Below are 120,832 nucleotides of genomic sequence, written 5' to 3'. Positions count from 1 at the left end.
TGTCTCTTGAATCGGTGATGCCATCCAACCATCTCATCCTCTGTCATCGCCTTTTCCTCCCGCCTTCATTCCCAGCATCAGGTCTTTTCCAACGAGTCAGTTCTTCGCATCAGGTAGCCAAAGTATTGGAGTTTCAGCTTCAGCATCAGTCCTTCCAATGGATATTCAGAACTGATTTCCTTTAGGATGCACTGGTTGGATCTCCTTGCTGTCCAAGGGACTCTCAAGAGGCTTCTCCAACACCACAGTTCAAAATTATCAATTCTTCGGTGCTCAACTTTATAGTCCAACTCTCACATCCATAAATGACTACTGGAAAAACCATAGCTTTGACTAGACAGACCTTTGTTGGCAAAGTAATGTCTCTGTTTTTTAATATGCTGTCTACGTGGGTCATAACTTTTCTTCTCAGATGGTAAAGAATCTTCCTGCAATGCAATGCGGGAGACCTGGGTTCAATCCCTGGGTTGGGAAGATCCCTGGAGAAGGGAATATGAACCCACCCCAGTATTCTTGCCTGGAGAATTCCCTGGACAGAGGAACCTGGTGGCTATAGCCTGTGGGGTCGCAGAGTCAGACAAAATGACTGAGCAACTTAACACTTTCACTTTGCCTTCCCTGGTGGCAATTGTGTGGGACCGCATATTAATTGCTTGCTTTTCCTGCCCTGTTCTCAAAACAGGCCCAAGCACCTCAGATTTTACCCTTCACCCTCCCTCTTATTATCTCCCTTTTTGAATATACCTTCCACTTTCATTGCTAATACATGTGTTTTTATACATATAAAGCAAATTATCATGAGGTTTACATCTTTGGGAGAACTTTCACCTTAGTATCCTCCTCTGCCTTTGATGTCATTAGAAAGGATTTCTCTGACCAATCTAGTTAAAGCAATACCCTACCATCACCATACACACCTGTTATCTTCTATACAGAAACTATGTTTATTTGCGTCCTCATTATCCATCTCTCTATTCCACCACTTTTTAAAATATGGCTTCAGTCCCTATGTAAACTATCTACTATTCATGTTTTAAGTTTCTTCAAGGGAGACGATTGACTAGGTCTGAATTAACTTGTAGTCATTTGCTCACAGTCTCCTCCAAGAAAAGGTCCTCAGGGTAGGGACTTTGTCCTCTTCATGTTGGTCAAAAATTTATTATGCAGAGTTCTGGGCTTTGAAAAGGAGGTAGCTTGGGAATGAGCTGTGGTTTGAGGTCTCTCCATTCATTTCTGCTTCCCAGGCACGTAGGAAGGAGAGCCAAGGCAAGATGGCAAGAGCCACATCCAGACAGATGGTGTTCTGAAAGCATCCTTAGGTGGCAGTGTAACCTTTGGGATCTCTGAGGATCCCTGCCACCTTAGTTCATCCTGCAGAATTAAGCATTAAGAATTTTAAGTGAGAAGTAGAATTTATTAGGTCAAAAGAAGAGGGAGCCATTGAGATAAAAGATCAGAAGTAAAAATGAGTTTAACAAGTGGCTGACAGGGTAGTTCTGTCTGGCCAGAGTGAAGAAGTCAATAAACACAGGAAAAGAGGAAAGGTATTTTAGGCCAAATTTAGAACATTTTCAGTGACAGAATTTTTTCTCTGTAGGTAGTGGGAAAGAGGATTAAATTGATGTTTTAGGATGATGAAGCCTCATGATCTCCCGTCCCACATGTTCCTCCTACAATGTGGCATGAATGCTTCCCACTGAGAGGCTCTGTGTCCCCTTGCCCTGAATCTGGGTGGGTTTGTGACTTCAGTGGAAGTAATATCATATGACTTTCAAAGGCAGGTCATAAAAAATATATTCCTGTCTTGTTCTCTTGGGCAGGTGTTTCTTGGAACCCCAGCACCATGCTGTAAGGGAGCAGAGACGAAACGGAGAGATGTTCCACCAACAGCCCAGATGAGGTTCCAGCGTGTCCCGCACGCTGGATTTGTGAGTGAGGATTCCTCCAGATGATTTTAGTCCTGTCACTGAATCTCCCTCAGCCATGAAACCTCCCCCAGCATTCAGGTTTTCCCAGCGAAGGCCTCAGACATCGTGGAGCAGAGACAAGCTGTTCTAGCGCCTGTCTGAATTCATGACCTGAAGATACCATAAGATAAAAAAATTATTGAGCTTTTAAGCCATTAAGTTTTTGGTTAAATTGCCACACAGCAATATATGTAACTAGAGTTTTTATCTGCCCTAATATGAAGGATGTAGCCCTCCAGGCTCTTCTGTCCACGGAATTCTCCAGGCAAGAAGACTGGAGTGGGTAGACATTCCCTTCTCCAGGGGATCTTCCCGACCCAAGAATCGAACCCAGGTCTCTTGCATTGCAGGCAGATTCTTTACTGTCTGAGCCAACCAGGAATCCTTAATATGAAGGATGTAGGTTGGATAACAAGACCAGAAACTAAAGCTCTGTTGCAGTCGAAAGGGGCTAAAAGCCTGGACAGGAAAAGATACTTGCAAGAGTAGTCTTTGCTGGACAAATGGTATTAATTCCCAAACCTAGAACTGGATTTTCTCCTCATTGGTGGAAAGAACCAAAGACTGGCACCTGTAGATGTGCGTTCATTCTAACAGTTCATCAGACAGACCTTTATTAAGGGTGTGCTAGGGACTGGGCAGGGAACTTGGTTCTGAAGATAATGAAATAAATATTATTGCGTTTATGCCACCAAAGAGTTTATAAGCCACATTGAACTGACTGACTGGAGATAAGCTGCAGCAAACACCAAATAGTAAAATAGCAATGCAAGGCAGCACGTATTTAATTGAAAGGGTGGTCAGCATTATTTGTATTCATAATTCAGGGAAAGAGAACCCATGTTAACAGGAGGACCAAACAAGTAGGAAATCTTGAACTCTCAGAAACCTAAGAGTTTCACAGTGTAAGAAAATGAATAGTGCTCTGGGAGTGAAATACAAGTTTTAGTTCATTTTTCTAGTCCCCAGTTTCCTGAATGGTCAAGCCAGATAAAAATCACAACCCCTTAAATTTGAGAAGTGTATTTTTCTGTGAACCATCTCATTTGATTGTCCTAACACAGGGTGTGTGTTAGGTGAGCCCCAGGGAGGAGAGGCAGGGAGAGAGAGGAAGTGGTGTGGGTACCTGGTTCTCTTGGAGCAAACTCCTTCAACTTTTTAAGCATCTATTTCCTCATCTGAAAATGGGAATTAATCATAAGAGTACTTCTCTCATGGGTTTATAGTGGAGATTAAGTGAGATAATGTATGTAAAGTACTGTGATATAACATAAAATATATGTTTGGTCTTTGTCCCCTGTTTGAAAGCCTTTAAAACTCTTGTAATTTTCTGAATGGTAGGGGAGAGAGGAGTGTCTTTTTTATTCATAAAAATGTAGCTGCTTTCAGCTACATCTGAATTTATGCTAACGAGGTGAGTCATGAAGGATGGGGGCTGGTTATGAATGGAACGAACCAAGTGACTAGAGGACTGGAACTTTCAGCCTCACTCCTGCCTTCTGGAGAGGGGGAGGGGGGGAGATTGATTGAACCACCAGTGGTCAATGATTTGATCAACCATACCTACATAATGAAGTCACTATAAAAGCCCTAACCAAAGAGGTTCAGGGGCTTCTGGGTTGGTGAGCAGATCCACATGCCAGGAGCATGGTGCTCTGCAACTCGAGACAGACAGAGCTTCGGTGCTTAGGCCCCTTCTGGACCTCACCTTATATGCTTCTTCCTCTGTTCATCTTTTATTATCATACCCTTTATAATAAATTAATAAACATAAGTAAGCATTTCCCTGAGTTCTCTGAGCTGTCTTAGCAAATTATAGAACCGAAGGAGGGGCTCATGAGAACTCCCAACTTACAGCCAGTTGGTCAGAAGCACAACCTGGGACTTAAGGCTAGCATCTGCAGTGGAGGCAGTTTTGAGGGACTGGGCCCTTAACCTGGGGGGTCTGCTCTAGCTCCAAATAGTTAGTGTCAAATTGTTTAATGTGAGGGGAAAACCCTACATGTTTAGTGTCAGAATTATCGTGAGAATAGAAAGAGTTTTCTTTTAAATACTTAATACTCAATAAATATTGGTTTTTATTATATATCGCTAAACAGTACAGCAGGAAGGATATGGATTTGATCATCATTTGCTGATCTAAAATTCTGATTCCTAAGAATCAGATCACTGACTGAATTTGAGAGGCAAAAAGAAAAGTACTCCAGTTTGGGTAACCTGGTTCATTCATTTAGCAGACATTTATTAAGTCTTTTATATGTGCCAAGCCCTGTGCTCAGAACTTTGCATTAATCTCTAAGAAATCCTCACAACTAGCTCCTTGAGGTAAGTGTTACAGGAACTGTAAGATAGGTGCTACTTCACCTTCACAGACAAGGAAACTGAGGCACAGAGAAGTTAAAGGTGAACATAAGAATGATACAAATGGGTGATACACGAAAATTCGGAGACCTAGTTTGGAGAGGATAGCTCTGTAGGTAGGTCGTTAGATGGATATATATATATTCTCATATATATCAAAAGAGATAACTACTAAAAAGGTGTTTGAATGGCCAGGATTCTACAGTCATCCACAGAGAATGGAGAGCTACATGGACAAGACTAAGTAAATGACTATTTACTGTTTATCATACTAAGGGAGACAGGACCAGAAATCAGTGAGGGAAATACAGTGGTGTGAATAAAGTCAAGGATACATAAGCTACGTTCTCCAATATTATATATTCATATGAAAAGAAACATAAATGGTAGAGGATTTTAAAATATCTGCCTAGGGTCTTTCTCAGCATCAGTGTGAAAACTGTTTAGATACCTCACGAGTTAGTGGCTTGTCTGGGTGTCTTATTTGCTTACTTGCAGTTCCAGTGAGTTCTGGCATCTGCCTCTGGAGTTTCAGTTTCAACTGCCCGCTCAAACAAGTTAAAGCTTTCTCTTATGAGTACTGCATCTGTTTTCTCCTGAGGCATTTTAGTGTGTGCCTTATTTTCTCCAGCCTTTCTTCTAGGATACATTAATTTTGAAAATATCTTTAAAGACCATTGGAAAGGCACTATACCAGTGTAAGAATGGATGAAAGGAAAAAAACCAATTTACATGGTTTCTTCCCTCAAATAGCTCTTAGACTAGATGACTACATGGCTATCACCCATGATACCAAGTGATGTGCCATACAAAAGGCAGGGTACAAAGAGATTATGAACAATGAAGAGATGGGAGAAGGCTTCATAGAACTGGTGATACGTTAACTAGGTCTGCATGTTGCACCCACTTATCTAAAATATGTGAACATGTCTGTACATATAGACATGTCCTGTTAAAGTTAAAAAAAATCATTGATCTTGAGAGACTATTTGATTCAAGATATCACTCTGCATGTTTGATACACAAGGCAAATGAAACCCTTAGAAAGACATGCTTGCTCATGCAGTACTTTCTTAGGTTAAAAAATGGTCATGAAATTACTAGAAGACCTTAGTGGTTACATGTGCATTGAAATGTTTCATCAATTCATCTTTAATGGTGCAGGAAAACCCTTTATGGAATTAGGTTAGGTCCTATTGGTTCTTCATTACCCAAGTTAATGTGAATTTTTATCTAGTCACATGGAGATCCCAGATTCGTAGGACTTGGCAGTTTCAAACCAGATTTCTTCTACAGCTTTCCGGCCCATGTCAAACATTTGCTGTAAGTGCTTCCACCCAGTTTTTGCAGTAATCATGAGATACTCTTCGTTCTCTGGGTATAGCTGGCAAGAATATGCAGCTAGGACAAGTGACTGACAAAACCGACTGCATACAAGTAGAAACAAAGCACCCCTCTCCACAGGAGTCAGGGGGACCACACTTTCAAACCCAGCAAGGACATGGCCTCCTACTTGTATAGGAGCCTTGCTTTCAATCATCATGTACATGATGGTGATCGCCGCTTCAAACACATAGTAACCATAGCTCATGTCATCAAAATCCAAAACCCCAGACACCTGATATACAGCATCTCCAAAGGCCGACTCTCTGGACTCTATTAAGATGTTGTGGTCGTTAAGATCTCCGTGATTGATACCTGAAAGGAGAAAAATCAAGCCAAGTAAAAACAGTTGTTTAATACCCTAGTTCATTCTCTTTCCATTCCTCTTTCTCAGATGGTGATGGTGGTTTAGTTGTTAAGTCATGTCCAACTCTGTGACTGCATGGCCTGTAGCCTGCCAGGCTCCTCTGTCCATGGGATTTCCCTGGCAAGAATATTGGAGTGGTTTGCCATTTCCTTCTCCACTTTCTCAGGTATGAGCATTCAAATAATTTGATGAGCAATCAGAGATAAAGAGCTAAACCCTCTTTTTCTTGAGAAATAAAACAATTTCCTCTGAAAAGGATAAAAGCAGTTAATTCTGGTGGTTGCTTTTGCTTTTCATCAATACAAGGACAGAAGAGGGAGACTGGAGTCATTGCAAACACCTGATTTTTGGCTCTGAGCCAATGAAAATTGAAACGTTTCATCAATTCATCTTTAAGTTCTTTACCCTTTACTTGTCTAATATACATAGATATATACATATATACATTCATGTTATTATAAGAAGCAAAGAGTGCTAGAATGGACCAGATGTGCCTGTATTTTAACCTAGAAGAGAAATTTCTGATGACAAAGTAATTCTGAATTTCTCTAGTCTTCTGATTACTGGAATAGATGTTATTTTAAGTCAGTACCACTCAAAGTGGGGGGCCTGTGGCTAGTGCTGGCTCACAAACTGTTATTAGTGTGCATGAGAATAAAAACAGACATTGAGACTGTTTGATTTTTCATTAAGAGTATGACAGGGGCCTTATCTCATTAACAGTATAGCCCAGTTTTGGTGTTGTCAAATGCTCATGGTAAATCATGTGTGGTGTGAGCCATGAATTAATCTTGCACAGTAGGGCCAAATGTATCAGGCTTCAGGGAGTTGGAAGAAAAACGCAACTTGTCTTTTACCATGGAGAGTTTGAGAAGCACTGATTTAAACCACTGAGGATTAGGAGGAGATGGGGATGTCTGTGTATACTGAAGCGGTGAGTCATGTACTTTATAATAAGTGCATGATATAAAGTCCATACTATTAGCTTTTAAATATAATTCTGATTTCTTCTATATGACTTACGGTTGTGTAAATCATGCTTAAGTGATGTAGCACAGTGGGTGGCCTGTAGAAGCAATGAATATTACTGTAAACTACATGTTTCTGATATGGGGATTTATCCTATGATTGATACGATGTCATAGTTTCACTGACAATATTTTTTCTTCCTTAGAGGTTCATAAAGCAATTTGATATCTTATACAGTAGATTGGTATTTTAGAATAAATGAAATATATTACTTCATGAATGCAATCTATATATGTGGAAACCTCTCTCATTTCGTTGCTTCTTTTCACGTGTCCAGTGGCCTATTAAAAAAATGATACAGCTATTTAGTGCTTGGAATAAAATAACAGAAGTAGTTGAATTTGAGAATTAACAAAAGAAAAGAAAGAGTTCTGACCAAGATAGCAGAGTGAATTCATACTTTGATAACCCCAATATACATAGCAATGATAAAAATAAAAAGAGAAAACAAAAGATACACAACCAGCCTCAAAACCAAGATAGATTCATACAAACTGAATAGAAATGCCAAGCACAAGTGAGCAGTGAGAAGGAATAAAGCCACAGGCTTGCCTACTGTGTTCCAGATCAGCAATGTGCTTTCCCCCTTTGCGAGAAGGAACTTAAAGTGCTACCTGTACGTTGGGAAACACGCTTACCACGTGAAGCTGGAGGCAGTGAAGAGGGCCTCCTAACTCATAAAAGCAGGACCAAATCTGCTACTAACCCACTGCTTAGACGACTTCTGTTCCAAGGAGGGAGAAGGACAGAAATACAGCCTTGAAACCAAATGCTAAACCTGGATGCTGTGTGAATATATCCTATGCCCACTTACTGAAGTCTTTGGTTCAATGTCTATGGTCAGTTTCTTGTTCTTGCTCTTGGTAACCGATTTCCCTGTGTGCTGATATAGAGTATGGCCCAAGGCAGTTACTGTAGAGAAGTAATCAAGAAGAACTTCTAAAACTGAAAAATACAATGAATAAATTAAGAATGCAATGGGTGGGTTTAAGAGATTAGACATAGCTAAGAAGATTCAATAAAGTACAGAATAGGATAGAACATTTTCCAAAATGCAGCATGGGCAGAAAAAAAGAGAAGGTAATATACACAGAGGATTCAATGAGAAGGCATACTATGAGCTTAATTGGAGTCTCAAAAGGAGAAGAAGGGGATTAGGTGCAGAGGCAAGAATTTTCTATAAATGGTGAAAGACAATGTTCACACATAGGTTTGGAAAACCCGGGTTAAGTTAAAAAAAAAAATCTGAAAAGCAACCCAAAGGAGAAAAAGACAAATTATCTTCAGAGAAACAACAGACTGACAGCTGGCTTCTCAGCAGCAATGGAAGCTAAAAGACAGCAGAATTCTAAAACTCTAAACCCATGAGATCTAAAATTCTATAGGCTGTGAAAATATCCTTCAGGAATGAAGACAAAATAAACACATCTTCAGACAAAATCAGAGAAAGTTCACCATTTAAGAACTGCATTAAAGGAAATTTGGAAACATGTATTTTGGGCAGGAAGAAAATGACTCCAGAGAGAAGGTTTGGGGTGCTGGAAGTTAAAAAGTGAATAATATAAGTAAATCTAAATAAACTTGACTCTATAACAAAAATAATACTGTTTTTTTGTGGTAAAAAAAATATAGAATTAAAGTTTACTAAAACAGCAGGAAGGAGATAAATGGAATTAAATTATTTTAAGGTCCCTGTATCAGACTTTGATAAGTTGAAGTAGCATGTTAGACTTTATAAGGTTATCATTCAAAGTACATAATTTTCTGGAGACAGAGAAAAAAAGACAAAATAATTAGCACAAAAACAATTCACTCAAAAGAAGGGAGAAAGAAAAGTAAAAATGGAAAAGACAGAAAAAAATCAAGAGAACAAAAAATAAGACGGGATAGCTGTATAATGTCAGATGGAGTAGATATTAAGGCAAAAAGCAAGATAAATAAAGAAGGATACTTTATATTGTAAAAGATTCAGTTTTCTAGTAAGATAATAATTCTAATTTTACATGCACACTGCCTTGAAATATATAAAGCAAAATTTGACAGAAATACAAATAAAAATAGGCAATTCACAATTAGAGTGGGAGATTTTAAACACATTTTTCTTGATCATTGTTAGAGCAAGTGGACAAAAAGGTAAGCCAACAGTGGTGGTTTGGTTTTGTCGCTAAGTCGTGTCTGACACTTGTGACCCGGCGTAGCCTGCCAGACTCCTCTGTCCATGAAATTTTCCAGGCAAGAATACTGGAATGGGTTGCCATTTCCTTCTCCAACAGTATAGAAAATTTAAATAAGATTAATAGATTTGACCTACTGGACATATTTGTACACAACACCTACTGAATACTTTGTACACAACACCTACTGAATAAATTCTGTTTAGCATACAGGGAACATTTTTTTTAAATTACCAAATGCTTCATTATGAAGTAAATGTTAAGAAATTTCAAAGTGCTGAAATCATATAGAGCTGTTCTGCCCCATATGATAGCCACTGGTCATAAGTTGCCATTTAAATTCATTAAGATTAAATAAACCGAAAGTTCAGTTCCTTAGTTGCACTAGCCACATTTCAAGTGCTCAGTAGCCACACAGGAGCTATTATATTATGTACACAGATACAAAACATTTCCATCATTGAAGAAAATTCTACTAGACAGCACTGATACAAAGTATATTCTCTGACCATAATGCAACAGTAGAAATCAACAGTAAAAGGATAACTAAACATATCATCATATAGACCTTTTATTGGTCTATATAAATGGGGAGATGGACCAGTGTTCATGGATTAGATTACTCAATCTTATACACATTTTCTTGAAATATATATATATATGTATATATGTATTCAGTCCACATCTAGCCAAAATCTCAACAAAATTTTTCTTTAAACATGACAAGCTGATTCCAAAATTGATATGGAAACATAGAAAGAACAAAAAAAGTCAAGACCCTCTTAAAGAGAAACAAGAAAATGAGAGGACATGTTCTATCAGATATGAAGACTTTAAAAGTTAAAGAAATTAAGATAGTGTAGTAATCACATGCTAGTAAAGTAATGCTCAATATTCTCCAAGCCAGGCTTCAGCAATATGTGAACCGTGAACTTCCTGATGTTCAAGCTGGTTTTAGAAAAGGCAGAGGAACCAGAGATCAAATTGCCAACATCCGCTGGATCATGGAAAAAGCAAGAGTTCCAGAAACACATCTATTTCTGCTTTATTGACTATACCAAAGCCTTTGACTGTGTGGATCACAATAAACTGTGGAAAATTCTGAGAGAGATGGGAATACCAGACCACCTGACCAGCCTCTTGAGAAACTTATATGTAGGTCAGGAAGCAACAGTTAGAACTGGACATTGAACAGACTGGTTCCAAATAGGAAAAGGAGTACATCAAGGCTGTATATTGTCACCCTGCTTATTTAACTTCTATGCAGAGTACATCATGAGAAATGCTGGACTGGAAGAAACACAAGCTGGAATCAAGATTGCCGGGAGAAATATCAATAAGCTCAGATATGCAGATGACACCACCCTTATGGCAGAAAGGGAAGAGGAGCTAAAAAGCCTCTTGATGAAAGTGAAAGAGGAGAGTGAAAAAGTTGGCTTAAAGCTCAACACTCAGAAAACGAAGATCATGGCATCCAATCCCATCACTTCATGGGAAATAGATGGGGAAACAGTGGAAACAGTGTCAGACTTTATTTTGGGGGGGCTCCATAATCACTGCAGATGGTGACTGCAGCCATGAAATTAAATAACGCTTACTCCTTGGAAGAAAAGTTATGACCAACCTAGATAGCATATTCAAAAGCAGAGATATTACTTTGCCAACAAAGGTCCGTCTAGTCAAGGCTATGGTTTTTCCTGTGGTCATGTATGGATGTGAGAGTTGGACTGTGAAGAAAGCTGAGCGCCGAAGAATTGATACTTTTGAACTGTGGTGTTGGAGAAGACTCTTGAGAGTCCCTCGGACTGCAAGGAGATCCAACCAGTCCATTCTGAAGGAGATCAGCCCTGGGATTTCTTTGGAAGGAATGATGCTAAAGCTGAAACTCCAGTACTTTGGCCACCTCATGTGAAGAGTTGACTCATTGGAAAAGACTCCGATGCTGGAAGGGATTGGGGGCAGGAGGAGAAGGGGACAACAGAGGATGAGATGGCTGGATGGCATCACTGACTCGATAAACATGAGTCTGAGTGAACTCCGGGAGTTGGTGATGGACAGGGAGGCCTGGCGTGCGGCGATTCATGGGGTCGCAAAGAGTTGGACATGACTGAGCGACTGAACTGAACTGAACTGAACTGAACTGAAGTAATCTTTAGGGATGCTCAAATATTCCAGGTATCTTCCTTCCAGGAACACTCTGGGTTGTCAGCTCCCTGCTTTTCCAAAAGTTGTTAGCAGCAGTGTGGTTTTTTTGGCCACTACATGTAACAGAAGTGACATCACTTCAGGGCAGATGCTTTAAGATTCAGCATACAATTTACTACATCTCTTTCTCCATACCAATATCCCAGGTGGTGAAAGTGTTATCAGTCTAAATCCCCAAATAAGAATACACATCGCCCCAGTCAATCCATGACAGACCTGCAGCTTGTGTGGGAACTAAACCTTTGTTATTTATAAGTCCACAAGGATTTGGGGGTTATTTGTTACTACAGCATGACCTAGCCTAGCTGATACACAGTTGCTATGGGTGCAGAGATAGACAAATAGACCAATAGAGCAAAATACAGTCCAAAATAATATTTGATTTACAGTAGATGTGGTACTGGAAAACAAAGTGGAAACATAGCTTTTTAACACGTTTGTGAGAAAATTTATCAGCTGTAAGAAAAATCACACTGTATATAAAAATAAATTCCAGATGTATTATAGTCATATTATGAAGGAAAAAGCCATTTTTTAAATTTTTCTGGGCTCCAGAATCATTGTAGATGGTGATTGCAGCCATGAAATTAAAAGATGCTTGCTCCTTGGAAGAAAAGCTATGAACAACCTAGACAGCATGTTAAAAAGCAGAGATATCACTTTGCTGGCAAAAGGTTTGAATAGGCACTTCACAAAAGAATCTATCCAAATGGCGAGTAAATTGGGAAATACACATTAAAACCACAATAAGAAAACATCACACACACATCATATTGGCAAAAATTGAACTCTGACGGTACCAAGATTGTAGAGGAATAAAAATTTTATACTCTGCTAGTAGTAGTATAAAGTCATAAAACTGTTCGGCATATCTCTGAAGTTGAATATGGACATGAACTATGGACCTAGCAATTCTATCCCCGAGCTCATGAAGTCATATACCCAAAGAACTCATGAACACATATACCAAGAGACACAAGAAGATTCATAGAGCACTGTTCTTAACAGACTAGAACTGGAAACCACTTGAATATCTTTGAAGAGAGGAATAGCTAATGTGTGGTACATTTATGAATTGCATACTCTACAGTAATAAAAATTAAAGTAAATGGCCACATGCAACAACATGGATAATCTTAGAGAAGTAATTTTAAGCAAAAAAAAAAAAAAACAAACCCAGGAAGACAGTTCCCTACAGAATATAGTCTCCCTACAGACTATATACTGTAGGGAGACAGACAGGAGCAGGGAGACCAGTTACGAGGCTACAGCAATAATCCTTAGTCTTTGGGGTTTTTTAACGGCAGCCTGAGCCAAGTAATACAGAAAGCAGAGGACGAAAAGGATGTGCACTGCCTATCCTCAGCTTTGCAAGAAACGCCCCCTCAGTTCCTTGCCCTTTGACCAGTGCTTCATGTTGCGTCAGAAGGCTCATTACACCCCAAAGAAATTGTTGCCCATGTACTTTAGGAGATACGCCTTGGCACGCTCATTGCAGCATCGTGTGTGAGTGTGTGTGTGTGTGTGTTCACTACTGTATCTCTACATTAAGAATAGTGCCTTGGCACGCTCATTGCAGCATCGTGTGTGTGTGTGTGTGTGTGTGTTCACTACTGTATCTCTACATTAAGAATAGTGCCTTGGCACGCTCATTGCAGCATCGTGTGTGTGTGTGTGTGTGTGTGTGTGTGTGTGTTCACTACTGTATCTCTACATTAAGAATAGTGCCTGGCATATAGAATGCACTGCTCAAGCAATATCTGCTGAATAGATGAATCCTCTTAACACAGAAAATTTTAGAATTGGAAAGGCCTTTAGGCATTGACCACTCTATCTAAAGTTCTAAATGACTTTGACCATCAATGAACAAATGGGGAAGAGTTCAGAGAAAGATGACAAGTTGCTACTACGGGGCTGAGAGAGAACCCAGGTCTTCTGACTCCAGTCGAGACCTCTTTCACACAGTAAGTGTCTGAAAGTGCCTTGATGGCCACCCAGAGGAGTAGCTCTCAATTTTTTTTTCTTATATATATATATAAAAACTTAAAATTCCATTAACAAGAGAATAGACTCAAAAATTACATTGAAATAAATTATAGTATACACACACACAATGGAATATTATTCAGCAGTTAAAACTAATCAGCTAAAAAAAACTAATCGGCTAAATGAACTAGAACTATGTCTATTAAATGGATCAATCTGAAAAACATAGTGTTGAATAAAAAATCAGTTTGCAGGATGATAATATACAATGTTCCATTTATCTAACGTCTGAAAGTATGTAAAATACTATATAGGTAATTTATAAATACATATGTAGTAATATTAAAGGGCTTCCCTTGTGGCTCAGCTGGTAAAGAATCCACCTGTAATGTGGGAGACCTGATCTCTGGGTTCGGAAGATCCCCTGGAAAAGGGAAAGGCTACCCCACTCCAGTATTCTGGCCTGGAGAATTCCATGGACTGTATAGTCCATGGGGTCACAAAGAGTTGGACACAACTGAGTAATATTAAAAGATGTATGCAAACTTAGTAGGGAGGGGAGAGGCAGAATCATGTAAATTTAAAAGGGGCTTCAAATTCAATTTTAAGGGAGAGGAAAGTATTATTCTTTAAAAGCAACAGGACCAAATATGATAAAGTATTAAGATTGTTAAAGCTAAGTTGTACCTCTGTACTTTTCTGCTGGTTTGAAATTTGACAATTTAAAAATTAAGAAATACACTTACTTGATTGTGGGGGTACTCACATTCTCTAAAATGACTTAGACTGGTCATCACTTCATCCTTGAACAGCTGAATGACCTGTTCAACAATCTCTCGATTCCGATTCTGGCCCAAGGCAAAGAGGTATTTCTCCAGAAGAGGAACACTTTTGAGATTCCAGATGAAGTTCTCCCGATGAAGACTACTTAGCTTTGGGTGATGGAATTTCTAAATCAAAAGCAAAGAAACTCTTAGACTCTTGATAGCACAGGCACTGCTGAGAGGTCTGCTGTGGGCTAGAAGACTGCACCCTCCGAAGGGTGGGCCAGGTGGGCCTTGGGGAGAGGGCTGGCGTTCTCTGATGGTCACTGACTTGCTTCATTTACCTTAATTCACAAAGTGGTCAAATGTCATATTTGCCCAGGATCTCATAGTTTTGAGAGCACATTCCCCTCTCCTCACTGCCCATCCTCATAAGTGGGAGAAGGTAGGATTACCATCTGCAGACTACCAAAGGAATGGAAGCAGCTCTAAAGAGCTCTGCCCTGGGCCCCCGGTTCCCTGTCTGACTTCATTTTTGACAATGTTTTTCCACTCTCTTCCAATCACACTGACATTGGCCTCCCTGCTTTTCAAGGAACACTCCAGGCACTTTCCCACCCCTTTTGTATTTGCTGTTTCCTCCACCTGGGGATCCTAGGAATCCATATGGCTAGTGGTCACCAAGTCTTTACTCAAAAGTCACCTTCTAGGGGAGGACTCACTGACCACTCCATCTATCCCCTCCAATATTTCATATCTCTCTTCTCTGCTTATCTTTTCTTCCTTAAGCACTTAGCACAAATTGCTAACAGTCATCATGATTCACTCATTTACCTTACTGTCTGTTCTTGTTAGAATGTAAGCTCCACAAGGAGCAGGAGCTTATTTTCGGTCTGTTTTGTTCACTACTGTATCCCCACACTTAGAAAGTGCCTGGCATATAGAATGCACTGCTCAAGCAATATCTGCTGAATTAACATAGAAAATTCTAGAACTGGAAAGGCCTGTAGGCATTCTATCTAAAGTTCTAAATGACTTTGACTGTTAATGAACAAATGGGGAAGAGCTCAGAGAAAGATGACTAGTTGCCACTATGGGGCTGTGAGAGGACTCCAGTCAAGACCTCTTTCACACAGTAAGTGTCTGAAAGTACCTTGATGGCCACCCAGAGGAGTATCTCTCAAAATTTTTTGACCATGGCCTGCAGTATGAAATATGCTTTATGTTACGACCTTGCATACAGGCAACATATACCTAAGGAAAAAAAGTTTCTATAACAATACTTACAACCTTTAATGTGATGTATTCTGAGATTTTTTTTTTTTTACTTTATTCTATTTATTTTAAAATGTTCCTCTAAATTGACTTTAACACCCATTCTCATGACCTGGAGTCTGATAACCTCCCCCTTATGCTCCTGTTACCATTAAGATGTCTTTGCTAAGTGGTCATGTAGCCTTTGTTTGAATTCTTCCTGCAGGAGGTACATTTTTACCCTTATTGAAATGGCTCTGTGTTCTTCCTTTTGCTGAGCTAAAATCTGCCTCTTATAGTATCCATACTGTGGGTTCCGACTGTGACCTCTGGGGCTACGGGGAACAGGACTCTCCCACATGACTGTCCTCCAGACATCTGAAGACAACACCTCTGCCTCTCAGTCTCTTCTGCAGAGTAAACCTTTCTAGTTCCTTCAGTTCTTTCTCACATGACATAGTTTTGAATCTCCTGACCATCTGATGCGTTAAATGTCACTGTGGACCACAAAAACATTCTGCAGAGTAGCACTGAAAACACTGTTGGGAGTTGTGACTTCTGGAAAGTAGGTTTGGAAAGGAAACAATAATGGAGATGATGGAAGAGAGAAAAGAGTTTTGTCTTACACTTTTCATTACTGCTTGATATTTTTACCATGTGCATAAATTACTTTTATTTTTATTTTCTGTTTTGTTTTCTATTAAAATTTTTTAACTTATTTATTTGGCTGCACTGGGTCTCTGCTTCTGTGTATGGGCTTTCTCTAGTTGCAGTCAGCAGGGGCTGCTTTCCAGCTGAGATGCTTGGGCTTCTCATTGCACTGGCTTCTCTTGTTGTGGAGCGCAAGCTCTAGGTGCTCAGGCTCCATAGCTGCAGTTCACAGGCTCTGTAGTTGTGGTGCACGGGCTTCGTTGCCCCACAGCATGTGGAATCTTCCCAGAGCAGGAATCAAACCCACGTCCACTACATTGGGAGGCAGATTCTTAACCATTGGACCACCAGGGAAATACTACTTTTATTTTTAAAGAAACCAAATTTAAAGACTCTTGTTGGGTTTCCAGCAACAGTCCACTCAGGGAAGACTGAGTCAGCTTCTAAAATGCTAGCACTGTTACCTTGTACATCCTGCTTAGGTATGGAGTAGTAGGAAGAACACTTGGGAGTTGTACTTGGAATCAGACAGATCTGGGTTTCAACTGGCTTTATCACTTAATATCTCAGATCTTAGTTTCCTTAACAGTAAGATCAGAGTATCAATACCAACCTCACAGGGAATGTAAATTGCTACAACCATTATGGAAAACAATATGGAGGTTCCCCCCAAAACTAAAGAGTTGGCATATGATCCAGCAAGCCCCCTCCTGGACATATACCCAGACAAAACTATAATTAGAAAAGATACATGCACCCCTGTGTTCATAGCGGCACTATTTACAATAGCCAAGATATAGAAGCAACCTAAATGTCCATCAACAGAGGGATGGATAAAGATGTAGTATAAATATACAGTGGAATACTACTCAGCCATAGAAAGAATGAAATAATGCCATTTGCAGCAACATGAATGGACCTAGATATTATCATACTAAATGAAGTAAGTCAGAAAGAGAAAGACAAATAGCCTATCTATCACTTATATGTGGAATCTAAAATATGACACAAGGGAACTTCTCTATGAAACAGAAACAGACTCACAGACATAGATAACAGACTTGTGGTTGCTAAGGGGAAAGGGAGATAGGAGAGGGATGGATTGGGAATCTCGGGTTAGCAGATGTCAACTGTTATACAGGATGGATAAACAATAAAGTCCTACTATATAGTATAGGAAATTATATTCAATATCCTGTTAAGAAACCATAGTGAAAAAGAATATGGAAAAGAGTGTGTGTGTGTGTGTGTGTGCGTGTATAAATAACTCAATCACTTTGCTGTACAGCAGAAATTAACTATACTTACAGTTATAGTTAACTATAACATGATGAATCAACTATATTTCAGTTCAGTTCAGTCACTCAGTCATGTCCGACTCTTTGCAACCCCATGAACCGCAGTATGCCAGGCCTCCCTCTCCATCACCAACTCCTGGAGTTCACCCAAACCTATGTCCATCGAGTTGGTGATGCCATCCAACCATCTCATCCTCTGTTGTCCCCTTCTCCTCCTGCCCTCAATCTTTCCCAGCATCAGCGTCTTTTCAAATGAGTCAGCTCTTCGCATCAGGTGGCCAAAGTACTGGAGTTTCAGCTTCAACATCAGTCCTTCCAATGAACACCCAGGACTGATCTCCTTTAGGATGGACTGGTTGGATCTCCTCGCAGTCCAAGGAACTCAAGAGTCTTCTCCAACACCACAGTTCAAAAGCATCAATTCTTCGGTGCTCAGCTTTCTTTATAGTTCAACTCTCACATCCATACATGACTACTGGAAAAACCATAGCCTTGACTAGATGGATGGACCTTTGTTGGCAAAGTAACGTCTCTGCTTTTTAATATACTGTCTAGGTTGGTCATAACTTAATTTCATGGCTACAATCACCATCTGCAGTGATTTTGGAGCCCAGAAAAATAAAGTCAGCCACTGTTTCCACTGTTTCCCCATCTATTTGCCATGAAGTGATGGGACCGGATGCCATGATCTTCATTTTCTGAATGTGGAGCTTTAAGCCAACTTTTTCACTCTCCTCTTTCACTTTCATCAAGAGGCTCTTTAGTTCTTTACTTTGTGCCATAAGGGTGGTGTCATCTGCATCTCTGAGGTTATTGATATTTCTCCCGGCAATCTTGATTCCAGCTTGTGCTTCTTCTAGCCCAGTGTTTCTCATGATGTACTCTGCATATAAGTTAAATAAGCAAGGTAACAATATACATCCTTGACGTACTCCTTTTCCTATTTGGAACCAGTCTGTTGGTTTCTTGTCCAGTTCTAACTATTGCTTCTTGACCTGCATACAGATTTCTTAGGAGGCAGGTCAGGTGATCTGGTATTCCCATCTCTTGAAGAATTTTCCACAGTTTGTTGTGATCCACACAAGGGCTTTGGTATAGTCAATAAAGCAGAAATAGATGTTTTTCTGGAACTCTCTTGCTTTTTTGATAATCCAGCAGATATTGGCAATTTGATCTCTGGTTCCTCTGCCTTTTATAAATCCAGCTTGAACATCTGGAAGTTCACAGTCTACGTATTGTTGAAGCCTGGCTTGGAGAATTTTGAGCGTTACTTTGCCAGCCTGTGAGATGAGTGCAACTGTGCGGTAGTTTGAGCAATCTTTGGCATTGCCTTTCTTTGGGATTGGAATGAAACAGATATTTTCCAGTCCTGTGGCCACTGCTGAGTTTTCCAAATTTGCTGGCATATTGAGTGCAGCACTTTCACAGCATCATTTTTAGGACTTGAAATAGCTCAACTGAAATTCCACCACCTCCACTAGCTTTGTTCATAGTGATGTTTCCTAAGGCCCACGTGACTTCGCATTCCAGGATGTCTGCCTCTAGGTGAGTGATGACACCATTGTGATTATCTGGGTCATGAAGATCTTTTTTGTATAGTTCTTTTGTGTATTCTTGCCACCTCTTCTTAATATCTTCTGCTTCTGTTAGTCCATACCATTTCTGTCCTCTATTGTGGCCATCTTTGCATAAAATGTTCCCTTGGTATCGCATTTTCTTAAAGAGATCTCTAGTCTTTCCCATTCTATTAATTTCCTCTATTTCTTTGCACTGATTACTGAGGAAGGCTCTCTTATCTCTCCTTGCTATTTTTTTTGGAACTCTGCATTCAAATGGGTATTTCTTCCCTTTTCTTCTTTGCCTTTAGTGTCTCTTCTTTTCTCAGCTATTCGTAAGGCCTCCTCAGACAACCATTTTGTCTTTTTTCATTTCTTTTTCTTAGGGATGGTGTTAATCACAGCCTCTTGTACAATGTCACGAACCTCCATCCATAGTTGTTCAGGCACGCTATCTATCAGATCTAGTCCCTTGAATCTATTTGTCACTTCCACTGCATAATCATAAGGGATTTGACTTAGGTAATACCTGAATGGCCTAGTGGTTTTCCCTAATTTCTTCCATTTAAGTCTGAATTTGGCAATAGGAGTTCATGATCTGAGCCACAGTCAGTTCAGATGTATTAAGACACAAACTACAAGTATTAAGACAGAAAATCACCAAACTGCTTCCAAGTGACTTAACCAAACAACTCAAGGAAGCTCAAGCACCAAGCACAGGAAACATCACGATCAAATTGCTCAGAAATAGAGATAGAGACAATCTTAAGACAAACACACACACAGATGACATACATATTAAATTCAGAGGAACAATCTGACAGCGGATTTCTTGTCAGAAACAATGCAAAAGAAGAAAGTAGTGGCATGTGTTTAAAGCACATTGGAAAAGACAGTCAACCTGAAAGTTTATGTCCAATGAAAATATCTTTCAAAAATGAATGTGAAACAAAGACATACAAAAGCTGAAAAAATTCATTATCAGCAGCCCCACACTATAGGAAATGTTAAATGAAGTCTTTTAGGTAGATGGGAATAATAAGGATTGACAAAAAGTATGAAGAGCACTGAAAAAGGGAACCACACAGGCAAATATATAATTTTTTCCTAATTAAATCTCTTAGAAGATAATTGAAAGTTTAAACAAAAATAACAATGTATAAGTAAAAAGTCTGACAACAATAGGTATAGGTCTTCCTGGGTGGTGCTAGTGGTAAAGAGTCCACCTGCCAATGCAAGAGACACAGGGAGGTGGGTTTGATCGCTGGGTCAGGAAGATCCCCCTGGGATAGGAATGGCACCCCACTCCAGGATTCTTGCCTGGAAAATTCCATGGACAGAGGAGCCTGGTAGGCTACAGTCCATGAGGCCACAAAGGGTCAGACATGACCGAGTAACTGAGCATGACAACAATAGAATAAGGACAGGAGGGAAGAAGCAGAAGTATACTGTGTCGGGTACGTGTACCATACATGAAGTGACATAACGTGAAGGCAGAGCGTGATCAGGTAAAGATGCACTCTATACACCCTAGAGCTACCACTAAAATCAACAGTTACAGCTAATAAGCCAACAAAGGAGGTTAAATGAAATCATAAAAAATACACAAGCCAAAAGAAGGCAGGAAAAAAAAAGCAAATTAGAGAATAAAGAACTGATGTGACAGAAAGAAAGTAGATATCAAGATGACAGGCTTAAACCGAACCATACAAAAATCACATTAGATGTAAAAGCTCTAAACATCCCAACTAGAGAGCACAGATTTTCAGACTGGATTAAAAAAAAAAAACAAGATTCATATATATGCTGCCTATAAGAAATATACTTTTACTATAAAGCAGAATTTTTTTCCATCATTCCCAGAAAACAATAAATATCAAGTCTTTTAGGAGGGAATTAAAACTAACCCTCCTAAAGCTTCTTGTTAAAGTGTTCTCAGCCCTGTCTCACCTCTCACTTAACTCTTCTAAAGGCTCTGTCTTACTCTTTTCTCTAAAGCACCAACCAGACAGAAAAAAGAAAAACAGACAGAATCAAGGAACGGGAGCAGGCAAGCTGATCCCAGCAGACACTAATGGAGCACGCGTGGAATGCATAGAGGCTGATCTGCTTTTCTGTATGGCAGGAAGCCTTAAAAAACTTCCACAGATCTCAACACCTTCTAGACCCATATCTGATACTCCTCCCCTTCCCATCCCTCCAGTCCTTTGTTCCAGGCTGTGACGGTGACTCCAGCATTGCTTCAAGGGGAGAATCCTGCCTATTTCAGAATGGAGTTTTGTCCCAGCAGATCCAGGTTAGAATCCATGTCCTGCTCAGCACTTTCCTCTCCTCCATCCTTAACATTAAATCAATCACCAAATTCAGTTGGCTCTGTCTCCTAAATATATTTTGAACCTTTTCTTGGTTCCTGTCCTCAATCAGCTTTTGCTTGATTATTGCATTAGCTCCCTAGATGCATTCCCTGCCTCCATTCTGGCTTTCTGCCAATCTAGCCATTATATTGGACCTAAGCAGGCTATAAATTAGAACATTTTTCCTGTTTAAAAAGCCTCCAAGTCTCCCTACTGTCCAAGAAAATAAGACAAAGTCCAAGCTTCTTACGATAACACATTTTATAATCTGACTCCACCCTGTTTCCAACTTCAGCTCCTGTCTCTCTCAGGTGTAAACCCTATGCTCCAGCCACAGTAAATTATTCAGAGGTTCTGGAACATGGTCATTGTTCTGCCATGGTTTCTTGCATGCTCTTTCCTTTCACTGAATACCCTTCCTCCTTTTCTCTGACTGACTGATGAATTCAAGACTTTTAAAACCAGCTCATGAGCTTTTTGAAATTAAAAAACTTTTTATGAAGCCCTCCTTGAATATCTAATATGTATTTGACACTGCTAGACACCAAGGATAAAAAACGAATAATTAAGAGGTAGACCAATTTCTTAAGAAGATTATTGTTTCTTATGTAGCATCTGTAACAGGAAGTACGAGCAACTAAATCACAATACCATCATGGCGACTGTTACCCCAGTGGCCTCCTATGAACCATGCCTCCTGGCGTGCATGCCCTTGTGCAGCTTCTCCTACTTGGGATTAGACATGCCACTGGCTTTGGCTAATGAAATGCGAGCTAACATGATTCAAGTAGAGTCTGGATAAGCAGTCGTCCACGCGGGGCTTGTCTTTTTGAATCTGTCTCAAGCCAGCAGTCATGTTGCAAGGATGCTCAAGACCATCCTGGAGGATGAGACACCACATGAAGAAAAAAGGACACATGGAAAGGATCTGAAGCACTGCAGCTAAATAGAGCTGCATGAGTGACCCCAATTAATACCAAGAAGAGCAGAGGGACCCAGTCAGTCAACCCATAGAATCATGTGAGTTGATGGATGCACAAGATCCAATGGAGCAAAGAGCAGGAAGTGATCCTCTTTGTACAGCCTGGGAAGAGAAAGAAGGGACCAGGGAAGATTTCACAGGGGAAGTGATTCCTGAGCTGTGTGTTGAAGGATAATCAGGAATTTTGCAGAGCAGGGGAAAAGGTATTAACGGTTGAGAAGATAACAAAGGCAGAGATGCATGAAACAGAAAGGCACATTGCGGGGACGATGAGAAGTTCTACTCTGGTGGTGAGAGAAGCATGAAAGGGAAGACACGGACAGTGAGACTGAGGGGGCAGAGGCAGGGACGAGGCCAACGGGGCCTTGTTTGAAAGAGACGCCGAGGACCTTGGCCTTTACTTTGAAAGCAGTGAGAGGCCACTGAAAGATTTTAACTATGGAACTGACATGGTTGGATCTGTAATTTTAAAAAGTAACTCTGATTGGTATAAAAACTAAATTGAAGGTGAAAAAGATCTGAATGCAGGGAGGGATAGTCAAGGCAGGAATGGAAAGGAGATGGACTGTAGACATCTGAGAGGTAGACTGGCCAGGATTCAGTGAGTAATTGCAAGTGTTTTACTCATACAAACTGGGGTTACTTTTCCAAGTGTCTGTTTGTCCCTTGGAACACACTCCTCTAGGACAGGGGAATCCCTATTTTTCCCCCAGTTCCTTGCATTGAATGGGTTCTCAGTTAACATTTGTTCATTAAATGAAGATGTTCTGTGGGTACGTTTGGAAAAATATTTGTCAAACAAGGTTATCTTTTCTGTACGACATAAACATTTTTAATACAAGTCATTTCAATCCATTTGTAACATAGCTATTGCTTCATACAGAGCCCTGGCTGATTATGTCTTATGAAAACTTCGGATTTTAATTTGTGAATACAGACTGTTTTCAGTGAGTAGCACAGAGGATATCATGAATTTCTAAAGATGTAGGTAATCTTGCCACGAAGCTAATAAAGTACAGACCTGGGCAAAAAGAAATCTGTCAATATTCATGCATCTAGTACCTTATTTTCTTCTTAATATCGGGTTGCGTTGGCCAAAAAAATCCATTCAGTTTTAGGTATACATAAAAGACACATTTTTCATATTCACCAGGAACTGTATTGAACAAGATATTCACTGACCAAAACTTTCTGGCCAACCCCAATACATGTTAAGAGGCACCAAATAAAAAGAGTGTGACCCTGGGTGTATTTAAAATAAATCAAAACTAACAAAGAACAATTCTTATAAACAAAATAAAATCCCAAATCTTACCTCCAGTGTTTTATCCAACTTAGCAGCTAGCCTTCCAATTTCATATAAGAGCTGAGGGCCAATGGGAATCTCAGCTATGGGTCTTCCTGGGAGGTAAGTCAGCAGCCTCACCAAGTAGCTTTTGACTTCAGAGCCGCTATCTAGATGGATGGAAGGATATATTCTGTCAATTATTCTTTGGAAAAAAAAAAAAAAAGATTAGAGGCTATTCTACCTTTGCAATTATTATAGCAAGGAATAATAGAGAACAAGAGAGAAAAACAAAAAGGTGCTAATACAGGACAAGTCAGCAGGATTCTATGAGGCAGGACTGAATGGATCAAGCCAGCAAGGAGAACAGATAGACTTCAGAACACTGGGGCCAGCCATTTACATCCTAACATGACTGTAGCCCCAAGTCTGCTGGCCTTAACTCTAAATGTAAATTATCTACTCTGGTAAATGAATGCTTAAAATACATTTTTAATGCATTTACAGTGGGGGAAGTTATAGAAAAAGAAACGACTTTCAGAATCACAGACTTCTTTAGGGCCAAACTGCTGCTTGGAGAATTCCATTAGATACGTCTTAGCACTTAGAATTGAAAGGGACTAAGTTTCACGACAGCTCATAGCCTTAAGAATTTAAGTCACGTATACCATAATTACAGAGCTGGGATCTAAACTTCCTGATTCTGTGTGCTTTCTACTATATCACAGCACCAAAATACACAGCTGATCTGATAAATAAAACTATTTAATTATTTTTCTAATTAAAAATAAAAGTTCCCCTAGTTTTCACATATCCCCTTAGTTACTCATCCATCAGATCCTTTGCAGGCAGATAAGAGTTAGGCCAGAACCCAGCCCTAACCACAGCCCCAGTTTCCACTTTGGTGATGGCAGCTTCTCCCAACTGCTGAGAAAAATAACCATCTTAACCCTTGGAATGACGTACCTGTTCCTGATATTTCTACTGTAGCCAAAATGCAGTAATGTACATGGACGGGCGATGACCGGTGGTGGTCTCTTACCTACAGACACGAGAGAGGTTATGTTGTCTCCTTTAGTACGACACACAGAGGCTGTTGGAAATCCAGCCGCTCTCAGAAACATGATGATATGAGTCTGCACTTCAATCAGGTCTGGAGTTTTGCTAGATTCAGTGTTGCTTATTTTGAGGACATATTCATTTGGGCCATCTGTAGTGACTTTGGTTCTTGCAATGCATACATGGAAGTTTTGGTCATCATAGCTAGGAAGTGGCTGGATCTTGGAAACTTTTAACCCAAACACTGATTCCACTAATGCAGAGGCTTGTACCTCACTGAAAGAGGGCTTAGTGAGAGCCTGTGATTGCTGATCACCTCCACTTGACATTATTTCTAAGGAAGCAAACAAACAAACAGACAAACTGGAAAGGGGACTTATATTGAATATACTTACTTAAAAGAGTTTTCTTAAGACAGACCAATAATGTTTCCCAATACTGATTCGGTACTTCTCTTGATTGTGAATTTTCACTCATAAAGTTAAAAAAATCAAATGAGTAAGTGAGATTTAAAAAGTAGATTAAAAGCATAGTCCCTGCATACTTATGTAATAACTTTGTTCTTTAATTTCCAAGAGGCATGGTAGGCCAGCTGGTCCTGATGTCATCTACTTTATGTCTATTTCTCTAAGATTCCAGGCTTTCTATTAAAGGTAAAGAGGGTCTTTTTAATTTGTTGTTTTAGTTATTTATTATCTAGTGTTTGAGGATTCATATTTTAACATACCATAGATTGGTAAATGATATTTATTTTGATTACAAATAGCCCTAACTTACAAATAGCTTAAATCACTGTGACTGTTGGATATTCTGGAAGGAAAACTCAATTCTAAAACAAGTTTTCACAAGCTCAAAACCATAATGTAAAAAATATATATATCCTTTAAATGTAAAATTAGGTAGTCAAGGGTGACATTTGGTAAGGGCAGGCAACAGGTCAAGGACAAGAAACTTGAACTGGTTAGGACTTTATCAGATATCTAATCTCATTACAATAAATCAATGAAATCAATTAACAGAATATTTATATTAATAAGCTACTACATGTTATAATAAACATGCAGAATTGTATCATTCTATATTCAGTATCCCACTTAATTTTCAGTACAAACTGGGAAGTAAATTTTCTCATACCTATTTACAGATTAGAAACCCAAAACTTGGGAAAATTGAGTAACTTGCCCCAGCTTGCACAGGGAGTAAACTGTAAAGCTCAAATTCAAATCAGATTTGTCTGACTCCACTGTTCATGCCTTTTCTCTTATAGTGACTGTGGTTTACTTAAATAATTTATTCTTCATATTTCTTTGTATAAACATGAAATTTTCCATTTTTGAATTTAAAAACCTAAAAAAGACACAAATAGATTTTTTTTAAAAGTAGTAACTAAACGTCCTTGTACCATAAATAATGTCTAAACTCACTTCACAAGCAAAATGTATGATTCCGGGCACAGAATGCACTCCGGGGAAGCACCTTGGTATCACCGGTTTCTCCACCCCTCCCAGCAATATCAACTTTATTTAAAGGAGGAATGTAGGTCCTAGGAGGACGTGTCTGGCCCAAAGTTTTCTTAACTATGTCCTTTGGGTTTGACCCTCTGTTACCATCACTTTGGGTTTAAAATGTAAATTCAGATACGGAGATCTTACTTTTCTGTGTTACAAGTATCATCATCTAGCTTATTGCACATACTTCAAAGGGTGGGCTGATGTGCGAAGCATTCCCGAGAAGCCCTGTGGGAGATAGGAAATGCAATTAGAGGGCTCTGAAGTTAGCTCACTGTCACAGATATCCTAAACAATGAAAAACTTAAAAGGTGCTCAAAACAAGTTACAAGGCAGTAACTGATAAACTAATAAAATGCCAAAGAAAACACTGAATTAAGTATAAACTTGATGAAGTGACTGAGTTTGCCTTGAATTGTGAAGAATAAATTTTCTGGGACTTCCCTAGTGGTCCAGAGGTTAAGAATCTGTCTTGCAATGCAAGGGACGTGGGTTCTGTCCCTGGTGGGGAATCTATGAATAAGATCCTACGTGTTATGGAAAAACAAAGCCCACGCACCATAACTAGTGAGGCCACACATGTCAGAGCCCGTGCCCTGCAGCTAAGACTAAGACCCAAGGCAGTCAAATAATAAATACTGAATTCATTTTTCTACTGCTAAGCAGAACATTGGCTTAAAATTAAGATTGCTTACAGAAAGTAAAGGCGCATCTGAATTTATGACCTGTGAAATTAATATCTGCCAAAACTATGACAGAAATTCAGAGGAGAGAGAAACTACTACAGCCTAATGATATTCTTGAGAAGATGGATTTGAATTGAGCTATAAATATGAACTGGATAAACAGGATGGGGAGACTGTTTTCTTCCCCTTGATAATGCCACTCTCTGCTACACATATTTTACATATTTCCTGAGTGTGTGTGCGTGTGTATATATATATATAATCACCATATACACTCACCATATATATGGTGGCGGTGGTTTAGTCACTATGTCCTGTTCAATTCTTCAACCCCATGGACTGTAGCCCACCACGCTCCTCTGTCCATGGAATTTTTCAGGCAAGAATACTGGAGTGAGTTGCCATTTCCTTCTCTAGGGAATCTTCCCAATCCAGGAATCAAACCTGGGTCTCCTGCATTGTAGGCAGATTCTTTACCAACTGAGCTACCAGGAAAGCCCATATGTATATGGAAGGCAATGTTAGGCTTCTAAATATCCTTTAGGAACCAAATATTTAAGATCCTTGCAATTTCACTTCCCCCTTTGCCAAAATAGTTTTATTCCAATCCTTCCTTCATACTAAATTGTAAATAATTAACAACATCTTGGGGATGGGTTGCATTTGGGGCTACATGTGATTTCTGTTCAAAGGATGTAGTGTTATATAAAAAGAATCTCATGAACAGTTAGTGCTTGTTGATAGAAATCAGCCCAGCTGTTGCTTCTGGCAAGAAGGTGGCATGAGGGAACTTTCTGGGAGGAAAACGTTCTATATCTTGACTAGGCTTTGGTTACATGGGTGTAAACTTTTGTCAAAACTTAGCTTAAAACTTTTAGCATAAGATCTGTGAATTTCATTGAATGTAAATTTTACTTTAAAAAAAAAAAGAAAAGCTTTGTGAGAGACTGGCTAGGACAGGTGGTATGGGTTGGGTCTTAGGACTTCCTTTCATGTGTTGCTGCTGCTGCTGCTAAGTCGCTTCAGTCGTGTCCGACACTGTGTGACCCAACAGACGGCAGCCCACCAGGCTCCCCCATCCCTGGGATTCACCAGGCAAGAATACTGGAGTGGGTTGCCATTTCCTTCTCCAATGCATGAAAGTGAAAAGTGAAAGTGAAGTCGCTCAGTCGTGTCCGACTCTTCGCGACCCCATGGACTGCAGCCTACCAGGCTCCTCCGTCCATGGGATTTTCCAGGCAAGAGTACTGGAGTGGGGTGCCATTGCCTTCTCCCGCGTTAGAGCTCCCCACATCAGACCGTATGCCTGTTAATGTCTAATCACTTCAGATCTATGACAGCCAAAGTCCAACTTAGTCCAGTGAGAGAAAGGGGACGAAAATTCAGGGAGGTGCACTAGGACTGTCCTATACAACCCCCTCTCTGAATCAGCTCCAAGGCAATAGCCTGATGACTCGTGATAAGATTATAACCCCCAAACACCAGTCTCCTTCCCATCCCTCCTTCCCTGACCCTCTTAACCTAAGTGATCTCTCCTGCCTTTAAACTTGCATAGCCCCTGTGCTGCTGGTAGATTTCCACCACCTGTTATAGTTATTGCATTCTTGCCAGTCACTCCCCATATCTACTTTCTGACTAGGGTATATGCTTTCAGAAGCAAATTAAGTCATTCGGATTTTGTTTACTAAAGACACTGTGACAAAGCCTGAATGGAGTTTAAAACAATCTCTGCACCTGAAACTTCTGGGAACCAGTATGTCCTGTCACACTGCATATGGGTTTAAGGCTTTACATGGGATTTTAACATTCTTTCTGCAGATTTATAAACAGGTTTCAGACCCATATTTAGAATGTAATATGAACTAAAGCTTTACATTCAAGACAAAATCCCAGAGTAATTTTTCAACACCTAAAGCTTTAAAGATATCAGAATAATTTTGAATTCAATATGAATTAGAAATCTTTACAGTTCGAAGGACACTTAGAAGCAATTAGTGAAGGCCAATCTGCTTTCCAGTCTAGAAAATGTCCCTATAACATTCTCGAATGGGGTTTGTTAACCCTCTACTTAAAGCACTGTTTCCTACAGCAATGTTGGCAGCTCTAGCCATCAAAGACAGCCTGTGTAACAAAAGGTTGTGCTGGCTAAGTGTATTTTATCACATTAAAAAAATAGAATAAAATAGTTTCTATGCTGGGAGAGATAAGACATTTTATATGCAACCTCTGAAACTTTGCACTATTCACATCTCCTCTAACAGGGAGTTGGACTAGATTATCCCTACAAATTCCTTCTAGTGCTAACATTGTTTCTAAAGCTCTTTCTTTTTGAGCTTAAATTTAGTTTTTTTTTTTCCTTTGTATACAAATACTCCAAATATGGAACTAATGGCACAGATCAAGTCAGCACTTGTGCACCACCTGGGAAGAAACACGGAGAAACACGTAAACACGGAGAAAGAAATGTGTTGATCAGAGATGGCTGTCTTAACCAAATGTCTTTTGTATGGGTGGAGGGGGTGAGGAAGGGAACTCAAATCCTATAGGTAGTTGCACTGTATTTCCTGCCAACAGTGTTTTACTTGGCTTCTGACAAAGTGCTCAGGAAGCAAATGTTTTCCAACTCCAGGGCTTATGCCAGAATCTCAAAACCTTTGTCCTACAACCTGGGGGACTGGACCTTAAACTCTGCACTTTGTGTAAGGTATAACCGGATGAGAAACAGAAATCATTCTTGATTCTTTCTTCTCCCTCACTCTCAAAGTTTTACAAAGTCTAGTAAATTCTACCTTAGCATGTCTTCCAAAGCTGCCCTTCTTGTCCTGTAATTCCTTCTGCTGTGTCCTTCCAAGGTTGGAGAGCAAGGATTATATCCAGTAAATCTCCGTATCCCCAGCCCAGATTCGAGCCTAGATTCTTATTAACTATCAAGAGGAATTAATGACAGAAGGGTTACTTTCATTCCACAGGCTCATGAGGGCAGTTTACCCTCAAAGGGTTTCAGAAAACAGAAAGGTATGGAACTAGAGTCTGTAGTTTTTCAAAGACAACAACAGCGGGTGCCCTGAGTGTTTTCCTTCTGGATCGAACAGGTGGTAGGAGAGCGGCTGCAAAGGGGTTGCTGATCCAAGTGACAGGAAAATAAGGGAGGAAGAGGGCACATTAGTCGGGTTCAGAGTGTTATTATGCTAGCGAGGTCCAGCGGAGCCCAAGAAATGAGGAACATCCGCTAGACACCTGGCCGGGAGTGCCAGGCCCCGCACAGGTTGGACCAGATGGCTTCTCAGGTGCCACACCCCAATTCTGGGATCTCAGCCCAGCCTTCTGGGTTGTAGGTGCGATCCAGCGAGGAAGGTGACTTGCGCATCACCTGAACAGAGAGTCTGAGGTGGATTAGGGGCTGGAGGCGCTGGAGGGGCCGAAGGCTCACGACTCCTGGCCCCAGACTCTCAGCGAAGCTCCTTGCTCTCCCGGCCGTCCCCTCCAGAGGGTTCTGGGGTTTGTCTCTGCTTTCCCCACCCAGCTCACCCGCAACGACCCGAGGTCCTGACGTGGATCCCACTCTCGAGCAGCCGGGGTCCTGCGCTCCCGCTGGGAAGTCGCGCCCAACTTGTCTTGTCTGGATCCGCCCCTCCTCCGAACGCGTGAGTCCTGACTTCTGATTGGCTCCTCGAGACTACCCCCCCCCGCCCCGCCAATAAGCGAAGACTCTTGGAAGGCGAGGCTCCGCCAGGCCGATCCGGGCTATTTCCGCCCAGTCCCCGGGCTGCAGAAGAGGCTGCGAAAAGAGAAATTCAAAGATCAGGTTTGGATGGATCTGCAATCCCGTCCCGCCTTCTCTCAGCGGTCACTCCAGTCAGAGAGCGGTTATCTCCCGACAAAACAGGACTTCTTCTTTCTGATTGGCTCTTAGAGATTCCGCCCCGCCCCTTGGTGGGTAACCATTTAGGAGGCTTTCAGTTCTTGAGTGGCATCTTGCAGTTCCTCTCAGTCCATGAAGCTGTGGAGGCGTAGTGGCCTGCTTCCCTCGGGATTCTCTTTTTTGGGTAGAATTCGCGTCCTCGATTTTCTTCCTTCCCTCCCTTCTGTTGGAAACACGTATGCCAGAGGCTTCGCAAGCGTGGCCGAGGTGGCCTCGAGCCCCTCCCAGTCCCCTAGAACTGCAAGAGAACTGAGGACCTGGGAGTTTGGCCTGGCAGCGTTCTGCACAGGACCTAGCTCTCCTGGGATGCAGTCAATAATGTTAGAACGTAAAATTGTCTAAGTTATAGGATAGATCCACACGTTCCTTGTACTGATGGGGAAACTTAAGAGGGCACAGAGCCTCAGCCAGACACGGTCACCCAACTTCGAGTTTAAGCTTTTGTACGGTGCTGAGTTTTCTACTCTCGAGCCATTAAATTCAATGTAGTAGATGTAAAGGAAGTGTGAAGGCCCCTCTAACAGGTCCCCTCAGGGGGCTGCGATGACCACAGTTCAGGTCTGGTGTGATAAGTGATTCATTTACACTGAGAAAATGAACTGGTAATTGGGTCAGAATCCTGAAGTGGGAGTCGATTCTCTCTCTGCAAGGAAGCGCAGAAACCACATGACCATCAGAACGCTGCCTCCGAATGAAAGTGTTAGTCACTCAATTGTGTAGGATTCTTTGCAACCCCACGGACTGTAGCCCACCAGGCTCCTCTGTCCATAGAATTCTCCAGGCAAGAATACTAGAGTGGGTTGCCATTCCCTTCTCCAAGGATCTTCCCAAACCTGGGATTGAAGCCAGGTCTCCGCATTGCAGGCAGATTCTTCTCCGTTTAAAGCCACCAGAGCAGCCCACCTTGGGAATCCTGGCATTAACAGCCAGGTTAGTTGCCTGATTACTTGTCAAGGGCATCAGGCTCAGGTAGCCAGTTTCATATACGTCTGCAGCCAAGGAGAACCTCTCTGATAGGACAGAGCACTCTCCATTGGAGAATTCTAGACATCACAAATTACTGCAACTCGGTCTGTTTTAATCCGTGGGCATCTCGCTCTCTCACAATGCCCAACCCCCAACCCCCTCAGGATATAGCACAGTCGGCATGTTTAGTCACCTTGATTGACTGATGTTTCCCAAACTTCCATCAACCACATATTGAGAGATCTCCTCTTTTCCACCTTCAGATATGATTCATACCTGCTTCAGTTCTAATTTCCAAGTACCGGGGCTTTTTTAAGCCCCAGGGTGGAATTCTTACTAAGTCGCTTTCCTTTAGGGTGTTAAAGGTTTGATTTCGGTTATCTGCGTCCAGAATTTGACTCCATTGGTCCTCTTAGGCATCTCTGTATGCTCTTTCCTCAGGCAGATTCTGAATTCTCTCCACCCTCTCACTATTCCACCTCTATTAGTCCAGTTTTTTTTTTTTTACTTTTAATTGAAGGATAATTGCTTTACATATTGGCTTGATTTCTGCCTTACATTGGTATGAATTAGCCATAGGTGTACCTATTGTCCCCTCCCTCTTGAACCTTCCTTCACTCTTTCCCACCCCTCTAGGTTGTTACAGAGCCTCTCTCCATTCATCTCACCCTCTCCTTCCTCCCCACCACCCTTGTCCATAAGTTTGTTCTCTATGTCTGCATCTGTACTGCTGCCCTGCGAATAGGTTCATCAGTACCATCTTTCTAGATTCCATATACATGAGTTAATAGACAATATTTTTCTCTGACTTACTTCGCTCTGTATCATAGGCTGTAGGTTCATCCACCTCATTAGAACGGACTCAAATGCATTCCTTTTTATGGCTGAGTAGTATTCCAGTGTGTATATATGTACCACAGCTTCTTTATCCATTCGTCTGTCAACTGACATCCAGGTTGCTTCCATATCCTAGCTATTGTAAATAGTGCTGCAATGCTTGTTGTTTCTACTTTTCTTGGGATTAAGAGATGGGAATGAAGATCAAATCTGGAAGGTATGGTGAGAATTGAAGAGACAGGACTCTAGACCCACAGTTACTTCCTCCGGCATCTTTCCAGTCACTGAACCTTTTTTAGAAATAGATTTTGTCACTTGCCTTTTTCACTTTAAACAAGATTTCCTTCTTTAATAATAATATTCTTACACATGAATCTTTTGTCCTTTGAGTCTTTAAGATACACTGCTCAGTCATACACTGGGTATAAGAGAATGAGAATTTCTAAGGCTCTTAATATGTTTTTCAATAATGCCAAAATTGGATACCATGATAATGATTAAAGCTCCAATATGATAGATAAGAAATGTGGTTATCACTGTTGTATTAACAATTTTTTTCCTGTTCCACCTGGCCACTGGGCCACTTAGGTAGTGGCTCTCAAAAAATTCAGTGAAAAAAACTGGAGTGAAACAAAATTAACAATGTACAGGGTGAGATTATAGATATGATTTTATATTACAAGATATCCTATAAAACATAATAGCCCACCAGTTTTATGACACAACTATATACCAACATTGTCTACAATGTTTAAAACCTAATGCCATCATGTGAACACAAAATTCACAGACAACACAACTGTCAGTATACAAGCAAGTTTTGTGGGGATTAGATACACATCTGCTTCTGCAATAAATGTTCCATTTTTGAAGTGTATAAAACACAAGCTTTATAATCTGATATTTTGGAAAACTTATGAGCTAAACTCACATCAAATCAAAACAAAACAAGCTGAAGCTAAATTATTTTATAATTAAAAACACTGGCATCAAGTGGAAACCATAAATTAACGAAGCACAACACTGGTGTTGCACTAGGCTTCCTTGAACTCCAGGTATTCAAACTACACCATGTGCCTGTCTTGGTACTGAGCAAACAAATTTCTTAGGATACTGGAGTCCTTAGAAAACTAATAATGTACCAATTTTAATTTACGAATATCAAGTTTTAACAAACTTTACTCATTTAGATTGCTGTTGAGGAAAAGGGCAATATTTTTAGATCAATGGGCAGCTGACCATATTCATAAAACGTTAACCACAGAAACTCATGGTCCTGGTTCCCTGCTCCAGATGACTCACTTCATGGGTGCTTCACCAGTGCTGATGAATAGCCAGGGGAAGGAGGAAGTAACACCATCAGCTAGTTCTAAAGCATGGAGGCTCATACAAACATAGCACTTCCATCCTGCTTTCCTCCAGTAATACACAACTTTGTAGCATGAGATGAATTCAGTCCTAAATGTTCACTTTAACATAAATTAACATTAAAAAAAGATCTATAGTATGAAGGTTATGTTCAGAGCAATTTGTGGAGGATCTACCTTATTCATTAAATCTGTATTTTATATATAGTTGTACTAAAGCACTTTAAGAAGCATAGAAAAATTAGGGAGAACTAGAATCAGTAGGTAAAAGCTATAAGGAGTTGAGTTCAGCTTGAAATAAAATTTAACCATCAAAACTCAGTCAGTGGGCTACCAAGTGCAGCAGACAGTCTCCCATCTCTTGAATGCTCAAGAAAGGACTGCCCAGTCACATGATGTTATTTGTACAAAGGATCCTGCTTTGGGTGAGAGATGTCTTTTCAACTCTAAAATGTGATTTTATGAATTGAAGTACCTATTAGAATGACCTCTTAATCAACTTCAACTTAACTGTTTCCTCAAGGCGATCCCTACTGCAAGCTTTATCTTGGCTTTCCTTCTCATTTACCAGTCATACTGGGAATAAGTCATGTCTGAACAGCTAGATAACATGTTTGAAGAGAAATTTCTGGATGGCATCCTATTTCTTAAGTTACAGTATTTTATTTTCAATTACCTCAAAGCATTTTATAACAAGAGTCAAATATGTGATAATACAATTTTCTTTATTAAAAATAATTTACAGCATCAGTAACATATACACAATTGTCATCAACTGAACTTTGCCTCCAATATATTTCTATACAATACTTAACATTACTGAACTTAAAACTGTTATACTGTTTTGTTGGCTTTAAATAATAGACAATGATTTATAGTTACTTAAGTGAGATATATGGTTTCATAATGACATACTATGTGTAAAACTGATAAACATCGGTACTATCACACTTCAGGAAAAGTGTCACTAAAGAAGACTAAGTCCACCTCCTTCCCCTCTCTTTTAGTATTCCAAATCAAACAAAGATAGGGTCGACATCCAGTATCTTAGCACTTTCTCCTAAACCTAAAGGCAAAAGAACGATGTCTTTTAATTCAACTATAGAAAAATGTTAGTCAGATAATTTCTCCTCATCCTGTCACTTAACACTGAGCAGGTGAATGCACACAACACTGCTTCCCTCGTTGTAAACAACTAGAACTTGGATTCAGGTCTCAGCTGTGCTTTTTGTCCTTTAGTACCAATGAAGTTTGATTCCCAGTGAAAAACTGAGCACTTTGCTAAAGGGATTCTAATACCTCTCATTCAAATGTCCGCTTGGAGATACAATAGGAAATAACAACTATTATCTCAGAAACTTTTTAGGTATAGTAATGGCAGTTCAGTGACTGGATAACACTTTCACCAATTAGCAAAACCAAAGGCATGAAATATTGCAATGGTATGTAGCATAATGTTTCTTAAAATATGACAAAAATGCTGCTGTTGATAATGACCTTTGAAATGTTACTTTTAAGTTCATAGCACTAATTTGCTTCTTTCATGGACCTGTTATATTTCTTCCCACAATATTTGTGTATTTTTTAAAAAACACAAAATTATCCAGATATAGTCAATAAAGGAGATATGAAAAATAATAAAAACCAACAGGTGCCACATTTCTGCAAACACAATTTGGCTGGAGGAAGAATCACAGGTGCACTCAGGGTCATACATCCACAACTCTCTTCCCCAGTTGACAGCCACTGCTTATCAAGTTTTTTGGTTCGCTGTGTATCAACAAGAGATTTTAAGAGAACCTTGATATTTTTTCCTGAAATACAAGATCTGCTTGTACTTTTACTGGACTAGGTAGACTGGAACTGTAAATGCTTAATTCATAGCTGGCTAGCTTTATTACCTCTTCATTTCCTGGATCTGCTGTTTATGGTGATGCCCAGGGCTCTGACCACAGGCTACACATTGTATTTCAGAATGGCTTAGAAATAATACAGACGTTTTCCCCACACACAATCTTGGACTATCATCTTCTCAAAAGCCTATAACTGATATTTTAACTTTCAACTTGTAAATTCTCCAACCTTAATTCATGTTTCCATGTAAATTAAAAACACATGCACTGATAAATACACAGCATAATAAAATATCAAGAACACAATATGACTTGAAAGTACCAAAGAAAATACTTATAAAAATTTTAAATAAAAGGGAAATCGTTTTACCAAACTCTAGTCCATCTAATTGTCTAAACACAGAATATTTTCAAAAGATTGTATGACTGATTATGTGCAAAGTTCTCAGTGGTCTTTACCCACTGGTTTGGTAGTTTCAGCATTTTAGCTTAAAACAATTTATTTTGTGCAATGTAAGCTAATTCTGAATTGCAGTAACTTCATATGATGATCTCCATGTGGGGGGGTGGGAATCACTACGATTAACCTTCTGCCTGCTAACTTTAACTTCTTAACTTTTTTAAAAAAAGGTATAGGACTTTCGGAATTAATCATCCAACCTTTTCTTAAAAGTCACCAAACTTGTTAACAGAACATTTGATGTGGTAAACAAACATGCATATAGAGAAAATATGGTATTCAGACAGCAATAATTTAAGTGTTTTATCCTAACGGTCAGCAAAAGCATATATAATTAATAGTATCATGCATCCCAGGTGAAATAATGATTCAAAATGACAGGAAATTGATTTATATAATTAAGAAGAAACCAACATTTAAAAAATGTTTAGGGTTGAGCAACCATATAATTTAGGGTGGAAAATTTAAAAATCTAGACGAAATCATGTTAGTGTTTAATGATTAAATAAAGTTCTCCTTAGCAACTGTAGATGAGTGTGGAATTTTGGTTAATGATACCTAAAATATTAGGTTATAGAAGTTACAGTATCACATAAAGTGAGCAAAGTAATCTAATCCAATTAATATAATGCCATCTGAGACCTGCCAGGGTCACAGGAGCAAATTACTGAAAAAATAAGGGCTGCATATGTGGTACATATTTTCACTGCTAATACATGGTGCTACACAATCAACTGTATTCTGTAACAGTCCATCTTCAGATGTGGAGGAAACCTCGGCTGGATTGGACAGAATGATTGTGTCTGGGGCAAGTTCTATCCTTTGACTGAGACTTAGGATAACCCTGGCTTATTTTACAAACTAAGAATGCCACTACGTCCAGCTCAATTCTGGAAAGGAATGAACATATCTGAAAGTCCATTTATAAATCAGATTTCACCTTCCACAATTTTAGAATTATCTGGCTTCTTAAATTTCAATCCCCTACTCTTAAACCAACAAACAGTAGTATACAGTTTTATAGGTGCAAAACTAAACAAGAGACTTCAGGAAGGTTATTCATATAAGAATCTTCAACACAAATTCAAATTCTGCCTTTATTTACAAAATGGTCTGATAAAATATTCCCCCTTACTTATAGGCCTCTTCCACAACACACTTCACACATTGATTTTAGCAATGTTATTAGCACCATTCGTATATTATTTAAAATCAAGATTTCATTTCAGTCACTACGTTGATTCATCATCATTTACATCCATGGATGAGATAAGTGGGCAAACTGGGACTATCTGCAGCTCCATGGTAAGGATTCCTGGGTCCAGCACAAAAGGCTTTATTTGCAGTCACCAGTTATGGAAGGTATTCATGGTGAGTAGATACTATGAGAATTTTCGTGCCACAAAGTTTAATAATCCTCCATGTTTGTACAATGTTATCTCCACATCATTTTCAAACGAAGCAATCACGCTGAATACTTTTCCAGTGCTTGTCTTTAAACAAACAAAAACATCTCACATGAGTGGTAAAATCTTGTAATGTTACTTGGTGGTTAAGACTATTTGTCTTCATATTCAATGACTATATTTATCACATATTCTGTCTGAGACACATTTCTTTTCCTTGAGAAAACAACTAAGATACCTAATTATAGGCCTCATAGCTAAGTAGGAAAACAAATATTTCATCCCTAATTCTAAAGAACAAGTACTGTTATCATTTAAAGTATTAAATCATTCAGATTTTGACTTACTAGTTAGGGATGTTATACTAATTACTCATGTTCATTTTGTTAAAAATCAAATATTCACTGCATATAATATCTGCTATTCGTTTTCCTTTTTTCTTAGTTGTAAAGTCTGTGTTACTCTAACCATGAACACTCAGCTCTGGCTTCTAATGAAGCGGTGTGCATGCCTGGACTAAACATTACATTACCACAGAGAGCTGCTAGCAAGGAAGAGGAAGCTGGAACATGTAACTGCCAAGTTCCTGTTTTCTTTTTTCTGGACTAAGTATATACATTTTCTACTTTTCCTCAGAGACCAACTGTATTAACACAGGTTCAAGTACAAACAAAATAAAGCCTTCTTAAACTACAATTTGTTTACTAGCTGACATTAATATGTAATTTACACACATTGTTTATTACTGAGTTTACAACCATCTAGTTAAACATATAGTACTGTACATGATCATATATTTGAGAAATTTAGGTATACCTTTATATTTAATTTAACTCCAGGAGACAGTTCTTCAGGAAATGTTAAAGAAAATGTTTCTCTGCCAGAGAGGCCCAAGGAATCTGCACTTTCTCCTGGAAGGAACTGAAGTGGAGCTATGCCAATTCCAATCAAATGATCTTTGTGAATTTTTTCATAACTTTCAGCCAAAACAGCTTTCACACCCTGTAACAAACATGCATTTTATTTCCTCCGTTCTACTACGCAATTTTAAAGGGGAAAAAACTCTACTTTTGGCTTTTCTGTAAAAGCTTCAAACCCACTACCCCATATGAAGGTCAATGTTATATCAAAGTATTTAAAGAAACCTTTTACAGATTATTTTCCTGTATCTCTAAGTAGCTCCTTAACTCTAACTGCCCCTCTGCCACTCCAGGATTAAGTACCACCAGTGCCTACCACATACTAAGTGTTCTCTATAACTGGGGGCAGTTGCTTGAAACTCAAAAAGGGCTCAAGAGGATTTCTGTTTAATTATGGTAGATCTAACGTATGTGTTTATCAACACTCCCTCTTAAACTGTCATTAAAATAAGGGAATAAAGAAGTATAAGCCCACAGCAACAAAGAGAACAGGATGTGCAAATTCTGTAAATATTTAGAAAATAGAGGCAGGTGACTGACTTAGCAGAGAATGTTGAAACTACAGACTGACAAACTGAAATTAGAGTGATACCCAACCTAAGATTTGAGTCACTCTGCAACAAAGAACCTAGAAATGGCTTGAGACTCAGAGGCATAAGGTTCTCAGAATACTGGGATACCAGTAAGAAGTCTATAAAAAGAAATAAGATCTCCAGCTCAGTCCCCACTCAGAAAGAGTGGAGGTTATTCTCTGGAGAAAATAAGCTGAAGGCTTGTGCATCTCTACTTTTTTCCATTATTATCCTTCTGAGGAGCCTTTTTTTTTTTTTTTTAAGATATTTCCCTTCTCAACACATCTTTCTCCTAATTGCCCACCTCCCAAAATTTAATGTCACAAAGATACCGTGTATCTGTTTGTGTATATATATGTGTGTGTACTTTACACATACAAAGAGTAAGATTTTGTTTCACCCCTTGGGAGTGCATCACCCTGTAGAGCAGGGATGCTCTTGACTGAGGAGGAACACTAGGCTCACAGAAAGGCCAGGTGAGAATATTATCAGACATGGGGCAGGAGTAAGTCTGTTTCTTCAGTGGGTCTCCTTCCATGAAGAAACTGCATGGCCTCAAGAGAAAATATTTACAGATACTGATATACAGGGCTCTCTCAATGAAAAAAGTAGCTTATAATTAGTAAGGCCCACTAACAAAACCCAGCCCACAATCCCAGCTTGTAATCATTTTTTTAACATCTACCTGAATAGACAGCCAAGGATCAACAAACTATATGAGGAAAGCCTGAAATATTTTTTTTAAAAAAGGGGAGGGGCTAAAAAACTTCAGAAAAAGATAACTTATAATTAATATTCATGATACAGGAGATACTGTCTTTTTACTGAGCTTTGCCAATAGTGGTTTTTTGTTGTTCTTTTTCTTTTTTTTACAAATTGAAGTTTTGTGGCAACTCTATGTCAATCAAGTCTACAGGTTCCATTTTTCCCAGAGCATCTGCTCACGTTTTGATAATTCTTATAATACTACAAATATTTTCATTATTATTTTATTTGTTGTAGTGATCTATGATAAGTGATCTTTGATGTTACCATACGACTTGCTGAAGGCTCAGATGCTGGTCAGCGTTTATCATTAAAGTATTTTTTAATTAAAGAATGTACAATTTTTTTGATTCAATGCTGTTACACACTTAATAGACCACAGTATAGTGTAAACATAATTTTTATATGCACTGGGAAACAGAAAAACTTGTGCAACTTGCTTTATTGTGATAACTGCTTTACTGCAATGGTTAAGAACCAAAACTGGACTATCTCTGAATTATGCTGGTACTTAAAATTATTATCTTACAAAGATGAAAAAATTAGGCTTATTCCTGCAACTCCTTAAGAGTACCTACATTTTAAGGGGGGAGAGGTTAAAGATTAAAAACAAATGACATCTGTATGATTACGATAGCTATGAAGGCGGTATCCTGACCAGCCTTTTTCACAAATACAACTGAAAAGAGAAACACAGATAAGGAATAGCAGAAAGCACATATCACACGACTATTCTCCCCAGCAGACCCCCTATTTGCTCAACAAAGAAATGGTCTCAAGAGAGAGGTCTTTTAGCTGATACAGGGACCATCATCTTCTATTTGAAAACAAAAGTAAATCTTGGCTCACTATCTCTAAGTCTGTTACACCTCCATGGAGCAAATCAGAGAAAATTAAATGAAAAAGGGGCAAGTAAAACTACCAATGAGTATAAATAATAATTATTATAAAGCAGTAATCTGAGACAGAATCTCCTTTCCCTCTATTGTATTTATTTTCACAAATAAGACAGATGTAGGTTTAATCAAATTCAGAGTACTAAAATGCAACCAGGGACTTCCCTGGTGGTTCAGTGCTTAAGAATCCACCTGCTAATGCAGGGGACACGGTTCAATCCTCGGTCTGGGAAGATTCCACATGCCAGGGGGCAATAAAGCCTGTGCACCACCAGTGCTGAGCCTGCGCTCTCGAGTCCTCATGCTGCAACTACTTTAGCCCTAGAGTCTGTGCTCTGCAAAAAGCAAAGCCACCACAATGAGAAGCCCACACACAGCAACTAGAGTACCCCTCAATTGCCACAACTAGAGGAAACCCACGCCCAACAACTAAGATCCAGTGCAGCTAAAAATAAATAATAATAAAATACATAAATAAAATCTAAAAAATTTTAAAGCAACTAGTACAATGTATATAAGATCACCTAAAAAAAAAACCTATAAATAAGATCCAAGTAGACATAAAAAGTCTAAATAAACAAAATAAACTTTGATAGAATGTTACTGACAAAAAGGAATATTTAAAACTCTTTGAACTTTAGGATAAAATTGAAGAAGCAATACCAGCAAGTATGGTCCTTTGGCAGCCCAATCTCTTGAATTTCCTGAACCATATTTCTTCCCTGCTAAAATAATCAGTGGGATACCTTCTTTCTGGTATAGCTCTGCAGCCTCAAATACATCCAGCTGTAGATTAAAACAAACATAAAAATTTTAATACAAATTTTAATCTAGTTAGCAACTGCTTAAACACTCTGTATATATCCTTACCGTCTGTCCTGATGGAAAATGAATTGTTTTGGGAGCTGGTTTTCCAATAAACTTATTAAAAAGCTTGATATTTGCAAAAGTGCCTCTTGTCATTACAGCATCGTTACCTCTTCGGGCCCCGTAAGAGTTGAATTCACGAGGGGTAAGGCTGCAAGAGTGTTAGTTTTTATTTCAGATGGAAAATAATCACATTATTTAACTGTAAAACATTTTTAAAAACCACTTTTTTAATCAAGATATCACATTTTAACTGGACATGTTTCAGTTTGTTTCTCTAAAAGATATGGACTTAAAAATACTACCTTGATACAACAAAACCTCTAAACTTCTTAGTATCAGCTTGCCAGTAAATATTCAAATCTCCCTGGTTTTCCTCTTTAGCTGTTGGTTTGCTCAAATCAGATCCAGGTATGTTTTATAAATTCATTCTGTTTTCTCAAGGCTTTTTTATAATCTGTATGTTCCTTCTCCCTCTTTGCCCCCTTATATACTTTACGTAAAGAAATTAGGTCATTGGTAGTACAGTTTCCTACATCTAGACTGTACTGACTACATCGCCACACTATCATTTCATGTTTTTCCTCCTGTATTTCTTGTTAACCAGATGTCAAATCTAGTGACCTGCCAAGAGTCAGGGTTTTTATTTTTGCAATGATGCTTTACAGCTCTTACTTCCATTACTTCCATGATACCCACTTTTCTTTCTGAAATGCTACCAATGACTGACCATCATCATCTAGACTGCATTAGGGACTGCAAAACAATGATGCTGTATTTCTATTATTCCTTCATTTTTAAAGCTGGAAAACCTCTATAAAGACAAACTTTCCTTCATCAATGATTTGGTTATATTGAAATACATTCCATACAGAAAAGCCTTTATTGTTAAATAATGAGATGGTTCCTCATCATCTTCCAAAGGTAACTTGGTGTTTTTAATTTTTTTCTTCTAGTATCATTATGAACTCATGGATTTAAACATATTCATTATGTTTCAATCCACTCCAGTTATTCTTTATTGATGCTTAACATGTCCCATCTTTGAGCAGTGACAGATTTCAAGTTGGGTCCTGAGACCTTTTGACAGAAAGCCTGGTAGTTTTTGATAGCTCTTGCTCTTTCTTGGTTTAAGACACAGAATCATCTTGTACATTTTCCAGTGCCAAATCTGGAATCAATCATTTCTCCAAGAAGAACTGGTTGCTTGTACTAAGAATTGGTATTTAGACAGCATAATCTGTGTGCTGTGGGTGTTCTTTGCTACTGGATTGGTCACTACATAAATGAACTTTTAAGGACAAGAGAAAACTAGGCACAAGCATCTCAGCAACCAACAAGCAACTTCCATCTGTCTTTTAATTTGCTCTTTTATGTTAAGACAACAACTGTTCTTCTAATTTAAATATCTTACCTCAGGATGTGCATTTAAACATTGGTTGTGGAGGGTTTGTGTCTTTTAAAAATAAAAATTCAAACTGACGACTACTGTATTAACTATGCTAAGAAATCCATATCAGAAATTACAAAAAATATAAAAATTGTGTATTTGAGAGACGTTTTTTTTGGGGTGGGGGGAGATGGAATCTATATCACATTATGACCAAGATGGAAATTACAACCTATTAAAAAATATTTGGGAGAAAGAAAACTTTCATTTCTCACCATGTAAAAAGCCATATGTAAAACAATCTGATTTGTTTTCACTAAATCACACCAAACAGAGTTGCTATTAGCAATCTCTACCAAAAAGTGTTTTAATTCACACCAAACTACAATTAACTAGAAATTCAAACACAGATTTCACAGTAGGACTAATGAGATTATACTAAGAGCTATGCAGTATTACATGTCAAACCGAGCTGTCAAATGTAGCACTGATTTTTATTAAGATATTTTCAGTGAAAATTGTCATTTGCATAGCTTAAAGCATCAAAAAGCTAATCAGGCAGTGGTACCGCAAGTTCTACCTTTACCAAAATTTTATCTCTGGTGTCAAAATAATTCTTTGAAGAGGGAGCAACTCTTATGTTATTAACCATGTAGAAATGAAACAAAATCTTTCTAGTTTGGGATTTATATATCCTATGTAAATGATTTTTACATTCACATTTATTATTCTTGTGAAGTTTTTCGGCTCAAGAAGATCAAGTCTAGCCTATGCATGTATATTTTTATAATCCCCAATACACATTTAAACTGTGCAGTCCAACAATGGGAGATGGTTAGAACCATCAGGCTTTATTTGGTAGGTGAAACCAATTAGACTTTTCAACAAAGTAGCACTGAAAAAGAAAAATCCTATTTCCAATCATTTGTTTACTTGAGGACAAGGGCTCAATTTAAGACAGGAACTTCAATTTCTCAAGTTTTAAGCAAAAGCAAGCACAACAGGTATCCCAGTTATTGCTTAGGTCAAATACACTGGTAACAGATACCCATGAGAGCATGTAGTTTTCTGGATAAAGGAACATGACCCAGTAAAGCCTCGTAATCAATAGGGAAGACAAAACAAGAACCGCCTATAACCGTGCACACATACCCTCTGTTTGTCAGGTACTTAGCAGCAGCACTGCTCCTAGCGATGCTTCCAGCAGGCGATATATGGTCAGTTGTGACCGAGTCTCCCAGGTGTAGTAAGACATGGGCATTTGCAATAGGCTGGAGTGCAACTGGCTCTTTGGTCTAAAAGGTAAAAAAATGTGGAAGGCGATTAACTCTTCACGAGGTTTTTCAACTTTCTAACAATTTTTAAAAGATTAAATAGTAAAGCAGTACTTACAAGCTTATCAAAAAATGAAGGACATCTGATGTAAGTAGATTTTAAATCCCATGGAAACAAAACTGAATCTGGTGCTTCTAAAGAATTCCACCGCTTATTTCCCATCTGTGAATATGGTTTTCGTTGAAAAACCAAAAGAAAGATAAAATGGAGTCAGAAAATGAGGGTTATGATAATGATCAAGAAAATTAAAACAGTACTTAAGCTAGAACGAAAAAAAGAAAACAGGCCTCATCCATTTGCAAAGAAAGCCAAGATGGTGCATTCTATAAAATTATGACATCTTTGGACAGAATGGCTAAAACCTGCTCATCAAATGCCAGCAAATCAGATTTTGAGGAATACCCAAAGAAATAAATTTCAATACAAAGTGAACGTGAAAGACTTCACAGAACTCCAGAAAATCCAAAGAATTTAGAAAGATCTAAACATGTTGCTAAAGAGATTAAGTGTGTTCTGGGGGTATAATTTCAATCTTTAAGAATATTATCATGGAGAAAAACTTGCATTTTTCAAAATATTTGTCCTATATCACTGTATTATTAGTCCTGCCTTCAAACTATATTCACAACTTCATCATTCACCACCTCCATCTGGTACCCGAAATGTTCCATGCTATTACCATTTTTTATTTTGGACTACTATATACAACAGGTTCTCCTGATTCTATCCTTCTCATCACCCAACCCTCCTGCCCCAAGATATTTTCAATTTCAAGACAGCCGTCTTTTTTGATTATGACACACCTGTTTCACACTTTCCAATACTCCCCATCTCTCTTCAATCAGAGTAAAAGACTAAATTTTAATACTGGCCTATAATTCCCTATGTAACCTGGACATCATCGCCTATCACCATCTTTCCTGTTTCCTATGTTCTAGTCACACTGCCTTCACTACGGTTCCCTCCCTAAGGCCTTTTACACTGGTCCCTCTCTCTACCTGCTTAGTCTCGTTCTTTGTTTAGATATATGACTAACTGTTTACCTCTTAAAAACTTTGCTCCAATAACCTGTTTTCAACTATCCTATATAAAACTGCAACCTACTTTCTGAATTTTACACAACTGGTTCTCTTGACCCTGCTCTTTAATGTTCTACAGCACTGATTACTTTCTAACATACTGTATAATTTACCTAATCATTCTGTCTAGAGCTTACTACCTGCCTCTCCCCTTCAGAACTTTGTGTTTTCTTCACTGATATACTGCAACCAGCTAGAAAAGTGCCTGGTACATAGTAGGGGTTCAATAAATATTTGTTAACTGACTAAATATCATTTTTGCTCTCATATTTATATTCTAAGTTCTTTTTAAAAAGTATGAACGTATGTATTTGCTTGTAGATACACAAAACATCTCTGAAACAATGCTTAAGAAACTGACATAAACTTGTTGCCTTTGAGGAGGTAAACCAGATGGCTAAGGAATGGGTGGGAGGGAGATTTCACTGTCTGCTCTTATTTCTTTTGAATTTTGAATCATGTGAATGAGAACAATAAACAAGGGCAGTTTCTATGAAGTGTGTCCATGTTCAGGATGCCAAATATAAATGCTTGCTATACATTTCTAATAAGTAAATAAAATCAATTCTGATACTCTAAGCCTCTTAGCTTAGAGATTTCAGATACAAAATGACCATCATTCATTAACTGTGTATTCAATATAATTTTAATTTTGATCCTATTCAGAAAGATGTGTAAAATAAACATACACTGCCACTTCACTATGGAGAAGGCAATGGCAACCTGCTCCAGTACTCTTGCCTGGAGAATCCCATGGACGGAGAAGCCTGGAAGGCTACAGTCCATGGGGTCACTAAGAGTCAGACACAACTGAGCGACTTCACTTTCACTTTTCATTTTCATGCACTGGAGAAGGAAATGGCAACCCACTCCAGTATTCTTGCCTGGAGAATCCCAGGGACAGAGGAGCCTGTTGGGCTGCCATCTATGGGGTCGCACAGAGTCAGACACGACTGTCATGACAGGAGCAGCAGCAGCCACTTCACTAAACTGTTTAAGAAACAAGTGAGTCTTACCTCTATCTTCTCTTTTAATGCTTTAAACATGGATAATACAACATGTTCTTCCTCTATCTGATGAACTTCTTCTCGACTAGGCCAAATATCATGCAGGTAAATGTTCTTTCCAGTAGGGTCAGTACCTGGTTAAAATTTTTTAATGTGAAATTCAGTATAAAAAGTAACTACATCAAAATGTTCACATCTTTTCAGACATATAGAAAACAAGTATATTATTCAACAGAGTGCTTCAGGCATAAGCAGCTAAAAAAACTGACTACTTGTACATTTTATATTCTTCATATGAATCAAAAATTAATAATGCATGCATTGTGATAAGATTTCTTGAAATAGTTCAAAGAATGAACGGTCTAGAAAACATTTCAAAAATATAACTTTTGGGGAAAAAAGTATGTGCAGGGTATATATGCATACATACAAAGGAAAACATACCTAAAGGCTCTGTCTGGAAATCTATATTCACTGTGCCTGCTATGGCATAAGCTACCACTAAGGGTGGAGAGGCAAGATAATTGGCACGAACACAATCACAAAGACGACCTTCAAAATTTTTATTTCCAGATAAAACCCCACAAGTAACCAAATCACCCTAAAAAAAAAAACACACACACATAAATATATTTAAGAGATGGTACAAATTTGGATACTCACATACAAGCAATCTCAAAATATTATATTTCTGAGGAAAAGATAACCAAAAGTATACTTCTAATTATTAGGCACAGAACTATCAATCCTGTAAATAAGCTAGGAAGGAATTATTTCAAGGATCTAAAAATGATTTCAAAGAATCATTTTATGATTGATAGGTTACTTTTCTCAAGAGATGTAAAGACTATAGAAATATAAATACATCAATATGTATACGTGATAATTTAATAGTGAAATATAATTAAGGAAAACCATTTGGATGTCCTAGTGATCCACACAGTTTACCTGTTTCACTGCATTTAAAACTGCTTCTGATAAGGGTGCTGTATTTCCCACACATGTTGAACATCCATAGCCAATGATTTCAAATCTGCATTTCAAAAAATAAAATGTGATTGGATAGAAAAATCACAACAGTTTCTGCTAAAGGACGGACCAGTCTTATCTTTCATTTCCATCACTGTAATAAGACTGTTGAAGAGAATATTAACAAAACATGAACCTTCATCAAAATGTTCATTTCAGAGCTCCTGAATAATCAAATCAGTCTCTCAGGCATGCTGTCTGTACTGAATGCAAACTTCTGAAGAGATGATACTTAGGACTTGTCCTAGTTAGATTTGGTTAACTAAATCTGACACAGTACTTATCACACTACACAAGAAAACTCCTCAAATATTACCTGCTAGGAATATAACATGACCATTCAAAAAATGGGTATTATACTTCCCTACAAAGAGGTTTAACTGTCAAATATCAAGAGAACCTGGCTGCAAAAATTTGACCAAAGGACCCAAAGAGGCACTGTAATTGGGTACTCTGAGAGGAGTAATCTTCTAATTCTCAACCAACTAAACCCAAGAAAAGTCCCTGATAAAAATTCCACGATGATATTAGGTTGGCGCAAAAGTAACTGCAGTTTCAGACTGTGAATTTTAAATCATTACAACTAGGCTTAAACACATCTTTATTAAAATCAAAATAGGAACAATTATACCAACACATTTTTGCCTATGAGAAATAAGTTGGCTTATTCCTGCAGCGTAAAAATCCATGTTTCAGGATTTGACAAACTAGAAGCATTCTCCCTGTAATAAGCTGGCAAGATGTTTAAGAAGCGGCAGTCAGTTGTCAAGAGGTCAGGTGAATATGGCTGATGAGGCAAAACTTCATAGCCCTATTGGCTCAACTTTTGAAGCATGTGGCAGGATGTTGTTTTAGAGAATTGGGCCTCTTCTGTTGACCAAGGCCAGCTGCAGACGCTGCAGTTTTCAGTACATCTTATTGATTTGCTGAGCATACTTCTCTGATATAAATGGTTTCACCAAGATTCAGCAAGCTGTAGTGGATCAGATGGGCAGCAGACCACTAGTGACCATGATCTTTTTTTCCAGTGCAAGTTTGGCTTTGGAAAGTGCTTTGGAGCTGCTTCTTAGTCCAACCACTGAGTTGGGTGTCACCGGCTATCGTATAAAATCTAATTTTCATTACACGTCGCAATCCAATCGAGAAATGGTTCGCTGTTGTGTAGAATAAGAGCAGATGAACTTCAAAATGACAACATTTTTGATTTGCAGTCAGCTCATGAGGTACCCACTTAGCCTAGCTTTTTCACCTTTCCAACTTGCTTAAAATGTTCAATGACTGTACAATGGTCGACGTTGATTTTTTGGCAACTTCTCGTGTAGTTTTAAGAGGATCAGCTCCAAAGACTTGCACTCAGTTGGTCACTGTCAACTTTTGTTCTTCATCTTCAAGGCTCTCGTCTGCTTTACAAAACTTCTTGAACCATCACTGCACTGTATGTTCATTAGCAGTTACTGGGCCAAACGCATTGATATTGCGAGTTGTCTCCACTGCTCTATAATCCATTTTGAATTTGAATAAGAAAGTCGTTTGAATTTGCTTTTTGTCAAACATCATTTCCACAGTCCAAAATAAATACAGCAAGTATCAGTCATTAGAAAAAAAATGAAGCAAGAAATGGGCATTAAATGATGTATAACATAACCATATTTATTTAAGAATGTATTCCAATATTGAATGGCAAATTTCAACAACGCAAAAACTGCAATTACATTTGCACCAATAACTGAAAAACTGTAGGTATAATTCTCAAAATTACTTCCAGCTACTCTTCTAAACAAAGAAAAAAAACCTAAAACCTACCAGTTTTGTAAAAGAATTGATTTATGGAAGACAATATGTTTCTTGATACACAGTGAAAACATTGCTAGCACAATTATTTTTTTGAAGTGCTTAAGAAATATAAGAAAAGTTATTTTCTCCAATGTTCAGGGACAACTTAACCTATGCTTAATGGATCAAACAATCTCACAAAACCACACGTAAGACAATTTACTCATTAATAATGCAACCTATCAGATTTCACTCAGTTCTGAAAACTGATCTATATGACTCATAGAAATCATGCAGTACTGTTACCATCCCTTATCCTGTCATTGTTACTTGGCTTTACTTGTGTGTCTTGTGTTTACATCTTTATACTAGAGATCACATCTACTTCTTTGTAGCCAACACACTGCCTTGTTGACTAAATACACCCAGTAAATGACTGCTGCATGATACAGCCTCAAGGATTTTCGGGCAATGGCAGGGCAACAAGTAGAACCCTAAGTGTTTTTTTCGATCTTCTTTTTGCATATAAAAAGCCCTAACAAGTAGCTTCAATCACTGCTGAATACTAACATTAAAAAGTGGTAACCATCACTTACCCAAGCTTACTAAGATACGGTAATACTCCACTTGAACTGAGGTAATGTGTAACCATCCCACTGCCTGGAGATAAACTTGTTCTTATATAAGGTTTAACCTGTAGACCAGCTTCAACAGCTTTTTTAGCCAAAAGACCTGCAACAGTAAATAAACAATAATTTATTACGGCAAAGTTTCTCCCCCTGTTTCCCTCATATTAAAGTACGAAGTAAGAAAGGGTTCATTTTACAGGTAACCTCCAATATAGGTTAGGGTGAAAGTCTGAAATTCACAAAATTACTGTCATTATCCTGCCCACTTTATTCTACTGATTTATTACATTGAAACAAAAGTTGTCGTAGATATACTAGTGACTTTGTTATACATTGTTAAGATACGGTTGGATATCAAGGCATCATACACACAAATGGAATAATATATAATAATATCATGTACACATGATATTAATCTGTACTATGACTTAATGGTTCATACCATTAAAAGAATGATTTTAAATGCTATAATCATAATGAAATGGCAACTTAACATTTATTATACTTGATTTTATAAAATTTGTGAGCTGTTATTTATATTCCTTGACAATGATCTTTTACTTCCTTTATATCTCAGTGGAATCTAGCACACTGCTATGGTAAATGTCTAATAGATTATCAAGAGATTTGCTAATTAAATGTACTTCTAAATTGATAGAAAAAGCAGATATAACCTAAAACTCAGATACATAAGTTACAATTTTGAAATTTTAACTTCATTGTAATAAAAATAAAATAACATAAATCAATCTTAGGCTCTTTTAGACCTAATTAAAACCCCAGAAAGGCTCTCAAAATCAAACATAGAGAATTTCCCTGGTGGTCCAGTGGTTAAGAATCCAGCTGCCAATGCAGAAGACATGGGGTTGACCCCTGGTCCTGGAAGATTCCACATGCTGCAGGGCAACTAAGCCTGTGCACCACAACTACTCTGCCTGGGCTCTAGAGACCATGCTACACGAGAGAAGCCACCGCAATGAGAAGCCTGAGCATCGCAACTAGAGTAGTCCCTGCTCACTACAACTAGATAAAGTCTACATGCAGCAATGAAGACCCAGCACAGCCAAAAGAATAAATAAAAATTGTTAAAAGAGAAAAGCATCTTCAGGAAAACAAAATCAAGACACCTATACTTATGCATAATCTAAGAAACAGAATATGAACATATCAGAAAACTGTATGGATATAAACCACAACCTACCTGCAGCAAGCATGACAGATGGATTGCAATTATTGGTACAACTGATAACGGCAGCAATGACCACAGATCCGTGAGCCAGCTTGTATTCACTTCCTTCATAATGAATAGAGACGATATCATTTTGCTTTTCAGCTGCAATTTGGAAGCCTTTAAATCCAACCTACACAAATTTGCACATAAATATAAACTAAATATTCTTGATATGTATAGAAAAAAAAGATGGGTAGAAAATACAGCAGATTCTTGACATCTGATAAGTTCTGACTTATCTGGGAGTGATGCTGAAAGTCCATGACTTTCAGTAGTTATTCTTCAGTTGAAGCATGAATTTGAATAATCGTGATAGGAGTCTGGTGGTATTCCTAAGCTTTTATCTACTGAGTGAGTCGAGCCAGCTTACTCAGGACCCAGATTTTATTTGGCTTTGCTGTTCTTTATTCATTTTAATTAACAGGAATTCTCAAAAGATGGTAAACATTTTTTCTTTGTTTGAAAATGGCCTTGAAGATTTGCTTCAAAAGATCCTTACGTCTACAGGTGTGTAGAACAGATGAGGCAAAATGGTAATTGTTTAAGGGAGGTACATGGGAATTCATTACACTATTTTATTCCTGTAAAGTTAAACATTTTCCACCAAAAAAAAAGGGAAGAAAATAAAGAAATTACAAAAGGCTCTGAAAATAAAGCCAGCTATTAGTTCTCAAAATGGAGAAAGTGACAAGATTAAAGCCATGATTCTTAAGACGGAAAGTACAAACCCCAAAAGTCACCTGGTTTTCAGTTACTTTACCAGATTTAAAGACAGTCATTACAACAATATGGTAGTTTTTTCCTAGTCTGGGAAATCACAGAAAGTCTAGACCACTGCTGCCCAACAGAACTTTCTGTGATGATATAAACAAATATTGAATTGTTATGCTGTCCAATAACAGAGCCATGGCTACATGAAGCTATTCAACTTTAAATGAGGCTATAGTGACTAAGAAACTTTTATTTAAATATACCCAATCAACCTCTGGTCCTCACAGTGAATCTGGGAACAACCTCATAAGATGTCTGACTGACTTATATTTTCGACAGAAGAAGAGTGAGCTGCTGGTTTGTGCCATATATAAAAATATAGCAGTATATTGAGTTCATAGACTATCCTGCTAGTTCCTGACTACTTACTTAGCACAAAGTGTACTGATAAATAAGGTAATCTACCTTTTCATTTAAGCAAGCTTGGAAATCACTTTTCATATCTGTCAAAGCAACTCTATCCTGAGGTCTTTTTGGACCACTGACAGATGGAACTATTGAATTCAGATTAATCTGGATCACCTAGGAAATGAGAGAGAAGAGAGAGAAAAGGAATTAGAATTCATAAGTACAGATTCCAACCTGAGTACTACTTTCTGATACAGAATGAGTATATTCATATTTGTTTTAATGTAATGTTTTAATGATGACATACACTCCCAAGAAATAAATACATTAAAACCTAATTTATGAAACGTATGAAAATTTGCTGAAAGACTAGTAGACCAGTATGCAAACTACAATACCAACTGTATAGTCTACATAAAATTTTTTGTTTCTTGAATGTTCCCCACCCCCCAACAAAGATAACACTGTCTTCACAGATGCCTGATGACAAAGTAGATGCTTGTGCCAGCTGTCATTTTATTGCTTCTAATCTCCAAATTCATCCTTTATCTACTCTGTAATAACATGGGTAGCCTTGGTAAACATTTTTCTGTTCTCAGCTTGCATGATGTTAAGTCTGGTCTACAGAGGGTTCTGGGGGGCACATAGCAGAAAAAGGGGTTTGCTAATCCTGGTTCTAGTGTGTCTAGCTAGCCAGGCCTCTGCAGACCATGTTTTTATTCCTTGTTTTTTTTTTTTTTTAAGTCATATTTTATAAAAATCCCACCTCCCAGCTAGGTTTCCGTTTAATTTCTTCTGGTATTTCTACCATTTTCCAATATACATTTCGTTTGGTATAATAGATTCAAATTAAATTTCTCTTCACTATGGCTTCTATCATTATTTAACAGCCCTGTTTATTCTGGTTCATCACAACTGAAACATCTGCTTTTTTTACACCTTTGTTTCACCAACCCAGGTGATCCTAGTCTGTGTCTTTAGTATGTGAATTTCTCTTGAAATGAACATTCTGATGAATTTTAATTCTATTTCTTATAATATGCTCAAGTTTTTTAATAGACAAATTTATCCCATTTTACTATATCACCAAAAATTTTCCTTTAATTATGTCTCTAAAAAAAAAATGTGGACAAAGCACTAGATTCAATAAACAGAGCAAAGGGACCAGAAAATAACCACAGAAGTTCAAAGATTTACCCAAATGTCCCACAAATTCAATTCCGATGGGTTCTATCCAGCATTCAATATAACTATATATATTCACTAATTCACCTAACATGTTACTGAACATCTGCTATGTGCCAGGCATTTTTTTTAGGAGCTAGGGATAGAGTACCAAACAAAACAGGTGAAGTTCCTGTCTTCATGGAGCCTATTTGTATTCTGGCAAGGGAAAGACAGGCAAATAATTATACAATTTAATAGATACAAGCTATGAAGCAGGGATACAAGCTATGAAGAAATTAAAGCTAAGAGAGAAAATGGATTTCCCAACAAAAAAGAGCTTAAAATAGTTAACCATACCAATGATAACACCAACCTGATTTAGATCCCTGACACATTTTTAGAAAGTGAATTTTATTAAAACTTTCCTGCAAGTAAATTCTACCTACCTCAATAGAAATTTCCAACAGAGAAACATTTGCTTAGACTATAAAGATATCTTTAACATTAAAGGTCACATAACTATCTTCTTGTCAAATAATAATAGTTATTTATTGAGTACTTACTGTGTTCTTAAAACTGTTATAATGAATTTGCATTTAACCTCTTAAAAATCCTATGAGGTAGATACTATCTTCATGTTTCAGAGATGAGGAAACTGAGGCAAAGAAGCTAAAACAAGTACCCAGGGTTGCATAGCTGGTAAGTCTTAGAGCTGGGATTCAAACCCAGGAGGGCAGGCTCTAGAATTTATAGTCTTAACTACTATTTGGTGGGTTATTTTGTAGATACCTGGGAATATTCAGGTTCTCCTGAATTATCATGCTCATTTCGAAACAATTTCACAGCTTTAAGGTATGCTTCCATTGACTCGAGTTTGGCTTTGTCAAAACCTAAAAAGATGATTAAAACAACAAAAATCCTGTCAGGAATTTCTGAATCTTTGGGAATAAGGATGCTGAATTTCAATGACGAGTAAGAAACAAATGTTACTTATAACTAAGCGCTCAGAATAGATTTCTTTACAAATTGATAATATTATAATATTGATACTATAAATTGATAATAACAATAGCAAAAATTTCACTCTTCATGAAAACTCTACTTTATAAAACATACCGGAACCCCCTTTTAAAAGTTACTCAATCACTTTGGTGGTCCAGTAGCTCAAACTCCATGCTCCCAATGCAGGGGGCCCAGGTTTGATCCCTGGTCAGGGAACTAGATCCCACACACTGCAACTCAAGATCCTGAATGCTGTAACCAAGATCCAGCACAGCCACACAAATAAATTATTTTTTAAAAAGAGCTACTCATCACAGACCAGATAAAAAATACTGAGCCAGTTATAGAATACTCACAAAAATATTGTTTCCAAGAGAAAAACCAGTGATGAAATTGAACCTAATAAATTACTACCCACCATGAAAGATGAAATTCATTACTTTCCCTAAACAACAAACATTAGTGTACCAGTCAAAATGAAATAAAGTAAATGAGAGAATAGTTTTAGAGAGCAGAGAGATTTCACAAGATCTTCCAAAAATTAAAATATTTAGATGTTAAGAAATTACTGCCACAACAATTTATATCCCAAGATGTATGTTCTCTTACAATATGACAGAGGCAGAAAATATGTTCATTCCCCAAATACAGGCAATGTGATTTCTAGCTGGCCTCTTTCTCTCTCCCAACCCTCCTCTCTCGGGTTACTAACCCTTGAAAAGCTACCATGAGAGAAAGCCCAGATTACGTGCAGAAACCACATATGGGTGTTCTGGCTGACAGTCCTGGCCAAGTTCCCAGCTGACAGCTAGCATTCACTGCCAGACATGCAAGTGAACAAGCCTTCAGGATTCCTGGCCCTGGCTTTTTAAGTCTTACAGCTGAGGCTCCAGACATCATGAAGCAGAGACAAGCCATCCTGGCTGTGTGCCCTGTCTGAATTACTGATCCACTAAAACTGTGTAGCAATAAATGATTATTGCTGTTTTAAGCCACTAGTTTTAGGACAATTTGTTACTCAGTGATAGTCATTACTACATTAACTCATATTAATGTGAAGAATGAAGCATTTCTCTCTTGAACCACTCTACAACCCAAAGAACAGTTTAGAGAAAACTCTGCATTCTATGAGGACCATTCCCTCCAAGGTTTCAAATAACCAACCATCCATTTTGCCATTTGATTCAAAACTTAAAATAATCCGCCCCCAAACTGAATACTAGAACATATCTCCCCAACATACTTATGATTAGAGATTAGTATCAATAGTTTAGTAATGACCTCTTGAAAAATACAGAGACTGACTTTTAAAGACCAGGGGTCTATAAAACCAACACATTCTCGTTTTGTACGTATTTTCTGTATTAAATGGTCAATAGAAGAGTGGTCAAAGTTCTCAGTCAATCAGGCTACAAAAAGAATTTGGAACCTGTAACCGTATGCTGTTTTTCACAAAATTAAGTGCTGCTTATTCTTTAGAGAGAGCACTGGTTCTCAAATAATCTTGTGACTCCGCTCTTCCTGGATGTAGAAGACAACAACGGTGAATGCGGGAAAACATGACTTCCATTAAACTGCAAAGTCTGATCACTAACAGGGTGAAGGTATCCATTATTATGGGGAAAAAGTGAAGCAAAGAGCAGCAGTTAGAATAATTTCTCTAAATTGTTGTAATGGGTCACAGTGGACTAGAGTTTGAGGACACAACACTCTTTAAGCACATCTGATGCAGTTTATTTCAAACTTGCTATTTCAAAATAAGATCATATGAATATTAAATAACATGTACAAGGTAGTAATTTATTGTAAATATCTCCTAGTGATCTTACATCTTACCTGTATGTTCTAAATGTTTTAATGTCACATTGTCAACAGGGAAAAAGCTGAGGATAGCACCATATTCTGGACACATGTTTGCTATTGTAGTTCGATCTACTATAGATAATTGTGAAACTCCACTTCCAAAAAACTCAACAAACTTTCCAGCCACTCCTACTTGCCTGAGATGCTATATAAAGAGAAAGATAGAAACACATACAAAATTAGCATGGATTCTCTGAAAACCATAAAATCTAATTTTTAACCCATTGCTAGTGACAGTGAAGGATAGAGGTCCTCTGTTATTTTTATGAAACATCAACTCACTCTGGTTTTCCAGCTAAAAGCAAATAGTCAATAGAAGAGTAGTCCAGTCACTAGTAGGATAAAAAAGCACTTGAAAATTCAAAATGTCTCTGATATCAGGGTACACCATAGACTACTATATATCTGCTAACTGGGAGTCTTCTTTTTTTCTTAGCTTCTAGCCAATGAAGGCGTCTTAGATTTAGTGAAATACTAATATATTGATGAAACCGTGTATCTGAATTTAAAAAATTATATATTGCTATAAAGATTCTTCAAATTCCAAATACTGGTCCAAATATTGACAGCACCATTAATTATAGGTAAATTTCATTTTGATAGAATTTAACATGTGGCTTCAAACTTAATTCCTTCTAAAATTATTTTTATTACCGCAACCAAAACAGCTACCCACCTTTTCTGAATTGTAAAATGGTTGCAGAATGGCAGAGGGAGTGTGCCCAGGACAATGACTAAGTATGAAACAACATTCAATCTATGAATAATATTAAGTTCTAACATCTTAGAAGTGCTAAGGATCATTTAATCCTAACTTTTTTATAGATGCAGAAACTCAACCCTAAAAGAAAGATGTTTATTTTCACTGTTTTATTTTTGATGGTAAGAGCAATATAGATTAGAAATACCAAGTCAAATGCTGCTTTCACCAAATTAATGAAGTACCACAATATACATTTTGAAAAATAATGACTAATTCTATAAAGATATGACTAGAACAGGACCTCAAAAAAGGGACAAAATATTCAAAAAGGTACACACACATATAGATTTAACTTTCATTATCATTAAGCAAAAATGTCTAAAGTAGATGTATAACACCGTTAAGAAAAAATATAGCCAGAGGAATCTAAAAAGCACCATTAGGTTTCAGGATATGCGAAGGAAAAGAATTGGTTTTTCTAAAAACATAATGGGCTATTCCTTTCCTCTAGGAATAATCCGTCAATTCTCAATTTAACTTCTTGATCTTTTGTTACCATACACTGAATCAATCATTTCTGCAAGATGTCAATTTTTTTTCTAATTAGGGAAGCAGGATCAATATTAAATGGTAAGAAGGAGGCAATACCATTTTCTTTCCCTGCGGAGTATTCTGAAAGCCTTCAGCCCAGAAATCTAACCCAAAATGCTGAAACTCCGGGATCCAAATATGAATTCTATTTGGAACATTTGCCAGGTTCCTTCATTTAATGAAATGGGACTTAATCATAACAATAAAGTTAGTGAAAATGAAACTTAGGGTGGAGAGTTACAAATTATTGTCTTTAGGAAAACCTAGATTACATGTATTAAATGCATGCAGCCAGCATTTTAAAAATTCAGAAAAAAAGTTTCTATAGTTTCTTTTTATATTGAAATACAGTTGATTTATGTGTTAGTTTCAGGTGTACGGCAAAGTAACTATAAAAATATTAAAACAGTCAACAGAAAAATTTGACACTACCACACAGTTTTTAGTACTATCTAATACAGTAATAGTTTCCAGAAGACAAATGATTCAATTAAATATTAAAGGAGATGCAATTAGACATTTCCTAAGTGTGATTTTTTTGAATTCAAGTAGGCAACAAGTATTTACTGAGGCAATAAGGCATAATGGTTAAGAGCATGGACTTAAGAACCTGACTGCCTGGATTAGAATTCTTGTTCTATACTTAATATTCAACCCTATGACCCTCTGGTTAAGTCACTAAACCTTACTGTGTCTCAGAATTAAAATGAGGATACTAACAGTACCAATCTCATAGGCTTGTAATGAAGAATAAACGAGTTAACACTTCCAGGGAACAATGACACAACAAACTGCTTTGTACTTACCAGTATAAAGTATTACTATGATGACAACCACAATGACAAAGCTAATACCACCACCAGAGTGCTGAGGATAAGGTGATAAACTGAAATGCCTGCTCTCATGGGGCTCTTCTACTTACAAAACAAAATCATGTCTACAGAGTTATACAGCTAGTAAGATTTTAGCTTACCTTCGTGATGCCAAGAACAACATCTATGGATGTAACGAAAGGATTCGATGAACCAGTTAATTCACATCCAACCACCTCTGGTAAAGTAAGAGAAACTGGCAGGCCAAGCATAACTGCTTCTGTTTCAATGCCTCCAACCCCTAATGTAATAAACACAGGTATATGAGTATGGTGCATTTAAAAATTTTTTCAACATCTAAATCTCTAGTCTCACGAGTTTGTCTTAACATAGTACCTTACACAGAATTGCTATAATGCTATCATTGTAGATATGAAACTCAAGTCTTCTCAAAAGAATGACTTCACTCACAAGGTTGAAAAAATTTTACTTTTACCATTATTTTAAATTCAGAAAACACTTAGTATCTCCAATGCTAGGTACTGTACTATGCTCAAGATACAGATATGAATAGAACCCAGCCCGTCAACCTCAAGAAGTTAAAAGCCAACAATTTAAAAACCCGTAAAAGAGTAAATGCACTCTGAAAGAGGGAACAGCTGGCACAAAGCCATGAGGTGTAAGAGCACAGCCTACTCAGAGAAATAAACAAGCCTTTAAGATGTGTTTGGGTAAATGGCTAGGGGCACGATGTTGCCAAGGACCCTATTAAAAATGTGAAGAAATTTGGATTTATAAAGAAGGCCAGGAAAAGCCACTTGAAGGACTTTAAACAAAGGAGTAGCCACATCGCCTTCACAGACATCATCATCATTAGAAAAGTGAAAGTGTGTATCGCTCAGTCCTGTCCAGCTCTTTGCAACCCCTTGGACTGTAGCCCACGAGGCTCCTCTGGCCATGGGATTCTCTAGGCAAGGATACTGAAGTGGCTTGCCATTCCTTTCTCCAGGGGATCTTCCCGACCACCATCGCTAATCACGCCACAAACAGCAGTGCTGTGCTGGTCACCGTGCACTTTTCTTTTCATAAATTCTCTCTTACGCCACACTGTCCACAAACACTTGAATTTAGATTTAATTTTTGTTGTTAACTGTTATAGGTGAAAAAACAGCCTCAAATATGCTATAAAGACCCTGCTATTTACTTTCTTTTATAATGTTCCTGACATCCTCTCTCAAAAGAATTAAATGTATTTAGTCATTTACTTACCCCACCCCAGAATCCCCAAACCATTCACCATGGTTATATGAGAATCTGTGCCAACAACACTGTCTGGGAAGAGGAGGTCCTTCTCTTCAAAAACCACTCTTGACAAATACTCTAAGTTTACTTGATGAGCCATTCCGGTTCCAGGAGGGATTACAGCCACATTCTTAAAAACTCTTGAACTCCACTATATTTTATTCAAATTTAAGAAATCAACTGTTAACATATATCTGAATTCGGTTCACAATTAACATATAAATAAATACTGAAATGGAAAATATTTTACCAATGTTCACTATGGTCAAAGTTTACAATACATAAAAACAAATATGCAGATACTAAATCTACATGTATTCATTTTGCAGATTATTCAAACAAAATAAAGTCAAAGAATAATGTTCTAACAGTCCAGATAAACAGTAGCTTTCAACTATGTTCCAGGGATTCTCAGGGACAGAAAAAGGGGAAGGCTCAAGTGGAAGACTCTGCAGGCACACCTGAACTAGAGCCACTGTTTTTAATATTTTATTATATACTAGGGTTTCTGATTAAGATTTTATTTGAAGGGAAAAAGTAAAAAAGGGTTCTGCTGCTAATATTTAAAATTTTCTGGTCTACAGATATAAAAAAATTGTACCTTTCAATATTTTATAAACTTTATTAAAACAATTTCCCCCAAATCATTTATACCTTGAAAAATTGAAGCCTCTCTCGATTTCTGCCAAATTCTACTTCTTGATTTTTTAATACTGTTTCAGGTCTAAAAAGAAAAAAAGCTGGCATTAAATCTATGTATTATAGAAAAGAGCTGTCATGTTTCTAAGTCTTCATTCTTATGTACTTACATACAAACACGTTTCTAAAATTCTAGGAATAGTAATTTACTAGACTTTTCAGAATCAGTTATTTTCTTTTCAACAATGAAGTTCTGTTTTAAATAGGACCAGAAAGCTATTGCAAGGGCTTAATATTTAAGCCACGTCCACACCAGTGTCCCAAACTGTATTTAATATGCATCACTGTGAGATCTGGCTAAAATATTACAAGCAGCATGGTAAGCTTTGTTGGATTTTCTAGTGCAAGGAAAAAGGAGAGTAGTTACCTTAATGAATATACAATAAGTGTGTATGTTACCACCCACTTGACGCTTACACCACTTTAACTAGAAGATGATTGCTGATTATCACTATGCGGCAGTGACAAACAACATCATTTTATAAGTTTAAAAAAGAGTTTTGGGTAAAAATCTTGTATTCATCCCACCACAAATGGAAGGTTCTACTTTATGTAAAGTTGTAGTTTAGTTTACATGGATTATATTTTCTATAAATTATTTAAATTAAGAGATAAAAACAATTCACTGTCAAGCAGTAAACATACTGCCATTTTTAGGAAGCTATTTTTATCTAATGGATATTAAAAAAAAATTATTTCTAACAGCTTTAAGTTGTTTATTTCATCTGCCAGCTGGTGATTTAAGTGTTGACTAGAATATCAATATAACCTAAATTATACATGTCCTCCAGGGTCCAAATAATTAGTTGTTTAATTGTCAACTTTTTTTCAAACAAAGATTAATAATTCATTGCTGAGTGATCATCTGAAGCCATAGCAGATCTTAATGAGATTTTCTTAGGACCTCAGGGAACAAAGCTTTCTAGAGCCATTCCAATTATTTTACCTTTCCATAGTACATGAAAGCTACAAAGTACTATACAAACATTTATTAGCTCATAACCTGACTCCAAATTAAGCAGTGATTTCAAGTGCCAGATGTATGCTCTGAACTGTCTACCCCTCCATTTTTTGTCTATAATACTTCACTGATGCATTAAAGCACATGAAAAGAGTTACTATTTTCATATAGCAAGAGATAATATCTAGTCTTAATATTTCACAAATTAGAGTTGAAATTAAACAGAAATGTTACACCATATTGGATTTTTAGAAATAAAAACATACCACCTTAGGGCTTCATACCATTTATAAAAAGATAACCAAGAAAAATCAATGGTTTTTTGAATCAATAAATTTTCCTTTTCAGAAAATTAATTTCTAAACAAGAGACATCAATCTCAAAAGTTCAACAAGTCCCTAAAAACCAGGAAAATTAGGTAAGAGGAATAGAATACTTACATAGAACTGACATAGCAAAGGACCCACAGATTATACTCAATTCTTAGGAAAAGCATCTGAGGTCACTTATAACCCAAGGTTTTATAACAATACCGAGCACAAAACTGAGAACCACCTAGAACTTGAAAGATCCAGTTTAGGGACAAATGACTTAAATGTTACTATCTGGCAATTATGATGAAATATGCGTTCATAATATCCTTAACCTATACCTTAAATTACCCACTCCGGTATTCTTGCCTAGAGAATCCCAGGGATAGGGCAGTCTGGTGGGCTGCCGTCTATGGGGTCGCACAGAGTCGGACACGACTGAAGCAACTTAGCAGCAGCAGCAGCAGCATACCTTATATTTGATAAATTTTTTAAACCTGAAAAAGTCTAAGTTATTTTTAACTAACCTTTAAAAGATTTGACAGTGTAATAACAATGGGACAAACAACGTAACTCTTGAAGACTTTGGAAACTTTACAGTATATGAAAACATATCACAGAGCTTTTATTACTTTGAAAAAACTACATAGTAGGAAATTTAACCAACTCTTAAGAATAGGATTCTTTTCCAGGCTGCTTTACTACTTTCCATGGTACCATTTAGGAAACTGCTCAGTAAGTCTGTGACATGTGATAATGAGAATATTCTTAACACAGAGGTTCCAATGCAATAAGAAAGAATAAGAAATCTCCTAGAAGGAAAATAAAGCTAAAAATATAAGTAGGGATTTCTACAAAAGAAATGTGAATGAATAATGAGCATGTGAGTGATGGTATAAATTCACTAAAATAAAAAACTAGTTTAAGATATATCTCTGCCTACATTAGTTATAAAAATTAAATATATTTATAGAAAATTCTTAAAGTTTTCTTCTGAAGAAACAGAAATAGATTATGGTATTTGGAGACTACCACTTTAGTTATCTTTGCTTCTTTCAGTACAACAGGAAGCACAATAAATATGAAGGCAATGTAACTGGGATCAGGAGGAGAAGGAGAACTGAAAAATAACTTGGCACTAACAAATATTTTAAAAAACATGTCATACTCAGGCACTGGTTGCAAATGAAAAGGACATAGGATGGGTGTGTTTTCAATCTGCGAAGAAAATTTTCCTGAGTTTCGGCCTAGTTCTCCAGAATCACACGATCCTCGGCAGGTAGTCTGGCCTCTGCAGGGAAGCTTCTTAGGCTGCACTCTAAGTGGAGAGAGCTTTCCTGCTTTCTGTAGGTCACCACCTCCAGGATTTGGAGCATTCTGTATTGCACTATCATTCCAAAAAAGAAAGACAAAATAAAACCATTTAAAAGTGACAGAAATTTAGCTCTTCAAAAAGCCCACACCAGCAATGCTATCTGGAAGTAACAACTGAATGTTATTCAATGGTTGAAGTATCATTTAAATCAGGTTTCAAAAGCAAATCTCAGATTACAAAAAGAAGGAGGGGAGTTAATTTATGACAACTAAAAAAACAATTCTAAATGCCCATTAAAATCATTTTCCTACAATAACTTTTGGCAAGTAGCAAAACTGATCTTTTCCCCCATCTAACAACTTAAAAGAATCTGGGATCCAGAGTTTAACCTACAGCAAAAACTTTAATAAATTGTCTTATTCCATTACTCCAGGGAAGCTAAATAAGCTGGTGCATGAAAACATAATCATGTCTTCTCTAGTCTGATTTTGATCAAAAGGATCATTTAAATGTAAGAAAATTTATTTCAGTGGAAGGAAAATACAACTGTAGTAAGCTCAGTGTTTCCAATCACCAATTTAATATAATTAAAGACATCCATGGCTCATATCTTTAGAGTCTCTCTGGAAGGGAAATTAAAAAACAAAAAGGAAATGAAGGCTTTATTCAGATACTCACTCTTTGGAAAACAGGTTCTAGGCTTGTACACTTCTATAAAAATGGCAGCAAAATACACAAATAGGAAAATCACTTTAAACTCAGACTTAAATATAAATTTCACCAATCCATCAATTTTCACCAGTTTTTCTTTTTGTATATTAGTCAGTACTAAATGTTGCAAACTTTACTCTGGCACAAATTATCTCTATTCCCTTTCCTCTATACCATATACTTCTAGCGGACTGGCTGGCAATCAACTTGCATGTCTGTTTTTATAAATATCCGTATTAAAGTACCATTTGTTGAAGTCAATTTGCAAGGAATGGTCAACCGTGAGATCTGTCGGACAGGCAGGATGGACTTTCTTAGGATCACCTCCAAGAGTTTTCACTGCCTCCCTCATAGCAGCAAAATCCACCATTGCCGGTATTCCACTAAAAAATAAGAAACAATTAACTTCTAAGTCTTCTTTTATATATGCTCAAGTGACTAATATGCTATTTATTTTTAAATTTAAAAAGTATCCCTTTTTAGTTTGCATTCATGTTTGATAATGTATCCAAAGTTATACGTAGCTTACTTTAATGAGAATATTAAATATTGTCTGAGAACTTGAGTGCTAAAAGGTAATGTGCCAAAGATAATACAACAGATGATTCTTAGAGGCAAAGATAACTTCAAAGAAACTGCTGATGGAGTCCTTTTCCTTGTCTTAAGTTTTAAGATATCCCATCCCTTCTCCCCAGCTCCAGCCCCTTCACTCCCAGTGCCTTGTCTCCAAAGTTATTCACTAAACATAGGAATCTACAGATAGATCTGTATCTGCATACGTATCTCCAGCCAACTATATAACAAGCATTTGCCAAATGACTTGGAGGTGCTAGACACCAAGGGTACAAGGCTAAATAAGGGAGAGTAACTGTTCTCAAGGAATTTGTAGGAAAGATACAGTAGCAATTACAGAAGAGTATTTTAAGTACTACAGTAGCAGCACACACAGGGTACACAGAGAAGTAACATATTAACCAGATATAGGTGAGTGGGTAAAGAAAATGTTCTTATTTGTCTAGCTAACTCCTACGCCTTCTTCAAAACTCAGCTAATGGTTAAGTCTTCCAATAAATAATTCTTAGACACCCAAATTAGGCAAAGTCTTTCAAGCTATGGTAAAGACTTCAGATTTTATTCTAAGTGTGATGGAAGCCTACTGGAGAATGGAGGAATGATATGAACTTTATCAACATTTTTTAACCAAGGCACTTCATCTATTGTGAAAAGATAAAACTATCCATTTCAAGTGTGGAAGCAGGGATACTTGTTCAGAAACTATTATAGTCATAGTCCAGGTTAGTGAGAATGGGGTTAGAATCAGAACAATGGAGGTGTAGATGGTAAAAAGAATTTGGATTCAGGACATGTGTACTTCAAAGGTAAAGCTCACAGAACCTGCTAATAGACTGGATTACGTATGAAGGAAAGAGCGGAAGGAAGGTTAACTTCTAGATTTTTGCTCTAAAGAGCATCATTCATTATGATAGAAAAAACCTGAAAAGGAATACGTGAGGGGACTGGGCAATGATGTTTAGGATATATTAAGTCTGAGAAGCCTATTGGCTAGGACAAGTAGCCTATTGCAGTGACAAGTAGGCAGTTAGGTAGAAGCAGTTTTTAAAATAAATGGCTACAGGAAAATAAGCATCTAATTTTTTGAAAAAACTTTTAATTTAGCACTGGAATATAGCCGATTAACAATGGAGAGAACAGTGAAGGGATATATTTATCAGTGAAGGGATATATCCAGATATATAAGTGATATATATATATATCCAGTGATATATATATATATATATCCAGATATATAACAGTGAAGGGATATATATGCGTGTGTGTGTGTATATATCCATTCCCCCAAACTTCCCTCATCCAGGTTACACATAACATTGGGCAGAGTTCCATGTGCTATACAGTAGGTCCTTACTGATTATCCATTTCAAACACACAGTGTGCATACGTCTATCCCAAAGCAACTGTAAGTTTGTTCTCTAAGTTTGTTGAGTCTGCTTCTAAGTTCATTTGTATCATTTCTTCTTAGATTCCACTTATAAGGGATGTCATACGATATTTCTCCTGCTCTGACTTACTTCACAAGTGAGACACATTGCTTTAGTTTCAGTTCAGTTCAGTGTCTCAGTCGTCTCCAACTCTTTGCGACCCCATGAATCGCAACACGCCAGGCCTCCCTGTCCATCACCAACTCCCGGAGTTCACTCAAACTCATGTGCATCGAGTCGGTGATGCCATCCAGCCATCTCATCCTCTTGTCATCCCCTTCTCCTCCTGCCACCAATCCCTCCCAGCATCAGGGTCTTTTCCAATGAGTCAACTCTTAGCACGACCTGGCCAAAGTACTGGAGTTTCCGCTTTAGCATCAGTCCTTCCAATGAACACCCAGGGCTGATCTCCTTTAGGATGGACTGGTTGGATCTCCTTGCAGTCCAAGGGACTCTCAAGAGTCTTCTCCAACACCACACTTCAAAAGCATCGATTCTTTGGCGCTCAGCTTTCTTCACAGTCCAACTCTCACATCCATACATGACCACTGGAAAAACCATAGCCTTGACTAGACAGACCTTTGTTGGCAAAGTAATGCTCTGCTTTTTAATATGCTATCTAGGTTGGTCATAACTTTTCTTCCAAGGAGTAAGCGTCTTTTAGTTTCATGGCTGCAATCACCATCTGCAGTGATTTTGGAGCCCCCCAAAAATAAAGTCTGACACTGTTTCCCCATCTATTTCCCATGAAGTGATGGAACCAGATGCTATGATCTTAAGTTTTCTGAATGTTGAGCTTTAAGCCAACTTTTTCACTCTCCTCTTTCACTTTCATCAGGAGGTTTTTTAGTTCCTCTTCACTTTCTGCCATAAGGGTGGTGTCATCTGCATATCTGAGCTTACTGATATTTCTCCCAGAAATCTTGATTCCAGCTTGTGCTTCTTCCAGCCCAGCGTTTCTCATGATGCACTCTGCATAGAAGTTAAATAAGCAGGGTGACAATATACAGCCTTGATGTACTCCTTTTCCTATTTGGAACCAGTCTGTTGTTCCATGTCCAGTTCTAACTGTTGCTTCCTGACCTGCATATAGGTTTCTCAAGAGGCAGGTCAGGTGGTCTGGTATTCCCATCTCTTTTAGAATTTTCCATAGTGTATTGTGATCCACACAGTCAAAGGCTTTGGCATAGTCAATAAAGCAGAAATAGATGTTTTTCTGGAACTCTCTTGCTTTTTCCATGATCCAGCAGATGTTGGCAATTTGATTCCTCTGCCTTTTTTAAAACCAGCTTGAACATCTGGAAGTTCATGGTTCACATATTGCTGAAGCTTTAGTTTAGAGAAGGGAAATTTTAAAATTTATAAATGAATCTTCACAATTAAGAGACATCTGGGAGTATGATTCTAGAAAGAAAGCGCTCTGAAAATTCATCATGAAAAATAAACCTACTACTCACGTAAAATCTTGAAGAAGAACACGGGCAGGGAAAAAGGGCACTTCAACATTGCTCTGTTTGGTTTTCCAGTCTAAAATGTTCATAACATCTTCCTTTTTCATTAAAAAGCCATCACAATTTCGCACAGCAGCTTCCAAGAGGACCCGTATTGAGTAAGGCAGAACATCTGATTCAAGAGAAAATATTACTATTAATAAGGGAATAATCTTTACTACATGTTGTAAAAATTATAATAGCAATACATCTGTGTCAGGTAAAGACACAGATGTATTGTTTCTCAATTTAAAAAATTTTAGTCAATAAGAAATAAGGATCTGCCGTACAGTACAGGGAATTATATTCAATATCATACAATAAACTACAATGGAATATAATCTGAAACATATATATAACTGAATCACTCTGTGTATACCTGAAACCAACAAAATACTGGAAATCAACTATATTTCAATATAAAAAAAGTTTTTAATCCAGTAAACAGGAAGTGAAACACCATTCTTGTTAATATGAGGCTTTCTATAAATTTGACTTTCCTATATGTAAGCTGAGGCCCTGAAAAAGCAGAGATAAAGCCTTCACCTATACTTTAATAAAATAACTGAAAAATTAATTATTTAAAGAAAACCTTTATACAAGAGCTGCACTAACTTGGGCATATAAGATTGACAAATACTTAATTCAGGAAAGACACAGAAAAACTGAAAAGCACAGATAATTAGAATAAATACAATGATGAAAACATTTCTATTATGTTAAAAAATGGTTAATAGTTTGTAATAAATTTAAAAGAATCTTTATCAAAATTAGTTAAGGTTTAAAAATAAATCAGGGTGCTTAGGTGAGCAAAATTAATTTCATGAAAATTGTCATTTAACTCATTACTAGTTTAAGAATACTCGAGAGAAATAAATTTCAATATTTAAAAATTTTTTGATCATATTAAATTCTCACAACAGATTTTGCCACTTGAAAGTATTTCCTTAGTACTGAAAGGAAAGACTGAATCAGTACGAAATTAAGGAATTATGCTAAGCCACGGTAAACCCACACAATAGATTACTATGCAGCTATTTAAGGGAATGATAATCTCTAAATGCTAAGAAATGATCTCCAGACTATATCATTAAGCGAAAATTAATGCAAAACCATGTTGTAACATATATCTTTACAGTAAGAGTAAAAAAGCAAGTATAAGAATATGATTGTGTTAAATATAAAATTAAAAACTATATAGTTTAAGTGTATTATATATAACTTAAGATATTATATATTAAAAATGTAACAATGTCCACCCCTCCCAGAAAGAACAATGAAAAGATAAACTAAAAAAACTCAGTATGTATTCCACACGGTATTTTGGTTGCATCTACCTAGCAGGACATATACTAGGGGCAAAAAGATCCACAAAGAAAAAATTATATTCAGTCATTAGTATTGATATCTGCAATTTTGAAATTCTCATATATATGAGAAGAAAGTAAAAAGTTACTTTCTTTTTACCATTGTTACTATGGTTGAGAACCAAGATCTGAGAGTAATGACACAAGTGTAAAATCAGAGTAGCTAAGTTAAAAAAAAAAAAGAAAAAACCTTACATTTTAATTGTATTATCAGTACAAATTCATGATTTTTTCTTTAAAAAGAACATGTATTACTTACCTCTGATCAATGAAAATGCCTAAACGATGACAATCCAATAGAAATGAACCGCTAGTAACTCAGCCTGCTGTTTTTAAATATTATTTCCCATTAAAAAAAAAAACAAAAAACGAGTTCCTTGCAGAAATGATTGGTTCCATATTTGGGAAAGGACATGCACAAAATGAGCCTGGAACATTTGGTATCAGAAACCAAAGAAGTTATCAAAAACTAATAGGGACACCAATGGGTCAATCTGAGCAATAAAATGAGTAATGACTGTAACACATTAAAACATATCAAATATATAAATAGCCCTTAGTTCATAATGACTCTTTTGCTACAGAGCATACTCTGAAAACTGACAAAGAGGGGAAAATAAACTGTCATTCCCATTTTTCCTGATTTCAAGTAACAAAATAGTTAAGACGAGAAAGTTTCTTGTAATAGAAGAATTACAGCTAATAAATGTAGAAGGGCAGTGATATAATGAGAAAAATCACCAATGTGAAGCATCTAACGAAATAATAGATCTATACTAGGATCATAAGTGGATGATAAAATCATGAGGTAATATATGAATGGGGAACTTATAATGGATAGATCAAGCTGAGGACAATTATACCCAACTCAGCATCACCAAAAGTAGGACATTATAGATGTTAAATGCCTCTTGATTTAACAAGAAATACAAGCCCCCAACTATGAAATATTCTTTGCAAAAATAACACAAACATAAATAAACCTGAATCTAATCAAACATCCAGTTACCAAGAAACATGGGAGATAGTACAACAATAAAATGAAACCAGAAGCAGCAATCAAATCTACAATGTAGTACATTCCACAGAACAAAGAACCTGTTTTTTTCCAACATAAAAATGGCATGGAAAAAGGAGAGAGGATGAATATTTTGATTAAAAGGGATTTAAGAAACACAAAGACCAAGTGCTATGTGTGGACCCTATTTGGATACTGTGTGAATAAACCAACATTTATATATTTCTTATATAAATATATAAGAATATATTTACACATTTATATAAGAATATATCTATACCAGGGAATTCACATTAAACCAGAGAAATGTGAATATGGACTGGGTTTTAGAGCATAATGAAGAATTACTGTTAATTTTGTTGGTTACAAGTCCTTTTGTACATCAGAGATATATACTGAAGTACGTTTATAGATTTTTTAAAAAGGTGGAATATTTGAAACAAAAGATTGACAAATGTTGACAACTGACTGACAAACACATGGTGGGTTATTATGCTATTTTCTCCCTACTTTTATGCTTGAAAATTTTAACACAAATACATTAAAGCATAATAAAGTTGTAAGTAAAGAGGATAACGGACTACATAATCAGAAATACTAAATTCAAAACCACTCTTGGCCATCTGCAATAGGTATGACTTTTGGAAAGTGACTCAAATTGATGCATTTTCTCATTTAAAATGGGGATGCCAGCTACATAGCAGATGTGAAGAATACCTTACTTCATCATCTATCTAGTAGAGCTAAAATCCTCAAACAAACATATGACAAATAGTAAGTACTTAACAAATATTCATTTCCATTTTTCCTCAATCAAAAATAATGAAGCCCCCCCAAACCAAGAGGAATTACAGAGGGGACATTTTTACGACAGAACATTTAGAAATAACAAGAAGTAAAATACTATCACAGAAGCCAATACATAAAATTAACTTTGGTTAATTATTCTGGAAAAATAATGTCCTCAGGAATATTTTTTGTTTCAAGTGTCTTCATAAAAAGCATTTTGTCAGATTACTAGCAAAATACGGTAAAATAAACACCAGTAATTATCTCCACTCTCTCCTGAAATCCACTAGGGTTAACAGTAAAGAAAGTTATAAACCCACAAGAACAAAGAAACAGAAGCAAAGCTAACAAAATTTTGGAAGATAGTCCTTAACTGACTGGTAACAGACTGAGCAGAACAGAGAAAGCCGGAACTAAATGCCCACAAAAGGAAAAGGTGATCAGAAACAAAGACGAGGAATCAGGGTAGCCTACAATGAAAGAGGAATGTGGAAAACTAGAATGCAAAATCCCTTCAAAGTTCCACATGAAAATAACTTTCCGCCTAGAAATCTGTAAATAGGTAAACTATCGATTAATTAGGCAAGGTCTCTGTACAGCACAGGAAACTCTGCTCAATGTTATGCAGCAGCCTGGATGGGAGGGGAATTTGGGGGAGAATGGATACATGTCCATGTATGGCTGAGTCCCTTTGCTGTCCACCTGAAACTATCACAACATTGTTAATCAGCTATACATGCTCCAATACAAACTAAAAAGTTTTAAAAAAGAAAAAAGCCAAGCAGTGAGAAATGAAAAAAAAAAAAAAAATTTAGTCAAGGTCTCAAAAACACACTTCTCAGGCACCTTTTGTAGGAAGCTATCAGGATATGGTCTATAAAATAAGGAAGTGGAGAATAAAAAATCATGGAATTTAGGAAACAGTCTAACATAGGAAAGAGCAGAGACTCTTCTAGGGCAGCACTGTAAGTAAGCCACAGTGTGGTCAGCCTCAAATGCAGCAGAAAATGAAGTCCAGATGGTATGCTGCCAAGAGATAGGAAAAAAAATTCACTGATAGATTACTTGGTTATACCAGGAGTTTAGTTCTTCCGGAAAGCATGGAAATGAATTATTGATAAGGACACAGAAAACTAAGCAAACAAAAAAGGACAATCATTAATTACAGAAAAAAATATACAATGTTGTAGGAGAAATGAGATGCAATCATAATTTACTACATGGACTGGTTGAGAATATTTATAGTTATAAGTACCAAAGTCACTGCAGATGGTGACTGCAGCCATGAAATTAAAAGACGCTTACTCCTTGGAAGGAAAGTTATGACCAACCTAGATAGCATATTCAAAAGGAGAGACATTACTTTGCCAACAAAGGTCCGTCTAGTCAAGGCTATGGTTTTTCCAGTGGTCATGTATGGATGTGAGAGTTGGACTGTGAAGAAGGCTGAGCACCGAAGAATTGATGCTTTTGAACTGTGGTGTTGGAGAAGACTCTTGAGAGTCCCTTGGACTGCAGGGGATCCAACCAGTCCATCCTAAAGGAGATCAGCCCTGGGTGTTCATTGGAAGGACTGATGCTGAAGCTGAAACTCCAATACTTTGGCCACCTCTTGCGAAGAGTTGACTCATTGGAAAAGACTCTGATGCTGGGAGGGATTGGGGGCAGGAGGAGAAGGGGACGACAGAGGATGAGATGGCTAGATGGCATCACTGACTCGATGGACTTGAGTCTGAGTGAATTCTGGGAGTTGGTGATGGACAGGGAGACCTGGCATGCTGCGATTTATGGGGTCGCAAACAGTCGGACAGGACTGAGCGATTAAACTGAACTGACTGAATATTGTTTTAACCAAAATTATAACTATAATAGGAAGAAGTACATGGTATATACGCAGAAGAAAAGAGCCAAATTCTCATTTTCCACAGTAAAAAGTCAGCAAAGTCTAAAACTGAAAGATCAAGAAACAGCTGTATAAGCAAGGATATTTAATAATATGGAGGAAATTATTAAAAGAAATGACCAAAAGAATTAAATAGTATTCTCTACAGAATAAAAATTTGGGGCAGAGCTACTCTTTTGGTTATAGTTTCAGTGGTCTTATTGTTTAACACTACCATTTGAAAACTAGTATTAAATTAAAAAGCAATTAAAGAGTGTGATAAGAGTGGACATTTTGTCATTAAGGAGTACTAACTTGCAGATCTGTCATGATCTGCCCACAGCAAGGAAAGAAGCAAACACACACATTCTCCTACAAACAAAACAATTTATTTCTTATTTCTCTCTGCGGTCACCAGACTCCAAGATGACACCAGTAATTTTCACCTCTCAGCATTCATGCTCTCATAGAACCTACACTGAAAATCAGCTGTTTGTGTTACCAAGAGTACGGCAGAGATGACAGTGGGATTTTCTTTCTTTGTTGAATTGAAGAACAGTTGATTTACAACGTTGAGTTAGTTTCTGGTACACAGCAAAATGACTCAGATACATTACACACATCATTATGGTTTATTGTAAAATACTGAATCTAGTTACCTATGCTATACAGTAGGTCCCTGTTGTTTATCTATTTTATAAATAGCAGTATATATCTGCTAATACTAACCTCCTAATTTATCCCTCCCCCATCCCCTTCCCCACTGGTAACCATAAGTTTGTTTTCTATGTCTGTGAGTCTATTTTTGTTTTGTAAATAAGTTCATTTGTATCATTCTTTTAGATTTCATATATAAGCCATAACATACTGTATCTGTCTTTCTCTGTCTGACTCACCTCCCTTAGTATATATGATAACCGCTAGGTTCATGACAGCGCATGACCTCTAATGCTAGGTTACAAGTATTTCAGCATCAGCCTTCTTCTCTCAGAGGGCTCACTCTGTGAGAAACTGACAGCCTGTTAAAAGGACGATCAAGCAGCACTGAGGAGAGGTTCATGTGGAATAAAACTGAGGCCTCTGTGCCAAGAGCAAGCCCGACTTGCCAGTCATGTGAATGGGCCGCATTAAAAGCAGATCCTCTAGCCCATCAGGCCTTTAGATAACTGCTGCCCCAACTAACACCTAGCTGTAACCTCATGAGAGATGCTGAGCCAGGACTATTCAACTAAGCCATTTCTGAATTCCGGACCCATAGAAACTGTGGGATGTTTACTTAATGTTTTAACCACAAAGCCTTTTGGTTTACAATGTATTATGCCGTAACAGAAAACCAATACAATTTTTTCTTCAACTTTTTAGACAGTAACATCTATAGTTATTCATTTAAGATCTACTATGGAGTATGTATCAAGATGTTTTATATACATTACCTCATTTAATCCTTACAGTATATCTATAGGTGGGTATTCCAGAGCCCTAACAGCAGAGAGTAGCTACCTCGGCTTTTTCCTACTTTACACATAAGCCTAGATACCTCTGGATTTATCCCTTTCCCAATTAAGAAGGCAGCTATGGATCTCCTCCTACTAAATGCCAACTTTCTACAGGAGCTCTGTACGCAATTCCCAGTTACACGTTAGGACGCATTTGAGATGAGTCTAACAATTTTCTCACCTTTCTTCTCCTTTTCTATCCTTCAACTGGATTTTTCCCATCAGCATTTACAGTTCCTAGCTCCAGTTTCACACAAACTTGTGTACACAAGTACACACGCACAGTTTCCAAGTACTTCTTTCTTCACTCTTAACCAAGTTTTTTGAGTCCCTCATATTCCCAATGTCCACTTTCCTACACATTTCATCTTACTACTTCTATACTTCAGCCCAGACCAATCTGATTTCTCAAATTATCAATGAAAGCGTTCTAACTAGAATTCCAATATCCTCTCTATAATATTCAACGAAGCTAACGATTTCCTCCTCCTTGAAACATTCTTTTTCTACTGACTTTCACAATACCATTCTCCATGTCTCCTAGCTCACATTTCTGCACCACTTGCAAGCAGAAGCAATGATTGGCTTTGTTCCAGACTGTTTTTAAAAAGATGTTAATATAATGACTAGCCTTGGGAGATAAAGACAGTGTCACTTACTGGAGCAAAGGGCAGGCATGCTACCGTCCGCTGAAAAAGATCTGGGTTCCCTAAGTCAGATTTCTTCTTCTTTAACACAACCTCGTGTGCAGGTTTTACCTGACCCTCTTCAACAAATGCTGGTACCAAGCACACTGCTTTGCTATGGGTAATAAGCTATCCGTTGTCTCTGATCCAACAGTTTTGTCTTCTGCCAGCATTTACGAGACTGTCAGTTTAACTTGCAGGGAGAGCAAACTGTTCGCTCCCTTACAGTTCTTAACATTTTCTGGCAGTCCTGTTTTGGTTTCCTGGCCGACCTCTACTCCTTTGTTGTTGTTAAGTCACTAAGTCATGCCCAACTCTTTGCGACCCCATGCCAAGGCTCCTCTGTCTAGTATCTCTCGGAATATGCTCAAATTCATGTCCACTGAGTCAGTGATGCTACCTAACCGGCTCATCCTCTGACGCCCCCTTCTCCTTTTGCCGTCAATCTTTCCTTTACCTGATCTTCAAATGTAGTTCTTCAGAGTTCATATCTAGGCTTACTTCTTTTCTCACTCCATACTGTCTTCTCTTAGGAGCTTCAATTGATCCTGTGGTTTCAACATACTATCTCCACAGTAATAATAAAATATTCTCCTGCAGTCCAGGTCTGTCTCCTGAGCTCCAGAACCATGCAGCTAGCTGCCTCACAAACATCTTTACTTGAATACTGCTATGTGCCCAAGCTCACTAGTACCTAAACTGAACTCAGTGATCTTCCCTCTGCCCTGTCCCATATCACTATCATCTCCTGTGTTCCACAGCTCAGTAAACAGCACCACCATCCACCCACATGCTTATGCCAAAGCATCTAGGCATCATCCCTAAATTATCTGCTTTTTCCACAATTTTGACAAATGTACTAAAGGTTCAAAAACAATGGTGGATAAAACTACTGGTGCCTTAGCAGGACTCAGAGCAATGGCACCCAACTGTACTTGTACTCACTGTACTGTTCACTTTCATACAAAATACCAGGTTCGCTTAAGAATGTCTTTGATGGAGCAGAAAAAGTATTAATTGTATTAAATCTCAATCACTGAGGTCAAGTCTCAATGTTCTGTGTGACAACAATGAAGTGTATAAAAGCATTTCTGCTCAAAACCAAAGAACAATAGTTGCTTGAGGGAAAAACACTTGTGTGACTGAATTACAAGCTAAATTAGCCAGTTTTCCCAAAGAATACTATTTTTACTTGAAACAACAACTGACAAACTCTGGTTATTCAAACATGGATATCTGGCCGACATTTTTTCAAAAATGAATGAAGTAAGCCTATCTGTTTCTTACCTAGTCCCATCAATGTCTACTCACCGTGTGCAATGAAGATCTTTGAGAAATAAAGTTTCACTGAGTTATACAGATCTTTCAAATGCAGACACATTTTATTATACAGTTGATAAAAAATGCAGACATGCACCTTTATCAGCGTCACCACAGCCCCCCTTTAACACGGGCACTGAGAGCCCCCAGGCAGCTGTGCACTCTGAAAGACTCCTGCCTGTGCCAGTACCTGGACCAAGAAACCCCGCACAGAACAGCCTTTGCCCTGCCACTGCCTGCACTCTCCCTGAAAGCTGCCTGGAGGGTCACACAACGAGCAGCTGCTGCTTCTGCAAGGCCCCACGTGTCCCAGGACCCTGGAGGACTCTTGCCCTCTCCAGTACCTGTTGTCTCCGTACACATCCACACCACCAGACGCGGTTTGCCCAGTCCCCTGCCTGAACTCGAGGATGGCCTACTGCTTGCACAGCAACTCCAGACCAGCTCCAGCCTGACCAAACCAGCAAACATCTCTGCTATCTAATGAGTTAAACCACAACTTCTCCAGTGATCTGACTCCCTTCCAATCCGTTGTTCCTTGGGTATTCTGTCAGCCTTACAGTAACATATAATACAGCATTTCTTTACATCTTACAGTTACTCTTGTATCACAGTTAATAATTATTTATATTAAATTTCCCTTTCCATTACTAAACTGTGTGCTTTCTTAAGCACAAAGATACCATCTTATCCATCTTTCACTCTCCAGGAACATGTCAGTACTCCATGTTAACTGAATGAATTAAACAGGGTTGTTGAGAGATACATGCACCAAGCAGAAAACTGGGCTGGATTAATGCTACCTCTTCTAACCAGGAATTTCTAGAATCCTATCAATCTGGAAAGCTAATCCTTTAAGGACAGGTAATCAAAAAGACACTGGGGAACCAGAACAAGCTTGTGATTTAAACTGAAAAAGTACAATAATGTGGGTTATCATACTTCTGAAATGAACTGATAACAATAGATATCCTTTTGATCAATTACTCAGTAGAAGATCTAAGAGGTGGTTCAGCCTTTAAAAAAAAGATGCTGAGGCCTGCTGTTTTACATGGGAGGGAGCTGACGAAAAGCGTCTCCAGGACTGCAGATCTTACCACTCAAGGTTAAGTGGCTGCTACCAAGATTAGGCAATGTAATGCATTTCTCAGTGCCGGGCTCAGAAACTGGCTTACAGATACGTTTTGTTTTACAGAGTTTTAACATTTTAAAGTTTAACTGCCAACACTGAAATATTAGAGATTTTTTTTACAGGAAAACCATAATTTCAGGCTCCTTAAGATAAAGAGAAAATTTTATAACTCCAATCTCACATTTTTGCTGGGACTGAGTAGCAGTTACTCCTTTATATAGGGCATCTGCTCTCCAGTTTAACACAATTACAGCCAGAGCCACTTGGCTTGTATATGGTGCCTCTACAGTCCTATAAGCACAAGCATGTGAGCATACAACCCCCAGCACAGCAGTTTTACACAAACAGGCTTTGGATTCACAGGTCTCTGTTCAAATTTTTCCTCCACCACTTATTACGTAATACTTAGCAGTGATACCTTGGCCAAGTGGATAATAACAAAACTTATCTTAGAGTGAATATAGTAAATAATAAACACTAACTAGCACTTTATTAGTGCCATTAAATTGGGAAACAGAATGGTATTAAGGGGGGGTGGACACTGGTCTGAAATCAGAAGATCCAAGTCTAAGACTAAATCTTCTCACTTAGAATATATGTGATCTTAAGCAATTTATTCAGATTTTTAGTCTAATTTTCTTTATCTGCATAAAACTATCTTCCCTGCCAACCACAAAGCAATGTGGTGAAGACAGATAATGTAAAAGGGTTTTGCTATTTCTCAAAAGTGATCATTCCAGGTTTAAATAGGAGATGGAGAAATTACCCATAGAAGATACCAGTATTAACAATAGGCTTTAGGTACACTAAATATGAAAGAGTAATATACTGAAGACTGAAGCAAGGGAAAATTACTCAAACACTCTGCTGCTCCTAAGTCGCTTCGTGTCCGACTCTGTGCGACCCCATAGACGGCAGCCCACCAGGCTCCCCCGTCCCTGGGATTCTCCAGGCAAGAAGACTGGAGTGGGTTGCCATTTCCTTCTCCAATGCGTGAAAGTGAAAAGTCAAAGTGAAGTTGCTCAGTTGTGTCCAACTCTTCGTAACCCCATGGACTGCAGCCTACCAGGCTCCTCAGTTCATGGGATTTTCCAGGCAAGAGTACTGGAGTTGGGTGCCATTGCCTTCTCCAACTCAAACACTCTAGGCCTGCCTAAAGCCTCATGGAGGGTATCTTTGGAGTCCAGACTAAGAGAGCAAGGGGACTGGTAAGAACCTGCTTGAGTAGCTTTAGAGTAAACCTAAAATCCCTGTTCAAGGTCAGGAGCCTGGAGAAATGATTAAGAAACTGTTTTAGAAGCGCCTGTAACCCCAGGTCTAAGAGGTGGTTCAACAACAGTGATTTTGCAACAGGATTAACTCACCCCCATGTCTCAATAGTCAAGGTATTGTTTCTCTCTCTCTAACCAGTACCAGGCTGGATGGGATTGATTTCCAATAAACACCTCTGACCTTTGCGGTTGTTTTAATTTTGCTATGGAGCACCTAAGAAAGCGGAAAGAGAAAACAGATTCCTGCTTCTTGAAGATTTTTTCTTGGCACTCACTGACAAAGGTAGAGAAAACCAGACAAACAGTATCTATTATTGACAAAGGTACAAGCGAACTCACTCTTCTCATCTGCTCCTGGTAAGCATGTGATCTTGCACCATCTGCTAACAGCGAAGGCGGACTTCATGGTGCCTGTCCAAACTGCCAGCCATGGGATGGAGAGTGCTCAGTGTCCCATTACCTCCCTGGCTATAGCACTGAAGCAAGAGCCAACCCCTTGGCAGGTCAATGACCAATGGCCTAGTGGAAAAAATACACTAGGACAATTAGATTCCTCTCTCAGGAATTTGCAGTCAGGACAGACTGAACCAGAAAGTTGTTAAGCACTAAGCTAGACAGAGGTGCCATTTGTGGCCGTGTATAAATGAAGCAAGCAGAGGTAGCTTGTCTGCAGTGAAGTAGAGAGAGCATAGGATTGGAGAGGGGTCAGGAACCTGAAGCACTGAGAGGAAAATTAAAGAGCTCTCTTAATTCCGGGCCCACTGCCCACTTTCTTGAGATACAGCCATCTTTCATTGCCTGGGAGCTCTGTAATGTCAGGATAAATCTTTCTTCACTTGAGCTAGTGGGTGTCTGTTCTCTGCTACCAAAAGGACCCAATCTAGAACAGAAACTATCTACAAAAGCACAGTTAAAACCAACAGACCACTGGACAAAATGTGGAATGTTGGTGAATGCATGGTTATAGATGGAATAGAATCACATTAGGTAAAGGTAATCCTTAGAAAGTTACGCCTTGTGTATAAACATTATAAGCAAACTATTTCATTGCTTACCCAACTTACTGCCCTTTCCAGAGTCCATGGAAGAGACAAGATTACGAAACAAGGACTTGTGCTTCTGTCAGTAAGATAACTGACCAGCAACAGATGTCTGATTTGCCCAGTCACGCTATAGGTTAACTGTTAGGTTAAAACAATAGGTGAAAAAGTCATCTAGAGATATAGTCGTAGCGGGCTGGTAAGCCCAGCATAACACAGAGAGGGCTGGCAGCGGCAATACTGGCTATTACACAATACCAGTAAGCAAAGTGGGCTACAGAGAGAGAAGACTGGGAGCAGACACTCACAAAGCAACAAGCATAGAGAGAACAGGCAGTCTCCACCGGACAGAAGGAGCAGCCTCGAGCTGAGAAATTTTAGTTCCCGGGAGGCCTGACTGAGCTTCCTCCCTTTGCCACTGGATGTCTGGAAACTGCTTACAGCATCCTCTTTCTTGAATGCTTTCACATCTTGTCCAGTGGTCTGTTGGTTTTAACTGTGCTTTTGTAGATAGTTTCTGTTCTAGATTGGGTGCTTTTGGTAGCAGAGAACAGACATCCACTAGCTCAAGTGAAGAAAGATTTATTCTGAGTTAAGTGAGTTTTTGTTCCTTATACTAACTGAAGGGCAAAGACTGGAAGAGACAGTACATTTACAGTAAAAGTGAAAAAGAAAGTACTTGATGGGGATGGAGGAAACAATAATGTCAACCCAATAACGCTATATAATGAGCTGGCATCAAAACTTAACTACCTCACACATAGCTTTGTTTATAAATAGAGAAAAGATGGTAACAACTTCAATATTCAAAGATCTGGTAACTAAACCATGAGGCTTTCATATAGGCAATACTGTGCAGCCCTGAGAAGCTGTAGAAAAGTGTATATAACCCTTTCTACTCAAAACTCACACTCCCTGGTTCATAAACCACACAGATTCAGAGCAAGGGATAATTGTATTCAATGACAGAGAAAGATGTTCATGATATATTAAATTAAAAAAAGGTTACAAAACAATATACACTGTATTTTTGTTAAAGTAGCACATTTATGTACATTTGTATATGCACATAAAAATGAAACTGTCTCTACACTGCTTATAATGTTTCAGTCTGTGATTTTCAATCCCAACCTAACTTCTTATAATCAATAAAAACTCTCCTAAAAAATTAAATACAGATTTTCTTTTGGAGATTGTAAGGTAGGATTTGGAAAACCAAGTCCTAGCTCCACTACAGGATTGAGCAGTACTACGGTTAAAAAGGAAGCAATTAGGAAGGAAAAAAGAAAGATGAATGAGATAATATGAGATAAAGAAGGCAGCCTGAGGCTTTGTATCAGCCTGAAAGCCCTCTTGCCCAATAACAGCCACTTGCTAAAATGTGTCTCACTAGAGCCAGGCCAGTGTCTTCACTGCCCTCCTCCTTACTCGGTTTCATTTATGTCTTCCATTATGCTTGCCAGTCATTCTAAATCCCCCAAGTGTTAGCTGGGCTCTGTAATCCCTCTGCCATTCCAAGCAACAGTGATTTCTCTCTTCCTGGGAACAGGTATATTTTCAAATTCAGAGATCTACTTAAGAAAATCACTCAAAATTTCTAAGGTTGTAGTCAGTGCACTTGAGTGCCAGGTAAACAGCTCCAGATGGTTAAAACAGCATTTTGCCACTAGTGAGATTAAGTTTAAAATGTGATCAATATGCATGACATGTCCACTACTGTAAGGATTGTTGTTTAGTCGCCAAGTTGTGTCCAACTCGTTTGCAACCCCGTTTGCTAGTCCTGGCAGGACTAGCCTGCCAGGCTTCTCTGACAATGGGATTTTCCACTCAAGCACACTGCAAAGGGTTGCCATGTCCTTCTAATGGGGATCCTCCTGACCCAGGGATCCAACCTGAATCTCCTGCACTGGCAGGCAGATTCTTTACTACTGAGCCACCCAGGGAAGCCCTTCCATAAGGATCCATTGAGTATAAACTAGAGAAGCAAAAAGATAGAATGGCAATAAAAAGCAAAAGTCAAGTAATTTGTGTTGTATTCCATCTAAGAACAGACTTAATGAAGGAAAGCACTGTTAGTGAGTCAGATAGCCTAGGCTAGTTCACTCACCACTCATTCCCAACCACTTTTCCCTTCAGAAAACGAAATCTTTCAGGCTTTAAAGCTGAGAGAGATGAGAAAATTTTGGCCAAGGAGACAAGCTCCTGGGGAGGGTTTTTCTTCCTGTTTTGCCCTTCCAGCTGCTTATAATATGTACATAATGCCTGAAGGTACAACAGCTATTTGCAACCCCCAAAATGAAAGCAAACAGAAAAAAAGGGAAAAGCCTAAGTCCCTGCTGATGTTGGTGCTATACTGTCCCAGTATGTCCACACCCAGACTTCTTGTTAGGTGAGAAAAATAAACCCTATTTGTTAGAGTAACTGTACAGGAGGATTTTGGTTCTTGCGGCTGCAGGCATTCCTGATACAGTTAGCAGGGAGCTTAGAAGAGTGTTCTAGACTATCTTTTCTCCCCAACACATAAGAGAGCCAGAACGTTTTCCCTTCATTAAGTTACTCATTACAACCATGATTCTCAGCCTGGTAGGTATCCGAACGTGGGAAGCAGAGAAGACAGTGGTCAGGAACCACGGTGATCACCAAAGTGAAAGTGGACTCAATCGTGTCCAACTCTTCGAGACGCCATGGACTGCGGCCTACCAGGCTCCTCCATCCATGGGATTTTCCAGGCAAGAGTACCAGAGTGTATTGCCATTGCCTTTTCTGGGTGATCACCAAAGCAATGTCTCTTAAGCACAGGTCTGGGAGGCCATTCAATTTGGTCCCTCCACAAAAATCCAACAAGGATTTTTCTGTTTTTCTACTCAAGTTTCTCCTTTCTTTCAAAATCAATTCTTCCAAATTTTATTCCCTATTAAACACTCATTAAGAAATTATTTCAGTAACTATACAATAAACCTCTCATAGTAACCATTCTATTAAAAAAAATAATAATAATATCTTAACCCCAGAGAAATAAAACCCAAATTTCTGTTTTAAAGGCATTTATATATACAGGCATTCTATTATTATATTTATCATGGTTATAAAAACCCTGGAATTCAATTATGTACAGATGCTCACAACAGCTTACTTTCCAGAGATAATATAGCTCTTACACTATTGATCACTCTCTCAACGCATTTTATAGTTGTTTGGATTTCCTGCATTTGGGAAATACAGGCTATCTTCAAGTAGGCACATTTCCACAAATTATCCATAGAAAGAACTTATACTCAAAACTAAAAAACATCCCCACGTATGTTCTTTTACTTCACTAAGCTATAAAATGTGGGTTAAGAGATTTCCAGGCCAGAATCACTAGATATTTGAGGTAAGTGAAAGTCACTCAGCCATGTCCGACTCTTTTTGAGTCGGACATGGACTATAGTCCATGGAATTCTCCAGGCCAGAATACTGGAGTGGGTAGCGTTTCCCTTCTCCAGGGAATCTTCCCAACCCAGGGATCAAACCCAGGTCTCCCACATTGCAGGTGAATTCTTTACCAGCTGAACCACAAGGGAAGACCAGATATTTGAGGTAAGTACAGTGGAAAAAAACAAAGATCTTTCTTGTATACAATCAACTTAGCTGTTCTCTTTTCAAAATTAATACAAACTCATCAGTGAAGAGATAAAATAAATGTGAATAAACAATACATGGCACTAAGAAAAGATCAACCTCTCAAATCACAGCAACTAAACATGCAAAGTAAAAGATTTTGGTGAAATGTTTATTTTTAAATGGCAACCTAGTTCTCAGACAGGCATCTTCTCCAAAATACACTCTTAATCTTCCCACAATACACAAGAAAATACTGCCAGTCTAGAGCACTTACCCCATTAAAACCTACAGAAAAATCAAAAGCGATCTTCTTAACCAACACAAGAAGGGAAAAAACAAACGCAAAAAATCCCAAGGTAAAGAAAACTTTCCAAAACTACAACAGATCTGGCATTTAATTTCTCTTTCCACTGAAAAGTCAGAAAAGAATAATCTAAATTACTCTTTCAAACAGGTCTTCCCTTTAGTGGCCTGGTTGAGAAAGCTACTCAGTTGTTAATAAAGACAAGGCTTCATCCAATACTATGGGGTTCCGACAAATTCACTCTTCCGAGGCTTCAGTGAAAGGTTTGATCCTGATCAGGAGCCTGCAAAGGTGTGCCAAGAGGGCTGGTGCACAAGCCTGGGCAAACCATGCCCTGGTTAACAACTCAAATCAGTGGGCCCTACTGATGATTCCTAATAAAAGGACAGTAGATAAAGAACTGTTGGAACTGTTCACTTGAAAAATTAAAATATACATTTAATAGCTCTAGAATATCATCAGTCAGGTTTTTATTGTTTTTAAAAAATGTATTAGTAGTTTCTTTAGGGAAAAAAAAACATCATTACGAAACTAACTTAAGATTTGAAAATAAGAAGCTACGGTTTGGGCTTACATCCTCCTCTCATGAAAGTTGTCCCAATGTTAGAGATGCGTGTAGGTGTGCCTACTATGACATGGTGGGAATAAACTTAAAATTTCTTCAACTCAGCTTGACAAATGCATTTTTATTATTAGAAACTAAATAAACCCGAGAAAATGTAAGCAGCATTACCATACTTGGTGCCTCCAAGTCTAGGAACATTGAAGAACTTCTTATGTGAACTGTCATTTAATGTTTCAATAAGGTACTCAAAGGCATATCCTGGGAAGAAAAAAAAAAGAAAAAACCTTTCATTATGCACTGCTACAAAGTGCCTTATTCAAAGTGAAAACACCTAGAAACCAGATTTGTCCAACAGAATTTTCTCCAATGGCACAAATGTTCTGTATCTGAGCTGTTCAATAAGATAGTCATTAGATACCTGGGGCCACTGACCACTTAAAATGTGGTTAGTGACGGAGGAATCCTTTCATATTTTATTTAATTAATTTAAATAGTCACACGTGCGTAGTGTCCACTTTACTGGACAGTACAACTCTAAACCATGACTGTCAAATAAAAACTGGTAAAAGAATTAACTCCTGAAATGCGATAATAAAGAATACCTGGAAAGGGACAATAAGAATGATTTAAATGATGTATTGACACGTTTGTGAAGACATGTCCTGAAAATTGCATAAATACAAACAGGGCAATTTGAGAACACCACAAATATGTTAGAACTGATTTTTAAAAAACAATCAAAACATAGACGTTTACACAGCATTCAACAACATGAACAAAATCAAAACCAAACCAAACAACTTATCATCAGATAAGGCTTTAATAGGCCTTAAGCCTAAAGGTAAAAGTGAACAACAAAATATCTGGGTAAAATAGCAGATTTTCCCTAAAAGACCCGTCTTTCTGGTTATGCACGAATTGAAGCTTAACTACGAGGACCCACGGGTCTCGTCTCAATGTGCCCCTGCTTCTAAGGTTCTTGGGGGAGGTGGCAGAGAGGCACCCTTGAGGCTACAGAACCTTGAGATCTTTTGTGCAGACTCACTGCGGTGGGTGGGCAGGACCCCCAACACTGTTAGGACCTTGGTCTGAAATGAGATGCGATACGCACAGCCCACTTTCTGAGAGTACATAACGTTTTCCTTTTTCTGCTGAAGGGGAAGCGAGGAAGGTGGATGGTGGGGGAGGAGACCCAGCTCTGCAATAAATGGTCACAGAACCGGCTGACCAGTGCTCGGCCTTGACCACCCCCAACCCTGCTACTAGAGGCAGAGAGAGAGGGAGGGGCTCGAGTCTGGACAGCGGAATAAACAACTAACTGCGTGAGACCCAAGCGCTGAGACACTGGCCCCCATCCTCTTCTCTTACAAATGGGGGCGGCGGGGGGGGGGGCGGGGAGAAGAAGATGGTGGGCCTTTCCTCGACCCTAGTGCCACTAAGGAATATCGGGAAGCTCTGGCAGCCAACAGCGGCGCCAACAAGCTGAGGCCGCCAAGGGTCAAAGCCAGCGGCGGAGCAAACGTCCCCGGCGGGGTCACGCTGAGGGGCGAGGGCTGAGAGGCCGGGCTCTCGCGGCCTAGGCGCAGAGAGTGCGGCCCAGCAGGCAGGCCCCTGGGGAGCAGGACCTAAGCCCGGAGGGCCCCCGCGCCGGCCAAGCGACTCCAGGCGACAGAAGCAAAGAACTCGGAGCCCGGGTAGCGCGCGTCTCCACTGCCAGATCCAGTTGGCGGACCGAAACTAACCTGCACTTGGGGCGTCCATCGCCGGAGACCATATTATCCCTGCGGGGAGGGGGCCCGCGGGGGAAGGAGGGGGAGGCCGGGCGGGGAAGAGGGGGAGGAAGGCAGGCGGACCGGCAAGGGAGGAAGGAAAAGAGCAGTCTCGCGCAAACACCGCGAGAGCCGCAGAGCCGGCCCCAGCTCTCAGCTCGCGGGATTTGCCTCCCAACTCTCGCGAGATCCTCGAACGTGGAAACAAAGAAAGAGAGGGGGCGGAGCAAGGTGGAAGGCTATTCTTTGCGCAGTAGCTTCTGTTCGCGCCGTTTGGGGCAAAAGGCTGGGGAGGCGGTGGCTTAGGCGTCACTGGCTCTGCCCTCTTAAAGATCTGTTACATAGTTGTAGCCTCAAGTGTCCAGTTGTTGTGAGGTCCAGCTGTGTATGGGCTCCTACAGGGTATCCGGTGTGGAGGAGGAGGAAGGTCGGAATTGGAACTCTTAGGAAAATCAACAAGGAGAACCGCTTTCTCCTGAAGATAAAGCTTTAGGTTAAACCTGTCACATGTGTGGCTTGTAGGTCTCTGGAGAGGGTGGTAGGACTGATAGGCACGTAAGAAGCGCTCAACTAATTGTTGAGTGAGTTTTCCTTACTTTCTTGTAGCTTCAATCTCTCCCATTCTACTGACTTAATCCTAGCGGCACTTACATGCTTAAGTCTCCATTCCTCCTCTGCCTCAGCTCCTCAAGTCCCTACGTTCTTGTCTTGTCTTATCTCCCGTTGGCAGCCAACTTTACAGAAAGAGCTGTTTGTGCTTGCCGTTCTCCTCCCACTCCTTATCCCTCTCCAATCTGCCTTTCACCCCCTAGAAACACCTCTGGTCAAAGTCAGCCACAACTCCGTTTGCTAATCTCACCTTTCTCAATCTTTACTTAACCTCTCCCCTTGTTGAGAAATATTCTTCCGTCAGCTTTTGTGATCTCAGACGCCTATTCTTACTATTATTTTTTTCTTCCTATCCTTTAAGGGTGTTCCAGCTCAGTCTCCTCTGCAGGCCCCTCCTTCTCTTCCCTAGCATATCCCATCTTCTCCTTTGACTTCAGTGATTGTATACTGTTGCTTCCCTATCTACCTGCTACTTAAACACAGCGCCTGAGCCCAGAGGTGTATATTTTAGTACCTACTAAATGCCTCCACCTGCCACAGGCACCCAGACTCAAAATCTCCAAAATGGAACTCATCATTTCCTCCTTAAACTCCACTGCTTTTGTATTGCCTGTATCAGTGAATGGCACATCAACCACTATGGTTACCTATGCCAGATACACATCATTCTTGATACTGTACCCTCTACGTTTAATCACTGATGCAACAAGCACTGTGGGAGTAGACCCCTTTATGCTTCCTCTATTTATGTGGGGGCTTCCCAGGTGGAACTAGTAAAGAAACTGCCTGCCAATGCAGGAGATAGAAGAGATGTGATTCCATTCCTGGGTTTGGAAGAGCCCCTGGAAGAGGGCCTGGCAACCCACTCCAGTATTCTTGCCTGGAGAACCCCAGGGACAGAGGAGCCTGGAAGGCTACAGTCCATAGGTCGCAAATGATTGAAGCTACTTAGCACAAACGCACAGCTTAAAAGCTGACTCTGGGCTTTCTGTACCCAGCCATTTTAGATTAACATGTTATGGGCTTCCCTGGAGGAGGAAATGGCAACCCACTCCAGTATTCTTGCCTGGAGAATTCCATGGACAGAGGAGCATGGTGGGCTACAGTCCATTGAGTTGCAAAGAGTCGGACAGGACTGAAGCGACTTGGCACATATTTATGTACCTTTCTAACCATTTCTGCTGCCATCACCCAAGCCTAGATTTGAACATTTCCTGTATAGGTGACTATGACAGTTATCCTCTCAAAAAGAGCCTAGGACATCAGTACTACCATAATCATCATTTTCATGATGATGAAACCGAAAACTTAGAAATGTTTAGTGGTTAGTTACCAAGTGACTGAGTTGGGATTTGACCTTGTATCTCATACCTATCGTTAATACCCTTTTTGGAAAACTTCCTTTAGGCAGAATCACTGCTCTGTGACTCTGTAGTATCTCACTTGCTGTTCCCTCTTTATGAAACGCCCTACTATGCCCTATCCTGCTAACCCCATACTCATTCTTCAGGTCTTGGTACAAATATTTCCTACAGGAAATAGTCACAGCCCTGCAACCCCCAGTTTGGGTTGGGAATGTGATGAAATGCTACCCTATCTTCCCATAGTTCAGTTAGATCTCTTTATTACACTTCGTTGTAATCGTCCATTTACTGTATTCTCATATCTTGGTTAGATATATACTTTAAGTTGCATGCAAGAGAATACCCAACTAACAGTGGCTTGAACAATACAGACCTACAACTGTCCACGGGTGGCAGTCCGAGGATTAGTGCAACAGATCAGTGACACCATCAAAAACGCAGGCTCTTTCCTTGTTTTGGTCCCATGCTCCTCAGCAATTTGTTTTGTTTACCAGCATTTTAATTTTTATTTCTCAGACTTGTTGCCATCTGGTTGCAAGATGAGTGCCTCATACGAAAGCATCATGTTGTCCTAGAACTTCCAAAAGAGTGAGGGACAGTTGTGCAGAGTCCCTCTCTTTTTTAAGCAAAGAAAGTATTTTCCTAAGGATTCTCCACAGACCTCTCATTGAACAGAAATTAGACCAGTAGTTCTCCTCTCTGTCCCAACACCCCCTTTTCAAGACAGATAATTTGTAATTCTCCTTTACTATCCTTGCATGAAATTCATAGATAATACCATCTACAAAAACAAAAAATAATCTCCATAATAATCTATGTATGCCCTAATGGCAATATAGAGGAAAAATAAAATGAATTTACTAGAAAATAATATGTATTACAATATGCAGGCACACAGGCGTATCTGTGCTATACGAAAAGATGTAGCCAGATGCTCTCACCTATTTATAGTGGTTTCACAGAACGTAATATTTAACCAAATGTAGTCAATGTTTTTTCTTTTATTTTGACATTTCAAAATATATCATGCAAAAATATATATCATGAATGCATATGTATAATAAATGCATTTATATAATTATATATGCATATATATTGCAAATGACTATGTTAAGTGGAGGCTAATGGAGTGTATTGGTGACTCAAATATTAATGGAAGCATTGTCACTGCTGATTTTCTGGAATGATGAACAATTCTTGGCAAAGTTCCAAATAAAACAATAATCTCTCCTCTTTTAATAGGATATTTGCATTCCTAGAAAATTCACAGTATATTAAAACCATACAGAAATTACTTTTGCAGTTATTTGTAAATGGGATTAAGGTCTAGGTTCAGATAAGTATAAACATACATGTTACTGTTTTTATGTTTGTGTGTGTGTGTTATTTACATGTTGTTACTGTTTTTATGTTTTTAAAAACATAAAAGAAAGCTCTTTAAAGAAAGCTGAGCACTGAAGAATTGACGCTTTTGAACTGTGGTGTTGGAGAAGACTCTTGAGAGTCCTTTGGACTGGAAGGAAATCCAACCAGTCAATTCTAAAGGAAATCAGTCCTGAATATTCATTGGAAGGACTGATGCTGAAGCTGAAACTCCAATACTTTGGCCACCTGATGCAAAGAACTGACTCATTGGAAAAGACCCTGATGCTGGGAAAGATTGAAGGTGGGAGGAGAAGGGGAAAACAGAGGATGAGATGGTTGGATGACATCACTGACTCAGTGGATATGAATTTGAGCAAGCTCTGGGAGTTGGTGATGGACAGGGAAGCCTGACCAGCTGCAGTCCATGGGGTCACAGTCGGACAACTGTGTGTCATTTCCCTGAATATCTGGCAGCATGTTCAGTGGGGGAGGCTGTCTGATTCTTCGTTGTGAAATTATTTTCTATGCAATATGAGAATCTCATCCATTAGTTGCTAAAAGTGCTTCCCTCCTATGGTGACAATCAAAACACCTTCCCATTTTCTGTTGTGCATTTTTTAACAGCTTTACTGAGATTTAATTCACCCATTGAAAAACCTTTTTATTTTGTGACAATTGTAGGTTTACATGCAGTTATAACAAGTAAAGGAACTAAAGAGCCTCTTGATAAAAGTGAAAGAGGAGAGTGAAAAAGTTGACTTAAAACTCAACATTCAAAAAGAGATCATGGCATCCAGTCCCATCCCTTCATGGTAGATAGAAGGGGAAAAAGTAGAAGCAGTGACAGATTTTCTTGGGCTTCAGTATCACTGCCGATGGTGAGGGCAGCCATAAGATTAGAAAGATGATTGCTTCTTGGAAGGAAAACTATTACAATCCTAGACAGCATATTAAAAAGCAGAGTCATCACTTTGCCGACAAAGGTCTGCATAATCAAACCTACAGTTTTTACAGTAATCATGTATGGATGTGAGAGTTGAACCATAAAAAAATCTGAGCCCTGAAGAATTAATGCCTTCAAATTGTGTTGGTGGAGAAGACTCTTGAGAGTCCCTTGGACTGCAAAGAGATCCAACCAGTCCATCCTAAAGGAAATCAGTCCTGAATATTCATTGAAAGGACTGATGCTGAAGCTGAAGCTCAGATACTTTGACCACCTGTTGGGAAAAGCCAACTCATTGGAAAAACCTTTGATGCTGGGAAAGATCGAAGGCAAAAGGGGAAGGGGGAGATAGAAGATGAAATAGTTAGGTAGCATTGCTGACTCAGTGGACATAAACTTGAGCAAACTCCAGGAAATAGTGGAGGACAGAGAAGCCTGGTGTGCTGCAATCCATGGGGTGGCAAAGAGTCGGACACAGCTTAGTGACAGAACAACAACAAATAGCCAAAACAATCTTGAGAAAGAAGAATGAAACTGGAGGAATCAACCTGCCTGACTTCAGGCTGTACTACAAAGCCACAGTCATCAGGGCAGTATGGTACTGGCACAAAGACAGAAATATAGATCAATGGAACAAAATAGAAAGCCCAGAGATAAATCCACACACCTATGGACACCTTATCTTCGACAAAGGAGGCAAGAATATACAATGGAGAAAAGACAGTCTCTTTAACAAGTGGTGCTGGGAAAACTGGTCAACCACTTGTAAAAGAATGAAACTAGAACACTTTCTAACACCATACACAAAAATAAACTCAAAATGGATTAAAGATCTAAACATAAGACCAGAAACTATAAAACTCCTAGAGGAGAACATAGGCAAAACACTCTCCGACATAAATCACAGCAAGATCCTCTATGACCCACCTCCCAGAATACTGGAAATAAAAGCAAAAATAAACAAATGGGATCTAATTAAAATTAAAAGCTTCTACACAACAAAGGAAACTATAACCAAGGTGAAAAGACAGCCTTCAGAATGGGAGAAAATAATAGCAAATGAAACAACTGACAAACAACTAATCTCAAAAATATACAAGCAACTCCTATAGCTCAATTCCAGAAAAATAAATGACCCAATCAAAAAATGGGCCAAAGAACTAAATAGACATTTCTCCAAAGAAGACATACAGATGGCTAACAAACACATGAAAAGATGCTCAACGTCACTCATTATCAGAGAAATGCAAATCAAGACCACAATGAGGTACCACTTCATACCAGTCAGAATGGCTGCGATCCAAAAGTCTAAAAGCAATAAATGCTGGAGAGGGTGCAGAGAAAAAGGAACCCTCTTACACTGTTGGTGGGAATGCAAACTAGTACAGCCACTATGGAGAACAGTGTGGAGATTCCTTAAAAAGCTGGAAATAGAACTGCCCTATGACCCAGCAATCCCACTGCTGGACATACACACTGAGGAAACCAGAATTGAAAGAGACACGGTGTACCCTGATGTTCATTGCAGCACTGTTTATAATAGCCAGGACATGGAAGCACCCTAGATGGCCATCAGCAGATGAATGGATAAGAAAGCTGTGGTACATATACACAATGGAGCATTACTCAGCCATTAAAAAGAATACATTTGAATCAGTTCTAATGAGGCGGATGAAACTGGAGCCGATTATACAGAGTGAAGTAAGCCAGAAAGAAAAACACCAGTACAGTATACTAACACATATATATGGAATTTAGAAAGATGGTAATGATAACCCGTATGTGAGACAGCAAAAGAGACACAGATGTATAGAACAGACTTTTGGAATCTGTGGGAGAGGGAGAGGGTGAGATGATTTGGGAGAATGGCATTGAAACATGTATAATATCATGTAAGAAACGAATCGCCAGTCTAGGTTTGATGCAGGATACAGGATGCTTGGGGCTGGTGCACTGGGATGACCCAGAGAGATGGGATGGGGAGGGAGGTGGGAGGGGGGGTTCAGGATTGGGAACTCATGTACACCCATGGCGGATCCATGTTGACGTATGGCAAAACCAATACAGTATTGTAAGTTAAAATAAAGTAAAATTAAAAAAAAAAGAAGTAATGGAGATTTCATACAACTCTTTGCCCAGTCTTCGCCAGTGCTTACACAGATTTCAGAAGTTTTACAAGTGCTCTTTTGTTGGGAACATATATATATTTAATTTCATGTGATTATATTCCATGTGTAGAGCTGTGTGACCACCACCATAGTGAAGATACAGAATATTTCCAAGGATCCCTCCTGTTGCCGTTTTATAACCATATCCACATTTCTTATAGGCTGTACTTCATCATCCCCTAACCCTGATCCTGGAATGTGATGTCAAGTGGGCCTTAAGAAGCATCACTATGAACAAAGCTAGTGGAGGTGATGGAATTCCAGCTGAGCTATATCAGATTCTGAAAGATGATGCTGTGAAAGTGCTGCACTCAATATGCCAGCACATTTGGAAAACTCAGCAGTGGCCATAGGATTGGAAAAGGTCAGTTATCACTCCAATCCCAAAGAAAGGCAATGCCAAAGAATGCTCAAACTACTGCACAATTGCACTCATCTCACACACTAGCAAAGTAATGCTCAAAATTCTCCAAGCCAGGCTTCAACAGTGTGTGAACTGAGAACTTCCAGATGTTCAAGCTGGATTTAGAAAAGACAGAGGAACCAGAGATCAAATTGCCAACATTTGTTGGATCATCAAAAAAGCAAGAGAATGCCAGAAAAACATATACTTCTGCTTTATTGATTATGCCAAAGCCTTTGTCTGTGTGGATCACAACAAACTGGAAAATTCTTTAAGATATGGGAATACCAGACCACCTTACTTGCCTCCTGAGAAATCTGTATGCAGGTCAAGAAGCAAGAGTTAGAACCGGATATGGAACAACAGACTGGTTCCAAATCTTGAAAGGAGTACATCAAGGCTGTATATTGTCACCCTGTTTATTTAACTTACATGTAGAGTACATCATGCGAAATGCCAGGCTGGATGAGGCACAAGCTGGAATCAAGATTGCAGGGAGAAATATCAATAACCTCAGATATGCAGATGACACTACATTTATGGCAGAAAGCGAAGAGGAACTAAAGAGCCTCTTGATGAAAATGAAAGAGGAGAGTGAAAAAGCTGACTTAAAACTCACCATTCCAAAAACTAAGATCATGGCATCTGGTCCCATCACTTCATGGCAAATAGATGGGGAAACAGTGGAAACAGTGACAGACTTTATTTTCTTGGGCTCCAAAATCACTGCAGATGGTAACTGCAGCCATCAAATTAAAAGATGCTTGCTCCTTGGAAGAAAAGCTATGATCAACCTAGACAGCATATTAAAAAGTAGAGACATTACTTTGCCAACAAAGGTCCATCTACTCAAAACTATGGTTTTCCCAGTAGTCATGTATGGATGTGAGAGCTGGACCATGAAGAAAGCTGATCACCAAAGAATTGATGCTTTTGAACTGTGGCATTGAAGAAGACACTTGAGAATCCCTTGGACTGCAAGGAGATCCAACCAGTTAATCCTAAAAAAAATCAGTCCTGAATATTCATAGGAAGGACTGATGCTGAAGCTGAAACTCCAATACTTTGGCCACCTGATGCAAAGGACTGACTCACTGGAAAATGCCTTGATGTTGGGAAAGATTGAAGGCAGAAGGAGAAGGAGATGACAAAGGATGAAATGGTTGGATGGCATCACCGACTCGATGGACATGAGTTTGAGCAATTTCCGGGAGTTGGTGATGGACAGGGAAGCCTGGCATGCTGCAGTCCATGGGGTCACAAAGAGTCAGACATGACTGAGCAACTGAACTGAACTGATACAGATGAAATCACACCGTTCATAACCTTTGGAGATTGGCTTTTTTTTCACACAACATCATTCCCTGGGGATCCATCCAGGTTTTTGTATCACTAGGTGGCTCCTTTTCTATTGCTGAGTGTATTCCATGGTATGGTTGTGCCATAGCTTGTCCAACCATCACTGAAAAGCATTTTGGTTGACTCACTTGATTTGGGGGCTATTTTGAATAAACCTGCTATGAAAATTCATGTACAGGTTTCTGTGCAAACATAAATATGCACATTTCTGTAATAAATGCCCAAGAGTGCAGTTGTTGGCTTGTATGGCAGTTCCATATTTAGTGCTTAAAGAAACTACCAAACTGTTCTAAAGTGACTGTACTATTTTACATGCCCTCCAGCAGCAGCTGAGTGGTCTGCTGATCCAGTTTTCCTACTTTCTTACCAACATTTGGCAATGCCATTATTTTTTATTTTAGCTATTCTGAAAAGGATGAAGTGATATTTCATGTGGTTATAATTTCCAGTTCCCTAGTGACTAAGGAGATTGAACATCTTTTCGTGTGCTTATTGCCATCTCTATATCCTCTTTGGTGAAATGTATGTTCGTGTCTTTTGCCAATTTTCTAATTGGAGTGATTTTTCTTTCTTTTTTTATTAATACTTTTGAGCGTTCCTTATACATGCTAGATACTAGTCCTTTGTCAGATATGTGGTTTGCAAATATTTTCTCAGCCTTTAGCACATATGGCTTCCCCTCCCCACATACATTGCTTTTTGCACAAAATTGGAGTCTTATTAGCAAGGAAAAAGAGGAAATTTCTATAATGTTGGCAATCCCTAGCGTCTGCCACATATCACTGCTCTGAAACTTCATGTAGGCAGGTGCCATATTTGTGTTAGTCCTTGCCCAGTCTCCAGCATCTAAACAGTACCTGGCACCAAGTAGGTACTAAATAAATGTTTTTGAAAAGTATGAAGTGACATTCAAAGTTGTACAATTGGCAGAACCAGATTAAAAAGAGAGACTAGTAATTTGGTTCTCTTTTAAACATTAAAAAAAGATGTAATTAGTTTCTATTTAGAAAAGAGACCAGGGAAGTACAGAGAAGGAGGACCTTCCCGAAGAATCCAAAAATAGTGGTAACTATCTATGATCCTTCATTTTGTCCTTAAGAACTTCATCTCTTGACTACAAGTGAGTTGTCCAAGAGTTTTTTCGCAACCACATTTGTAGTCTCCGAAGAGAAGTTTTCACAATACGTTGTATCCAAGTTACATTTCTAAGTAGATTTTAAACACTCCAGTGATATTTCAGCACCTTTTTAGATCACTGTCTTGGGTAATGTCCAGGCTGGTTCACCTCTTCTTTTTTAATTAAACTTTTTATTTGGGAAAAATTCAAAGATACAGAAAAGTTGTAAGAAAATTATAATATATTTTCTTATATATATTTCACCTTGATTTATTTAATGCTAACACTTTGCTACATTTGTTTTCTCTCTCTGTTTACTTCTGACTTAATAAGATCCTCATTATTTTGGGGGAGGTTGTTTCATTGAGATACAATTGACATACAACACTGTGTAAGTTTAAAGTGTACAATGTGATGATTTAATTATATCTATCTATCTATATGGAGAAGGCCATGGCACCCCACTCCAGTACTCTTGCTGGAGAATCCCATGGACGGAGGAGCCTGGTAGACTGCAGTCCATGGGGCCGCGAAGAGTTGGACACGACTGAGCAACTTCACTTTCACGCATTGGAGCAGGAAATGGCAGCCCACTTATATGGAACTTCCCTGGTGGCATGGTGGATAAGAATCTGCCTGTCAATGCAGGGCACATAGGTTTGATCCCTGGTCTGGGAAGATTCCACATGCCTCGGAGCAACGAGGCCCATGGCCCACAACTACTGAAGCCCATGCACCTACAGGCTGTGCTCCACAATGAGAGGAGCCACCTCAGTGAGAAGGCTGTGCATCACAATGAGGACCCAGCACAACCACAAATAAAATATATAAAACCATGAAAAATGATATGGACATTGTAAAACTATTACTATGATGAAGTTGTTTAACACATCCATTACCTCACATAGTTACTTTTTTTTTTCCTGTGGTGAGAGCCATTAAGATTTACTCTCTTCAGTTCAGTTCAGTCGCTCAGTCGAGTCCGACTCTTTGCGACCCCATGAATCGCAGCACGCCATGCCTCCCTGTCCATCACCAACTCCTGGAGTTCACTCAGACTCACGTCCATCGAGTCCGTGATGCCATCCAGCCATCTCATCCTCTGTCGTCCCCTTCTCCTCCTGCCCCCAATCCCTCCCAGCATTGGAGTCTTTTCCAATGAGTCAACTCTTTGCATGAGGTGGCCAAAGTACTGGAGTTTCAGCTTTAGCATCATTCCTTCCAAAGAAATCCCAGGGCTGATCTCCTTCAGAATGGACTGGTTGGATCTCCTTGCAGTCCAAGGGACTCTCAAGAGTCTTCTCCAACACCACAGTTCAAAAGCATCAGTTCTTCAGGGCTCAGCTTTCTTCACAGTCCAACTCTCACATCCATACATGACCATTGGAAAAACCATAGCCTTGACTAGACAGATCTTAGTCGGCAAAGTAATGTCTCTGCTTTTGAATATACTATCTAGGTTGGTCACAACTTTTCTTCCAAGGAGTAAGCGTCTTTTAATTTCATGGATGCAGTCACCATCTGCAGTGATTTTGGAGCCCCCCAAAAATAAAGTCTGACACTGTTTCCACTGTTTCCCCATCTATTTGCCATGAAGAGATGGGACCGGATGCATGATCTTCGTTTTCTGAATGTGGAGCTTTAAGCCAACTTTTTCACTCTCCTCTTTCACTTTCATCAAGAGGCTTTTGAGTTCCTCTTCACTTTCTGCCATAAGGGTGGTGTCATCTGCATATCTGAGGTTATTGATAGTTCTCCCAGAAATCTTGATTCCAGCTTGTGCTTCTTCCAGCTCAGCGTTTCTCATGATGTACTCTGCATAGAAGTTCAATAAGCAGGGTGACAATATACAGCCTTGACGTACTCCTTTCCCTATTTGGAACCAGTCTGTTGTTCCATGTCCAGTTCTAACTGTTGCTTCCTGACCTGCATACAGATTTCTCAAGAGGCAGGTCAGGTGCTCTGGTATTCCCATCTCTTGAAGAATTTTCCACAGTTTACTGTGATCCACACAGTGACTCTCAAATATCAATATAGTACTGTTAAGTATAATTACCAATCCTCATTATTTTTAATTCTAGTTTTCTTTCTGAACAATTTAAGAGTAAATTACAGGGATTAAACCCCTTCAACCCTAAATACAATATATATCTCTCAAGAACAAGGAAAATCTCTTATACAGCCAGAATACAGTGATCAAATTCAGGAAACTTAAAATTGCTACAGTGCTATCATCTAATTTATAACCCATATTCAACTTTTACCTATTATCCCAATATTGCTTTTTTAAGAAACTTTCCCCACAATCCAGAATCTGATTCAGGATTGAGTGCTGCGTTAGATGCGACATCTCTTTAATCTCCTATGATCTGAAACACTTCCTCTGCCTTTCGTTTTCTTGTATGACATTGACAGTTTTGAAGAATACTGGCCTGTTGTTACGCAGCATGCCCTTTAATTCGGGCTTGCCTGCTTGTTTCTTTATGATTAAATTTAGAGTATGTGCTTTTGGCTGGATATGAATTCGAGCAAACTCTGGGAGGCAGTGAAAGACAGAGGATCCTGGCATACTGCAGTCCATGGGGTCGCAAAGAGTCAGACACAGTTTAGCAGCTGAACACCCCGTGCTCTGGGCAGGGGCACTGTATAGGCCCCTGTTGTGTCCTTTTCAGTACATCATATCAGGAGACACCTGATTTTATTTAGTTCTCTTTTTGGTAGCTGAGGCAACTGTAAAATCAGGGCAGGGTTTCAAGCCCAAGTCTGCGGGACTCTAGCGATTGTGTTTTTACCCTTCCACAGTTTTGTGGTTAAACATGTTCTCAGTTACTGTGAATTGCGGCTGGGGGGTGGGGGAGGGGGAACTGGGGGGGCGGGGTGTGGCGGCATGCAGGCTCCCACGTCTTTCTAAATCTTCTCAGTAAGGCCTCCCAATAGCTAAGTCCTGAGTGTCCTTCTAATCCACACTTTAATTCTAAACAGGAACACCTATTTCATTATTAATGGCTCTGAAATAAAGACCACATCTTAGAAAACCAGCATCATGATGAAGATGAACACTTGCCATTCGGCAGGTCCCCTTGGAAGCCACGGCTGAGCCTGATGACAGGTAAAGTAAGAGCAGTTGGCTGCCCGCCCTTGGCATAAGAAATCAAAGGGAGCCATTGTACACCCAAAGCAGGTAAGCACGTGTCCTACCCATCTAGTCAAATGGAACACAGTTGTGAGTTTCTTTCCTTCAGCTGACAACAGTAGACCACACAGTAGAAGTTTTTAGAAAACTCACCCATACTCTTCCCTCTTGCCAGCAGCTGATTAAGAATGTCAATGCAGGCTTGCAAGGGCAGAACCCTATCCTTGGAACTGAGATAAGACATAAAATAAATAGAAAAGACCCTTATTCCTCAGATCCATATTTCCTTTTCCAAGGGAAAAAGCAGAATTGCCATCAGTAGAAGGACATAGGACTTTCAGAAGCAGTGTTATGAGTTGAATTGTGCCCCGCCCCCATATTCATATATTAAGTCCAACCCCCAGTACCTCAGAGTGTGACCTGATTTGGAAATAGGGTCACTGAGGAAGAGATTAGTTAAGATGATGTTGGGCATGGTAACCCACTCCAATATTCTTGCCTGGAGAATCCCCATAGACAGAGGAGCCTGGCTGGCTACAGTCCATGGGGTCGCAAAGAGTCAGACACAACTCAGTAGCTTACAAGCACGCATGCATGCACAGACACATTCTGGGGTGGATCTTATGATTGTGCCCTTATGACTATGTCTCCTGTGGGGACCCCAGTGACTGATGTCCTTATGAGAAAACAGGGACGTTGATAAACAAAGGGGAGGAAGCCATGTGAAGAGAGGGACGCACACAGGGAGAACGCCATGTGAACAGGAAGGCAGAGATCAGGATGATGTGCCTACAAGCTAAGGAGAAAGGCTGGGAACAGATTTCTGCTTCATAGCCCTCTGAAGGAACCCACCCTCTCAACACCCTCTTTTCAGGTTTCCAGCCTCCAGAACTGTGAGACAATACATTTCTGTTGTGGAAGCCATCCAGTTTGTTGTATTTTGTTATGGTAGCTGCTGGACACTGACACAAATACCTTCTTGGAATATCCAAGGTGCAGTGGAACCAGCATAGTAGAATACTCAGGAGACTAGGATTTCAATCCCAGCTCAGCCCCAAACCCATTGTGTTGTCATATCCAAATGACTGAATCTATCAGGCCTCAGCTGTAAAACTAATTGGCTGAAGCAAGTGCTCTTCCAGGTTAAAGAATTATTTTACATAATCAGTGATTGTATATTTCCTCTTAGGACAGATACACTTTCCTTTGTTACTCTCACGAAAGGAATCAGGGTGTTCTGTCACATTAGACTTCCTAAAGGTCTCTGCTTTCAAACTGTGGTGCAAGAGAAGACTCAGAGTCCCTTGGACAGCAAGGAGATCAAACCAGTCCATCCTAAAGGAAATCAGTCCTGAATATTCATTGGAAGGACTGATGCTGAAGCTGAAGCTCCAATACTTTGACCACCTGATGCAAAGAGCTGACTCATTAGAGGAGGCTCTGATGCTGGGAAAGATTGAAGGCAGGAAGAGAAGGGGACAACAGAGGATGAGATGGTTACATAGCATCACTGACTCAATGGACATGAATTTGAGCAAACTCCAGGAGACAGTGGAGGACAGAGGAACCTGGCAAGCTATATAGTCCATAGGGTTGCAAAGAGTCAGACACGACTTAGTGACTGAACAACAACTATTTGAATTATGAAATGACTCAGCTTTCAAAAGTAATTTTCTCCAGGAATTTTGTATATAGCAAGCTATCCTATAAATTCAAAACTATAACTCTCATTTAAAAATTCAACTGATGGAAATGAGCCTTGTAAAGTGATGCCCTGGATACTCTCATTTGGTTCAACCATTATTGAAGTATTACTTACTGCATTCAAGAATGGGGAGGAGGACTTCCCTTGGTGGTCCAGTGGCTAATACTCTGTGCTCCCAATGCAGGGACACAAGTTCCACCCCTGGTCAGGGAACTAGATACCACATGCCACAACTAAGAGTTCTTAGTTGTGCTGCAACAAGGACACAGTGCAGCCAAATAAATAAATAATAAAAAAGAAAAAAAAGAGTGGGATGGATTCAACCTGCCCTTGAGAAGCTCGTAAATAGATGTCACTGTAAATGATAATAAAAGTAATAATAGCCAATACCCATTAAAACTTGTTAAGTAGGTTGCATACATTATCTCACTTATATTCTCAGAACATCCCTGTAAGGCATTTGTATCAGTTAGGATGTTTTTGCATGCACGTGTGCTAAGTCGATTCAGTAGTGTTCAACTCTTTGCGACTCCATGGACTCTAGCCTGCCAGGCTCCTCTGTCCATGGGATTCTCCAGGCAAGAATACTGGAGTGGGTTGCAATGCTCACCTCCAGGGGGTCTTCCCAACCCAGGGATTGAACCCACATCTCATGTCTCCTGCAATGGCTCTTTACCAATAGCGCCACCTGGGAAGCCCCAGAATGTTTCTACGTGCAAACAAAAGAAACCTCCAACTCAAACTGGGTTAAATTCAAGCCACTGCTTATACCCACTGAAGTGCTTGCATTTTCTCAGAAACATTTAGCCTGCTTGGGCATCATCTTGACTCAATACAGAATCAGAAAAAGGTAGCACTTCCTGAATGGTTCACATCTCCGGAGCGAGCAGCCACAGTGACCAACAAACATTTCTCGGGTGGTTGCTCTCAGCCAGGCCCTGGGCCAGGAGCTGGGGACAGAGAGGAGATTAGAATGACTCCAGGCTTGTCCCTTAGTCTCACTGAAAGGTAAACAGGCAATGACCAAGTTCCCAAAGAGTCAGAAAATGACTTTACTGGAAGACAGCAGTGTTTGAGCTCAGAAACTTTGTGATGGACCTTTCCCAGGCAGCATTGCTGATATTTGATATCCATTTCCTGTCTCTCCTGCCCAAATGACTCTGATCTCCTTTTGGGCAATTCAGCCCTTCCCCACCACCCCCGTTCATAGGTCCACCGTGAGGCTCAGTATTTAGTCCAGAAATTGAGGATTAACATAATGAGAAGCAACAAATCACTACAAGAGTTTTGCTGGGCTATCTGAAAAAAGGAAGCTTTCTTTTTTCCTCTAGAATTTATAGGGAATGAGGTTGTGACATCTGGAACTGCTGCAGCCATTTTTTGCCGCCATAGTGGTGATCCTGGAGCCGTGGGGCTCACTGCGTGAAACCTGAGTATAAAGCCAAGACTGTGGAAAACACACACAAGAGACAGAAATACTGAATCTTGGTGTCATCCTTTTGGGTTGTGGATCAAGCCTGGCCTGTTCTCCACAAGTACCTCCTCTGGAAATTTTTTTCGGTTATGTGAGCCAGTAACCCCCTCTTCATAGGCTGAAGCAATTTGTGTTTTGTTTGTTTATGGTAACATGCATTGAAAGATCTGACAGCTATTTATTAGCTGTGTAACTTTGGACAAATTACTTCCCTGAGCGGCAGCCTTTCCAGTTGTAAACTGGGAACAATAACAACAATGACTTGGATAATTGTGCCAATTAGATGTATGTGAGGGATTGTATTAGTTCCTAACAGAGGCTGTAACAAATTACTACAGATGTTGTGGCTTAAACAACACAATTTTATTGTCTTAAAGTTCTGGATCCAGAAATCTGAAATGGATTTCACTGGGTTCAAATCGAGGAATTGGTAGGGCTGCGTTCCTGTTGGAGACGCTAGGGAAGAATCAGTTTTCTTACCTTTTGCAGTTTCTAGAGGCTGCTCTCATTCCTGGCTAGAGGTTCCCTTGCATCTTTAAGGCCAGCAATGGTCTCACTCGGACCTCTGGCTTCTATCATCACATCTCTTCCTCTGACTCTCCTGTCCCCCTCTTTCACTTTTTAAGGAGATTTGTGATTATATTGGACCAACTGGATAATCCAGGATAATCTCCCCATTTTAAGGTCAGCTGATTAATAATTTAATTCCATCTGCAGCCTTCATTCCCTCTTGCCATGTGATATAACGGGTTCCAGGGATTAGCATGTGGGCATCTTGGGAGGTGGGGTGGAGGGGATTATTCTGTTGACCACAGGAGTCTACCCTGTTGTGGATGTATATCCAGTACTCAGTGAATTACTTCCATAGACTCTGAAGCACAGATACAAACATTTAGCCCCAGTTAGTGGGAATCAAAGATTTCTTAGAGAAGATGACATATAAGCCAAGTCCATTCAAAACTAATGTCTGCCATTTATCAAATACTTCAGATGTTCTGCCAGATGGTTTGCGTAAAGAATTTGAAATCCTCATAATAATCTTGAAGATAAATCTTATCATTAGCCCTGTTGCGCAGATTTAAAAACCGAGGTTCCAGAAAAGTGGAAAAATAAGATTCCTTGTTGTCACTCATTAATTGATGGAACTAGAAGTGGTCAGTTTTGATGCAAGCAAAAGAAGAAAAAAATGCTCCAAAACCCTTGGGGGCACAGTCACTAAAGGCAAGCCCAGAAGGAGCCTTGCAGTGTGGTTTTGCAGGTTTCCTTGGATGCCAGAAGGGATGTTTGGGGAAGGAGTGAGGAAGGGTGTAGGGATGTGAAAGGAATCAGGAATGATATGGAGACCATATTCCATTTAATATAGACATTTCATAAGCCCTTTTACAAGGTCAGAGGAAGAAGAAAAATGGAAAACTGTCCAGTTTAAGGGCTTGCTGTTTGAGCATGGGTCTTACTGGAGTTCCACCAGTGAGTTATCCAGTGAGATGAGAGCCTAGCAAAATGGGAAAACAGGGTCCCCATTCCACATCCCTTCTGGAAAAGCAGGCCAGGTGCCCTGGGGCTGGGGCATCTTAGAGTCACCCAGGGCTCTGCTGTGCTGCTCTGCACATGGATCTGATGGTTTGCACCCAGAGAACACACGGTGTTGTTCTGGAGGCACGTCGTAGGCTGCAGTTAGGCAAGTAACCTCTGGGAGGCAGCAGCATGAGGCATTTGTCTGGGAATGCTACAGCGACAATAAGATCTTGGCATCAGTGGTGAATGAAACACTGAGGGAACAATCAAGGAATGAAGTTCCCAGTTGTATCCTTTAACATGGCAATGAAAACTGCTTTCTAAAAAAAAAAAAAAAACACTTAGGACACCCAAATGGCCCATTCAAAGCAGCCATCCTACTAGGCTTGATAGAGTTTGTCCCCATTCAAAACACTGCATCAACCCTTCTTGCAGAATGGCTTTCAGAGCCCAGGGCTGGACTAGATGGGTCAGATTTAAGGGAGAGCATTCATTTGGGAGCTGTTCATCTAAAGCTCATGTTGTTAAAAGCTAACCTTTCCTCCCTAAGTCCCAGGCCCCCTGGGCCTTACTCCTGCAAATGTCTGTTCTTGCCCCACTGATAAGAACTACCACCAGATTATTGTAGTGGGCTCCTGACTGGTCTCAAAACAACAGCCAGAGGGAGTCTGTCCAGAGGGAGCTAGCTCTTGTCACCCTCTGCTCAGCAGTCTGCACTGGCTCCCATCTCGGAGTAAAAGCCAAAGTGCTCACTGTGGCCTCCAAGGTCCTGGGTGATCTGCTCCCCTCCTTTCTAAAAATTATTTATTTGTTTATTTGACTGTGCCAGTCTTAGCTGCCACACAAAGAATCTTCGATCTTCGTTGCCACGTGCAGGATCCTTTTTTTTTTTTTTTTAAGTTGCAGTAGTGTAAACTCTTGGTTGCAGCATGTGGGATCTAGCTCCCTGACCAGGGATCGAATCCCAGGCCCCATGCATTGGAAACAGGGAGTCTTAGTCACTGGACCACCAGGGAAGCCCCTGCTCCCTTTCTTGACCTCCCTACTTTCTCTCCTCCCCCATCACTCCACATCAGCCTCACTGGTCTCTTTGCTATTCTTCACACACCAAGCACAGTCCATTCTCCAGGCCTTTACACTTGCAGGTCTCTCTGTCTGGATCACTCCTCCCAGATATCTGTATGACTTGCCCTTCACTTTCTCCGGCTCCCTGCTCCATTTGACCTGCTAAGTGAGGTTCTTCCTGACCAACCAACACATTTGGCATATCCCAGCTCTCCTTATGCTCATTACTCTGCTTTATTCCTTTCTGCAGCACTTATAACGGAGAAGGCGATGGCACCCCACTCCAGTACTCTTGCCTGGAAATATCCCATGGACGGAGGAGCCTGGTAGGCTGAGTCGGACATGACTGAGCGACTTCACTTTCACTTTTCACTTTCATGCATTGGAGAAGGAAATGGCAACCCACTCCAGTGTTCTTGCCTGGAGAATCCCAGGGGCGGGGGCGCCTGGTGGGATGCCGTCTGTGGGGTCGCACAGAGTCAGACACGACTGGAGCGACTTAGCAGCAGCAGCAGCACTTATAATGATCTCACATGCCATATGTTTAACTCACTGTTTCTGTCTATCTCCTACTAGAATGTGGGCTCCATGAGGGCAGGGACTTGATCCCTGGTGCATAGACTTGGCACATGGGAGGTGTTCAGTTAATATTTGATGAGTGGATGCATGAATCAATTCACTGCATAGGCAAACTCAAAGAGCACACTTAACTTGTTTTTCTGAATGCAGAGTGGAGAACATCAGAGGCAGGGACCTCTACTGATCTCTGGTCAAATCCATCTCTGTGACTTCAGTTAACTGAGCACTTAAAGGTTCAAATTGGAAAGGTTTTTACCAATTGAAGGTATGCCTTGTGGTGTCAGCAACAGCAATTCTGGGAAATTGTTTAAAAACAGAAGCTTGGGATTGCCCTAGTGGCCTAGTGGTTAAGAATCTGCCTTGCAGTGCAGGGGACTCGGGTTTGATCCTTGGTCTGGGAACTAAGATCCCAGGTGTCTTGGGGCAACTAAGCCACAACTACTGAGCCTGCGCTCTAGAGCCTATATCGACAATAAGAAAAGCCCACATGCAGCAAGGAAGACCCAGCACAGCCAAAATCAAAAAATAAATACAAGCAGAAGCCAGACAAGCTCCTCAAATCCACGCAGCAGAGAGCCCCAGAGCTCTAGGGAAGGCATCTCAGTTCTGGGCCACACAAAAACTCACACTGCCCCCCTAGTTTTAGCACCCAGAATACCTTTGTGTGTCTTGGAAATGGGGTGACTTGGTCCTGACATTCAGAAAGAGCTCTAGGGAATCAATATAGTGTTGCATGGTAGGAATTCAAGTTTGACTTCCAGGTCCCTGGGACCTGACTGATCTCTAACCTGAGTTCCAACTTGACCATCTTACCTGGCATCCACCTGCACCCCACTGACCAGGGTTCCAGAATCAACTTTGATTACAGTAATTTTCCTGCTTAAAGTCCCTAGTCTCTACACAAAGGCCAAAGTCTCTAGTCTGATATTTGAGCCCTCTGGTACAGTTCAGAACACCTGTTTCCATTCTTGTTAATGTCTCACCTTTCCGGCTGCATCATCTCACATGGCCATCTAACAGGTCCCCAAGCTTCCCCACCTCAGCATTGGCTCTGTTGCCCCACCTCCCACTTGTCTCCCATGCCAGAACACCAGCCCATCCTCCCCAGCTACACAGACTCACCCAGGGCCCAGTGTCCTTGTTTTTCTGAAGTCTTCCCAATCTTCCACATCTCAGTAGGATCACTTCTCTCTCAACATGGATGACATCCTTTTCTGAGCCTTTTCTAAAAGATCTCTTTGCAGACTTAGGGGAAGGGCCCTTTAAGCCCAGACAGTGCTGTGCGGAAGGGTGGTTGGGTTGAGAGGGCTTGGCAGGGTGGCCGAAGACCCCTTCAGCATGGCTGCTTCACTTTGGCCTGATCTCTGGAATCCCTCTTCCAACATGCTGGCCTTTGACCTTTTGGAGCTCCACTGTACACATTCCCCCTGCTCCTGGCATCAAGGACCATTCCCTGTCCTTCCTCTGGTCTTTGCTTTGCCTGCGCATCCCTGGGTCTATCCCCTCAGTGGAACTCAGTACTGTGAGTATCAATCTCCCAGCACAAGGTATGTTTATGGCACTGAACATTTTCTATTTTCATACAACGCAGCTCCCAGACACAAGACTGCTGCTGTATCTGGTGTTCAAATATCCTAAACGAGAAGAAAACTTGGCTGTACTGATATTATTGAACGATGATCTTGTCATGCAATGTGTACAGAACTTTAGGGATCTTCAAGGGTAATTCTGACTCAGAGAAAAGAGATTTTACTTTGTGCTGACTTTAGAAACTAGACCTATACAAGCTGTCAGTCCAGTGTGTATAGTTCATGAGATCATTAGGGATAAGACTCTGGACAAACAGCTGCTCTCCACAGGTAGGTGCCTTTGTATATTATCTCCTGAGTCCCAGGATGTCTTTCCCTCTAGAGGGTGAGCCCACCATTAAGTCTCAGAATCATAGATCTGAGCACTGGGAGGGAGATGGGGGCTTGCACCAGGATATAGAGTCTTCTAGCCTTTTTTTTTTTTTGGTGTGGCACAGGGGACCTGTCCTCCCTGCAGTGAAAGTGCAGAGTCTTAACCCCTGGACCTCCAGGGAAGTTCCTCCAGCTCTTTTTGTTAGATGAAGCAGCTGAGGCCCAGAGAGAGAGAGAAAAGGGGCGGGGGAGACCCAGTTTTCCAGTGATTTTTGGGGCACATCTCTTTTCTCTGAGCCCCACCAGTTGTCCCTGGAAAAAATAAGAAAGAAGACAGGATTGGGAGAGCACATGTTCCCCAAGGGAAGCATCAAACTGCCCTAAGTTAAAGGCTTCCTTTGGTTTAGCTCCAAGTCATACATCTCAGGAGCAGTCTCAGCCAGTGCATGCTCTTGCAACAGGTCCTCCTGGGCCTCTCTTCTGCTTCATAATGAATCAACACCAAAGTTATGGAAGGCACTAAACTTGCCCAGGATTCTTACCCTAGACAGAGCTTACACTGGGGCATTTGCCTGAAAAATTGCCAACATCAGAATGGGCCTGGAGATGGTTGCAGGCTTATACAGCAGCTCAAGGGTTAAGTTTCCATGGCAAAATCTGAGAATTCTTTTTTTTAAATATAATTTTCTTTATTTGTGGCTGTGCCGGGTCTTCATTGACATTAAAGGGCTTTCTCCAGTTCTAGAGAGTGGAGGCTACTTCTCTGTTGCGGGCCCTAGAGCACACAGATTTCAATAGTTGTGGCTCACAACATGTGGACTCTACCTGGACCAGGGATTGAACCTACGTCCTCTGCCTTGGCAGGCAGATTCTTATCCACTGTACCACCTGGGAAGTCCAAAATCTGAGAATTCTTAATTCTCTTGCTGTTTTAGGAAATACTTTCATATTGCACAAAAATGTAATTACTTGACTGAATACCAAAGAGCTGGGAATCACAGGACTAACATTTATTGCGTATTTACTACGTGCCAGGTGCTTTTGACATGTTAGTCATTGCAAAAACCAATTAAAACAGGCGTTAGGAGGAGGGAACTGAAGCTCAGAGAGGGTAAGTGACTTGTCTAAGGCCACACAGGCAACAGGTAGCAGTCAGGATTTGAAACCAGGTTAGCCTAACTCAGATGAAAGAAGTTTTCCTAATCCCATAGTTTCTTCTTTTTGGAAAAACATTATAGATACCAGGACACTGGTTATATGTGGTCTAGACTCCCAACAAATGCAGGAATTCCTTCCAAAACTTCAGACGGAGAAAGTGGAGCAGGCAGACAGGGCACTGAGCTGGATGTCTGTATTCATGGATTATGATTTTTGACTCCGTCCTGGACAACCCAAGTTCATCTGTCTCTGAAGGCTGAACTAGTCTCCTAAGTCTCCCAGCCCTAAAAGTAGGTGATTCTGTAGCAAACACTGTGGATGACTCACGTGATTCCTTTCTGGACTGTAGGGGCTGAGCCACTAATGATTACATTTCCAAGCTCTTCTGTAGGGCAGGATCCGGTTATAATTTACAGTCTGTTGGTCAAATGCATTCATCTGAGACTCATTCAGAACTGAATTATGGGGAGAAAGGGGTGGGGCAAGGACATCTGTTTTGCTGGCACAGAAAGGGGTAGAGTTGGCCTGATTCTGGGGCAAGCAGGGGAGGACAGCATCCTGATTGTCACATAATAGCAACGCCCGCAGTTGCTCAGCTCTGCAGAGTAGTTTTGTGAATTGCACTTGTAAACTCAGACTAGACAGCATCCCAGTGGTTCATTAGGCTCTATGTATCTCTTTGTATCAGCAAGGACTCTCTAGTAGAGGACAGAATCCCTTCTAGTTCATTTAAGCAGAAAATGATTCACTACAGGGTAGGAAAGGACTTAGAGCTGAAGACACCTCGTAGGTTGAAATCATGTGAATGACTCTGAGAGGGTCCAAGGGAGCTGCTACCTCGTCAATGATCAGGACGCCAATGGCTCCAGCACCACACGGATGCTGCCACCGTCCAGAAGCCTCTATGGTTATCAAACTGTCACAACCACGAGGCCACCGTGATCAGAAACCAGAACCACAGTTGCAGCTTCAGAGGCACACTGTGCCCGCTAGCCTCTGCCAGTGAATTTGTCATACCCTGCTTCCCAATACTTACAAAGTTAGTGATTGGACACCGAAACTTCTGCAAGGGCTGCTGAAAATATTGGTAGACCCAGCAAAATTGAGGCTTCCTCCTCATCTCTGCCTTCTGTGCCAGCCCACCTGCAAGCCTGGCAAACACAGACTAGCTTTCCAGTCTCGTCATTAGAGGAAGGCAAAGAAGACGGCAGAACTGATGCTAAGCACAGTCTACCATTATAAACCCTTTTCTGTTAAAACTCACTGGAGGACATTCAGATGTCTACACACCAAGACCCCTCACCAAGCAGGCTCTGTCTCTGGTGCCAGGGCACTGATCACGAGATGCCTGCTGACTATGTGAGTGTGATCGTGGAAACGTTTTCTTTTATGTTCTAATTTCTTTTAATTAAACATCTTACTTTGAATTGGGAGTATGGCCGATGAACAATGCTGCTACAGTAAGACATTTTCTTTTCTGTTGCGCTGAAACCTGCACTCCTCTGCCTCACCTGCCCCGGGTTTGCTTTCTGGCACCAAACAGGATGAGTCAGCCCTCTTATGTTCACGTCCGGAGATCTAAGGATGGTGATGGTGACATTCCCCACACTGCACAGCAGCACCGAAAAGCCTGACTTTCAAATGAAAAACTGTTGAGGAGAGCCAAGCACCAAAGCAAAGGCAGAGGTGGCCCAGGATGAAAGAGATGGCAAGGCTGAGCACCAAGAGAAGTATTCATGGCAGCTCAGTGAAGGCAGAACCACAGCCATTTGGCAACTCCCCGTCTTTTGAGAGGCTGAGGAAACCAATTAATTCAAAATGTATTATATACAGTATGCTAAATTGGTCACCAGAGGGAGTCTAGATATAACAGGGTCTTTGGCTAAAACCGTCATTATAACGGTTAGTATCTGGAGAGCTTTTCCCTCCTTCTTTCAACCGAAGTGCTCCAAGCACCTTGCCACCCCTGGTCTCATTAACAAACAAGTGCCTCCGTGAGCTAGGCAGGTGGCCAGTCTCATTATCCCACTTTTTAAAGAAGGGCACCTAGAGGTCAAGTGACTTTTTTCCACATCATGCTAATTAAAACCTTCTGTAGCTGTTATTTGCAAGTTCATGGGCTCCTTAAAAGCTTTGTCAGTGATTTAAAAAGCCAAATTCACTCACGGACTGCTTTGACACTCTCATTAAGGAGAGGAGTCAAAAATGAAGAGAAAGGAGGCAACTTCCCCTCATTTTGGTTATGCTTAAAGGTTAAATAATTCGGTAAAGTAAACTAACCACCTTTAGAGCTAGAAATTATTTATTCATACTTCTTGATTTCCTATGTTGAATAAACATTATGGACTATATAGAGATTGAAAACTTGACGCCTCAAGACACACAATCCAGCTGGGAAGGGCTGTATGCGTGAGCCGTTTCTGGCTGGGCTGATGCGGAAAAGCTTCATTAAGAGATGGCAAAGGACAGGAAAAGCAACACGATACAAAGTGGTGGACCTGCTCTCCTTGCTGGGGGAGGCTTCTGAGGAAGTGACCGGGGACTTTCGGGTGTCCTGGTCCTTCTCCTGGCCCTTGCTCCGCTCCCAGCGTTCCCATAGATTCAGGGGCAGTTCAATATCTTTCCAGTAAATTCCATTTTGGCTTAAGCTCGCTGAGTCTCTGGCTGATAAGGAATACTTTCTGGGCAAAAGCAGTGAGTGAATCATGTCCTGGAGAAAGGAAAGACAAGGGCTTTCAGGGAGGGATGGAACCTAAGATTTGAATGACAAGGTTTGAACCACTAAATCTTTTTATACTAGATCCTTGCCAGATGGTACAAGTACCAAACACATACTTTAGAAGTGTGCTGCCCACATGTAAAATATTACCATGGGAGGAAGCTGAGTAGAGGGTACACAGGACCTCTGTATTATTTTTGCAACTTTCTGTGAGATTACAGTTATTTTAAAATAAAAGGGTTTTTGTTTGTCTGTTTGCTTGTTTGTTTTTAAAATGCATTGTTTTTGATATGACTAGTGGACACTGAATTCCCACCTCCTCTCCTAAGGTGTGTGGTTGGGGGAGGTTCACAGTCAGGGAAAGGAAGAAGCCGACACCAGAGGTGTAAGCTTAACCAAAACCACACTGGGAAGCTGGCTGGGGGCCGTGTCAGGAAGTGGAGGAAATCCAGGAGCCTAAGGTCAGGATCAAGTCAACTCAGTGTGCCAGGCATTCAGGACCGGGGGAGAAGGGGAGGGCGGAATAGTTTGGAGCTTCAGGCTGAGACCCGAGCAATTGCCTCCTGGGTCCACTACTGTCTGAAATTTGCTCTTCTAGGCTGCTGGGGTGTGATGCAGGGGTTTGTTAGCCACAACTTTAAAGGAAAAAAAAAAAGGCAGAGAGGTGAAGATGCAAAAATAGGAAGAGGGATGCAAGGATAAACTGGAAAAGAGAAAGCTTGCTCTGATTGCTGGCCAGACACGAGACACTGAGCCACATCATCCTGCAGATTTCATTTAATCCTCAGGTCACCTCTTCATGGAAGGTGGTTCCATCTTCAGCGAATAGATGGAGAAAAGCAGCTCAAAATGACTTGCATTAGACTGTACAGCTAGTAGGTAGCAGAGCAGATCTGCCAGACCCTAAGCCCTCTGGAGTGATGCCCTCGAAGCCAGGAGCTGCTCCCCAGCCCAACCCCTCTGCAGCTCTAGTGGCATAGTGCTCTTTTCCCTCAAGGTACTAACGATGTCTGTCACCTCACCCACAGCACAGCCGGTACTCGGTGAAGCGGCCTCTTGTCCACTCTGCCCTCAAGTGGGCTTGCCGTGTTTTATATGAAGAACCCCCGGGGTGGTTACTGTACTGGAAGATAGGCCATCTACAACTGGCTACAGCTAGAGCAATTGCTGGACCCAAGGGCATGTACACTACTGATTTTGGTTAATTTTGCCAAGCTGCACTCTTCAGAGTTTGCATCAGATACTCCCAGACCCTTTGATACCCACTGTCATCAGGGTTTTTGATCTTTTCCGATCTTGGGATACCTTTTTTTAAAATCAGCATTATTGAGGTATAATTTACATATGAGACTTAGGGTAGTTTTAAGTCACACTTCCCCCTTTTAATGGGCTTCCCAGGTGGAACAGTTGTAAAGAGTCCGCCTGCAATGCGGGAGTCACACTCAGTTTCCATCCCTGGGTCGGAAAGATCCCCTGGAGGAAGACATGGCAACCCACTTCAGTATTCTTGCCTGAGAAATCTCATAGACAGAGGAGCCTGGAGGGCTACGGCCCATGGGGTTGCAAAGAGTCGGACATGACTGAACACATATGCACTCTCCCTCTTTACAAGTGTGGCTTCCATATCTTCATATGGTTAAATGATGGGGGCGGGCATTTAAGGTCCCTTCAGTGAAAAGAGTTCTGCCCTGCTCGGTATCTTACTTTAGCACAAATCCGTCATTTGTGTGGGACAATCACACTTCCTCTCTATACCCATTAAAGTACCAGCAGTTGTCGCTTGGGTCTTTTCTGGTTTTAAACCAAAGACTGCATGAGCATCATGTACATTATCCTGTCTGATGCTCACAGTTCTATGAGGTGTTTATTATTTCCATTCTAGGAATAAGGAAGTGGAGGAGACACAGTAAGCCAGTGGCAGTGCTAGCTTTAAATTCAGGTCAGAATCCATAGCCCAGACTCTTCTGATTCTCTCTCACTGTGATTGTTGGACTTGGAGTCAGACCACCAGGACTTGCATCCCAGTTCAGCCATCAGTTGCTGCAAAACACAGAAAATCTTGTCCCCTCTCCAGGCCTCTATGCAAAGAGTGGTTGGAGTTGCCAACTTCCATGACCTGAGTGGGAGAATGGGGCAGGCAATAATCTAAGACTGTCTAGACCCCAGTCTTTTTCATTACTCATCAGAGTGAGTGAGTTGCAAAGCAGAGGAAAAAGCAAAACCTCTGCCCCTGCAACACACAGCAGCAGCACTTGTTGATGCATTCAGCCCTGAACCCTGCAGACGGGTGGCTGAGGGGGGAGAAGGCCCACATTTCAAGTATTCATGCAACACATGGGAGGCAGTCCAGCTTGTCAAGAGGCTTTTCTTGTCCCAGGAACCAATTATGAAGGCAGGTGGAAGTAGTTATGCTTGTTGAGAGAAACAGGGCACAGGAACTTGCTCAGAGGCCCTGAAAGATGATGAGAATGAAAACCAGATTCCACGGGGTTATGGGAGAGAGTAAACTAGAGCTGCCATTTAGTTTTAGAACCTGGGGTAGGGAGGGGGGGCACGCATTTGAAAGGGAGAATGAAGCATAGACAGTCAAGTGTTTCGCTCAAGTTCGCACAAGCGTTACGACTTGAACACAGATTCCCAATGCAATTCTTGCCATCTCCCTACACCCCACTGCGACCAGCCAATCAGCTTTCCCACCAACCCACAGGGAGACTTGGGAAGGCCTATCAGGCTGGAGAGGAGACACAGAATGGAGTTAAGTCGTGGTGATGCTAATAGGATACATCTGCCGTTGTATAATTACCTTTGGATATTTGGTTACAATGACTCTGTGTTTTTTGCTCCACAAGTTGCTGGAATTTGCAGAGACAGAACTTTACTATAAAGAAGATAAATGAAACATTCCAAAGATGTGGTTCAGCCTAAGACCATGTGATTTTTACCCAGTGCTTGTTAAACATCTCTGTCCTTTTAAACCCCTCTCAGCTGTGCAGCACATGAACTTTGCTTCCTTAGGGAAGCTTGGAGACCAGCAGTCTCTGCAATGTGCTGGTCTCCACGTTGGTCACAGTTCTGGTTATATTTCGCCACTGGACTGGGTGAGGGAGCTATGCTGGGTAAAGTCTGGTGGTGCTCTACAGTCAGTTGTAAAGTATATTGTGAGAAATGGGGGTAGGAAGGAGAAACGGCAGCAGGAAAGCCAGCCCACAGGCTGCTGAACATTGGCTCAGCCACCTTCTGTTGTTGCTATCCATTCCTTAGGTTGCTAATACCTGGGGAAAAAGATACAGATTTTTACTGTAGTTCTGAACCAAGATACAAAGGTAGAGCCCCAAGGCTTTGGAGTCCCAGTTCTACTTATCAGCTGTTGACCCTGGGCAAGTTATGTCACTTCTGAATCTGTTTATTCAATAGCAAAATATGAACAACAATAGTACATACATTATAGGGCTATTAAGAGGATTAAATGAGATAATATAAGTAATCTGATTAGCACATTATGAGGACTCAGAAATTGACAGTATGCCGATTACACGTTTCATCACAGCGTTGATGTCATAAGATGCACCATTTTCTGTACCACTAAAAAAAGAAGAAATTTTACCTTCAACACAAGGCTGTCTCATGTAGAATTTTTAAACATATCTGTAATTTAAAAATCTCTCATTTATTTAGACATGGGTGTTTGATAATATATTACTTTTGTACCTACATAAGGGAAAAAAAGTAAGCAAAATGAATTCCCTTCAGAAGACACTTGTTAATTCCGCATCACTAATGACCATATTTTCACATAATAGTCCTCTGAGCCATCAAGAGTGAGTGACACACCATTTATTAAAAAGGGGGGGGGGTAATCTTCTCTACTGTCTCCAGAATTTCCTTCCAAGCCAAAGATCCCCATGCCCAAGGTTTATGCACGTGTGTGGACAGAGAGAGCTGTGTGTAATGGCCTGCCAACCGTGATTGTATGATGTATCCAGAGTGCAGAGACATCAAAGTGTGGGGAAAGTATGCATCTGAGAATTCATAACATCTGGTATCCCCAGTGTGTTACAGTCAGTTATGAAGCATATCGTGAAATATTTGTAACTATCAAAGCTTGAAGCTTGTGAATGGCTTCCTTAAAATATATCACTATGTTCACTATCACTATTCTTCATGGCAGAGTTACTACTAGTTATTATTACACCAACATAACATTCTATGAGTGCCATTCATTGACATTAATTATTAATGTATTTAATTATTAATACATTTAATTCTCACCACAACCATGTGAGGTAGATACAATTGTTATGCTCTTTTGACAGATAATTCAGTTCAGTTCAGTCACTCAGTCGTGTCTGACTCTGCAACCCCATGAATCGCAGCACGCCAGGCCTCCCTGTCCATCACCAGCTCCCGGAGTTCACTCAAACTCACGTCCATCGAGTCCATGATGCCATCCAGCCATCTCATCCTCTGTCAATCCCCTTCTCCTCCTGCCCACAATCCCTCTCAGCATCAGAGTCTTTTCCAATGAGTCAACTCTTCGCATGAGGTGGCCAAAGTTCTAGAGTTTCAGCTTTAGCATCATTCCTTCCAAAGAACACCCAGGGCTGATCTCCTTCAGAATGGACTGGTTGGATCTCCTTGCAGTCCAAGGGACTCTCAAGAGTCTTCTCCAACACCACAGTTCAAAAGCATCAATTCTTCGGCGCTCAGGCTTCTTCACAGTCCAGCTCTCACGTCCATACGTGACCACTGAAAAAGGACACTGTAAACTGACACACAGAGAGGTGAAGTAACTCAGCTGAGGTCACGGAGCTTGTCTTTCTAGAGTCTTTATTCTTAACTACTAGACTGGGGTTTCTCAACTTTGGCACTATGGACATTGGACTAGATGAATATTTATTGTAGGAGGGTTGTCCTGTGCCTTGTAGGCTATTTAGCAGCATCCCTGGCATCTTCCCTCTGGAGACCAGTAGTACCCCTACACACCTAGGTATAATGACTGACAATGTCTCTAGACATTACCAGCTGTGACCCCTGGGGCAATGTGACCCCTGGGGCGATGTGACCCCTGGGGCAATGTGGCCCCAGTTGAGAACTAGTGCACTATACCTGGTCCCTTCAGGTCACCACTGAGGAAGCCAGATCTCAGGTCCTGTTTCATTCAAGCCCTGAAATGATCGGAGGACCCAAGATTCCGGGCGAGTGACTGGTCAGCCTCAGGTAGAACCGTGGACCTGTGGAGGGTCGGCTGCTATGTAGTGCCAATGGCAGAGCAAGTGGTTAAGAGTTTGGGAGACCGGGGAAGTCAAGAGAGTCTCAGCGATGCGTCAGATGCCACTGACATGATAGCCTCACTTCCAGAGAAAATGAAGTTCCCTTTATCCTTGAAACCCCTCCTGACTCCTTTTCCCCCTTCTTAAGGACAACCTCTGTTGAGAATGTGGGATGCTCCTTTCAGTTTTGTTTTTTTTTTTGCTTTTGACATTTATATACATCTGTGCTAAATACATAATACTGATTTTTCTATTTCAGAATTTATATAAATACAATTTAAATGTTATACCAAATAGCAATTTTTGTTTTAATTCAACAATATATTTTGGAGATCTATTCAAAATGACACATATAGATTTAATCCATTCCTTTTAACTGCTGTGGAATATTCTGTTATGTGAATATACTATATTTTGCTTAGTCTCTCTCCTGTTGATGGACAATTGAGTTGTTTCCAGTTTGACATGAATACCAACATCCTGCAGTGAATATCCTTGGAGGTATTTCCTGTGTACATGCTGAACTCCTCTCTGGCACATCCTTCAAGATGGAATTGCAGGCTTATAGGAAATTGCAGGCTTATAGGAAATACATGTTCCATTTCATCAGGTGCAGCCAAATTGTTCTCTATTGGGTTTATATCAATTTATACTCTTGGGGATTTCCCTGGTGGTCCAGTGGCTAAGATTCCACATTCCCAATGCAGAAGGCCCAGGTTTGATCCCTGTTCAGGGAACTCTAGATCCCACAGGCCACAACTAAAGATCCTGCATGCTGCAACTAAGACCCATTATAGCTAAATAAGTACAGATATAAAAATAAATATTTTTTAAAATGTATAGTCTCACTGTGCCATGCTGTACTTAGTCACTCAGTCGTGTCCAACTCTTTGCGACCCCATGGACTGTAGCTTGCCAGGCTCCTCTGTCCATGGGGATTCTCTAGGCAGGGATACTCTCGCTTGCAATGTATAAAAGTTAACCTTTCCCACCAACACTTGGTGCAGCCACTTTTTTTTTTTTTTTTTACCATTTTTGCTGATCCGAGGGAGTCTATTCCCATCGCGGGTGGGTCCAGCATGTGGATAAACAACATCCATCATGTGTGTCTCAAAGGGGAAAAGGTTGGGAGTCACTCGGTCTGTGAGAATAGTCGTGTTTGACCACAAACATCATACCGAGGTTCAAAAGTTGATGAATTGCTTAACAGCTCCTCAGAGTAATTCACCTTAGCCAGTGAAACACAAACTGCTCTTAAAACAAAGCAGTCATCAAATTAACTGCTGTGCTGAAAGAACTTCCCGGTGGACTTCATAAATGCGGTCTGAAGTCTGCGCAGTGGGTCCCTGAGGCTGTGCCTTGGCAATGGAATCACACTGAGCCTGGAAGTCCGCCCTGCATTCCATGCGGCTCTGCATGTGGGCAGGTGTGAGATGAGGGGCCTTGGCAGTTCCTCTGGGATACCTCCTCCCGCATCCCCCACTGCTTGACCAAGATTGGTGGGCAGACGGTTGATGGCCTGCCTCTCAGCCCACCAGGGGAGAGGCCAGGACTGGCCCAGCAAGACTGCTTCAGAAGGTGAGGTTTGCCAGGGTGGGAGCTTGTCTATACTGAGACCCCTCTTCCCCCAGGCCTTTCAGACCTTCGTTGCTCACCTGTTGCCTCCTAGTCACGTACCTCCACCCCTCTAGAGTCACAGTCTTTAGAGTGTAGATAAAATTCAGCAGGAAGCCAAGGAATCCAATCTGGGCTCTACTCTGCCCATCACCCAGTGACCAGGAAACTGCATCTGTTCGATGCAGAGGATCCCTTTCCTGGGGACCTCTCAAGGTTAGTGTGAGGAGTGCCACGGGTGACAGGTGAAGTGGGGAATGGCTGGCTTAGCAGAGGAGGCTCCAGCTGGGCTGTTCAGTGGCCTAGGCTCCATCACTTAACCAGCTGAGTAGCTTCAGGAAGCCTCCTCTCTTCTCTGGGCCTCAGTTTCCCCATCTGTGACATGACTGCGTTGGGTCAGATCAGCACTTCTGAAACTGTATTCCACACAATGTTCCACATGCTCCATGGAAAAGGGATTCCAGTGTCTACTAAGTCTGGGGAACACTGAATGCCATAACTACCCTGGTAATCACATTAGAAGGTAGCGTTTGAAGGTTTGGAGATATGTGGCAGGAAAGAAACATGACACTTCCCAAACATCTTTGGTTTTGGAACACTTTTCCTGTTGAACGAATAAAGCTTTTTTAACATCTCTGAAATTACAGATGTGTCTCACAATAGATGCATCTTGAGAGACTTTGAAATATGGTTTAATAGATAATAGCCATTGGGTATCAACTAAATGTTGGCACTCATTAAGTATTTAACATGTAGTATTGATTTACTGTTCCCAGTAATCCTGTAAATTAGGGACTATTATTGTTTCCACTTTGCAAATGAGGAAACTGAATCACAGAGCAATTAAGAAACTCAAAGTCAGAAAGAGAAAAACAAACATAGAATATTAACATGTATATACAGAATCTAGAAAGATGGCCCTGCTGAACCTATTTGCAGGGCAGCAGTGGAGATGCAGACACAGAGAACAGACTTATGGACATGGGGTTAGTGGGGAGGAGAGGGTGAGATGAATGGAGAGAGTAGAGGAATCATATACACTACCGTATATAAAATAGATGGCCTGTGGGAATTTGCTGTATGACTCAGGGGACTCAAACTAGGGCTCTGTGACAACCTAGAGGGTTGGGATGCGGTGGGAGGTGGGAGGGAGGAGACATGTATACCTATGGCTGATTCATGTTGATACATGGCAGAAACCAACAGAATATTGCAAAGCAATTATCCTTCAATTAAAAATAAATTAATTTAAAGAAAGAAACTCACTCAGTATCATACACCTAATAAATAGGGAAGCTGGGACTTAAGCCCTGATGATCCTGAACGCTTAACCACATAACCCTGATCTTTGGAATCAGATTTATGATGCAGTGACTATGAAGGACATAGGCAAGGTCATCAAAGGCCTTGGAGGGACTGCATTCCATGAGAAAGAGCAGAATCATAAATGGGCAGAGGCTATTTTAGGGCAAGTATCAGAAGAAAGGAAGCTGCTTCAAGAATGTCTTTAAGTGAGTGTGAAGAGAAGAGGGGAGCGAGGTTGGGAGGAGCTCTGAGAGAGGTCCAGATCTGACCTTTCAGCAGATTTCATATTGCAGTCTTGCAGGGTAGAGGGATCAGACACCTGGTCGACCTCATAATAAGGACTGTGCCTAGACTTGTGGTCTCCTCAGAATCCTGCAAATCCTGGCAGGCCTTAAATCATAGCTGCAGGGGAGGTGGCAGCATTATGACCCTCATCAGAGAAGGCTGCTGAGGCCCAAGGAAAATGAAATTCAGACATGTTTTCTTGCGGCTTTTTCCCACTGGAGTCTGTGGGAGCCGTCAGTTCTCTAGACTCTGCAACATGCAGGAGACAAAGCAGGCAGAACTCTACCCTGGGAAGGTGGATTTCTAGCCACTGTGTTTCTAAGGAAGGCACACACTGCTCCCTCTCTTCCCCCACTTCGTGGTCCCTTTAGAACCTGGTGCCCCCTCCGGGTTCCTAACATCCTATTCCCCAAAACAATCTAAAACTCACTCCTGTTGGAGTGTCTCTGACTGATGTCAGCTGTGTTCCTCCTTCGAAGGGGATTTGCATCATTGCAAGGGAAGGCAGCACTTATAACCAGACATGTTTCTCAAACTATAATGTGCAGACCAATCCTGGGGGATCTTGTTAAAATGCCGAGTCTGAGTTTGTAAGTCTTGGTCATACATAATGAGCTTCCAAATGGATGCTGAAGCTGCTGGCCCAAGGACCACACTCTGAGTGACAGACAGTGGTTTGGTGGAGACTCTGGGGTCAGGATGTCTGCCCACTTTTCTATCCAGCTGACTTTTGGAAAGCTACTTACTTGTTCCTCGTGTTAGTTTCCCCATCTAAGTAGTTGTAGTAAATGCAAAGAGCTGACTCACTGCAAAAGACCCCTGATGCTGGGAAAGATTGAAGGCAAAAGAAGAGGGCAGCAGAGGATGAGATAGTTGGATGGCATCACCAACTCAATAGACATGAATTTGAGCAAACTCTGGGAGGTAGTGAAGGACAGAGGGGCCTGATGTGTTACAGTCCATGGGGTCACAAAGATTTAGCAACTGAACAACAATAAATGAGTAGCAAATACCTAATAGGATTTAATAAATGCCTAGTTATTATTGAAAACCCCAAATAGTGCTATCTACTTAATGGAATTGTTAAAAAAGAATTAAGTGAAAAAAGTAGGTACATAGTACTTAATCCAGAGCCTGGCATGTAGTAAACCCTCACCAAATAATAATTAGCAGATGTTATTAATGGGTATGTCAAGACTAAACAACAAAAACACGGAAAGGCTAGTCTGGTAGAATCAGGCACTGGGAAGCCAGCAGGAAGATGGGGGAGAAAGCCATTCTTTCTGGTGTCATGAGGATAAAGCTATTTGTATTCTGGCTTAGAATCATCGGAGGCGAGTTCCTCACTGTACTTCATCACCACTGCTGCCCTGCTGGTTTCCCTGGAAAGAATGAGAGCCCAGGTCACCCTGGGCAGATGGGATGACAGGTCGCGGATCCAGCCTCCTGTCTCAGCAGCTTTGTCTTCTCAGGAGTGTCTCTGCGGGTCTTTCACTTACTTGCAGCCACCCTCAGCTGCTTCTCCTTAAATCATCTCTGCATCGCAGCAGGTTGGGAGCCTGCCTGCATCTCAGGGGCTCCAGCTGTCTCCTGTGGACTATGAATAGTGCCTGTCCGGCTATTCGTCTTGTCACCTTTGCAATCTGCTTTCTGCACAATGTCTAGATGGGGCATGTTTGGAGGCTTGGTGAAGCCATTGTTTTTCTCAGTGACATTTTCTGGGAGAAGCATGGATTCATGAAGAGATAAAGACAGTCCTTGTTTATGATGGGAACTGTGTGGCCCACTTGTCATCTGCATCTATTTGTCCTACAGACCTGTGCACACTCAGACCGCAGAATCAAAGGGTTGGAACTCAGCTGCCAAACTGTAAGATACATGTGAACCTCCTGGGGATCTTGTTAAACTGCAGTCTGATTCAGCAGGTCTGGGGTCAAGCCTGAGATTTTTGCATTTCTAACAAACTTACAGGTGATCCAATGATGCTGGTCCATGGACCACACTTGGAGTAGCCAATGGATCTCAAATTTTAGCATGCATCCAAATCACCTGTAAGCTGGTATAAAACACAGACTACTGGGCCCCACTCCCAGATTTTGTTTCTGTAGACCTAGGGTGGGACCTAATACTTGGCATGTCTAAGAATTTCTCAAGAGAACCTAATGTTGCAGATTTAGGCACTGCACTTTGAGAACCAAAGTCTCCCAATCTTTTCATTACTTTTATTGGTATCTTTTGAGTTCTGTAGAGGTTAAGGCATCTGCCTGGAATGTGGGACACCCAGGTTTAATCCCTGGGTCGGGAAGATCCCCTGGAGAAG

General features: G+C 39.9%; 2 protein-coding genes across 4 annotated transcripts; both read right to left on the bottom strand.

Moving 5' to 3' along the window:
• On the bottom strand, positions 4,022–30,497 carry HYKK (hydroxylysine kinase). Of its 3 annotated transcripts, none has more exons than XM_005695097.3 (7): positions 30,398–30,497; positions 29,659–29,793; positions 26,328–26,411; positions 24,659–25,009; positions 23,647–23,786; positions 14,239–14,422; positions 4,022–6,026 (listed from the first exon to the last, which is right to left on the bottom strand). In XM_005695097.3, exons 3-7 carry the CDS (start codon positions 26,350–26,352, stop codon positions 5,566–5,568), a joined length of 1,161 nt encoding a protein of 386 aa, XP_005695154.1. In that variant the 5' UTR covers positions 26,353–26,411; positions 29,659–29,793; positions 30,398–30,497; the 3' UTR covers positions 4,022–5,565. The 3 variants fall into 3 exon arrangements, with proteins under 3 accessions (XP_005695154.1, XP_005695156.1, XP_005695155.1); XM_005695099.3 differs by having other exon boundaries at positions 26,371–26,411; XM_005695098.3 differs by lacking the exon at positions 29,659–29,793 and having other exon boundaries at positions 30,398–30,479.
• IREB2 (iron responsive element binding protein 2) lies at positions 34,668–85,610 on the bottom strand. Its single transcript, XM_018066314.1, has 22 exons — positions 85,435–85,610; positions 83,861–83,950; positions 67,187–67,352; positions 63,975–64,112; positions 62,872–63,090; positions 60,387–60,456; positions 59,700–59,883; positions 58,592–58,731; positions 56,298–56,469; positions 54,249–54,349; positions 52,350–52,466; positions 51,144–51,303; positions 49,910–50,045; positions 47,460–47,544; positions 46,956–47,112; positions 46,521–46,645; positions 44,483–44,587; positions 44,243–44,385; positions 41,704–41,851; positions 41,497–41,619; positions 38,497–38,682; positions 34,668–37,767 (listed from the first exon to the last, which is right to left on the bottom strand). The coding sequence occupies exons 1-22, from the start codon at positions 85,451–85,453 to the stop codon at positions 37,657–37,659; spliced, it is 2,895 nt and encodes a 964-aa protein (XP_017921803.1). The 5' UTR covers positions 85,454–85,610; the 3' UTR covers positions 34,668–37,656.

Source organism: Capra hircus, chromosome 21 (genome assembly GCF_001704415.2).
Source record: "Capra hircus breed San Clemente chromosome 21, ASM170441v1, whole genome shotgun sequence".
Lineage (NCBI taxonomy): Eukaryota > Metazoa > Chordata > Mammalia > Artiodactyla > Bovidae > Capra > Capra hircus.
Note: the sequence above shows the minus strand (reverse complement) of the source record. Positions and strands in the feature narration are given on the sequence as shown.

Coding starts and splice junctions, on each gene's coding strand:
- HYKK (XM_005695097.3), bottom strand. CDS start 26,352: ATGATGATACTTGTAACACAGAAAA. Junction 25,010..26,327: donor GATACTTGTAACACAGAAAA/GTAAGATCTCCG, acceptor TTGCTTCCTTAG/AAATAATGTCAAGTGGAGGT. Junction 6,027..14,238: donor TCTAAGTCATTTTAGAGAAT/GTGAGTACCCCC, acceptor TTCTCCTTTCAG/GTATCAATCACGGAGATCTT.
- IREB2 (XM_018066314.1), bottom strand. Junction 52,467..54,248: donor GAGAACCTGAATATTCCCAG/GTATCTACAAAA, acceptor CTCATTTCCTAG/GTGATCCAGATTAATCTGAA. Junction 46,646..46,955: donor TTTCCAGACAGAGCCTTTAG/GTATGTTTTCCT, acceptor AATTTTAACCAG/GTACTGACCCTACTGGAAAG.